The sequence below is a fragment of the Amphibalanus amphitrite genome, unplaced genomic scaffold, assembly GCF_019059575.1.
Source record: "Amphibalanus amphitrite isolate SeventyFive unplaced genomic scaffold, NRLGWU_Aamphi_draft 000370F_arrow, whole genome shotgun sequence".
NCBI lineage: Eukaryota > Metazoa > Arthropoda > Thecostraca > Balanomorpha > Balanidae > Amphibalanus > Amphibalanus amphitrite.
In genome coordinates this window covers 490,413-598,217 of record NW_024881864.1, presented here as the reverse complement: position 1 = coordinate 598,217, position 107,805 = coordinate 490,413, and the positions used below count along the sequence as shown (strand labels likewise).

The window sequence follows — 107,805 nt, the reverse complement described above, 5'->3', positions numbered from 1 at the left end:
CTTTCCGCGAGGCTCTAAGCTGAAAGCGACCTCCCTCCCCCTCGGCCGGCGCGTATGTAGAAAACCAATAGGTCCGGCGAGGGTTAAAGCAATCCACGTACCACCTTTTCCCTTCCCACGCTCCCACTTCCCACGCTCGGGCTCCATGCCTGAATTCTGAAGCCAAGGCTCCGTCCAAGTATCGGCGACTTGTGACGCAGTGCGTAGATGTCGCCCTGGTTCAGGCACCTTGTAGGTGGCGCGGCGATCGCTCCACCTGCAGTGCCCGGTGGCTTCTGCGCTACCTAGTGCTCCGGCCTCTGCGGATTACGGGTTGGAGCTTCTACCCATTGGATTTTTTCTTTTAATTTTTCGTCTCATCCATCTTCAGAAATTCTCACTCACTGTCTCACTCATTCTCACTCAACCCTTGTATATACCTACCTACGGGCTGACGCCTGACGGGTCACCCCCACCCAGGGAACTGATGGAGGCGCTCACATAGGGACATATGTAGGGGCATGTTCGTTTTTCCGCAAACTCCTAGCTTGACCAGTATAACACCTTTTGGGGCGACTAACGGAGCGAGCGAGAGGGTGGCCTTGCACGTGCGAAATTGCGAGGGGTACCTCCACTGACTTGTGCACGGCACCCTATCTAACCGGTCTCTAGCGATGTGCCAAATTTGGGCACAATCGGCCCAGCCGTTCTCGAGATCTGGAAGCGGCACCCTGCACGTGCGCACGTGCAAAATGGGTCCCAACTGACTTGTGCACGGCACCCTACTAACCGATCCCTAACTGTGTACCAAATTTGAGCGCAATCGTCAAGCCGTTCTCGAGATCTGGAAACGACCCCTGCACGTGCGCACGTGCAACAGCACCCCAACTCTGGCACATGGATATGCAGTGCCTAGTGGGTGCCTACCTACATGCCAACTTTCAGCGCAATCGGCCAAGTAGTTACCGAGATATTGCAACAATTACAAAACTGACACCTCTTCGTTTTGCACGTGGCACGTGCATAAGGGGTCACCCACATGCATCGGGAATAGTCCAATACTTGGTAGAAGGAATGAAGCTACCCTACAAAATTTACCGCATGTAATCGATGGTCAAGTGGTTGCTGAGATATAAGCCTCGCAAAAGCGTGACCACGGCCGGCCGGCCGGCCGCTCATACTCAGAAATTTCCGTTAATCTAAGGAAAGACTACGCTCGCTTCGCTCGCTCCGTAATAAAGACACGAACGGTTGGGGTCAGACCGACGATCTACCTATCCTTCGCCAGGGGTGTGTGTGGGGGGGAGGAGGTGTTTCTTGTGACACTTACTTGTTTGCGTGTGTAAAGGACAGCGAAAGGTGACAACGCTTATCAATTATCATGCATTAGTTTCGCATTGTGTGTGTAATTTTTGATTCTGGCCACCTACGGTAAAAAAATGATTTTTTTTAAGAAAAAACGCAAAAAAAAATCCGAATTTCGAAAAACGGATATATGTGATAGTTCCTACGCTCTTCTATATACATATCAAATTTCAGATCGATACCTCCTTTTTTAGCCAAGTTAAAGCGAAAAAACTGTTCAAAATTGATGAGGTCAAATTTTTTAACTCAATTTTTAGCAATTCTAGACCACGTAGCGCAAAACAAAGACCACCATTGAACTCCCCGTGACGAGCTGCATCGAATCGATACCCATTTTATGCAAAAATATCAACTTTAAAATTTGACCTAATTTGACCCGACCTTGACCTGACCTTGACCTGACCTTGACCTGACCTTGACCTGACCTTGACCTGACCTTGACCTGACCTTGACCTGACCTTCACCAGAACATAATCTTAACTGACCCCAAAGGCTGCTTGACCCACATAATCGTATTTGACATAAAATGGACCATAAAACATGCATCACATGATATTTTCATAATGTGACCCTCAGTGACCTGACCTCTGTGACCTGACCTGGTACCAGTGACCTCAAATAGCAAAATATGTGTTTGACGAACATTTCCTAATAAATGATTTTCAATGAAATGCACTTTACTCGATTTTACAACGCATTTCTTTAAATGCCTGTAAACGGTGAAAATTTGACCTTTGACCTGACCTGTGCCGTCATCGGTTTGACCTAGGTCAATGAAATTGGGTCACAAGATAGTTCTCTGTTGGGGCTATCCAACACCGTGTGCCGCTTGTCGCTATATTGCGTGGTTCTTGAGATCTTAGGGGGGCCAAATTGCCCCCCCCCCCCCAGCAGGGCGCGTTGCTCGGCAGACCCCAACGGGGCGCGGGTTAACCTTCCAGGCGGTCGGGGGGGCCTTTTTTTGCCCCCCCCCCTTTAGTTTTTTCAATATATCTCGAGAACCGCTGCGCCGATCGTCACCAAACTTTCAGTACCCTCCCGGGAGCAGCTAGCGCACATGGTGGCCAAAATTTTTTCCAAAGGCTATGATAGGTTGGCCGCTAATGACGTCAGAGTGACGTCATTTTTGCCAGTTTCGACCCAAAAACAAGGTTTCGCGGGAAGAGCTGTCAGGCCTACAGCTTTAGAGATACAGAAAAATGTTTCAGACATAAAAGGTGTGAAATCAAAAGGGCTACAAAACTGCTATTTCGGTTTTTCGAATTTTTTGGATTTGACCCCCAAAAATCAAAAAATATATTTTTTGAATATAATAGCCAAAAAATCCAAAAAGTTTTTTGAATTTCGAAAAAAACCGGAATATTTGTGATAGTCCCTACCGCCTTCTATCTACATACCAAATTTGAGATCGATACCTCTTTTTTGGCCAAGTTATAGCGAAAAAACTGTTCAAAATTGATGACGTCAAATTTTTAAACTCAATTTTTAGCAATTCTAGACCTCGTAGCACAAAACAAAGACCACCATTAGACTCCCCGTGACGAGCTGCATGGAATCGATACCCATTTTATGCAAAAATATCAACTTTGAAATTTGACCTTTTTTACCTGGCCTTGACCTGACCTCCACCAGAAAGTGACCTAAACCGTACCTGATGGTCTTATAACCAACACCATTGAGTTGGAAATGAAAAACTGGCCATAAAACATGCATCGCATAACCTTAGTAAAGTTGGGCTCATGTGGTGACCCTTGGTGACCTTTGGTGACCTGACCTGTGACCTGACCTGGTATGACCAGTGACCTCTAATAGCAACATATGTACTAGACAACTGACGCCTTATCGCTGATTTTCGACAAAATGCGTTTTACTCGGTGTTATAGCGCTTTCCCTAGAAGCCCGTGAACGGTGAAACATTTTATCTTTGACCTGACCTGTGACGTCATCGGTGACCCCGAGGTCAATGAAATTTGGTTCCCTTCGACAAATTTGACAGGGCTATCGAACGCCGTTTGAATTTTCCGGATCCGTCCAGTAGTTTCGGAGATACGGGGGGGGGGGCAAAAAATGCCCCCCCCCCCCCACCGCGGTGGCTGGTAGGCCCACCGCCTGCCGGGTTAATGACTGAAAAAGTGACTAAGAGCCAGTGACGTACCCAAGGGGGGGGGCCACGGGGGCTAAGGCCCCCCCCTGAGCGCCGAAGGCGCTCAGGGGGCCCCTCAGGCCCCAGGATATTTTTTAAACACTGGATAAAACGTCTTTTACTCGGAAGAAAAATTGATATTAAAGTTTCATTTATGTGCCCTGGGTACCCGAGGGGCCCCTGCAGTCATCCAAGGGCCCCAGTTTCCTGGGCCCCTGGTCGCCTAGGGGGCCTCTGGTAGCCGGGGGCCTGGTCTCATGGGGGCCCCTGATAGCCTGTGGCCCCTAGTCGCCTAGGGAGCCCTGGTCGCATGGGGGCCTCTGGTCGCATGAGGCCCCTGATCGACTGGGGGCCCCTAGTTGCCTAGGGGGCCCTGATAGCCGGGGGCCTCGTCGTATGGGCCCCTGATAGTCTGTGGCCCCTAGTCGGCCTAGGAGGCCCTAGTCGCATGGGGGGCCTCTGGTTGCATGATATTGAGGCCCCTGATCGCCTGGGGGTACCTAGTCGCCCAGGGGGCCCCTGGTAGCCGGGGGGGCCTGGTCGCATGGGGCCCTGGTTTCCTGGGGCCCCCGGTCGCCCCTAGTCGCCTGGGGGACCCTGGTCGCCTTGGGCCCCTGGTAGCCTGGGATCCCCTGGTCGCCTGGGGGGCCCCTGATCGCCTGAGGGCCGCTGGTCAACTAGAGGGCCCCTGGTCGCCTGGGGGCCCCTGGTAGCCGGGGGCCTGGTCGCATGGGGCCCCTGGTCGCATGGGGGCCCCCTGGTCGCCTGGGGGCCCCTGATCGCTTTGGGGACCTGATCGCATTGGCCCTTGGTCGCCTGGAGGGCCCTGGTCGCCTGGGGCAGTGGGGCCCCTAGTCATCTGGAGGACCTGGTCGCCTGGGGGCCCCTGGTCGTCTGAAAGTACGCTTATCACCTGATTGATACCAAATCATCTGAGTGGCTACTGGCTACTGGATATAAGTAGTGACTGGAGTAGGCACTCATCTGAAGGAGCCAATATCTGATAATAAATCGTTTAGCGGACTGACTCTGGGTGTAAAGAAGCTATTTTTCCCTGTACTTCGACCTTTATTGACAGGTCTTCAAAGGGGCAATGCGATTCAAAAACAAACAATAATCATGCTATACCTACTGCCATCCACGAAATTCTCAAAATGATCGATGCTAAAACACGTGACACAACTTACAGACAGTTCGTACTCCAGTAGGTCTACTTTTTCAAAACACTATCCCATATAGGGCTAAGCGAGAACTTTCCGACACCCTGATTCAGTGATGGGTTGCATAATCGAATCTCGATGGCCTCCCTTACGACACGGCGGGACCATGTTGGCTCGACCGCCAGCGTGCTAGCCTGACCTGGGTCAAATGGTTGGCGACACTGGAGCCAGTGTTCAGCTAAAGGGGATGTGTCTGACCTCCCATGCTTTATGGCTGCTACGTGTTCTTTAAGTCGCATGCTTTTAGGACGCCCGGTCTCGCCAACATACGTGGCACCACAATCACAAGTAGTCTTGTAAATGACACCTTTTTGCAAATCCTTTGGTGGTACGTCCTTGGCTTTAACTAGTTTGTCCCTGAGTGTTGGCTTCGAGCTATATCCTAACCGAATCTGGTGGGGCGCTAAAATCCTAGCAATTCTTTCGCTGGTTCCTTTGACGTAGGGGATGCTAATGTACGTACTACGGGGTCGTTCGGTTGTCTGGTCGTCCGGTACGGCCGGATCTGTCCGGTCGGGTCGCCCAGCGGTCGGTTGGGCTCGGTTATCGCCATCGGTCAGCTCCTGTCTCTGCTGCTCCGTCGCAGCCCGTCGGGCGTCCTAAAAGCATGCGACTTAAAGAACACGTAGCAGCCATAAAGCATGGGAGGTCAGACACATCCCCTTTAGCTGAACACTGGCTCCAGTGTCGCCAACCATTTGACCCAGGTCAGGCTAGCACGCTGGCGGTCGAGCCAGCATGGTCCCGCCGTGTCGTAAGGGAGGCCATCGAGACTCGATTATGCAACCCATCACTGAATCAGGGTGTCGGAAAGTTCTCGCTTAGCCCTATATGGGATAGTGTTTTGAAAAAGTAGACCTACTGGAGTACGAACTGTCTGTAAGTTGTGTCACGTGTTTTAGCATCGATCATTTTGAGAATTTCGTGGATGGCAGTATAGCATGATTATTGTTTGTTTTTTTGAATCGCATTGCCCCTTTGAAGACCTGTCAATAAAGGTCGAAGTACAGGGAAAAATAGCTTCTTTACACCCAGAGTCAGTCCGCTAAACGATTTATTATCATTAATATACCTGGGTTTAAATATGACTTTACAGTCTCATAGAGCCAATATCTTTCACGGTGCCGGAGATATCACAGAAAAAACAAAAAGGCTAAACTGAATACCCCCCAACCTTGGCCCCAAAGGCGTCATTGGCTAACACAGGGATGTGGGTCGATTTGCAATCGCATTTCCTCGTAAGTCCTATTCCTCCAATTAATACAGAGTCTCCCAGAATTACCCAAGCATTTATTTTCTGGCTAAAAGTACAATTGCGCTCGTTTCCTAGTGAAACATATAATAGCCGCGTTTACATAGGGCTAGTTGCCAGATAGTGGAATTCCGATAACGAGACATTTACTCCCCACTATTATATTATATACCTACATATCCGGAATTGGAGGATGTTCAGTAATTGAGGCGCTCGCTCATAAAATGCCGTGCGTTTCATGCACACTCCTCAAGCAAAAATATTTTTACTTTCCAATTTTCCACATTTTCTCAAGGCTTAGACCGTTACAGAGACCGTTTTAATTGACTTTGATGAAGTTGAACGCGAGAAATCACAGCCAAATGCTACATTAGGTTGTAAAGAACTGAATTGCGTTTTCCCACACACGTGGCGTTTTCTCACCTACGTCTGCAGGAGAGACCGGACCCACTATGCCCCCCCCCCCCCCACCATCAAAAGGTTCTTCATGACTCCCGGGGGCCCCGGGGAACCTGGGGGGCCCTATACACTGTGGGGGGCCCCTTCGAAAGCAGGTGGCCCCCTCCTGGCCGAAATCCTGGGTACGTGCCTGCTAAGAGCAGTTAATTTCAATTACCTTCACCTGAAATAACCGTGACCTTAACATCCACCACAATGCATGGGACAAACAGCAGTCACATGTTGGAACGTTTAAAATCACAAACAGAATGAGCACGAACGGATGAGGTTTGTTGACCTACGCTGAATCGCGATTCCGGCCTGACATAGCCTCGAGACAAGTCATTGGTCAAAGGTCACTTGGTTGAGGGTCATTGAATTTTAAGGCTAGGTAAAACATTGATTAACTCTGGGATACTGACATTTTCGTCGTGATCGACTGCTTTTTGCGCGAGTTTTAAAGGCAAGGAGGGGGATCCGCTCGACCCCCTCGACTCCCTCCCCGGGAACAAAGTGCAAGGTTAAACAACAGTTTGAGTACGTCGGACCTAGTACAGATTCATTGTCCCGGTTCCGTCATTTCACATCGATTGCTTGTTCCCGCAATGACACATTGAATTATGCTTATGCAAGTTATGGCTTTACTTCTACTTCTCTCTCCCCAAAGCGCGCGTCACGTTCCCTGGACTCTGCGTCGTGACAATGCAGACTCCAGACGACCTTCCCGAGAATGGTGCTATGAGCGGCCGCCAGTGCCACCTCCCTGCTCCCGGGAGCCGCGGACGGCCGGGATCGCCCTCCTCCTGAGCCGGTGACCGCAGACGGCAATCCCAGCCACTTCCAAACTGCTCAGAACTGCCGTGCTGGTTCCGTCTGGAAACCGTCGGCCGCCGGCGCCGACCGGCTACGCCGCCTCTGTAATTTCGGTCTGTGACCGGTGTCACGCACCGGTCGGCGGGTCACGCGGGGGTCTTACCGACGCCGGGGACAAAGACGGCGGCGGCGGCGGCGGCCGGTGCGTTCGGAGAATGCGTAACTGGCGGCTGCGACCGCCGGCAGGCAGCGATCCTGCAGCGAACCCCATTACTGACGGGGCCACGCCGCGGTACTGGAGCATTTCCTGAGTGCGCGGCGGCGGGCCGGGTCTGACTCGGATACCGCAGGGCGGCGCCGTGTCGGCGCTCTGCAACCCCAGCACCCGACAGACCGCCGACAGTTATAGTCTGATAGTAGTGGCAGTAATGCGCTGGTCAGCCCATTCAGTACTACCTCAATGTAATCGTGAGTGTGGAGTCTCTGTGCGCTATAAAAGTCTGCGCTTGAAATACGAGCAGAGGTCGAACCGAGTTTAACGGAAGGAATGAGATGTCAGACGATCGATAAGCGTTTGTAGCTGGTCCACAAAGTTCGAGCTTGGGATTCTCTGGGTCATAGTCTTCTCTATGTCAGTAATAGGTACACCTACAGTAGTTTATTTCTGGGTGCATGATTTTTTTTGCGGAATGGGGCACGCCAGTTTTTCGTTGCATATCCAACAGAGTATATGCATTTTCGCTGTTCTACGCAAGAACTCCTTCTACGATTGTATACACCTTACCTGATTGTGTGCTGGTGCTGCTCAGAATTTGGTATCAAACATTTACTTACAGTTGTGAATTGTGATTCCTATTTAATGTCTGCATATTTAGAAAGGTTTTGGGCTTACATATTTGGGCCACAAATAAGCGAACACACATTAGTGCGCCCTGGACGTGTGCTCGTAGAAAGTGTAGGCATAGGGGAATGTCCATGGCTCAAACCAAATTTTGGCACTCGGGGAAACATTTAAGACTAAAATTCGTTTTACCGCCACATGGCCGGGATGTGTAAACCGCAAAGTTTTACGACCGATTGCCATTTTGCTTTTCAGTTCTCCTCTGCCCTCAAGTATTTTTATTGGCAGAACATTTGAGTTTTAACATGCACCTTGGGTGATAAGTGAATTATGAATAAGAAACGTCATAGGTTAGTTAGAATTGCAATATTCAACAGGAAAATAACAACCTGATTAGGGAATGTATGATTTCAAGCTTTTGTGACTACATAGACATTGTAATTCATTGTACGTTTTTCGGCAACTAGTTGTTTATTATTTTCGTTTCGAATTTTCGACTTTCGCATCGAGGCCGTTGGCAAGAAACAGTTTCCTTCGAAAAAATCGAAATTCGAACGAAAATTCGAAACGAAAACAATAAACGACTAGTAGTCGAAAAGACGTACCTTGAATTATTGGTAAGGGAACTTTGGAAACTGCTTGGCACTGGCGGGTCCAGAGAGTTTTGGCGGGCTTGGATGCTGCGGGGGAATATGCCCAAAACAGTTTTTTTTTAAATTCCAAAAGCTCGTCCTATTTTGCTTGTTTACGCACTGCTGTGCAGTTTGAAACAATTGTTTCCTAATTAAAGTTATCAAGTTTTCTTTTTGTTCTCGAAAACTGTTAATTTTCGTCGATTTTGGGCACCGAAGGGACTTTTGCCCCAAATGCCCCCACCCCCTGGATGCACCACTGCTTCTTGGAAATTTAGCATAGTAATCCTGATAGAAACCACAAACGTTGGACGATGAACTGGCCGAGGCTTACAGCATGTATGTAGGGTAGAGAATGACATGCGTATTGCGTAATGAGTTTTGAATAGCGAGATTTCGAAATCCCAGGGGCGGATCTAGGAAAACTCCAAGGGGAGGGTCATGAATCGAAGTGGTACCCCTACCTATACCCAAAATTAAAAACTCAACGGATTTCGTCCACTTCATTTTGGTGGGGCCCCCATTTTCAGTTTTTTTCTTTTTATTTTTTATTTTCAGTCAGTAGGGGAGAGTGGGGTAAGATGCCCAGGGTGGGAAAGACGCCCCACCCCCTCTAGCGGCGAAACAAAAAATCGAACCTGGAAATTAATGTTCTTAGCGTAAAGCGGAAGCCAGCCTTGTTAACTGCACAACAATTTGCGAAGCTCAGTTGGGCAACGGCTGGCTGGTGATTGTATGTTTTTTATTTGCTGCTTTCAAAAAATATTTTAGTGTCAAAACATTGTAAATATCAAAGAGGGTAGATAATTTTGGCGTCCCTTGCTATAGTCGTGATACATTAATATGCGTGTACTGTGTCCCAAACAGTTTGTTTCAGGGTGTAGTTTTATGACTAACAAATTGCACTAATTTAATGTTACTTCGGTACCTTGGGGTAAGATGCCCCCTGTCCTGATGGGGAAAGACGCCCCCTAAATCCGTAGGCTGTCCTTCAAGCAGCCCGTCAAATCATTTATTACATACTTGTGATGAGAGACAAAAGCCGACCTGGGACTATTGAGAGTCCAGTACGGTCGGGTGCTTCCCATGCCGGTCTCCCGGCCCACACAGCGACTTTTTGGGCGGCATCTGACTCTGAGAGCCCTTACGACGGCCTCTGTGGGCCCCATTATTGGCTCCAGGGCCCCTCACGACATCCTTTGAGGGCTCCCACGCTGGCTCCACGGGCCGCGCTGGCATCTGAGGTCCCCACGATGGGTTCGAGGGCCCTCAAGCATCATGAAGACCTATAAGGGCCCCACAGTGGTCTCCGAACGCCACCACGGAGGCTTGTTTGGCCGCGCTGGACTATGATGGCCCTAACGATGACCTCTGAAGCCCCTTACGACTACTTTTGAGGGCCCTTACGATGACGTTTGGTGTCTACTGCAGGCTCGAAGGGACTACTGATTCGTTCAGGGGATTCACGTGCCCATTTATGTCACTTATAGTGCAGGGGGCATCTTCCCCAACCCCAGGGGGCGTCTTTCCCACCCTGTGGGGTAAGATGCCCCCTTTCACTTCTTCAGGAAAATGCTTAATAGCAAAAAAGCTATCATATTTTAGGCACGAAAGTGTGATATTTTTGGAGAAAAATGATGTCGGCTTCCGTTGAAACTCCAAGTTTTTGCTTTCCGATCGTCATTTTCGAATAATATATGACATAGCAAAACCCTGGGCATCTTTCCCCACTCTCCCCTATCTTAACTCTTAGCCACAACCACATTTACCAATTGTAAGCAAGTATATATGAATGTGCTATGTGTATATATGTTGTGGACGCTGAGTAGTGAGTACTTACCAGGAACGTTATCAGGTAAGCAAATCGTTGTCAGTCCGACGAACTTGACCCTGGCGTCTAAAGGGTCTGTCCTTGACACTTCAGGCTTGTCAGGAGCACCAAAGTCCTTCCAGGGACACCACAAACCTGTCACGGGCAACTACGGCCTTGTAGGGGCGCCACAGGCCCGCCAGGGGCACCACAGGCCTGCCAGGAAGCAGGGGCACCACAGGTCTAGCAAGTATACACGACAGGCCTGTCAGGGGCACAACGGGCCTGTTGGGCCCATGAGCACCCCTAGGGGCAGGGGCACCACAGTCCTTCCAGGGGCACCGCAGGCCTGTAAGGGGCACCAGCGGCCTAGCAGGGGCACCAGTCAACACAGGCCTGCCAGGGGCACCACAGACCTGCCAGGGGCACCAGAGGCCTGCCAGGAGCACCACCGATCTCGCAGGGGTAACTTGGGCCTGTCAGGGCCCAGGGGCACCACGGGCCTGTCGAGAGGCACTTCAGGCTTTTCAGGGGCACCATAGTCCTCTCCGGGCGCAGGGGTAGCAGGGGCACCAGAGGCCTGCCAGGGGCACTACAGGCCTAGCAAGGGCACCACTGGTCTATCAGAGGCACCACGAGCCTGTCATAGCCAGGCATCTCAGGCTTGTCAAGGCCCAGGGGCACCACAGGTCTGTGAGGGGCACCAGCGACCTAGCAGGGGCACCACAGACCTGCCAGGGGCACCAGAGGTCTGCCAGGGGCACCACCGGCTTCGCAGGGGCACCTTGGGCCTGTCAGGGGCACCACGGGCCTGCCGAGGGGCACTTCAGACTTTTCAGGGGCACCAGTCCTCTCCGGGCGCAGGGGTACCAGCGGCCTAGCAAGAGCACCAGAGGCCTGCCAGGGGCACCACAGGCCTAACAAGGGCACCACGGGCCTGTCAGGGGCACCTAAGGCTTGTCAGGGCCCAGGGACACCACAGTCCTTCCAAGGGCACCGCAAGCCTGTCAGGGGCACCAGAGGCCTGCCAGGGGCACCACAGGCCGAGCAAGGGCACCACTGGCCTGTCAGGGGCACCTCAGGCTTGTCAGGGCCCAGGGGCACCACAGTCCTTCCAGGGGCATTACAAGCCTGTCAGGGGCACCAGAGGCCTAGGAAGGGCACCACAGGCCTGCCATGGACACCACAGACCTGCCAGGGGCACCACCGGCCTTGCAGGGGCGCCTCAGGCTTGTCAGGGGCACCAGGCCCGTGGTGTCCCTGCTAGGCCTGTGATGCCCCTGGCGGTCCTGTGGTGCCCCTGTCAGGACTGTGATACCCCTGATAGGCCGGTGGTGCCCCTGGCAAGTCTTTGGGCCCCCGGGCCTCAAGGGGGGGGGGCCATGACCCATGTGACCCCCCCCCCCCTTGGATCCGCCACTGCGAAATCCTAGCGAATATTAATATTTTTCAACACGGCTTTACATTTGTGGTGTGGACAGTTGACAAAAGAAGGAGCGAATGTCAATTTCCGGTGAAAAGCACTCGCTCATGGCCTTCCCAAAACACAACGACGATAAAGCCTGCGCCTCTGTGTTAAGCAGAGGCTGTCATGTTGATCATGTTCTGTGATTTCCTCGTTCATCATTTCTGGCGATGCTGTCGGATGTCTGTGGTAGCAGGGGTGCCGAACACGACCCGTGCCGTGTCAGAGCTGCGCTGGACACGGCTGCTGATCCCTGATCTGGACCGGCTACCGTGCTATCCCGGCTCAGAGGGTGAGTGCAGGACCGGGTCGGCGCCGTCACTACCTCCGCACCAGGGCCCATCTGTCACGGGCACGGCTCCTCTCCTCCGTCACCGCCGCGGCACCTCTGCTCCACCGTGGTCCCCTTCCGTTACCACCGCTGTGGTGACGGAGGGGAACGCCCTCCACCACCGCCCGTGTTACCCCCTCCACCACCGCCCGTGTTACCCCCTCCACCACCGCCCGTGTTACCCCTCTCGTGTTACCCCTTCCGCCACCGCCGTCCTCACCATTCAGTCGCCGCCACCCCTACCAAATTCCGTCACCATCGCCCCTACCAAACTCCGTCATCACAGCCCTTTCCCCTCTGTATCGGCCGCACACCTCCAAAACCACTATCCTTTCCTCTAAAATCATCGTCCCTTCCCTTATTTCTTCACCTATAAAACCAACCCTTCGTCTGAAACCACCGCCGATTTTATCTTAAACAAACTTTTTTCCGATAAAAATACAGTCCCTCTCCTAAAAAAACAACAACTGAACTTCGTAGGTAAACGGCGCAAAAGGGCGAGGCCTCTTAAAACAGTGAAAACTTGATGACTGGATCGATTACCGTCAGTTTTAGGGAAGGCGTAGGGGAGACCGGGGCAAAGCGGCCGCCCGGGGCAAAGTGGTCACCCTTCGCTTAAGCCCAGCACAACTGGCGTCAGCTCCAGTTTATGGTTGCCAATTATGCTCCTCTTTGCGGTCGTTCGAATGAGCCAGACTGGAGCTTCCGACGCGTTGCCATTTTCCGTGACAGACGAAAGGTGTATTTTCCCAGGTTGCTCTTTTTATCTTAATATGCTTACGCCTCTTAAACGTTATTTGATGCCATAACCGTTTGGAAGTTTATTTAAGTGTTCTCATTCCTGCAATGAGTGGTTATCGCACATTTCCTCTGCCACTTTTAATGTGTTTTCCCTCATAGCTGGAAGATGTTTTGTCTCGGATGGTAGGAGCGGGGCAAAGTGGTCTGGGCGGAGTGAACATGTGAACAGCCCCTAATTCCATAAATTGCTTCCATTTGGACAAAAAACGTTTTTGATATTGAAATGTATCGTCATGCGCTCATCTCGGCCACTTTTCGGTCACATATGTTACCCAAATAATGCAATTCAATGTTTTCCATGAATGTCCTTGCATTGTTTACCTACAAGTGAATGATGGCAAAATAAACGTCCGTCCTTTTTTAAACCTTTTTACCATCAATAACTTCATTCCTACATGAGGTAACTAGTTATGGGGGAGAAGAAAATCGCCGGTGGCCGCTTTGCCCCGGGGTCTAGGGCAAAGTAACCAATATGCATAGGTTTAAAGGTGTGCCAATATTTCCTATATGTGAAGGCCTTTAGAAATAAAACGAAGTTAACCCGCGCCCCACTGGGGTCTGTGTATAACACGCCCTACTGGGGGGGGGGGGGCTATTCATAGCCCCCCCTCCTAACTCCGAAACTACTGGGCCGATCGTCAAAATTCAAACGGCGTCTGATAGCCCCGGAAAAACTGTCGAGCGAAACTTAATTTCATTGACCTCGAGGTCACCGATGACGTCACAGGTCAGGCCAAAGTAAAAATTATTAGCACTTTGGCTTGTTCACATTTTGGGCTCTGGCCGCCGTCGTACAAGTCAGATCAGGCTCATTTTTGGTTTGCACACTCGTGAGCAGATGCTCTAGATACCTTGAGGGTACCAAACTTGTACTTTGATTTTCAGGTCAGGGTCAGGTCATCACAGGTCACGAAAATATTATATCATACGTCGGTCACGTGACACATGTTTTATGGTCCATTTAGGCCATAGATTTCGAATTTGATGTCGTCTGTGTCATTCGAGGTCATTTTGAGTCGAATTTAGCTGAGGTCAGGTCACTTTCAGGTCAAAAAAGGTCAAATTTTGAAGTTAAAATTTTTTAACAAAAAAGGTGTCTATTGGATGCAGTTTGAGCTCAGGAACACGATGGTGCCATTTATATTGGTGTACGATGTCAAATACGTACTGAAAAATTGATTTGAAAATTAATAATTGTGAATTTTTTGCAAAAATGCGTATAACTTGGCCATTTTTGAAGATATTTAGCTAAAACTTGCTAGAGTTAGTCATAATCATGCGTTCTGTCACATATATTCCGGTTTTTTCGTAAAGTCAAAAACTTTTTGAAAAAAAATAAAAATATAAATTTTGAATATTATTATATAACATTTTCGAAATTTTCAAAATTTTGCAAATCCGAGATAGCAGTTTGATAGCGCGGTCAATTCTGAGTCCTTTCATGCAAAGAAATTGGATCTAGCTTAAAAACTGAGCTCTTGGGAGCGATTGCTGTGGTTCAATGTTTTGCGCCGAAATCGGACGAACATGACGTCACTCTGACGTCATTTCCGGCCGACCTATGGTAGCTACGAAGTTCAAATTTTGACACAAGGTGTCAAATTGATGCAGCCGAAGGTACTGAAAGTTTGGTGTCGATCCGTCAAGGTGTTTGGAAGTTATTGCAGAAAAACGGGAGGGGGGGCTATAAATAGCCCCCCCCCCCAGTGGGGCGCGGGTTAAAATACGTTAACCCGCGCCCCACTGGGGGGGCTATTTATAGCCCCTCCCGTTTTTCTGCAATAACTTCCAAACCGCTTGACGTATCGACGCCAAACTTTCAGTACCTTCGGCCGCATCAATTTGACACCTTGTGTCAAAATTTGAACTTCGAAGCTATCATAGGTCGGCCGGAAATGACGTCAGAGTGACGTCATGTTCGGCCGATTTCGACGCAAAACATTGAACCACGGCAATCGCTCCCAAGGGCTCAGTTTTTAAGCTAGATCCAATTTATTTGCATGATAGGACTTAAAATAGACTGCGCTATCAAACTGCTATCTCGGATTTTCGAAATTTTGAAAATTTCGAAAATGTTATATAATGAAATTCAAAATTTACATTTTTACATTTTTTTTCAAAAAGTTTTTGACTTTTCGAAAAAACCGGAATATATGTGATAGAACGCGTTATTATGACTAACTCTAGCAAGTTTTAGCTAAATATCTTCAAAAATGGCCAAGTTATACGCATTATTGCAAAAAATTCACAACTATTAATTTTTCAAATCAATTTTTCAGCACGTATTTGACATCGTACGCCAATATAAATAGCACCACCGTGTTCCTGAGCTCAAACTGCATCTAATAGACACCTTTTCTGTTGAAAAATTCTAACTTCAAAATTTGACCTTTTTTTACCTGAAAGTGACCTGATCTAAGCTAAATTCGACTCAAAATGACCTCGAATGACACAGACGACATCAAATTCGAAATCTTTGGCCTAAACGGACCATAAAACATGTGTCACGTGACCGACGCATGATATAATATTTTCGTCACAGGCATATAAACCTGTGATGACCTGACCTTGACCTGAAAATCAAAATACAAGTTTGGTACCCTCAGGGTATCTAGAGCATCTGTTCACGAGTGTGTGAACCAAAAATGAGCCTGATCTGACTTGTAAGACGGCGGCCAGAGCCCAAAATGTGAACAAGCCAAAATGCAAATAATTTTTACTTTGACCTGACCTGTGAGTCATCGGTGATCTCGAGGTCAATGAAATTAGGTTTCGCTCGACAGTTTTCCCGGGGCTATCAGACGCCGTTTGAATTTTGACGATCGGCCCAGTAGTTTCGGAGTTAGGAGGGGGGGCTATGAATAGCCCCCCCCCCCCAGTGCCACTGTGTTATGCCATTGTGTTATACGCAGACCCCAGTGGGGCGCAGGTTAAAAGCCAATTTAATAGGGATCACAGTGGCATATAAAGAATCTTTCTAATTTTATCAAAAAAAGCGTCGGCATCATAAAAAGCGTTAGGGTGGCCGCTTTGCCCCGGTCTCCCCTATACTGTAAAAAATGTCTACTAATTTCCTAGTTATCCGGCCACTTTTCACTAATAAACTGCGAGTAGACTTGAAGTCTACTCGCATTTTGTTAGTGAACAATGAAGTGTACGTACTCGCAATTTGTTAGTGAAAAGTGGCCGGTTAACTAAGAAATTTGTAACATTTTTTTACAGTGTCGGCCGTTCACATAGTGTCAGAGCTGTCATTGCCGGTCGGGTGCTGTGCCACGGGCGCCGTCTCGTGACGCTCAGCCACAAAATGGCCGCCGCACCTTCAGCGGAGAACCGCGAGAGGAGAGACGGCATCTCAGGGTCGGGAATACCGGCCACGGACGGAGGCGTATGGACGTGCGTTGTATGCACGTGACGGCAAAAGAAGCATGCAAACTCACACTCACCATCAACTTCGTGTTGATAATCCACACAGAAAGATAAACACATTCTTGGACATTGGGCCCAATTTCACTAGGCCATGAACTTGAAATCACTTCCCACACTCGACTCTGGGCTCTTTGAATTTCGAGGCGCGGAGACATGCGACTCATATAAACTCTTTTCAGTTTTCACAAATATGCATAAAAATATATGCACATGTAGACCTAAGTTAGTTTCAAAACTATACGCAACTAAGCAATAGTTCCTCCAAATGTAGGTGCTCGTCTCGGCTGGTGGCCAATCCGCCTACATGGCTACTTGTTTAGGCGGTGACCGGGCATCTGGGGTTAAAGTTTGGGCCGCTGCCAGCCATGGCATGCATGGGTCATGTCCTGGCCTTCGCTTCAATGCGCAACGTTAAGTATTGCCCTGTGAGGCAGGATTAGGTGAAACGAACGGCTCTCCGTGTCGGTTCTGGCGTCCAGAGAAGAAAGAAATATTGACAGACTCGAATTTCCAAACCAATTAACGGATCCAGAAAGGCGGATACTGGACGGTGTGTTGGTGGATATATGTACTTCTCAAATGTTTCCCCAAACTACAATAATTCTATCGGCTTCGTTAACCCGCGCGGGGCTGGGGTCTCCAGCCGAACGCGCGGGGCTGGGGGGGGGGGGTAAATTTTACCCCCCCCCCCTGTTATCTCCCGAACTAATGGTCCGATTTGGAAAATTCAAACGCCAATCGAAAGATCTCATCACGAACAACTAAAAACATGTACTTAATTTTAAGTTTGAGGTCAATGTCAGGGTCAGGTCAAGGGTACAAATTGCAAGTTCCTACAGTATCGGCCTTGCACCGTAGTTGCCGAAGAATGGAGTCATGGACTGAGACTGATTGCCCAAAACGTATTCTTAGGCTACCAAGACAATATTCGTTGCATACAATATCATTCAGAGGTCAAGGTCAAGGTCAGGTCAGGTCAGGTCAGGTCACCAAAAACAAAATATAGAAAAGGGCATGTGGGACACATGTTTTATGGGCCATTTTACTCATAGAATTCAATAGGCACACTCAATAAGTGATATGGACCACCTCTGAATGAATTTCAGGTCGAGGTCAGGTCAAGGTCAGGTCAAGTGAGGTCAAATTTTGAAAATGGTTGTTAAGGTCTAAAAAGGTGTCTATCTGATGCAGTTTTGAACGGCGAATCGAATGGTGCTATTTTTGTTTCCGTACGGGGTCTAGAACTTCCAAGAAAAATCATTTTTCAATTTTTTGTGTGTCGTGACGTCATAAAATGTTTAATAACTCCCACATTTTAGAACCGATTCTTCTAAAAATTGGTATGTAGGTGCACATAGACCACTTCCCTGACATATATTCCGATTTTTTTGATACACCCAAAATTTTGGATTTTATAATTGTTTTTCCAAAAAAGTCAGTTTTTTGGAAAAATTTGGGCCAAAATCCAAAATTTTCAAAAACCCGAGATAGCCATTTGATAGACAAAGTAGAATTACGTATAACCTTTTTTGTTACGTCTTGATTACTTTAAAAATGAAGATGTTAGCGGCGTTTGAAATTTTGCTGTTTTTGAGGCGAAAATGGCGAACATGACGTCACTTAAACGTCAATTTCTCAAAAATTTTCCGACGGATTTCGCTCAAATTTTCGGGGAACGTGTCAAATTGATGTAAGAAAAGGGACTGAAAGTTTGGCGGAGCTGCGCGTCGCGGTTTTTGAGATATTGCAAAAATTCGCGAGGGGGGTAAAATTTACCCCCCCCAGCCCCGCGCGGGTTAATTATGTGTCAATTTAAAGCAAAACTTTTCTTATCAAACGTGATGTTTCTTTTCCTGGACGAGAAAAAGGAACGCCTTTCAAGAATTCTGAACCATCTGCCAATGCAAAAGGCATTCAGTCTGCTGACTTTCTGCTCGAGTGATCCGATAGTGATTCGAAAATGTTCGTTGTACAATGCGTTCGGGAAACAAACGTATCCCATCAGCTTGAAACCGAGAACGGTTTGTCTACATCCTTGATTTGCTTAAAATCCAATGAATCACCATTAATTGGCCGCGCCCGCTTCATATATTTGCACTAGAGCTTATACCTAATGCTGAACAAGCTAACGCTAGACAATTGTGAGCGAAATGTGAAATATGTAGGCACTCGGCGATTTATTATGATTAGATGCATTTAGTTGCGCCATGATCGAAACACGATTGAGGTTTATTGTTGCAGTAAGTTTTGTCTGTCGAAGGAAATGCATAATCCTCAAGCGTGAATTGCTAATTAACCCACGTGTCGGGGAATCAGAATCAGCAAGGCCCGAGCACGTAAAAGATTTGGAGGAATCAGCCGGTCTATTCATCAGCCAAACATATTCTGCTTCAAACATCAAGCACACTCAGGACCAAAACATCACAAACATCATCGGTCCGCCATCTTTTTTCCTGGACCCTCGTCACCAATCCCCTTCCAGCTAATGCGTCGCTACTGCCCCACCGCGCCGCCATCGTACTGAGACAGCACCACTAAATACATGTAAAATACGCAACACCACGTATGACTGGGGTATTTTTCGTAAGGCGAGTGACTGGGGCCAGTCTGCAGAAACTACTGGTCCGATTATCAGCATTCAAAGAGCATTCGATAGCCCTGTACAAAACTGTCCACGAAACCTAGTTTTATTTATGTCTGTCAACGATGACGTCGCAAGTCAGGTCAAGGTAAAAACTAGCAGCATTTATGCATGTAAACTCTTAGGGGTCTGGCCGCCGCCAAATGTCGCAATATTTGGTTTACACGCCCATAAACGGCTTCTGAAGGTGTCCTCTGGGTATAAGGGGAGGGTGGGGCAAAGCAGCCACCCGGGGCAAAGCGGCCACCCATTGTTTTAGCCCTCTGCAGCTGGCGTCAGCTCCGATTTATGGTTGCCAATTATACTTCTCTTCGCGGTCGTTCGAATGAGCCATACCGAGGTTTCCGACCCATTTCTATTATTCTGTGATACGCGGAAAACGTTTCTTGCAAGATTACTAACTATTTTTTTATGATTTATGAATTTTGTTTGATTCCTAAACCGTCTGAAATTTTTAAGCGGTCTTGCTCATGCATTGCGCGGTTATCGTAGATGTCTTTTACCAATTGTAATGCTTTTTGCTCCACTAATAGCTGAGTTGAAATATTTTTGCTTAGCTTAGGACGGCATGCTTGGGGCAAAGTGGCCAGCTCTGAATTGGCCATAAGTTGTTTCCATTTGGACAACATACGTTATTGATATTGTCGCCCTGCATTCATCTCGGCCACTTTTCGGTTACATGAGTTACCAAATAATGCAATTAAATGTTTTTCCATGAATGTCCTCTCTTTGTCTAACTACAGATGGGAAGATGACAAATTAACCCTCGCCCTGGCAGGGGGGGTCGATGCGACCCCCCCCCTAAGGTTTTTCGAAGATAGCGTAAAAACGGCGGCGCGCAGCGCCGCCAAATTTGGCACAGCTTATGGGGCAATCTTTTTACATATGACCTGAAACTTTCAGGTCCGGGTGACCTTGGGTCAGGTCACCAGGTCAGAAAAACCGGTACAAGGTCATGGTCAAATTTCCATTTTCTTTTTGCACCTGTCCAACTCACAGTTTTGCACTGATTTCCTTCAAACTTTCAGGGTGTGCTAAGTTCACCGAGTTGTATAACACATAGTTCGGGTTTTTTGAGGTCACTGACCTGAGGTCAGTTAGAGGTCATTACGTCGTAATGTTAAGCCTATGTGAAAATACTAAATTCGGAAAATACTGGAGATATCCGCTTCGTTCTATCACTTTTGTGCTTTGAAACCACAGTACTTAACAGCAGGTCACTTGGTGCTTCTTTGTTTGTTGTACTTATCCATGGGTCAGGTCAAATGAGGTCAACTGAGGTCAAATGACGTTTTTGCCAATAACTTGGCACATAATGACGCTAGAGCTTAAAAAATGGCATCATTGTGTTCCTGGTGATCAGCCAAATCGAATGATATGCGATATGATGCAATTTGGTTATCTTTTACTTAATTTATTAATTTAAGTTTGCTTAAAATTTAAGAAAAACTCTAAGTACACTTAAGCAAGCTTAAAAGTATATTATTCGACGCGCCTTGACGTGCTGAGTTCACTGGTGCTTTTCTTTTTGCTCTATCTTAATTAGATCAAAAGTTATAAGCGAAAAACTTTTGACCTGTTTTTAGCGAAATTTTTACATTTATACCCCCCAAAACCCCTCTAAATATTGACCTAGAGCACCCAAATTTGCTCAGGGGCGAGAACTCCAGGGGGCCCACCTACCAACCAAATTTGGTGTTTCTAGGTGCCATAGGAGCCAATCGCGGGGGGGTCGCATCGACCCCCCCCCTCTGCCAGGCCGTGTTATGAAAAATGCCCTGCCAGGGCGAGGGTTAAACATCCATCCTCGTCTAAGCCTTGCCACCATCAAATACCTTTGTCGTACATGAGGTAACTATTCTATTTCTTATATCGGGACTCGAGAAGTCATCGGTGGCCGCTTTGCCTTAGGGTATGGGGCAAAGTGGCTGAAATGGTTTTGCCAATTTCTCCCAGATGTGAACGCCTTTGGAAATGAAACGCCGTTGAAATAAAAGGCAATTTAATAGGGATCACATTGGTATAGAAATCATCTTTCCATGTTTATCCTCGCCGGCCGAGGGGGGGGGGGGCGGGTGCCGCGCCCCATAGGGTTTTTTCACGATAGCTCCGAACACGCTGGCGATAGAGAGCTGAAACTTGGCATACCTGACCTTTGATTCAAGCCGGATCTTTTGACATCAACTGCATTTTTGGGTCAGGTCAGGTCACTGACCTATGACGTCATAAGTGAACCTTTGCACGGTCTTCAGATGTCGCAACTTCGCAACGCCCTCGCTGCCAGAGGAGATGTTACAGGGAAATGAAACTTGCAGGATCTAGTATCCATTATGAGTCTCACAACTTGTATATCTCGGATTTTTCCTAAAGGTCATATGAGGTCAGGTCATTTTCGTGACCTCACCAATCACCATTATAAGTCAATGGGGAAAAATGAAAACTGCTATTCTGGCGCCGGAAACAATCTCCAACTATCTCAAGCACACAGAATCGTGATTTGATGCACTCCTTGCAAGGTTAGATGCGTCACTTTTGCAATGTTGACCTTGCGTGACGTCATTTATGACGTCATTAAGGTCATATTAGTTTTTCGTCAATAACTCCCGATCAAATTGAGCTAGCGAGTCGGGAAAGCCACCAATGGACTCAAGAAGACCTGCCGAATCGAATGATATGCGACATGACCTCTTTCGACCAACTTCGTGACCTGGGGGTGCTGACCTGACCTTCACCTGAGGTCAACACCCTAAGTTGACCTGACCCGAATAAAAAGTATATCATTCGACGCGCCTGAGCGGGGCAATCACGATGCTGCCAAAATCGCGGCTCTGCGGCCATTTTTTGCGAAGTTATTCACCAAAGACTGAACCGTACCTTGGGGCACTTGACCTGACCTCAGAGGTCACCGGTTTACCTGGGACCTTAAAATCGGGTACCAATCTCTGCGTCTCGTAACGGCGCACACGCTCGTTTTTTCCGCGACGCGCTAGCTTCACCAGGGGCGAAACGGCGAGGGGGTCGTACCCCCCTCGGCCGGCGCGTATGTAGAAAACCAATAGGTCCGGCGAGGGTTAAAAACCAAGCGTCGGAATCGTAAGAAGCGTTAGGGTGGCCGCTTTGACCCACTCTCCCTTACAAACTTTGTAGGTACTTTATAGTGTGCTTCAGGTCAAAGCTAACTAGGTCAGAGATTACAAATGGTTACGGAACTGGTAATGTTTGTGTACTGTGTATGTAGGTCACGTGACACGTATTTTATAACTCATATTGGCCATAGAACTCGAATTGGCCATAGAATAAAAAGCCAATTAGCATTTTAAGAGCGTAGGTTGGCTTAATTTGTTAGATGATATGTTAAATGATGCCCAGTAACATTATCAGTGACATTGCAAAATGTGACAGAAAATACATTTTGTTTCTATGGAGCTTATGCGTCCCAAACGCTAATTAACCCATGTTTATAAGCATGGTTTCATTTATTGATAACGACTCAGATGTTGGTATGAACTGAAGGGTTTCTTATCTTTTGTTATGCATTGAACTGTCGTGTTATTGCTGCGTTATAAGGTGCTAACTCGCCACGATTTGTCGACAGGGCTGAATTGAAGCACGTACGTTTAAAGCCATAAACCCGGCACAGATACATCGCACGCATAACTCATATCACTGACGCTGCAGTGCTTGAATGTTAAACGTCACTGAGCTACGTGTGTTTTATAAATTTACCACGGCAATAACTGCGGTCTCAGAGCAGACCCGTTTTTACAGCGGGTGGGCATGATTTACAGCCCCATCCTCACCAAATAACGTTAAGTCACCGATATAAAGACAACTACGATGTAAATAAAACGTTGCCAGTAGCCACTGCACTAGACAATAGAAATGACCTATACGCATCAAATATCAGCTTAATGAACGGTGGAATCCATATGCCGTAGTGCTCTCCTCATTCTTAAACCTTTTTAACTCTCTCGAGCAGAGGAGGGGGGGGGGGGACTGGTGCCACATCCACTTCTGACATTTTTCTCGCGATTGCTCGGAAAGCGTTAGCGATAGAAAGCTGAGACTTGACATACTTAACCCGCGCCCTGGTGGGGTCTGTTTATAACGCGACCTGGTGGGGGGGGGGCTATTTTTTGCCCCCCCCCCCTCGTATCTCCGAAATTATTGGACGGATCCGCAAAATTCAAACGGCGTTCGAAAGGCCTGTCAAATTTGTTGAAGGAAACCAAATTTCATTGACCTCGGGGTCACCGATGACGTCACAGGTCAGGTCAAAGATGAAATGTTTCACCGTTCACGGGTCTTCTAGGGAATGCGCTATAACACCGAGGAAAACGCATTTTGTCGAGAATCATCGGTAGGGCGTCAGTTGCCTAGTAGATATGTTGCTATTAGAGGTCACTGGCAATACCAGGTCAGGTCACAGGTCAGGTCACCAAGGGTCACAGGTCAGGTCACATGAGCCCAACTTTACTAAGGTTGTGTGATACATGTTTTATGACCAATTTTTCATTTCCAACTCAATGGTGTTGGTTATAAGACTATCAGGTACGGCTTAGGTCACTTTCTGGTGAAGTTCAGGTCAAGGTCAGGTCAAGATCAGGCCAAAAAAAGGTCAAATTTTAAAGTTGATATTTTTGCATAAAATGGGTATTGATTCGATGCAGCTCGTCACGGGGAGTCTAATGGTGGTCTTTGTTTTGCGCTACGGGATCTAGAATTGCTAAAAATTGAGTTTGAAAATTTGACGTCATCAATTTTGAACAGTTTTTTTCGATATAACTTCGCCAAAGAAAGAGGTATCAATCTCAAATTTGGTATGTGGATGGAAGGCGGTAAGGACTATCACATATATTCCGGTTTTTGCGAAATTCAAAAAACTTTTTGGATTTTTCGATTATTATATCCAAAAAATCTATTTTTTATTTTTGGGGGTCAAAATCCAAAAATTTCAAAAATCCGAGATAGCAGTTTTGTAGCCCTGCCCAATCTACAGGTTTTATGTCTTTATCATTTTTCTGTATTTGCAAAGCTATAGGCCTGAAAGCTCTTCCCGCGAAACCCTTTTTTGGGTCGAAAACGGCAGAACATGACGTCACTCTGACGTCATTTCCGGCCAACCTATCATAGCCTTTGGAAATTTTTTTGATCACAATGTGTAAAATTGATGTCCGGGAGGGTACTGAAAGTTTGGTGACGATCAGCGCAGCGGTTCTGGAGATATATTGAAAAGTCTGGAGGGGGGGGGGGCAAAAAATAGCCCCCCCCCCACCAGGTCGCGGGTTAATTTCTTATTCAAGCCAGATCTTGTGGCATTTTGGTGTCAATCTTGTGGCATTCTGCTGTCAATTTTGTTAAAATTGCAATATCTTGGTAACTAGGTACTGGGCCGATTACGCTGAAAGTTGGCATGTAGGTAGGCACCCATTAGGCAATGCATATCCATGTTCTACAGTTGGGGTGCTGCTGCACGTGCGCACGTGCAGGAGTCGATTTTAGATCCCGAGAACGGCTGAACCGATTGCGCTGAAATTTGGTACGGGGACCCGCAGTTGCTACTGTACACGAACCCCAACTCTAGCCGTCTGTCCTGTCCAGTAACAACTGATAACATTGATATCGACTGCCGGTCCCTGTACAAGAGCAGCTGAGGTTTTCTGTGCGTGCCCTCTGACAGCTTATCGTTGTTCCCTGTGAGGGTGCTGGAACAATTTACTCAGGGTCGCTGTACAGTAGCAACTGCGGGTCCCCGTACATGGTTAGGGACCGGTTAGTAGGGTGCCGTGCAAAAGTCATTTGGGACCCATTTTGCACGTGCGCACGTGCAGGGTGCCGCTTCCAGATCTCGAGAACGGCTGGGCCGATTGTGCTCAAATTTGGCACATCGCTAGAGACCGGTTAGTAGAGTGCCGTGCACAACTCAGTTGGAGGTACTTACCTCCTCGCAATTTCGCACGTGGAAGGCTCACCCTCTCGCCCGCTCCATTGATCGCCCCAAAAGGCGTTTTACTGGTAACTCACATATTACTCGGATTTATTCATAAGGGTCACCTGAGGCCAGGTCGGTCGCGTTTAAATATTGAAACAATTATAGGGTGTTCCAGAAGTCTTGAAGCCGATATTTCGGCCACGTGTTACTCGCATGCGTACGCATGAAACTAAATAGAATTTAGTCATTAAGAAACTATATGAATCACATTTAATGTGTGTGCTTTGCACCAGGTTGATTCTTAACCCTCGCACCGACGGGGGGGGGGGGGGGCGGATATCGAAATTTGGTATGACTATAACCTCATCAATTTTACACATGGTGTGCACGTTTGAACCTCCTACCTTTTAAGGTCAGGTCACCAGGTCACTTTGAATGACCCAACCTCAAGTCACTTTTTTGCAACTCTGTCACCGTGCCAGAGCTACAGTAGATGTCGGAGGCCTTTGAAAGTCGCAGGATATTATTAGGTCATTAGTAGCTACAATTTGTATATCTCGGAATTTCGATATCGGTGACCTAAGGTCAGGTCAATTTCGCGACCTCCCCATTATAAGTCAATGGGGGAAAAATCAACTCCCTGTTTTTACCACTAAAACGGGTCGGAATGGCCCCATATACCATACATGACTTCATATACGATCAACCTTCACTACCTTGAGGTCTGTTTTGCTGTTGGGCAGCTGTGAGGTCATGTGACGTCATCAAAGGTCACCAAAGGTTTTTGGCCAATAACTCCGTACAGGAACAAGATACAGACGGATGGTCTCATTGTGTTCAGCTCGTCAAGACGCATCGAATTATATGCATGATGACCTCGAGGTCACGTGACCTGAGGTCAACCTTTGACCTTGACCTTTCGAGGTCAACATATACACCTTTTTGCACTCAAAATAGGCATCTTTTCATTCAATTTCGGCGAATTGCATTCAATTTTAGCGATCTCTCTATTCAAAGCAAATGAGAGATCGCTGAAATTGAATGCAATTTGCCGAAATTAAATGAAAAGATGCCTATTTTGAGTGCAAAAAGGTGTATATCATTCGATGCGGATTGACGAGAGGATCACGATGATGCCCTTAGTTTGTTCCTACCTTGACTAATTCGAAAGTTATTCGAGAAAAACTCTCCATATCTAGCGCCGCCATTTTGACTTTTTCGACCCCTGTGACGTCATCTTTGACCTGACCTGAAAATGACCTTAGTAAAAATTGTAGATCTTGGCCGTGCGTATCCGATGCCGTTTACCGCTTGTTGCTATCTTGCTTCGTTCTCGAGATCTCAGGGGGGGCGGTCATCCGCCCCCCCCCCCCGTCGGTGCGAAGTTGGCGCAGACCCCCGTCGGTGCGCGAGTTAAACCTTTTTAACTCTCTCGAGCAGAGGAGGGGGAGGACTGGTGCCACATCCACTTCTGACATTTTTCTCGCGATTGCTCGGAAAGCGTTAGCGATAGAAAGCTGAGACTTGACATACTTAATTTCTTATTCAAGCCAGATCTTGTGGCATTCTGGTGTCAATCTTGTGGCATTCTGCTGTCAATTTTGTTAAAATTGCAATATCTTGGTAACTAGGTACTGGGCCGATTACGCTGAAAGTTGGCATGTAGGTAGGCACCCATTAGGCAATGCATATCCATGTTCTACAGTTGGGGTGCTGCTGCACGTGCGCACGTGCAGGAGTCGATTTTAGATCTCGAGAACGGCTGAACCGATTGCGCTGAAATTTGGTACATGGTTAGGGACCGGTTAGTAGGGTGCCGTGCAAAAGTCAGTTGGGACCCATTTTGCACGTGCGCACGTGCAGGGTGCCGCTTCCAGATCTCGAGAACGGCTGGGCCGATTGTGCTCAAATTTGGCAAATCGCTAGAGATCGGTTAGTAGAGTGCCGTGCACAACTCAGTTGGAGGTACTTACCTCCTCGCAATTTCGCACGTGGAAGGCCCACCCTCTCGCCCGCTCCATTGATCGCCCCAAAAGGCGTTTTACTGGTTTAACTGTAACTCACATATTACTCGGATTTATTCATAAGGGTCACCTGAGGCCAGGTCGGTCGCGTTTAAATATTGAAACAATTATAGGGTGTTCCAGAAGTCTTGAAGCCGATATTTCGGCCACGTGTTACTCGCATGCGTACGCATGAAACTAAATAGAATTTAGTCATTAAGAAACTATATGAATCACATTTAATGTGTGTGCTTTGCACCAGGTTGATTCTGGTTGTGACCTGGAGTCGTGCCAGGTATACCGCGTCGAGCCAAAGGTTTCTAGCGCGTTCGAGTAGCTCGAGCCATATTTTCGAAATGGATGTGCCATGTGTGAAAGCAACCCTAAAGGTTATCCAACAAGTAAACTATTCTTTTGCTAGCTCGCACTCTCCGGGAATGCAATACGCTGTTTTGTGGTCCGCTTCATGGAGAAAGGCTATAGTCTATAGCCGCCAAGAACAGAACACTGCGACACCGGAATGTCACAGATCAGGAGAGCTTGACGGTGGCGGAGAGCGTGCGCCTTCACGCTTGTTCTTGTAAACGACTCACAACGGAGGCCACCTGGCTGATATGGTGTTCTACGCATGAGAATACACAATTTTCGGCCATTCTCTTTCGTTTGAGGTTTGTCTTATCGTTTGTTTTAATCGTTAGCGTAACACGGTCAGTGGTCACACGACAAAAAAGCTTCAAGACTTTTGGAACACCCTGTATTTTGGCGCTATAAATGATATAAGACATTCTCAAAAGCATTCGGTCGTGAGTTCAATCTACATCGCTAGGTACATGACTTTTTTGCATTTTTGAAGCTGTAGACGTCATATGCGACGTTAATGAGGTCATCAGAGTTTTTTTGTCAATAAATGTTGATCAAATTGAGGAAGCGGATCCAAAACTTCCCAAAGAATTCAAAAAGACCTGCCAAATCGAATGATATGCGATATGGCCTCTTTCGACCAGCTTTGTGACCTGAGCGGTTTTGACCTGATCTTGACTTGAGGTCAACAGCTCAAATTGACCTATCCCCAAAAAAACATCATTCGATGCGCTAGAAATGGCAAATGTATTGGTGGCAAGTTTGCGGCTTTGTGACTATTTTTGCGGTTAAAAATATTGCTCGTACTTTGGGGTATTTGGACTGACTTGGGGGCAGCGGTTGACCTGGGGCGCTTAATTAAATGAGGTACCAGTCGTTGCGTCCCCCAACGGCGCAGACGTTCGTTCTTGCAAAGCTCTAGCTCACTCAGTGGGAAAATAGTGAGGGAGTTTCCACCCTCACTCGGCAGAGTGTATGAATGTATGCCGGCATGCACAAAACCAAAGACCGGCGAGGATTAATATGGCGATACGGAGCCATACATTTTAATCTTGGATAGATGTATGAATTACACAAATTAACTACTCATACTTCTTTAGATTTGAATCAATATCAAAGCTTGACCTTTTAATTTTCCAATTATCAAGCGTAAGCCCTATTTGTATTAGTGACAGACTACTGCATTTACCTCCGCCCATCGGTGATACCTCGATGTATTAAACTGATTTTCGGAATCCAAACGCAAATAGCTTACGCGAACAAAAAATAAATTTCCAAATTGCTGCTTAGCAAAGTCGGATGCTGCTATCCGTACTTGAGTGACAAGACTGGCATGGTTTTCGTGCGGAAAAGAGGTCTCGGGTCTGGCCAGTTTTCGTTAGGGAGTATTGTCACAAATGTCTGCTGAGCAGCCATCGCCTCATAAAATTTTCAGTTTTCACCAGCTTCAACGCTTAATTTCAAATAAGATATATCGCTATGCTTCCGTCCTCTGGGTTAATTGCAATGGATGTCGTTAACGTGACTAAGTAATGCCACCCTGCGCCAAAAACGGTCAGCTGTCCGGACTGCATTCGCATATCTGCGCAAGCATAACTTAATCAGCATCCGCTGCATAATTCAGTCCATAAAATTGACGAGCCTGGCCCGCACGTGTGACCGGCGGTGCGGACCGGCGCTTCTGTCGGCGCCGCGCCGCGGCCAGCCGGCGTTGGATATTCATTGGCGCGTCGTCAAAAACATGTCGGCAGTCACCATTTCTCGGCGGCGATATTTCCATGCCACATTTTATGCATGCAGGCTGCAGAGTTTCCAAGTATGCGGGATGATGCATGTTTGTCAGCGTGCGCCATCCACAACTGCGCTTGTCAGCTAATGCATCTTGACGGCTGGCGGCGGCGGACCGGCCGGCGGCCGCCGCTGGTGACGGCCGTCAGAGCAGTGGGGCTGCTGCAGTTACACCGCCGCTCACCAGAGGGGCACTGCCACGGACGTCAGATCAGTGGACCTGCTGGAAGAGGTATACTACCGATCAAGAGAGAGGCACGGGGTACACAACAGGCTACAACCTCTCACAGCAGCACACGTCGGTGCACAGTGAATGTCAACATGTCTAAAAGCGACATGTAATTTGAATTTCAAATGACCTTTTCCCTCGATGGTTAATTAAAATTGCAATAAAATGCAAAATATTTCTATTTCTATTTCAGCAACTCAACTATTTCAGCAACTAAAATTTAGATGAATTATTACGAAATCAAATCAAATTAAATTAAACAACATAGGTACCACTTCATGTATAAAGGTTATTTATTTGTATATGTCACTGTCTTACAGGCATGAGAACCTTGTTTAGAAATGATAATTTGAATACCATTCCAATTATCACTACGGAGTAGGAGTTGAGGCACCTAGATCGACTGCGACGACTCCGATTCCGTCTCTGGTAATTGCCATGACGCCGGATCACGTTGACTTCGACTGCGGCTTCAACTTCGAAGGCCTAGTTGCCTATAAATTTTTAAAATGTTTTGTAAACTAGCGGAGTGACTTTTGACAGTGAGTTTAACATAAACATATTGATATGATATATACCCATAGGAGGCGGAACGGGGAGGGCACCGGGGCACAGTACCACCCTTTGATTTTGGCATTTTAACATTAGCCCTATGGGCGTTGCATGAAAAGAATGGGACCAAAAGTCGGCAGTACCCCCCCCCCCTTAATTGAGGGTGTTCCGTTGCTACTGTATATACCTATAATAATTGGACCCATCTCTGTTAGGTATCTGTGATGAATTTTTTAAACTTTCAAAACGTTATTAAATGCTCGCACTCCGGGTTTCAGGTTTTTGCGCTGAACTCGCAAAGAACTAAGAAGTCGCACCTCTCTCATGAGTCGATGGGTCGATTGCTCAGCGCAGCTATAGGCAGCAGAGCAAAATAAATACCATTCACACTAAAAATGAAGGGTGATCATGCAGTGTTTATAGTGCAGGTACACACTACACAACACAATTATTAAGTGTAGGATCAGGCATTCTATAGTTTTCGGCCCTTACAAGTTACCTCACCGGTTGCGTGCATGGTAAAAAGATCCATTTTCATGGCTTAGGTGTCCAGTGTTCATGGCTTAGGTAACTCTATCTACCTACCTGCTTTGGACGGTTTTCTTACAGTTTTACACTTTTGGTCTGGATCACTAAGACGGCATGTTTGAAGCGCCCGGCGCGGTTGCACAGCAGCGATTGCATATTCTGGAGTGCACGATATATCGCAAACGCCTGTCCGTGTGGTGTCGCCATATAGCTACCGTCGGCCGATATTCAGATATGTGCTGACGGCCCTTTCCCGTTGCCATGTGAAAGTGGTCGTTCTCACCCGGAGTGCGACACCTTCCGCGATCGGTCGGATCTGCGCTGATGATTGATTTACTATCCACGCCGGCGTGCTCAGAGGCCGTGTTCGGCGGCTGCGGATGCATAATACATCCTGCGCGCCGGAATGGCCGCGGACGCCGCGCCGGCACCGGCGCCGTATCAGACAGAGCCATCGGAGGACGTTCTCACCCAGAGCCCCAGAGCACTGCGGCGAGACTGACGCACCCGGCGCACTGCCGCGAGTCTGACGCACCCGGCGCACTGCCACGAGTCTGACGCACCCGGCGCACTGCGGCGAGACTGACGCACATGGCGCGCTGCGGCGATTCTGACGCACCCGGCGCATTGCGGCGAGTCTGACGCACCCGGTGCACTGCGGCGAGACTGGCGCACATGGTGCACTGCGGCGAGACTGACGCATATGGCGCACTGCGCCGACACTCACCACCGGCTGATCGGTGGTCACCTGGAAGGAACGAATGACCGTCGAACAACCGGCGGGTCATCTCCGTCACTGGACGGGTCGTCCTCTGTCGAACGGCTGCTGAGAGAGCTCAGGGAATCGGCGAGCTACGGTGCGTGGCAGACCGGCCAAATTTTCAGGTTTATGTTGCGGCAGGCGCTGCAGGAATAGATTACACTGGTCTGCGTGATTTATAAGGTCAATGGTTTCTCAACTGTTTATAGGTCAGTTTTTCACGCTGATTCCGGAAATGGAATCCGTTTTGCTCGATTAGCTCGATTTTAAGATACGTCGTTTTGCTCATATGTTCAAAGCTATGCTGATTGGCTTAGTATAGTTAATCACACAGAAGCATACATATGTTTAAACTGCGAACCACGGTGACTATAAATAACTGACCCACTATAAGTGAATTCCGATTACAGTACACAAGCACTGCTATGACACAAATGGCCTTTTCACGGATTTTCGACTGTGTTGAGCACATGGGACGTCCCTCTTCAAGCACCAGCAATAGTCCGCCAGGAAGTTGACGTCCCACCGACCCTTATACCGTTTTTCCATCACACTTTGTGGCCACACAGTCTTTGTGGAAACATTCTACCTGCTCTTCACTACAATCACCAGTTTTCTGGGAAATAATCGAGATGGGACCTAAAAAAGTGCAAAATGTATCAGCATGCCCACTCCAATGTGCATATTAATGCATCGGTGTGTATCCTTGACATAGTGTGGGAGCTCGAGCTAATCGAGAAAAATGGATACCTTTTCCGAATTCGGCACACAAAACTTGCATCAGAACAGTTGAGAAATCTTCCATCTTTGGGGAAAATGCATCAGTATGCCCACTCCAAGATTCATATTAATATATCAGTGTGTGAGCTGTTATCCGTGACATAGTGTGAAAACTGGAGCTAATCGAGAAAAATGGATAGCTTTTTTGAATTCAGCACACGAAACTTGTATTAGAACAGCTGAGAAATATCCAACCTTGGGAAAAATATATCAGCATGCCCACTCCAGTGTGCCTATAAATGCATCAGTGTGTGAACTTTTATCCTTGACATAGTTCGAAAACTCGAGCTAATCGAGAAAAATGGACAGCTTTTTCGGATTCAGCACACAAAACTTGTATAAAAATAGCTGAGAAACCTCCGACCTTTTGAAAAAAGTTTTGAAACGCAGGCCAGTGTTATTTGATTGCTTTCTGAGAGATGTGGATAGACGAATAGAATGCAAAAGAAAGAGCTGGAGCAATTGTTCAATTAAATATGCTTTCAGGTACTGGAGCTATCAGGTATCAAACATCGATAGTTGTATCATACAGGCTTCATTCCAATGCTGTGGTACATTTATGTCAAAAAGGTCTCACTTTTCTATCGCCATATCATCGTCTTCCGTCCTCGCCTTCCTCAGGACAAATCCGTCCGCATATCCCTCACGTCTGCCTTTCCGGGCTGGCGTTCACCCCCACCAGACAACTGATGGTGAGGACAAGTCCTCATTGGACCGCACCCTCTCCGGGGTGACCGTTTGGGCGGCAGGGCGCGCTGTCCCAGGGGACTTTCCTGTCCCACTGGGACGGTCTCTGCCGCTACGTCTCACCGTCGGTGGTCCGCACAGCCCAATGCCAATGTCTCCAGTCTCCACCTTATTCTATCATCTCATAGTTCTGAAATTGTCTTTTCAGGCGGAAAGAGCTCCCATCGTCACAAAACAAAACGAAAAATCATCACTACGTAAGCACGTTTTAGGTTGTTTCATTTTAGTTGTCATCCAACGTAGCAGGGTAGCGTTGCATTCATCAACTTCTTCGACAAGCACACTGCAATCCCCTCGAGTTTGTATCGCCAATTTTTAACACGTCCATGTTATTTTGTCATATATTCGGCACATGACCAAGTGTAATAATCGTGGCGCTTTCTAGTGGTCACAGGATATCATTAAAAAGTCCTACATGTCATCTTGCGACTTACATAACTGCACGAATGCGTTGATAAGTACCTACCCACAATCGGTGGCTGTATTTCACGCCATGACCGCTCTGAGTGAAACGCTTTGTCTGATGTATGACGTTCATATTCATAACACCACTGTGGGCACCCCTCTGATAGGAATATAAGGCTGCCCAACATCTGTTTTAATGAGAGGCTGACAATTTACTGATGGCTGCTAAGCAGGGTAAGCCAATTATGCCGATGAATTATGATGTCTGATCTCGCCATTTCGTCAATGTCAACAACTGAATGTCGGAGGAGGAACAGGGTACATCAGACAAACACAGAGCGGTCACGAAGCTGTCTGGTCTGTGTGCGCGGCCTTCCCCGGCAGAGCTGGGCCCACTCCGAACTGCCGGAGGGCCCCGGGATTCCGGGACCTCCGCCGCCGTCCGGGCGCGCGGCTAATCGCGTCTTTCTGCCTCCAGACGCCGGCCAAAATCGGGCGGCCATTTCTCGGCGCGCCGCTCATTGGCTCCCGTGCACTTCCAATCCTACCGGCCAGCTTTCTGTCGCGTCGTAAAGCGTCGGTTCTGGCAGCTGCGGCTGCAGGGGTGGCGGGCCGGCGGCCGTGCCGTGTTGCAGGCCCCGCCTCCCGGCCGCCGCCGCCCGCCGCGCCGTCACGCCGCTCAAATTTGCCAATGATTTTCCGGCACGGCGGAACAATGCGAGCAGTCGGCAGTGTCGGCGGCGGCGGGCAGTGTCTCCGGCCGCGGCGCCGCGGCGGCTCCCGGCTGTTCGACGCGCCGAGCGTGCATGGCGCGGTGCCGGCCGGCATGGCGCCCAGTGCCACCTGGCGGAGGCGGCGCCAACTAGCCGGCCGGCCGACGGCCGCCAGTGCAGTGCGCCCGCCGCTGGCGGGAGGATGGCCGCCTATGGCGCCCCTGGCCGCTGCTAGTGCCGTGCTTGCTTTCCTGCTATTCTACAACACGCTAGACGCAGACTTCGCCTACGATGACAGGTGAGTCAACTGAGCGGTGCGGCCGCTCTGTGCCACCCCACCGTCCCCCTTAGCCCCTCCCCGACCCGGCTCCTGCAGACCCCCTACCTTGCAATCTGCACAATCTATTTACATAATTCGTGATCCTCGCCAACACGTCTGGACAGTGTTCTACTGCACCGCCCAGCGCCGTGCCTGGGACCCCGCTGAGAGCCACGTGCCGGCAGGCGGTCCCCCGCTGGGAGCCGTCACCGGCACTGTCGGCCTCCGACCGCGTGAGGGCCGCCCGCCCAGCGGGGGTCGCCGCGCCGACCGCCGCCGACCGCCGCCCCCCGCCGAGCCGGGCTACCGACAGTGGTGATAGAACTGTAACGACGCGGAACGGGACTCAGCGACCCTCAGGGTAACCGTCATTGTGGGCATGATGAGCATTATAAACCGCTGCGTTGATCCGCCTCATACACATCCAGCTCGACTCAGTTATCTCGGAGCTGGCGGTCACAGATCTGACCACTCAGTCAGCCCTAGACAAATCAGTCTCGGACTGACCCAGTGCCCCATGGGAGCGGGCCGTCCTGGGTGGTGCTCTGTCGGTCAGTGGGGAGGGGTCGCGCGTGCTCTGTCGGTCAGTGGGGAGGGCAGGGTCGCGGTCGGGGCCGGCGGCGACCGTCAGCTCTCATTCAGGCCTGGGAGCCACTCATTAGAGCCTGTGCAGGCCGGATTCCGGAGACTGGGCCGCTGCAGAGCGTGCACCGCAGTACCGCCAGGAGCCGTGTCCTGCCGGCCCGGCACGGACGGGAGGGCAGAGAGGGCCGCCACTGGCCCGTGGGACCCACAGGTCGGGCCACAGTGACCCGGCCGGGTCAGACCAGGTCAGCCCGGGGAGAACGCGGCGCCGGGTAACTCGGGTCCCAAGGCACACGCGGTATGAGCTCAGGCCAGTGCGTGAATCAGTGCCGCTGGTTCTCAATAGCATACTGCGCTTAAATTATCCGGCTCTAACGATTTGATGGCGAGTAGTCAATGGACGAAACAAGCGGGTTTCTGTGTCAAGAGGGAATCCTCATGACATGCGAAGTGGTGTGTACAAACGGATTTTGGGATAATTACGCCGGCGTTACAGCGCATCTGTGCGTGATTGGATCCTTGAAACCATCCCAGCTCCGTTACAACGTTTTAACGCCGCCCTAGCTCCATGTCATAGGGGACCTATCACCAATATCCCCTGTCTACATGTCGTTTGAGATCTGCCACACAGTCCCGGTATACCCTGTCTGTGTGTGACCTGCCACCCCACTATCCTCTCTGTGTATGTGACCTGCCACCCCACTATACCCTGTCTGTGTGTGACCTGCCACACAGTCCCACCATCCCCTGTCTGTGTGTGACCGCCACCCCACAATCCCCTGTCTGTGTGTGATCTGCCACCCCACTATACCCTGTCTGTGTGTGACCTGCCACCTGCATGGCCGCATGCCGCTACCTGCATAGCCTTTCGGAGATGAGCTTTGATGTCTAGACTACGACAGTGCGACCAGTAACATGTTCGAGCAACTCGAATAAGGTGCAATGATTCAAGGCTATATGATCTTTTATGCCGAGTAAATGCGTTGGTTAATGGTTCAACATTATATTGAAGGCATATATTAAAGGCACACTTATATGTTGCTTATATGTACCTACAGGCTCACTAATTTTCATCATTAAGCACCTCATATTTTTTTTTAACAAGGAACTTCGGTGCTGCTTCTGTGTATTTTGACCCAACGGCCGCTGGGCCTCCGCGACACCTGCCAGCCGCTAGGGCAACCTGGTGCCCGCCTTACTTCTCTGATGATATCGTCGCAACACGAAGAGATAGAGAAGCGAAACTTTGCACACATATATTTATAAAACCGTAGTTGTGTTAGCCCTCGCCCGTAAACGGCGACCTGCCACCTTCGCCCATGCAGGGGGGGGGGGGGTTGGTGCGACCCCCCCTTGGCGTTTGAAAACGGAGCGTCGTAGAGCTTAGCGGAAAAAAACAACGGCTCTCGCCGAGATCTCGCGATTGGTGGTATATTTTTTGGTCCTAGGTCAACATTTGACCTACTTTTGACCGGTCAAAGGTCAAATTTTCGGAAAAATCGACTTTTTCAAATTTTCCGCGGCGATTGCGGCAAAACGGTGGGAGATATCGACTTGAAACCTTCACTATCGTGTTCCTTGATCAATTTTCTATCGTTTGGTATGTATTTCGTTTCCCTAGCTCTAAAAATGGCGCGTTGGGAGCGCCGGAAGTCGGCAAGGTCACAGTCGGCGGCAGAAATTCGAGAAATCAAAATTTAAATTTTTGAAATCTGATTGTATTTTTGGATTTGGGATGTCCATTTGCTCCCTATAGAAGCTAATATTGCTGCATATTCCCATTGAGGTGACAAGAATTAGCAAAATAGTGGTTCGGGCGCTTTTCAAAAATAGTACCGGACGCTGTTCCTCTTGTGACGTCATAGCTCCGTGACCTGACCTGACCCGGTCAAGTTTCTTATACCATATGATAGCCAATACTTGCCCCAACATGCATGGGAAGTTTCATCACGATCCATCAACCGATGTCTGTACCACCGGCAGGAAACCTCGGGCGTTGGCACTCAGTTTGTGAAAATCCGGCCGGAGGCTGTTCCCTTTGTGACGTCATAACTCCGTGACCTGACATGACCCGGTCAATTTTTTTTTATCAAAAGATGCGCAAGGTTTGCCCCATAAGGTACCCAAAATTTGGCGGCGCTGCGTGCCGCCGTTTTTGCACTATTTCCGAAAAACCTCAGGGGGGGGGGGTTGCACCAACCCCCCCCCCCTACATGGGCGAGGGTTAGAATTTGGCGTCATTCCTATTTGAAATGACGGCACAGTGACATCAAAAGTACAATTATGGGGTGGCGTTTCTTAGTTTCTCCACAATATATACGCTATAAAGGACCGAATATAATAGGACCGATCACTGATCAAGAACTAAATTGAAAATGTATGTACTTATATGTGTCAGGATGACAGCAGGTGCTGTAAAGTTTATTTACCGTCGCTTTTCATGCTCAGTGACATCAAAAATGCTTCATAACGTAAAACGACAACACTTAATGGCGTCACTGGACGTAATCTTATAGAGCTGTAACCACCAAACTTTCCTCAAATATGGCCTATGTATTCATTTGAAGCTACGCAAAGTACCAACTTCATATCTCATCATCATGTTTCGGAGACATCGCACAGAACATAAAATGGGCAACTTTATGCCCCTCAGCGGCTCGTGGGTTAAGCTATCTATGAAAAGGGAAAATAAGCAGGTCGGCCGAGCCATAACACTCACATGACTAACGGCGTGGCACGTGATGAGTTCCACGTTGAATAGTACAATGTCGATCTTCTCGACCATTAATTATACATATGTCGCTCTTTGCCCGCCCTTTTGTGTTACTTGTATGCCAGACATGATACTCTAATGCCTATTTATTTTATAGACAAGTCGTTTTATTTAGGCCTGATGGGACCAAACAGTAGCGTAGCGGCTACGAAAAGTAAATCCTTGTCCAGGGTTTTGGTTGTTATTGACAGTCACTTTCACCATAAATTTGTCTGATGAAATATCGATGGTTACCAATGGCGACTTCAGGCTTGCTACCAACTCATTTTATGTTAGGTATAGATAGGTATACAATATTGACTGTTACAATTTTCTCTAGGTATATAAAAGTTGCTACTTTATGTCTACTCTTACGATACTTTTTGTATTTTGACCTTGCTGAACAAAATTGGCGACTATTTAAAGGGACCCTCCCACCTTCAAAAAAGTTAATGAATTGGCATGAAAGTGATGTCGCTCGGTTTACAAAGAGCAAAAACGAATATCTACCAAATTTCATCGAAAAATATTCACCGGTTTTCAAGATATTAGACTTTTACTTTTGTTTACTTTTTGGGATCTCCGCTGTTCCTAGCTCCGCGACTTTATTTGAAAGTGCGGCATTTGTTGCGCGCAAAGCAGCATATACCACCGCGTGCTACAAAACGTTTTAGTCAAACATTTAAAAATCGTTAGATATCTGCGATGACGTCACACATTCAGAGGGGTATTCCTATGCATTAGCCCCTCTGAATCAAAATGCTGCAATTTTGAAATTCAATATTTCCGATTTAAGGCATTTCTCGATGTTGTGAGTGCCGAAACCGGTAATTGTGAGCCAGGGACCCCATTTTGGCTATCTCAACTCAAATCTAATGTTAAGGTGGGAGGGTCCCTTTAACAAAATTGTCAGCGCAATCATACCTAATTTAACCAAGTGTCTGAAGAAGATACTCGTAAAGCCTTCACTGGGATGACTACAGCGCAAATGGGACGAAGAGAAAAAATAACTCCTTGTGGCTTGTTGTGGAGTCGGATCTGTGAGCTCTCTGAAGAATCCACAACACGGTCGCAACGGTAGCGGCATTTTTCACTGTCTAGGGATTTGAGCAGGACACGGCTAATTTATTTACCGTCATCACAGTACAAGTGCCGGTACAGCCCCGGGTAGAAAAGAGCCGTGTTCTGGTCAGATGATGACGGAATAACGTACCGCTGTCCGTGTGTTTCGGAAAATTCTGGCGATGACGGATCTGGTGTCGTGTCCAAATTCAGAGCTTGTGAGTTGGCAGTGGACTGGACGCGCGTCGTCGCCATATCAGCTGGGCTGTTGAAGATGGTGTAAAATCATGCGCTAGGTGTTACGACCTGACAAGTCACCGGTGACCAGGGATGTGCTGGCTCCGACTGGCTACTGTCAGCGGATGCGGCTGCTTTGATCGGTAGGAGCGGGTCCTACGCGGCCCGCCAGTCGGCCGCGCTCGCCGCGCTCACCAGTACCCAGACGTTTGTCAGAGCCGGATGCTGCCTGTGCATCTCCGAGTCCGGCTCTGTAACTGCTCCGTGGCTGTGATCAGCGCGGTAGAAATTACAGTCATATGCAGATTCTGCGACTGGCCATTTTGTCCTTGGCTGGCCGGCGCTCAGCGGCCGGCCGGCTCTGATTTATTGGTGCTCCTCACGCTCGGCAGGCCCCCGCTCACGTGTTGACATCGCCGGGAAACCCAGACAGAATCACCGGCACCTTAAGATATTTATTTCTCTGTCTGGCTTCTTCTCCAAACAGTCGCCACTGGCTAGCACTAACGAGAAATACTATCGTGTTGAACACACATCAAATCAAGACGCAAGTTCACACTTATTCATAAAACCAGAATACTGAGCACACGTATGAATGTTTTTTCTTGTTGTGTTGGGCTCAGAGCCCCAACATCTGGTGTCAAATCTGAGAACACTATGCGGTAAGCTGTCAATTAGGGGATAATAAATTATCGACACCAAACAGGCGACAAAAACGTATCGTCCGAGGGAAGTGCCCTTGTGGATCCGCTCTCCGTGGTCTCGTTTTTGATCGATCCCAGACGAGAGCGCGCCGGTGTTCGCCTCAGATCAGACCAGCGATTCCACGACTCCCGGGCGAGATACTCTATTCTAATGAACACGCCTTAAATAACTATACTGGTTCGACTGGGATAATTAACTCTTTTTGTCCTGTCGATTACACGATAGACACGCAGGCGACATTTTCTGAGAGGCCCCGCTCTTCTGACGGTGATAACGGCATGGTTTGACGCTCGAACCCGTGGGACTTCACCTATTCTAACCGAACGGGCTACACGTCTGATCAAAGGTACACACTAGCATGCCTTGGTGTAAAGGACGACACATTTCTTGACACGATAAAGCTCAGCGCGCCCGCAGCCAATGTTGACCACCCGTGTTCTGCGGCCCGCTGGCTACGGACGGCAGACGCTGGCGTGTCGGGTCGGCTTCTATCAGCTCATCCCGCCGTGTTACCGACCGGGCGCTGAGCCGGCCGAGCATCAGATAGTGGCGGCTTATGACACCGCGAGCTGGCCGTAATTTCCAGCACGGGGGTGCACCGCTGGCGGCGCCGTGCCCAGACCCAGATGGACGGCCTCGATCGGGCACTCGATTGGCGAAAATTGGAACTGCCACGGCGCTGAGGATATTCGCGATCTCAGTTCGGTTTTCCTACTGAGTGGCAGCGTTCGATAGATTTCATGACTTTTAGAGCGGTAAGCAGCCGTCATTGGATAATTATTCTACCCGAGCGTGCACGAACATCAGCTCATCGATTTGAGCGGCCTTCGTTTTGGTAAGTTCGATGATCCCACCGGATGAACCACAGCGGTCAGCTGAGGGTTAAAGATCATGCTTGTTTGCAACATAGAAACGTATAGGGAGAGCACGCAGCGGTCGACTGATTGTCTCCCTCCTCTCTGTTTCCGCTATTTTGACACCGGCGTCGCCCGACTGCTCCCTGATCGTTCCAGTGTGTGTTTTTTTGCTCCATTTGTGTCGTGCTAAGGTGGCCGGCTGGAATCCGGCCTCGTATATCGGTGGCCAATCGGCCCTCACGCCACCGCCGCGCTGACCGCGGCCGCGTCCCGGCGCGGTTTTGTGGCCAGTTTTTCTGCCAGGAGCGGCGCGAGAGCAAACTGCACGCTCCTGCTCTCCGTGAGCTCGCCGCCGATCACGGATGAAACCAGCGCTGATCACGGGGGTGGACCATTATCACAGAGTGAGTAGATTTGGTCACGGATTTAGGTGGTAGCATTGATCCCGGAAGAGGAAAGGAGGAAGACTCAGATGACAGAAATAACTCCCGCCTGTGACCACTACCGGCCGTAGAGAGGAAGAGAAAACTGTGATGGCAGGAATGACTCCGACATGTAACCACCCCTGGCCGCGGAGGCCTGCCATCAGGAGCAGTCCGAGGGAGGCGGACAATCGGATCCCGCTCTGGTGTAAAGTGGATCTAGCTCAGCGGCCGGCCCGGGAGCGGCGCTGAGCTGCAGATCAGCCGACAGCGGCCAGCCTGTGCAGCCGCACGGCACCGTGTTCTGGCCCGGCGCGCCGTCAGCCGCCACCGCGGCGGCGCCGTTCCGTGTCGGAGCGGCAGTCGATAGCGCCCTGTCGTGAGCGGGCCGTGATTCCGGCCTTACCGGGGCGGCGTTTGACCGGTTTCCCAATCCCATCAGATCGGCCGTGGGTGCTGGCCACCTGCTCTCTGGCGCGGCGGCACGGACCGCTAATAACAGCCGTCCCGGCGCGGCGGCGGCCACGTGCGTGTCGGCTGGCCGATCGGCCGATCGGCCAGCCCCGACCCGGGAGGTGTGACCCGAGGTGTGGGTGGTCGCGGGAAGGTCGTTCATCATCTGCGCAGGAACTGGTTTGACCACAGCTCACGGATAACAGGCTGTCCTCACTCGGCTCGGTCTGCCTGCTCCAGTAATCGGCTCATTCAGCCCCGGATTAAATGGGTTTATATTGTCACACCATGAAATTGAAAAGGGCAAGTGCGTGATAACAAGTGAATGCAGCCAGTGAGAGTATTTCAACTACACCTTATGACACGATATAGGCAATACGTTTTTTATGAGCAATGAAGTGAACATTATGGAGAAGCTGAACGAGTCACCAATTTCGGCACTCAAAATGTGCGTGTCCAGCAGCCCGGACTATCTCCTTCGCCGCAGATGATGTCCCCACCCCAGCCTTTGAGCTGTGCTCCGCTATGAGGCAGTGGGGCAGTCGCGGCCGGTAGCCGGCGGTGTGCGCAGGCCGCCGCCGCGCCGGCCGCGGACGGAGCGCTGGCCGCCGCGCCGGTAACCGGCGCACAAATTGATACCTGGCCGATGGCCGGCGGCGACCAGCGGCGTCCCACACCGCTCGGATTAGCGCCGGATCGAGCGGTAAGCGGTGGATCCCGGTCAGGAACCTCGGCCGCCACCGGCAGACTACAGAGACGGATGGCGCCGTCATCACCGTCATTGTTCGAGTAGCGGGTGGCAGGTGACGAGTGCTGCCGTGTGATGCTTCATTGATTAACATATTTGTCCAAATTTCACCGAGATCCTTGGAATATTAATCCCCTTAGTGATACAAAACTTTGAGCTTCTTTGTATGTACGCCACCCTCCCTCCAACTTCCTTCCTTGCTTCATGCCCTGAGGTGCCGCGCTCTGTGGGACACGGACCCGACTCCCCCTCCCCATAATCGTCTCTGAGCCGGGCGATGCACGCCCCGGGGCACCTCTGGTCGCCCCGCCGCCGCGCGGACAATGGCATTGTCTGAGCCATTACTGGGTGTCCGCTGTTGGTATTGGGACGGGTGGGTCCGCCGCCGGGTCCAGCCCGGCTCTCACGATCTCGCTGCTCCGTTTGTTTTTGCCAACAATGTTCCGTGGCGATGTAACGTCCCTTTGTTGGTGCACGGACATGTTCAGTTGAGACCAGACTCGGTCGCTATCCATTGTGCAGACCAGCGCTCTCTGTTGTAGCAAGAGCAAAGGCGCAGTTCAAAGTACTTTATAGGTATTGTAAGCTGGACTCACAGCGAAAAAGCTAACTTCCGTTATGGCCATTGTGGAAGTTTTGTGCTCAGGGCCTTGCAGGTATATCTCTAATCGCCATGGATCAAATATGTGTGCTTCTTTGCTGTGCCACGTATGCTGTTCTCGCTAACACTCGAAGGTTTTGCGCCGCTCTTGCTACATGCTTGCTACATGCTACAGGCTTGGCTCATCATTGGGCTTTGCGATTTCGGTTATGAGCATAAGCATCATGTTCTTTTTCTGATAACCGTTCTGTAGGCCTGGCTCAGCGAAGAAGCCTGTTACATCTCAGGAGCTACTGTTTCTGCACCGCCGTCACTCCCGCCTCTGTATATTCTGGAATATCTGGTGTCTGGTGCCGTCTCATCGGTCCTCCCTGTCGGCTGCCGGTGTTTGCTGCCGAGGCCGGTCGGGTCTGCGCTGTCTGCTGGCGACGGCTCACGGGTCCGCCCTGTCGGCTGACGTGCTCGCCGTTCACCGCCGCTGTAACTATTCTGCGATCTCTGACGACCGGTGCCGCCTCAGCTCAGGGCTCGGTTCTGTCGGTTGCCGGTGCTCACCGCTCGCCGCCGCGGCCGGTCAGCAGCACCTGACGCACCATGTGCACGGCTAATGGCGGTGTTGCGGAGCCGACCTCGGCTACCGCGCTACGCAGCCGGCGCGGCGCGGCCGACGGGTCGTGAGCCGGCCGCCGGTCGGTAAGTGGCCGCGCTGGCTCGGAGCGCCGGCCGCGGTCCGAGCGCTGACCGCCGCCGCAATTACGGCCCGATTAGCGGCTGGTCCGCTCGGCCGCCGCGCTGCCATTCATTATGACAGCCAGCACGCTATCTGTGTCCGACTCAGAGCCGTTGCCGCGGTCCGTGAGCCGCCAGCCTAGTCCGGGTGGCGGTGGCGTCTTCTCGTCATCACCACCTTCGTCTTCAGTGCCTGAGCCCGTCGCTACCACCGCCTCCGCCTCTTGACGTGGCGTGTTTTTGCTCGCGCCGGCCGGACCGGCGACCGCCGCCGGCGTCTGTCTAACTGATAGTTTCTGGCCGACATATGCCCTAATCTCCGAGCATATATCATTCCGTGTGCCGTCGTTACAGATCAACATCGCTCTCCGCGGCAGGCGAGGTGTTTATTCTGGGCGCCGCGGCGCCGACTGCGGTCGCCGCCGTCCCGACAGCAATGGCAGACAATGAGCCGGACTGAGCACGCGGCGCGCGCTGATTGCAACAGACGAGGGAGTTGTGTCAGTGGAGCCTAGCGGATGAATCCCTGGGTGATGGCAGGAGGACTTAGATAATGCGAAGATGCCTACCTTAGTAATTATTTTCAAACATAATTTATCATGAGACACATCGTTTGAATGAGTAACAAAACTGTCTGAATTGCACGAAATCGACCCATAGGTTAAGACCCCAATGATCCGTCCTCTTCTATCCACGGCATGCCGGTCCGTCCGCGGCCCTCTCTGCCCTTCCCGTTCCAAGGGCTGTCTCGGCCCGCCCCGCCTGTTCTGTCCAGGGGTTGCTCGTCCCGCCCCGTCCCGCTGCGGCGCGGCGTCTTCCTTTGTGCTTCGTGTCGGCCGTGACGGCCGGGGTGTCGCGCGGGACACCCCGTGTGCCAATGGACGGCCGGCCGGCGCGCACCCGTGTCATTGAGGGCGCCGGACAAAATGGAGGCGGCACAGTGACACGACGGGGAGCCCGGCGACGGGGCGTGTCCGGCCCGGTGTGGAATGGCTTCCTTCCGCCGCCGATTTGTCATCGTCTAAGTGCAGCCGGCCAGAATAAACCTGCATCGTGCTGTGTCATTCTGCTGATTAATATGTGTTATGAATATCCTGCCATGTTCTTGTATGAAATACTGTCATTATCGTTGTTTTACTAGCTTCCTCTTGCATTCCATGAGGTCCGTTTTGCTAATTGCTCTCGGCAGCTGTGCCCATCTGGGAGGCGTTAGAACACTGATGGCTGATCAGGGTTACAAATGATTCTCAGCCTGTCGGTGGTCGCCCGTTCCCACCGTCCGTCTCGGCTGCTCCCCACAGGCTCAGCGGCCGTCTGCGCCGGCCCGGCCGCCCGCTTTACTGTCGGCCCCCTATAAAGTGCGCATTATTAGGTCATCGACATTGAATGAGCGTCCGGAATGTGTGTTTACGGCGGCGTCCGCGGCGTTCCGCCGCCCGGCGTGGACATTGTCGGCGGTCAGAGGTGGCGACGGGAGCCTTGGTCGTCAGAGCCGCTCTGGCGCCGTCTTTGGATCATCAGGATGCTCATCGGGACGTTATGAGAGCTTATTTTTGCTTTCTTCTCAGACAAATGCAAAGACTGTGCTCCTACTTGCAACAACGTGTCCATTGTCCACTGTCGGCTGTCCGTCGCCCGCTGTCTGGTCTGTTTCCCGCTGTCCGTTGCCCGCTCGCCGTGTCTTTCTCCCCGTTGCCCGCTGCCTGTTGTCCGTTGTCCGCTACCCACTGTCTGTTGCCCGTTGCCCGTTGCCGCTGTCTGTTGTCCGCTCCCCGTTGCCTGTTGCCCGCTGTCCGTTGTCTGTTGCACGATGCCGCGCGCGTCCGGCGTCTCGGCCCATTTAATCAATATTAGCTGGGAGCGCAGGCCAGTGGCCGGCGAGAGCTATTAGCGGCTGCTGCTGCGGCCGCCGAGCGTTGCTGAAATTACACGGCGCCCCGGCAATAATAGTCGGCAGTGGCCGCTGCCGACCGACGCGGCCCGCGGACCGGCGGACGGACAGACGGACAGACGGACAGACGGACAGACGGACAGACGGACAGAGTGGTAATGTTCACCGAATGAGTGGACGGTTGTGCGCCATTCGTTTTACAGTACCTACCGAGGAAGCGATGGAATTGTCAAAGGCCAGTTACATAAGATCACATGGGCTGTCACTGCCGCTCAGTCGCCGCTACACTGGGGTATCATCTCTGCAGGGTGTGGTGTCTGGTCGAACGGGAGCCGCGGAGGCGGCGCTGGGCGGCTCCCGGCGGAGCAGGGCGCGGCAGGCGGGGTGGGGCGGAGCAGCAAGGTACCGTTCTGGGAACCCGTATCGGCTCTGCCGGCCGGCACTGCGCGCTGCCGCCGAGCCGACCAGTCATCGACCACGCCGCTGACGCCCCGCCAGCAGCCGTTTTTGTCCGAGTTAGCCGTCCGCGTGGCCAGCTCGTAAACGTCAGCGGCGCGCGAGCCGACAGCGCCCCGGCCTCGCTCCTGTTCCGGTGGCCGCGCCGTCTCGGAGGGGGGGGGGGGGCAGATCGTCCCCGGCGGCGGGTCCTTACCACCGCGGCCAGCTCTCAGGACGGGGTCGGTCGGCTACGGCCTGACGCACCAGCAGCGCGGTACACCGCCCCGACCGCTCAGGCGCGCTACCGAGATCGAATGTGACGCTTTTATTGCATCTCAACACCTCCCGGAAACCGGTTGGTCGCTTATCGGGCCGAGCCGCGGCGAGCCAGATTGTGTCACGTGACTCGGTAGCCGGTGCGGTGGATGGGATCACGTGACGAGTCGTCGCTGCGTGGCCGGTTCACTGGGCTGGCGTGCCACAATGTCGTGATGTTTTTACCGGGTGAGGAAGGTTTATTGAGTGTGCCAGCGTCGCACCACTGTTGATATATTTTCTCATTTAGTCTGCAGGGAATGTGTGGGCAGCCAAAGATTGGAAAGTATATGATGCCTGACAAAATATTTGCATGAATCAGATCTGGAACCGTTGAAAAAAGTTTAAATGGTCATTTATCATTTTTTCCTTCATTGATGTTTAGAGTTTGCACGGGACATTATCAAACAAATCGTCCACAGGTTTGATAAAAATCGTTCATGGTTCGTTTTACTCATAAACTAAATAGGGATAAAGCGACATTGTAAGACACAACAAATAACATTATCCCATGAATGTCTTATATGATGCCTTAGTTATGCAAGTATTATGCAATTTTTACAGCTACCGCGGGCCAAAGAATGTTGCATGCGCCTGATCGTTTCAAGTTAATCGCCTGCTGACCGTAATCCCATTTATCATAGCCGGACTCCTGACGCCGGGTGCCGCATTCCGGGCGCTCTCCGCGCGACACCGGGCCAGTTTGGGAGCTGTGGGCCGGCGCACGGCGTGCCAGGGGCATACCGACGGCGGCGGCGAGCCACCCGCGCCCTGAGAGTCCGGGGAGGAGGACGGGGCCGGAGGAGTGTCTGTTATTGAGCTGGTGTCACCTGACGGCTCCGGTTGACGGTAGTTGTTGCCAATCTGCAGTATCCGGTGCTACCTGATTGCTATTATTTCATTTCAGTTCCTTTTGGTTCTAGTCTCTTATGCATAGCTGCAGTATTCACACTGGCGCCGCGTTACCATCCTACGTCTGCCCGCAGTCCACGACAAATCGACAAGTGCCCTGCACCCTCATATTTTATTTTTTGCTTAGAATTGGTCCAATGGGTTGTGATGGGCGGGGAAGCCAGCTGTGGCAAGGATTTTTTTCTTCGAACAACGGTTTCCGAGATATAGCCTCGGGCAATTCTTGGAGTTCGCGCTGCAGCCCTATGTTTGGCGGCCTATAACTCAGAAACTATTGGCTTTTTACGATAAAAACTTAATATGGTTCAACTCACAATTAACCAACAAACATTTTGGCCATCTCGGATTTTCAATTTTTGAAATTTTTGATCACGTGACCTTTTGTCCTATTTTTCGAAGAGTGACCTTGATATTTTCCCCACTGAAAGTTGCAATTTTGTCTGATGACGATTAAGGCCTTATCAATTGTCATTCATATGCGATAATAAAAAAGTGGTTATCGCCCTGCGTTGACCTCAGGTCAGGTCATTTTTATGACCTGTCCATTATTACGAGCGGGAGCGACAGCGAGATCTCGAGAATAAAGCAAGATAGCGACAAGCGGTAAACGGTAAAGGGTACACACGGATAAGGTCTATAATTTTTACTGAGGTCATTTTCAGGTCAGGTCAAAGATGACGTCACAGGAGCTAAAAGGAAGTAAAAATAGCGGCACTATACATATATATGAAGTTTTTCTCGAATAACTTTCAAGGTATCCCAGCTAGGAACAAACTAATAGCACCATCGTGATCCTCTCGTCGATCCGCATCGAAACATATGTTTGTTGACCTTTCGACCTTTCGAGGTCAACATACATATGTTTCGATGCGGATCGACGAGAGGATCACGATGGTGCTATTAGTTTGTTCCTAGCTGGGATACCTTGAAAGTTATTTGAGAAAAACTTCATATACCGGGTGGCCCCGAAAAAACGTTCCGAACTTTGGAGGCCTATATATCAAATTCGAGTGCAAATAACGAGAAACGTTATTTCGTTGAGAACGTTGAGAAAAAACAGCGCGCTTGGGATGATGCCTTCTCCAAGATGGCGCAGAAGCGTCTGCTGGACGGGGCAAACCAGGTGGTCCGGGCACGTCTCCTTGCTGCCGCAGAGCCCCACACCGCTGCCTGGGCGCAGGCCCTCCCCGTCACCAGTCTAGGGCTCCACCTGGATAACGAAACTGTCCGGGTAGCGGTGGCGCTGCGTCTTGGGGGATCAGTATGTGAGCCACATAACTGTCAGCTCTGCCATCGCCCTGTTGACCAACTGGGACACCACGGTCTCTCCTGTGCCAAGAGTGCTGGCCGCCACGCACGTCACGCTAACCTTAATGACGTGCTACGGCGAGCACTCAGCAGCGCAGGACTTGAGAGTGTGCTGGAGCCCACCGGCCTTGACAGAGGAGATGGCCGACGTCCCGATGGGATTACACTCTTCCCTTTCAGCCGGGGAATGAGCCTCGTATGGGACGCTACCTGCTGCGACACTTACTCATCAACGGCCATCATCAGCTCCGCCTTGAATCCTGGGAGCGCCGCCCGCTGTGCGGAAGAGCGCAAGCGCACCCGATATGCAGCTCTCTGTGAGCGATACGTCTTCGTCCCTTTTGCGGTCGAAACGTCTGGTGTGCTGGGTCCGGCTGCAGCCGGTCTCCTGAAGGAGCTTGGCCGTCGACTGACAGCCCGCACCGGCGACAAGCGCGAAACAGTCTGGCTCTCACAAAGAGTCTCCATCGCCGTGGCCAGAGGTAACGCTGCCTCTGTGCTGGCCACAGCCAGGCCAGCAGTGGGCACCAGACCGGGACCGTCGCCGTCGCCATCGTCCGGACTGACCCCGACCAGGATCCCTCAGTCACTCCAGGCACCGGAAGAAGAGCCAGTTGCGGGGCCGCCACTCGATTCAGAGGCTGATCCGCCGACACACCCACCACCACCGACCCCTGCGGACGGCTTTCGTGAGGAGCGACGCGTGACACGCTCTCGGTCCTCCTCTCTGTGCTGCCCCGGAGCATGCGCATGTCCCACTTTCACAAGTGGGTCCAGGGCTTGAACGCTCCGAGACATGCCTATTTTTTATAGTTGCTGCGATGTTTAAAAATACCGCTACTGTTGTCCGTTTCCGTTTGCGCTAAAATCCTGTGCCAATGCTGTGTGCTTGGTTCTGTTCCCGGTGAAATATACTTGTTCTACAATAACGAGACAAAATTTTCAGCAAGTTTGCGTCATTTCTTTGCGCATTGGTATGCTAAATTATAACACTATACCATCATTTTCAAGCTGGCAATCTTGAGTTGAATTAAGCAAAACGTTTTTGCTTTTTTTGCCGATGTCAAACGATAGTGATGATTGGGTTAGACGCCCCATGTTATAAAAAAGAATAGAAAAATAGAGCATGTGAATGAAACCAACACGTATGTTCTTATTTTAAATATTTGTGTCACACTTATGTGCCAAATATTCCAATACTGAGCCAAAATGGTGCTCATGGATGCCATTCGTTTTAACACCAAATCATGATTCGTGGCACGGTGCATGGATTACTGCTGATTACCCTCCTTTCAGTAGATCAAACAGTAAATCGACCGGATAAGGAAAACAAACTAAAACAGACTAGTTCCTGTGCCAGAAGACCACATAATATTTTATGAAAAACAACAATGCCAGCAGATGACAAAAAAGAAAACTGGTTGAAAAGCTACCTTTTCCCAGGAATGTCAGCCAGGAAAGCATTTGAGCCACAAGATGGTTAGAAAACTGGAAACTTCTTCCGATGCCACTGGCACAGAGCCATCGTGGTTGCCTGATGGAATGTGTCATCCTGAGACCCGAACCATCAATGAGACTAGCTGCCAGTAGCAGCCATGGCTCTAGGCCGTGGTGCCGAGGGGTGAAAGTGACCTGTTCACTCACATTTTTGAGTAAACATCGGAGCAAAAAAGTAATTTTTACATGGCGTGCTTGAAACATGAACCGTTTAAAAAGTAATTTACCGAACACCATGAAAATCACACCATTTACTGAAAATGTGTGCCGCATTGACTATTCGAAGTTTCAATGTTGTATCTTTATCACTTTCTGAGAAATATTGTTTTAAAGTTGGGAACGTTTTTTCTGGGCCACCCGGTATATGAATAGTGCCGCTATTTTGACTTCCTTTTAGCTCCTGTGACGTCATCTTTGACCTGACCTGAAAATGACCTCAGTAAAAATTATAGACCTTATCCGTGTGTACCCTTTACCGTTTACTGCTTGTCGCTATCTTGCTTTATTCTCGAGATCTCGCTGTCGCTCCCGCTCGTAATAATGGACAGGTCATAAAAATGACCTGACCTGAGGTCAACGCAGGGCGATAACCACTTTTTTTATTATCGCATATGAATGACAATCGATAAGGCTTTAATCGTCATCAGACAAAATTGCAACTTTCAGTGGGGAAAATATCAAGATCACTCTTCAAAAAATAGGACAAAAGGTCACGTGATCAAAATTTTCAAAAATTGAAAATCCGAGATAGCCAAAATGTTTGTTGGTTGATTGTGAGTTGAACCATATAAAGTTTTTATCGTAAAAAACCAATAGTTTCTGAGTTATAGGCCGCCAAACATAGGGCTGCAGCGCGAAATCCAGGAATTGCCCGAGGCTATATCTCGGAAACCGTTGTTCGAAGAAAAAAATCCTTGCCACAGCTGGCTTTCCCGCCCATCACAACCCCTTACACCAGTTTTCAACGAAGAATAAAATATGAGGGTGCAAATTTAATTTTTTATTTGTCGATTTGTCGTGGAACGCCCCAGTCTCCGATAGGAAAGCGCTGGTGTTAGTCTCCTATGCGAATCTGCAGTCTCCGCGCTACGAGTATACGGGTGCTAGTCTCTTTTGCATAACTGCAGTCTCCGCATTCGGTGGGTGCTGTTTTCTTCTGTGCTTCTGCAGTCTCCGTTGATAATTACATTGGTGTTAGTTTCCTGTGCATAACTGCAGTACCTATCCTGTGTTGTCTGTTGCCGCTATTTTCCTGTATGTAACTGCAGTCTCCATTAGTGCTTTGGTGCTAGCCTCCTACGCGCAACTGCAGCCTCAAAAAACAGTATTGGTGTTAGTCTCCTACCTTTAGCTGCAGTCTCCGAGTCCGTGTGCTTTGGGTGTCTCCTGCTGTGTATTGGTGCTATGCGTGTCTGCAGTCTCCGGTACTGTGTAATGTGGCTTAGAACATTACTCGGTGGCAGGGCGAAGTGTTCGGCTGGAGGGACTGTGGCAAAAGGGCTAGCAGCAGCGGTGTCACGTAATAGCCCTCGTCGACGGCAGATCATTAGTGGGGTGGGAGCTGGCGAGCGTCGGTCAGGGGTCGCTCGGCCGGGCCGCCGGGGTGGCTGTCCGGCTGGTCGTTGGTTCTCTGTCCGGTGGGTCGGTGGTTCCCTGTAGCTGCTCGGCTGGCCGGCGGGCCGGCGGGCCGCCAGGGTCTGTCTGGAGGGTGTCTGGCGGGTCGCGGCGGCCCCGTAACCGCTCGGCTGGCCGGGGGCCGGCGGGCCGCCGTGTCCGGCCCCTCCCACTCGGCACCTGCACGCCGCTGAATAGTAATGACGCCCTGAGCAGAGCGGCCGGCCCGATTGACCGGCTGACTGCTGTCAATCACGAACAGCTATATGGGGCCGGCCATAAAGCCGATATAAAGACGGCGCGCCTGATGCGGGCTTCGCGGAAGTGGGCACATTACCGTGCCGGCCGGGCGGCCGGCGCTGCAGCTCAACTGCCGGCTGACACGCGCGCCGCGGCGCCCCGTGACGGCCCCGCTGACCGCACTGCCGGCCCTGTGCCACGGTGGGACGCCGGCGTCTGCGGCCCATCGTCACCGCTCAGCGGCGCCCGTCCCGCGCCGGCGCTGTGACAGCGGCGCAGTCACGGCCCACACCAGGTGTGACGTCCGCGGCGCGGCGGCGCCGATCGCGGCCGATTTGGCGCGGATCGTCGGCGCGGATAATGGCCCGCGCGCGGCCGATCGCCGGCGCGCCGATTACCAATGTAGATTTGTGCGGCCGCCGGCTCGCTGCCGGCGTCTGCATGTGATGCATTGCCGGAGCGTGCAGCGTGGCCGTCGGCCGTCAGTCGGGGCGGACCGGCCGGCCGGCGGACGGCGGACCTCCCAGACGGGCGCGGCGCCGCCACCCCCGCCCCGACACCGGGCCGTCACCCCATGACACCGGCAGTCAGCGCTGACAGACCGGTCAGACACACCGCCGGACTGGTCAGACATACTCGGCAGGGCGGCCGTCAGTCACCGTCAACACGCTGCACCGGGCGGCCGGTCAGCCGCAGGTGGCGGTCAACATTGGGTCCTGTTGACTCTGAATGATAAGGTGTGGACGCGTCAGCAGTGCACTCAGCACCCTGGCTAACCCCATCAGGGCTCGTTTGCACAGGTCGTAGATAACCGGTCGGCAGCGCTGCTCTCCGCTCGGTTTCCCAGTACCGCCGATACTCTCCCACGCACGGTGTGTCGGGCGCCGGGCCACCTGCTCGCTGCCGGGCCGCTGACCGGTCCTGTCGGGGCTCTGTTTGGCCGCTGCGTCCTCAGAGCTCGCGCGCGGCACCTTATCGGCCCTGATAGCGCTATCGATCGGTGTCGGCCGGCCGGCGCGCGACGGACGGCCGGCCGAGCGCTGACGCCTGTTTGCACTCAGCGCGGGGGATCTGTCGCGCGCCACTGGCGCCGCAAAAAGCTGCGCAAGAAGCGCCGCTCTCTCGGCCGCATCCCTGCGCCGCGCACCTCTGCTGTGACCGAGCCGGGGAGGAGGGGGGGGGGGAGACAATGGCAGGGCGCTGCGTGCTGGTGGCCGTTCTGTGCGGCCGTTCAGAGACAGGACACTGCGGAGCAGAGGGCGGCCGATGCCCCCGGTCAGACAGCCATCAGATCCACTGCTCAACTCAGCAGAGTGTGGAAACTCGGCAACAGTTTGTGGCAAATGAGACGACCGGCCATTGTGCCTGAAATGAATGCAGTCCCTGGAACAGAGCTCCGAGCCGCAAGGTGCGAGGTGGTGGGAGCCGCCGGCACGGCAGCCGAAATGTCTGCGCTTCCTAGAACTGTTCAAAGTTAAGTGGGCTGTTCAGAGACGCCAGTGATATTTACTATCTGATTTAGTCGGCTTGCGGTCGGTCCATTCGTGAAAGCAGGCCACTATGGCAGGTGGTTATGACGGCGCAATGGAGCAATAACCACTCGGGCCGCTGCACGGTAGCCGCCGCCGTGTTTAACTGTATATATTCATTATTTCAGCGAACACCGCGCCACTGTGTTTCTGTCATGTCAAGGTCCCTTCTTCCTTCCATTGTTCTCGAATTATTGCACGCCGGCAAACAATCAGCGGCGCGGCGGCAGCGGGCGGCTGCAGGCCGGCCGCTGCACATGGCGGCCGGCAGCCGCTGCCGGCGGTCACACGCTGTCGATTCCCGACAGTCACCGGCGGCTGCAGAGCGGGCCGGTCACTGGCCGCCGGCCGCCGACACCCGCGCGCCTTTGATGCGCCGGCGCAGCCATTACTGATTTTTCACGGCGATCGGTCAGACGGGGCGGCGGCGGCGGCGGCCCGCCACCCCGGCCGCCTCCGTCCGCCGCCAGCAACACTTCCTGGCCGGACGTCACGAGCCGCGCCGCAGGGGGTCACTCGGAGGGGGTACTCGGGGGGGGGGGGGGGGCACTCGGCTCTGCAGTCCTGCAGGTCAGGTCTGCCGGTCCGCTCGCCTCGCTCGGCGTGATTCAGTGGTTTGGTGCAGTCAAATGAGACCTACCGGGCTTTGTGTGCCAGGAACTACTACTGGGCTTTCCATTGTTTGGCTCATTTTCGGCCCGCGCTGCCCGGTATGCTCACTACACATGTCGGCATTCATTGTATTATGCAATATATGTCGATGGTCGCCAGTTTGCGTGACACATGCTCACTGCTAATTATGGCAATCAAATAGGGAACATTGAACAGCGGCATTGCCACGATTTACCGCCGACTTTTACGGTGGTCTTTCCTTGGTGGCTGAAGTCGCCGGAGCCGCTGACTGTCGCCGTCCGGACTGCACCTGTTGGACTGCACTCGGTCAGCCTGCCGGTCTGACGCGGCCCACGCTCCGCACTTGAGTCCAATATCCCCGCGTCCGCCGCCCACACCCGGCCACACTCGACTCTGAATCACCGATCACCGTGCCTGCCCCTCCCACGCCGTCCTGCCCCTCCCAGCCCCGCCCCCCCCCCCCCAGTCCCCCCGCACTTCCGCCTGCCGACCGCCCCGCGCCGCCCCGCTGCACGCTGATGACGACGACGCCGCCGCTGATGACGGCCCGCCGGCGGCGGCGGCGGCGACACGGCTCCGTTCCCGGGAGCGGCGGCTCCGTGTGTGCGCCGATGCCGTATTTATGGCCGCCGGTTGTGTCATTAGCCTTTACGACTGCTGGCAGCGCGGTGCGGCCGCGCCGCCGTATTAGAAAACAGAAATGAGAGAGGAAATAAAGACGGGCATAATCACTTCATGGAGACACGGCGCGGCCGGCGGTGCCCGGGGCGGCGTTTTTCTGTGAAGCCGCGCCCGGCGCCGGCCGCTCGGTTGTGTGAACGCCGGCCGTTACGGCGCCGTCGCGTGAACGCTGCCAGTTTGGTGATGGATTCGCGGCGAGCCGGCCGGCCGCGCCCGGCCGCCGACGGCGTCTGGCCGCTGCAGAGCCGGCTTTACGGCGGCGGCCGCACTAAACCGGCGCAAATTGGCAGCAACCGCGAACAGCGCGCACTCGGCGCCGCCGTTAATTCTCCAAAACTCGGAACAGATCTATTAGGCCGCAAATCATCCGCGCATTAGGCCGGCGTAACCCGACTCGCTGGCGGCCGGCCGGTGCCTTTCTCGGCACTGCCGGGTTTAATTGTTCGGCACGTCTGTCTGCAGTGGCGGGGCTCGTTTCTGGGCCGTCCCGGCCGGCCCACCAGGTCTGCAGGGCTCCGGCAGCCCGGCAGCCCGGCAGCCCCGCCCGCCCGACCGCGCGGCGGCCACTGCGCAGGCGCTCTGGCTGATGTCCATCCGTGTTGATGTCGTTTCGGGCTGCGGCCTGCCACCCTAGCATTACAGGTCGTTACACTGCGATGATTCGCGTCCCAGAGCGCTCCTCGGTCCAGTCCTCTGACTCTGCCCCAGCCTTCGACGCTTGTCTATATTTATCCGCAATTACGGCATCGTAAAATGATAATTATGTATCATTTGTTCGGCAGAAGAGTCTCACTGTTCCGTGTGCTGGGATACAAACTCGAGTTCATTGATCATTTTAACAATGCCATTTGAGACTGACTGTTGGCGAGCTTGTAAAATATGACCGGGACCGCGTCGTCGCTGCACGGTGCAGTGACACAATGACGGTGCAATTGCAGAAACGGCGCCATGAGCGGACTCCCAGCAGCGCGGCTGGCGGCGGCCCCCAGCGCGAGCTCAGGGGGCCACCACTGCCTGCCCTCCCTGTCCGATACACCTACCGCCAAACAGATTTGTGGGTTATCTCATGGAATTATGTCAATTATCCGCTGTTATTTACACGGAATTTACGGCTCGGTAATTAAATCTGCACGGGCTGTTATCACCAGAGAAGATATGTGACAGTTGACCGATAACTCAGTTGATTTTCACTTGTGCTTTCGGTGGCGATAATTACTTTAACCGAGTCTATCAACACCTGTTCAGTGCCACTAAATCAAATTGGTCACCGTCTCCCAGTTTATTGAGATGGATAATCTGGCCGCTCCCATTCATTTCTTCCGTCCCCCATTCCATCAATGTCTCCTTTTCGGCGGCGCAAATTACACTGGCGTGTCGCGTCCTAAGCAGCGACAATAAATCTCCGGTTCGGCGCTATCGGCCCGATCTAAAACACCGACTGACGAGTCAATTGAACACGCCGCGCATTGCAAGACAATCAAGCCACAAATTAGCCCACAGCCGTGCCACTTCAGGACGCAGTGCACGGTTGGAGCGGGCGGCCCACTCTGCAGGCCCACCCGGCCGTCACTAATGGATGGCGCTCTTTGGACAGCCCTGCAGCTCACGGCCGAGCCACTCCGCCATGACACCTGTCGTCAAACAGTGCCTAATTGAAGTATACGAGTTTACATTGCAAAATGGGCTTATGAATATTGAGAGCGGGTGGTGCGTTTCCATGCAGCGCTGGCTGTTTCCTGGATCGAAGGGCGGCCGGGCCGGGTCGCAGCTGGCGGGCTGGCCGCCGGCTGTACCGGTCGCCCCGGAGGGGGCGTTTTTTCGCCGGCCGTCTCCGAGCGGCAATTATGGCGCGGACGGTGCGCCGACTGCGGCCGCGCCGCCGCCACGAAAAACGGTAATCACGCCGCGCGCCGCTCTGGTCGCTCGCGCGCACGGCCCACGGTGCGGCGTTCTCACCGGTCGCGGCGGCCGCGGCGCAGCCGGCCGGCGCGAGAGCCATCATTAGACGGCGCGCAGCTCCGCCGGAAAGCGGAGACCACCACCAGACGGCCGTCTGTGATCGCCGCAAAAACCACCGCGCCACCGGCCGCAACGACACGCCGCACCTGGAAACGTGCTCGGTCGCCGAGACCGTGCGGCGCCGCGCGGCACAGGATGGGCTCCTCCTCCGCGGCGGGACTGGACCCCTCTTCAGTCCCCAAGTAGCGCGCCCGCGCCGACTCGGCTGGTGTCGGTGAGATCGGCTGTCGAGGCGAGGCGCTGGTTTTTAGCGAGCTCCATAAGTGGCAGGATACAGTGCGAATATGACAAATGGATACTGATACGCGAGTGATGAGCTTGTCATCGACTATCAAGATAAACATCAGCAGTGAATCAGCAATGAGTTCCTGACATTCCTATTTGCTGTTGGCCATTCGTGTAGAGTAATGAGGTGGCTTTTTACGTTTCCCCACTCAGTGGCTATAAAGATCAGCTATCTTGCATGATGTTATCTTGATATGCAGGCCTTTATAGCTCTGCGGGCGCGGTTTGCAGCGGCGGCGGGCGGTAAAGTGGGCGGCGCGGCGGCGCACAGTAGCCGCCTCGGACACCTGATGGCCCCCATCAGTGTCACCGGTTCACCACTGGGCCCGTTCACACCGGCGGCCGGCCGCGCGCGATAAACGGCTTACCGCGCCGCGCTCATTCAACATGCCGTTTAAAGCAGATCACACGGACCCTGACTGCTATCGCGCGAACATCTACAGCGGCGGGTTTTCACATGGCGTCAGCGCACTATTCTGAGCTCACAGAGCACCTGTGAGAACCACGTCTCTGGTCGACCGGTCCGCGGTCACAATATCCCAACATTACCAACCAGCCAGATTAGTCCCAGAGTTTGTCAGGAGGCGCTGTAGTAGGGGCACCAGGACGCAGCACGCATCGTTCAGAAGTCTCTTTTCTGTGGGATGGGACCGACTTGAGCCGTCGTCGTGAAGCTGGTGACCTTTCTTGCTGGTGGAAAGGACCGAGACTTTCCTTTGACGTTAGCGATGACGTGGCTTCGATCTGAGCCGAGTCTCCATTGCCCTTGCGACAGCCGCCACCATTATTTCCCAAACTGTCCTCCGCACGGCCCCCGGTCGTATTTATCTCCAGTCTTCCCAGCGATCGGCCAAATGGAGTCAGCCGCGCCGCGAGATAAGGGCCGCGTCACCGCCGCCGCCGCGCCATTAACGTCACCGGTGCGCCGGCGATTGTCGCGCTCGGCTGGCGGCGACTCAATCTGACCGCTGAGGTGCGCGGAGGAGGGGGGGGGGGGGGGCTGGGCAGACTCAGATGAGAACCCGCGCCCAGCTGGGCCGGGCGGGCACCGGGGAGATTATATCTGCCGGTCTGCACTGCGGTGGAGCTGTCACGACCTGCCGGTGACGCACGGAATGCCGGTCACATGGGGATGGTCCGGGAAGGGTAGGTACCCACACAGTTGGGCGGGACAGCGGCCGGGGAGGGCACCCACTCAGTTGGGCGGGACGGCGCACAGGTGGGCGAGCCGCCACTGTGCTGATACGACCAGCGTCCGCCGCCGCGGTGTGGGAGCGCGCAGATTACTCAATGACTGATGGCTTGTTTTCACTGAGATCGCATGCACTCGGTGGCGGTTTTCCTGCACGAGACGCGGCGCTGGTGTATGCCGGCCGTTTGGTGACAGGGGTAGCGTCGGTGTGGCGTGCCGGGACGGACCGGCGGCTCCATTCATCGGCCGTGTGTCACCGACGCCCCGTGCCGCCGCCTTATGGGCCGGCCGGGGCGGCACGGAGCACCGGCTCCCTCCACCGGCCCCAGTGATGAAGCCGCCGCAGCACGCTCACTGTTTGTGCACAGAAACGCCGTGCTCAGCTGCGCTTGAGCATAGAAACGCGGAGCGCAGTGGCGCCTGTGCGTGCTTTGACGATGGTTCGGTGGGCTAAGTAAACATCTATTCAGGAGCATTACTGCTATGATGGACAAACTCGAATGCTGAAACCGGATCCGCTTTTTACATTTGACTATGGGCCATTAAGTCCTCTAGGTCTATGTGTAACCTGTTTGAAGCATGAACCAATGAAAAAACGGGTTCAAGGCCATTGGTAATTACCTGGACGTTAATAGCTTTTAAATCAATATTTTAAATCAGTTAGTATCTTGTCAAATTATGTGGTTACTTGTGCGTGTAAAGAAAAGAAAACTTAAAGGTTCTTGCCTCGGCATCAACTGTTTTTATTCAAAGCAGCCTTTCGTCTACCTCCGATACCGAGTGCAAAGTCTACAAACCCGATGCCTAATCACCGTGACCCACACATTGCTCGGGTTCCATCCCATTGACATCACACCGGATGTGACCTCGACCCGGCGCCGGACCGTTTGGTCTGCTGACTGCTCTCCTCCGCTGGCTGGCCGGCGTGCCGAGCGGAGCCAGTCTGTCTCCTGACTAGCGTGACGGTGTCTCCTGCTCCACCTGAAAGCGTCTCTTACCCCCTCCTGCCCCGTCTAACCGCTGACTCCTGCTCCATCTGACCTCGTCTCCCACCCCATCTGACCTCATCTCTTGCTCCACCTGAACGCATCTCCTGCCCGTCTAACCGCTGTCTCCTGCTCCAGCTGACGGCGGCTCCTGCCCGTCTCCCGTCCATCTCTTGCCCGTCTGTCGGCGGCGGCTCGCCCCATTTCCGTCCGTCAGGTCGGCACGCTGCCGTCGGTCACTCACTCCTCAAACCGGAGTGAGTTGCAGGAACGGCAGCGGCCGGCCGGCCGGCGGGCCATTTGATGTGGTGGATGACCGGGCCCGGTTCGCGCCGTGCAACGGGCCAGGCCGCCGCCGCCGCTGCCGCCCTGTGGTAGGGAGACGGACATGGCAGCAGCGGGAGGAGGGATGGACGGAAACTACGGCCGACGCACAATGACAGGGTGGTGCTCAGAGAGCATCACTCCAACGCCGCGGACACTGATGATATTCAATTAATGAATTTCCAGTCGTCAGACCGTCACTTTTCCTGACATTTCGGCAAAGGAATATTTAAGACGTTTCTGCACTTCAACCATGCAATTGCCCTTTGTCTATTTCCGGGAAGGCGTCCCTCCCACCGTGCAGTCGCTGCTGCTGGTCATTGCGCTCTGGACCCCGGCGCGGCCCGTTTCATGTCGCCGGCCGTCGGGGGCGGCGTGCACGCCGGTGCCGCTGCGTGCGTCGGCCCGAACCGTGCCAAATGCGTCACGAATGCCGCCACCGCCGACAAATGAGAAAGCCTCGTTTATGGCGGCGGTGTCGGTGCGGCCCGGCCCCTGCCGCGACATTCTGGCCGGTTTACGACTCGTTTGCATCCAGGAATCGCTGGCACCGGTCACGGGGCCCGCCCTCCACACCCACGGCAGAATGTGCCGCCTGGAACCGGCCGCAGGCTCGTTCTCATCCCGCTTCTGCGCCACCGCCGCCACTGCCGCGTCACCAATGTCTATGCAGCGCGGACGGCGCCGGCCGGTGCGCTCTGCTATTAGGCTAGCGAGCGGTGCAATTAGGGAGGCCGGAGACGCCCGGCGGCCCGGCGGTCAATTATTCTCCGATCTGGCGGCGGCGGCGCGTCTCGGCGCGTCTGCCGGCCGCGCGGCGGTGACAGGCAGGCCGGCCGGCTGCGCTGGCTGGCGACCTTCGTGCGCCAACCGCCCGGCCGGCCGGCCCGGCTCGGCGGCCGTGTTTGGATGTGGTGTCGCGATAAGTCGGCTGCCAGGCCTCACCTGCGCGCCGGCCGGCCTGGCCCGATTGTGTCGCTAGTTGTGGAGGGCTGTTTGACGATCTGGGCCGTTCCAATCCGGAGGCGGTACAGCGGCTAGTTACAGCTGGGGTGGGGATTGATTGACTGTGAACCGACGGTAGCTAATTTATGATCTGGTTTCTTGCAACCTTGCAGAAATGGTAAATCAGAAAGGGTGTTTTACTTTCTCTTGTGAAATTCCTGCGGTCGCCGGTTTTGCTAACACTATTGATTGTCGTGATACGCGAGTCATGTTGGGCTCCGAAGCTACACGTTGCCTTCAATGGTAGCGTGCACGGTGTCTAAGCTTTGTAAAAGTAGATAACATGCTGCGATATTGGCTAACTGGATTTAACCTCTTTAGGAAAACGTCGAACAACACAATCGAAATTCTTTTCTTCTGAATCCTTTCTCAAACTCTGCAGCAGGTTTCAAAACCAATGTCATACGGTGGCGCTCATCAATTCTCCAACATCCGACTAAGATGACAAATACGGCGGTGATGATCTAACCTTTGCCTCCCTAAACTGACGTCCCGATTCGATGAATTTTAATAGGCGTCCTGTTTAGAATTTCAGCGGCGCGCGGGCTATCGGCGCGGCTGTGCAGGCGGCGGCGGCCGGCCGGGGCGGCGGGCCCGTGTTTTGACACGTGTCGCGGCTACCAGCGAGCGGTGCGTCCCGTGGGCCGGCGCCTCTGACCGCCCTGTCCGTCTGTGTTCCCAGCCGAGCGATCAAGACCAACCCGGACATCCTGCCGAGCACGCCGCTCTCCAGCCTGCTGCGGGACGACTTCTGGGGCACGCCACTCAGCCACAGCGGCTCGCACAAGTCCTACCGGCCCATCACCGTGCTCAGCTTCCGGCTCAACTACCTGGCCGGCGGCCTCCACCCCTGGGGCTACCACCTGGTCAACGTGCTGCTGCACTGCCTGGCCTGCGGCCTGTTCGGCCAGCTGTGCGCGCAGCTGCTGGGCGCCGCCTCGCCGGCCGCCTGGCTCGGCTCGCTGCTGTTCGCCGTGCACCCCGTGCACACGGAGGCGGTGGCCGGCGTGGTCGGACGCGCCGACGTCGGCGCCGCCGTCTTCTTCCTGCTCAGCTTCTTCTCGTACAGCGCTTACCTGCGTCAGCGCGAGACGACGGACGCGCCGCGGCCGCTGCACAGAAACGGAAGTGCCGCCGGTCACCGCAGCGTGGCGCCACCGGCGCGGCGCGGCTGGCGCGCCCTGTTCGCGTGCTTTGTGTGCGCCGCGTGTGCAATGCTCACGAAAGAGCACGGGATCACAGTGCTGGGCACCTGCGTCGTCTATGACCTACTCGTGTTTCACAAGCTCACAGCCAAAGAACTGTCACACATTTTTAACGAGGTAAGTTGCATGAAAGGGCTGGTCTGTTTGTTGATTAAAAAATATCAAAGTGGAGATGTCCTCTTGAATTGTTTTCTTAGCAGATCACTCGTTCCATCGTTTCCATCCTCAATATACCCAATTTCTTCTCCTCCACGCCACAGTTCCTTCTTAGGGCTGGACAGGCAACTTTATCTGATGCGGGCGGCTCCCATTGGAGCACACCGCAGCTCCTAAAAGCCCGCGCCCCGTAGGGGGGGGGGCCGAAACAGCCCCCTGTCCTTTTCCGTCGATATCTCCTAAACGGCCGGAGATATCGCCACGAAATTTGCAGGACCCCTCCGGGCATCAATTTTACACATTGTGACCAAAATGTTTTTTTCAGAGGCTATGATAGGTTGGCCACAAATGACGTCAGAATGACATCATGTTCTGTCATTTTCGACCGGAAAAAGACCTTCGCGAGAAGACCTATCAGGCCTACAGCTTTGAAGATACAGAAAAATGATCAAGACATAAAATGTGTAGAATTAACAGGGCTACAAAACTGTTATCTCAGATTTTTGAAATTTTTGAGTTTTGACCCCCAAAAATAAAAAAAGCATTATTTGGATATATTAGCCAAAAAATCCAAAAAGTTTTTTGAGTTTCGAAAAAACGGAATATATGTGATAGTACCTACCGTCGTCTATCTACATACCAAATTTCAGATCGATACCTCGTTTTTTGGCCAAGTTATAGCGAAAAATCTGTTCAAAAATGATGACGTCAAATTTTCAAACTCAATTTGTGGCAATTCTAGACCTCGTAGAGCAAAACAAAGACCACCATTAGACTCCCCGTGACGAGCTGCATCGAATCATTACCCATTTTATGCAAAAATATTAACTTTGAAATTTGACCTAATTTGACCTGACCTTGACCTGACCTTGACCAAAACGTGACCTAGGCTGGCCCCAAAGGCTGCCTGACCCACATAATCGCATTTGTCATGTAAAATGGACCATAAAACAAGTATCACACGATACTTTTATATTGTGACCCCCGGTGACCTGACCTCGCTGTGACCTGACCTGGTATCAGTGACCTCAGATAGCAAACTATGTGTTTGACGAACAATGTACCATCGATGGTTTTCAATAAATTACCAATTTACTCGATCTCACAACACATTTCTTGAAATACCTGTTCACGGTGAAAATCCGACTTTTGACCTGACCTGTGACGTAATCGGCTTGACCTAGGTCACAAGGTAGTTCCCGGATGGGGCTATCAAACGCCGTTTGAATTTTGAAAATCGGCCGGTAAATTTCCGAGATCTTAGGGGGGGCCCCCCCTACGGGTGGTAGGGTCCGCCGATAGCCCTACGGGGCGCGGGCTAAGGGAGCCCACCCGTAGCCGGGTGCAGTGAGTGCTTGTGAGGGCTGGTCGGCCTGTCCTAACGGACGGGCTTAGCCGCGGCGACTTACTAGGGTGCCTGTCCAGACCAATATCTCCCCCTTATTCCTATCATTCTTTTAGCTCTACAATGGTGTCAATGGACCGAAAGGGCCTACTCAACAAAACAAACAAAAAATGGTATCAGATAAATTATGCATGACGCCAAAACACCAATCATGTTTGTGTGTTTACACGATCATAAACAGGAAGGTCGAATTAGCTGGCTGCTGGCAAATACCTATTCATTAGCCCTCTCACTTATGGGGGGGGGGGGGGGTCAACGGATCCGATCCCCCGGCCCCCTCGGTTTTTGCGAACAACTCGCGCAAAAAGCAGCCGATTGCGACGAACCTTTTGTTAGCCTGGAGTTAATCAATTGTACACCTACCTTGAAAATGTCATGACCTTCACCCAAATGATCTTTGATCTGTGACCTATTTCTCGAGACTATGTTTGGCCGGAATTGCGATTCGGCATATGTCGGCTCACATTATCCGTGCGTTTGCAGTCTTTTTGTGGTTTTAAATGTCTCGCCGGCCGAGGGGGGGGGGGCTGGTGCCCCCTCCCCATCGGGTTTTTTCGCGATAGCTCTGAACACGCTAGCGATAGAGAGCTGAAACTTGGCATACCTGGCCTTTGATTCAAGGCGAATTGTTTGATTCGAACTGCATTTTCGGGTCAGGTCAGGTCACTGACCTATGGGCTATGACGTCATAAGTGAACCTCTGCACGGTCTTCAGATGTCGCTTAACTTCGCAACGCCCTCACTGCCAGAGGAGCTTTCACAGGGAAATGAAACTAGCAGGATCTAGTATCCATTACGAGTCTCACAACTTTTATAACTTTTATATCTCGGATTTTTCCTAAAGGTCATATGAGGTCAGGTCATTTTCGTGACCTCACCATTACCTATAAGTCAATGGGGAAAAATGAAAATTGCTATTCTGGCACCGGGAACGTTCTCCAATTATTTGAAGCACACAAAATCGTGATTTGTTGTACTCCTTGCAAGGGCAGATGCGTCACTCGCAATACTGACCTTGCGTTTTTTCCATTCCATTCCAGAATGTTTATTGCGCATCGACAACCTATAAGTAAACGTCATTTAAACGTCAAACGTTACGTCATTTATGACGTCATTAGGGTCATATTAGTTTTTCGTCAATAACTCCGGATCAAATTGAGCTAGCGAGTCAGGAATGCCACCAATGGACTCAGGAAAACCTGCCGAATCGAATGATATGCGACATGACCTCATTCGACCAGCTTCGTGACCTGGGGGCTCTGACCTGACCTAGTGACCCGAGTTCAACACCTGAAGGTGACCTCACCCGATCAAAAAGTATACCATTTGACGTGCCTGAGCAAGGCAAACACGGTGATGCCAAAATTGTGTCGCTGCGACCATTTTTTGCGAAGTTATTTATCGAAAACTGAACCCGTGCCTTGGGCCATTTGACCTGACCTCAGAGGTCACCGGCTGCCCTGAGACCTTAAAATTGGGTACCAGTCGCTGCGTCTCGTAACGGCGCACACGCTTGTTTTCCTGAGACGTTCTAGCTCCATCAGGGGCTAAATGGCGAGGGGGCCGGGTACCAACCGCCCCCCCCCCTCGGCCGGCTCGTATGTAAAAAAGAAAACCAATAGGTCCGGCGAGGGTTTGGGTTTGTTCGTTTGTCGTGTTTTCATGATAAGGGCATGGTCAATGGACACTGGACAGGGTATAGCACGTTCTTCGCGCTACTCTCAACGAGAGCTTTTAGCACTAAAGAATGAGGTGATAGCTATTGAACACAAAGTTTCGGTTAATATTAATATGAACGTGTACATAGATCGGTAAGGATTTTACATACATATAGTATAACTCAGACGTAACATGATTCATGACTGCACACTACGCACTACGCAGTGCACATACTCAGGCTTGTTTTTCAATAGAAAAAACACAATTCTAACGAATAGTGTTTGAACTATTGAACGCAAACATTCGATTACATGGCTATATTTGCCTTTGACGCTGTTATGTACCATATGATAGGTTTTTGGAGCCTGACTCGGTTTTTATTGTAGTGGTTATGTCGGCGTGAGATTCTTTAATAACAGATCGAAAACTGAATCAGTAGTTGAGGCTGTTCCGTGACCGTCTACCATGCAGCCCAGGCTGGTTTTCCTCGTTTTCGGACGACGTGCTCTTGTAGGACCAACTTCAGATATTTAGACATCGTGTTTCCCGGAGGCAGGCACTCATATTTCAATGAAAATGATCTGCCCCTGAAGCATTATGATATATCATTATTTCTTCAAAGTATTGCTGTTCCTTAGCTGTGTCAAACCTGGTTTCCGCTTGCCAACCCATGCGATGGGGGATTGGCTCATGAAAATAACATCTTTGTTTTGGTTTGCGGGCTGATTCCAGAAACTCATATCCAGTTTCCATATTTTGCTTTCGGTATGTTTTGTGAGTCGCGCTATCATAGAGACATCAAAATAACAGTGTCATTTTTCTGCACAAAAATGTCATTTAAATGTCGCTGTTATAGTGCCGGGAGACTGGAAATCTTATAGCTGCAATGCTGGCTGTACGCATATGACGCCCGTATTTGGAAAACTCTGCTGCACCAATCCGTCTCGGGTGATGGCATTGCCACGTTTGATAGTGCCAAGTTTGACACCATTTCGCAGTTAACGTCAATCACCAGGAACAGTAACTGCCATCGAAGTCGCGCAAATCTGAGCTGGCTTGCCTGCATCAGTCATGTAGCGGCTTTGATTGCCAGCATCACACGCATAGAAAAGCGATGTTATTAGAAGTGCAGTGCTTCGGCACATGTGCGTTTTTATGGGCTAATATATCTTACCAGCGCTTTAGTAAGTGTCCAAAGGTTTACTTGTCCTAAGTGCTGAAGAAAAATGGCTTTCAAAATTCTGACAGCGCTTGACACCTTCATGACCACAAATGCCGCAAGATGATACGGTCAAAGCCTAGCGGTATGTGTTGTGAACAGCTTGGACTGCCGATTATACTTTGTCGTCCTACGTTTATCGGGTGATTAGGAAGTGTCTTGAAATTCAAAGCAGACTTTAGCGGCCTGTTGCCTGCATTGTGCTTGGGTACCGCTAAAAGCATGAATCAATGCAACTGTTTTACATCAAACAAGGCTCATTTTGCACACATGACATTTCAATCATTCGTCTCGTTATCGTCGATGCAAGGGTAGTTGTCAGCCGATCTGTTTTTTTTTGTGTGTTTTTTGTTTACACCTGCTATTAAAAAGCGATGACTTCGTGAGATGTAACGTTTTCAGAAGTGGGTCAGTGGCGTACAATGATAAGACAAAAACAGATCAGCAGTGAGATAGGAATGGATTCAGGTCACATGAGGTGGCATGGGTATATAGTTGATTGGACGGCTTCATTGCGTGTGTTGCTGCTCAGTTCACTCATTCAAGTGCATGAGAGGAGCTCTCATTGATAGCTCCGATAACTCTGATTGTTGGTGCTGTGCATATTGCAACGCACAGCATTGGAAAAATGATTTTTTTTTTGCGAACCATTACCTATCGTCATTTTTATGACATCTTCTAAGGGTAAATCGTCACGTTTGATATGCTTCACTTTCTCAATTTTCGGCTCCATGAGCTTTGGTAGCAAGTATTATAAGGAAAATCTTCCTCAGGATCATGGGCTGCTTGGTCAATGAGTACAAGTCAGATTCATTTTCGTAGAAACTAGTAGTCGCTGGTTACATGCTTGTTTGACGAATTAGTCACAGACTCACACTAGTGAGAGAGAGAGAGACGTTTTGCTTTTTTGTATGTATTCGAAAAACGGCCAATATAGCAAGTAACTAGAAATGAAAAGAAGGTGAGAAGCCAAAAGCTAAACGCTACAAACATGCTCTTTTTGGCAATGAAATGGATCCTGTCGGTTTGCTGCAATAATCTCTCTCTCTCGGACACTGGAGTCGGCCCCTGTATAGGTGTGTGGTGGCGCGCTGCTGTCGGCAGGCGGGACGGGATTCCCTGATCCCGGCTCGGCGGCGGCAGTGATGCCGAGCTCAGCCGGTCCGGCGTGCGACCGTTTCACACCTGGTCGACACGCCGCACCGGCCGGTCGGTCGGGGCGGCCGCGCCGACCCGGCCCGTTCCCAGGGCCCGGCCGGCGGGTCACACGTGCGGGGCATGGGTCGCCGCGCCGGGCGGGAACGGGGCCTTCTCAGAACGTGACACTGCACCGAGCCGGGTGCTGTTGAGACGGCCTGCAGTGGTTGCCGCCGCCGCCGTGAACTCACCCTAGCCACCGCCGCCGCTGCCGCCAGTGCGGTGTGCTGGTTTCAGCGCCGTGCCAGTTGATACCATCTAGGCGCGCACGAGGCGCCCCTGTCCGGCGGGGACATGCACGCTCGGCGCTGTCACCGCTGCACACGTCAGCGCTCCGGCTCGTCAGGGGCGGACGCGTTATCTGCCGATCGGTCCGGCCACAGAAGGCGGCGGTTCGACGAACACGCCTCGCCGCAGCCGGGACGGCGCCCACGGCCAGACGGACGGTCGCCGAGACAATGAGACGAGATGGATCTGTGGGAGATCGCTCTGGTTTGAGAGATCTGATGCTCTGTGATTCTGCACTTGACACTTGATACACGAGGTGTGTTTCATTATTTAAAATGACCAGCTTTGTGACCAGGGGCGGTCGCAGACTTGGAGTTTGGGGGGGGGGCAACTTGGCAAAGGGGCCCCTGCGCTGACCGGGGGGCCCGGTGCTAGCTTAAAGGTTAAAGGGGCCCACGGGCGTAGTGCACGGGTGCAGAAATCCAGGCCATGGCCGGTGAAGCGGGGGGGGGGGGGGGGTAGGGAGCGGCACCCGAGCGGAGGCTCATTGAGAGCTTTGAGGGTGCACCATGGCGAAAAGGTACCGAAAAGTGCATTTTGAAGCATTGATTATGTCAATAATTCACGCAACTCTGATTGGACTACCGCAAAAGTAAAGGCGGCTAACTTTGCCATTTTCTTTGCAAAAAAAAACTTTGCCATTTTTAAAGATCATCGTGCTAAAACTTTTAACAGTGGGTCATGGGTGTCTGTTCACTGTTCAATCACATGTGTTCCGACTTCCGTTTAATCTTTTTTTTTACTTGAGCACAAATGCAAATTTTGAAGACCATTACAGTAGCAAATGCTTCGAAAGACGGATAGTGGGCAAAATATCCTGAATTTGTCGTGCTGCATGGAAAGTAGTGTTGCTGAGGAAAGGGGGTTTGTTCCAGATTTTTGTGGATGCAGAATACATTGTCTGCACTCACTGCAGAATTATTGTTGGTGCAACTGCGCCCACTGCACCCATGGTTCCTACACTTATGGGCCCATCGATAGCGCTTCGGCGATACCTATCGCCTAGAGGCTGCAATGGGGCCCTTAGAGTACGGTGTCAGACCCCCAGAGGCCGGCGTTGGACCCAAGGGTCAGCGAAGGGCCTCAAAGGCCCCAGGTAGGGCCCCAGAGGCTGATGTGGGCCTTCATAAGCAAGTGCGTGACGCCCAAAGGTAAGGCTTGAGCCCCCAGAGAACATAATAGGGCCATCAGTGGCCGGTGTAGAGACCTCATAGGCCAGTTTGCGAGCCCCTCAGAGGCTAGTATGGGGCCTCAGGTGTCGCTATGAGGCACTTAAAGACCGGTATGGGTCCTCAGAAGCCGGCATCGATCCTTCAGAAGCCAGTACGGGGCCCTCAGAGGTACATAAGGGCAGTTTCGGTCCCAGAGACAGAAATGGGACCATCAGAGGCCGGTGTGGGTCGTGGGACCTTTAGAGGCTGGTTTGGGCTCTTAGGGGCCAGTTTAGAGCCCTCAGAGACCAGTACAGGGCCTGCAAAGGGCAGTTTGAGACCATCAGAGACCGAATTGGGCACTCAGAGGCTAATATGGGTCCTTACAGCCTACAGGCCAGCATGGAGCCCTCAGAGGTTAGGGTGGGGCCCTAAAAGACCGACATGGGCCGGCGTTGGACCCCAGAGGCCAGAAGAGGGCCCTCAAAGGCCAAGATGGGCCCTCAGACTAGGCCGATGCGGGCCCTTAGAGGCCGGCATCAGGTCTTCAGAAGCCCGTGCGGGGCCCTCAGAGGCTAAGGTGGGTCCTTACAGGCCAGCACGGGCCCTCAGAGGTCAGTGTGGGGCCCTAAAAGACCGGCATGGGCCGGCGTTGGACCCCAGAGGCCAACAGAAGGCCCTCAAAGGCCAAGATGGGCCCGCAGAAGCCGATGCTGACCCTTAGAGGCCGGCATCGGGTCTTCAGAATCCAGTGTGGGGCCCATAGAGGCTAATGTGTATCCTTACAGGCCAGCATGGGCCCTCAGAGGTCAGTACGGGGCCCTAAAAGACCGGCATGGGCCGGCGTTGGACCCCAGAGGCCAGCGAAGGGCCCTCAAGGGCCCTCGGCCCAAGGCCGCGCGGCGGTTCATTTCGGTAGACGCGAAGTCGTTCCAGGACTTCGCGTCTACCGAAATGAACCGCCGCGCGGCCTTGGGCCGCGTCACAAAGATCCTGCGCAAGATGGAGGGTGCGGTGACGGACACCTGCCCCGGCCAGGCCATCAACGGGGACCGCGGCCAACTCGTCGCGGAGGACCGGGCCAAGGCCGAGGCGTTTGTCCGCACCTACGCAAACGTCAGCAGCCACACCCGTCACAGGAGGCGTGATCGATCAGTGAAGGCTGATCTGAGGGTGGTGAAGACGCGCCCCTGCTCATGTGCTGGACAGCGCGATGGTGCCTGCCAGCCCTTCTCCAGACAAGAGATGAGGACCCAGCTGAGCAAGCTGAAAATGAAGAAGGCTCCCGGCGCTGACGATGTATGTGCGGAACACCTCAAGCACCTCGGGCCGGTGGCCCAGGCCGCGCTACTGCACGTCATCAACAAGTCGTGGAGCTCCGCTGAAGTCCCCTCGGTATGGAGGAGAGCAATCATCATACCGATCCCTAAGGCCGGGAAGGACCCTCAAGAGGTCACTAGCTACCGTCCGATATCGCTCACCAGCCACGTCGCCAAGCTGATGGAGCGGATGGTGGCAGCTAGGCTCACGCACCTACTGGAGCGAGACAACATTATCCCCGCAGAGCAGGTCGGTTTTCGCCGCGGCCGCTCTGCAGAGGAGAACCTGGGACGACTCATACAAGAAGTCCAGGACGGGTGGAACCGGCCGCCACCGAAGGGACGCCCGTCTGACGGCAAGACCGCCGCCAGGTTCGTGTTGACGGCCTATGACTTCTCCCGCGCCTACGATGTAATTGACCATCAAATGCTGCGACTGAAGATGTCCCATCACCTTCCACGGTGCCTTGTCACGTGGATTCACCACTTCCTCCGAGACCGACGCGCCTGCGCGGAGGTCAATGGGTCACGGAGCCGGAACCGCCCATTCCGAGCTGGCCTGCCGCAGGGGTCCGTCCTCGCACCGACCCTGTTCACGCTGTGGTCGGCGGACCTCGTGGCGGCGCTGAAGCGGATCCCGGGCACCTCTGTCTTCCTGTACGCCGATGACACCGCAACACTGTGTTCCGGCGGTACGATAGCGGAAGCCAGGGACCGGGCTCAACAAGCGGCGGATGCCATAGCGAAATGGGCCCGCGACTGGAAGATGCGGCTGGCAGGAAGCAAGACGCAAGTTTTAGCCCTGTCGCAGCACTACGTCGACGCCCGGGACCTGTACATCCACGTAGACGGGGCACGAGTGGACGCTGGGAGACACCTTCACCTTCTCGGTGTAACCCTGGACCGGCAACTTCACATGGGCGAGCACTGCGCGCGCGTCCGGAAGAAGACCAAGCCGAGGATCGCACAGCTCCGTAAGATGACCGGGCGTTCCTGGGGTCTGCGGGAGCCACAGCTGCGAGTAGTAGCCAACGGCTACATCCGCGGTGCCCTGGAATACGCGGCGGCTGCATGGCTCCCTGCAGCGTCCGAGTCCCACGTAGAGCTACTGGAGATTGAGATGCGCGCCGCAGCCCGCGTTATCACCGGGTGCCCCGTGAGCACGCCGAGGGACCCGCTCCTCGCGGAAGCCGGTCTGGTTCCCGTGAGAGCACGCCGGGACCTGCTCGCTGCCAGACTGAGCTGTCTGGCAGCCTCACAAAGAAGCGGTGACCCACTGCGCGCGGTGGCCGAAGCAACGGCCCCACGGCGGCTCCGCACCACCACCGGCTGGCGCGACACGGGAGCGCGCGCCCTGGTGAGCGCGGGCGTGCGAGATGTACCTGTGGAGGAGCGCCTACACGTCACCATCCCGCCGTGGATCGATGACACCAGGGTCCAGTTTAGACTTGACATCGGCAACCACATCAGCCGCACAGCACCACCCGACGTCCGGCGGGAGAGAGCGGAGGAGCATCTGGCCACCCTCCCAGACGACGCCGTATGGGTGTGGAGCGACGGCTCGGCGGAGGGAGGTGTCTCAGCCGGAGGGAGTGGAGCGCTGATAATCCTCCCCTCAGGCGAGGAACACGAGCTCCGAGCCCCTGCGGGCAGGATATGCAGCAGCACCCGCGCCGAATTGGTGGCGATCCGCGGGGCACTGGAGATGCTGCTGCGGCTGGAGGGTGGCCTGGCGGAGAGCCCGGTCATCGTCTGCGCCGACTCGCAGGCGGCGCTCGCCACACTGGCGAGTGGGGCTGGGAGCCAGGCGACAGCACTCGGCGCCGCCGTATGGCGACTGCTCCTGGCGCTCACGGACGGAGGACGCCGAGTCTTCATGCAGTGGATCCCAGCGCACTGCGGAATACCCGGCAATGAGAGAGCGGACGTGCTGGCTAAAGAGGCATCCAGCCTGTCGCAAGACGCCGTCCCAACGGACGTCCGCTCGATGGTGAAGGCAGTCGGCCGCTCCGCCACCAAGGCATGGCGTCGCAGCTGGCCAGACAGCTTCTTCAAAACCATCATGGGAGACCGGATGCCGATGCCGGTGCTCCTGGAGTCTCGCGACGAGGCGGTCAACGTCCACCAGCTGCGGGCGGGACACTGGAGCCGCTCGCAGAGCTACCTTCACAGAATCGGACGCCGCCCCGAGCGCGACTGCCCACAGTGCAGTGATCTGGCCTGCCCGGCGGCGCGCTGCCTGGTGTGTCGCGAGGGCCCAGACACGCCGGAGCACGTGCTGCTGAGGTGCCCGTGCTTGGCTGGCGCGAGGCTCCGCCTACTCGGCAATATCAGACCGGACCCTACGCAGCTTCGGGACGGCGGGGCCGTGGCGGCCTTGAGCCGCGGCTACCTCAGTCACCAAGAGCCGTTTGGCTACGGTCGGCCGTGAGCCGACCCGGGGAGACCAACAACAACAACAACAACAAGGGCCCTCAAAGGCCAAGATGGGCCCTCAGACGCCGATGCGGGCCCTGAGCGGCCGGCACTGGCTCATCAGAATCCAGTGCGGGGGGCCCTCAGAGGCTAATGTGGGTCCTTACAGGCCAACATGGGCCCTTAGAGGTCAGTGTGGGGCCCTAAATGGCCGGCATGGGCCGGCGTTGGACCCCAGAGACCAGCGGAGGGCCCTCAAAGGCCAAGATGGGCCCCCAGAGGCCGATGCTGGCTCAACATCGGGTCTTCAGAATCCAGTGCGGGGCCCTCAGAGACACTTAAAGGCTAGTGTCGGGACTCGAGAGACAGAAATGATGCCACCAGAGGCCGGTGTGAGGCTCTCAGACGCCGGTTGGGCCCCTGAGGCCGGTTTAGGGGCCCTCAAAGGCCAGTGGAGGGCCCTCAGAGGTCAATACGGGTCCTCAGCGGTCAATGTGGACGCTTGACCGCCACTGAAGGGCCCTCAGAGGTCAATGTAGGACCCTCAAAGACTGGTATGGGAGCTGTTAATAGCTGGCGTGGGTTTCTCGAGCCTCGTGACAATCGAATACGGGCCAGGGCCCCATACGGCCATGGGGGCCCATTGGTTGTTTGGGGGGGCCAAATGATATGATGGCCCCCCCTGATTTGCCTTTGGGGGGGGGGCATGGCCCTGATGCCCCCCCCCCCTGCGACCGCCACTGTTTGTGACTGTCTGGTTTTATGACAGGATTTAATAGCACTGTTTCTGGTAGTCTATTTATGGGTCTACATTTGTTACATAAATGGGCGAGCACACAGCTGTCCATTCATACTTTTCTCGTTGACGCCGTTTAGTGTGGCCGTCCCACGGGCGCTAAGCGGACCTGTCGGACCAGTCGCCAGTGTAAGTCGTCCAGCGCGTGATAAGCAGCTCAGAGTTTCCGGAGAGCGGTGTCACGCGGGCGCCCGACACGTGATCCCGGTGGTCACCACCTGTCACTCAGTGGGCCAACACTTTACCCCACGCATTCCGCGCGACCCCCGGAGCCACTAATGACACCTGCTCCTTCCGTCGGCGCCCGCTACTTTGTCCAGCACTATGTGGCGTCTTTGTCCACCTCTGGCGATCCGTCAGCGGCTGATGACCCGCTGACGGCGGCTGATGACCCGCTGACAGCGGCCGGATCTCCCCCCGCCCGGTGCTGACAGATCGGTCGGCCGACGCCCCGGCGGCGCTAAGATGCCTCTCGTGTCGCGCCGATCAGCGGCGGCCCGCGCCGTGTTTTGCCGCGCTGCGTCACAGTTCGTCCGCCGGCGGCTCGGTGCACTGCACTGGTGACGGACGGCGCCGCGCCGCGGATCGGGTGCAGACAATGGGCCGGTCGGGCGGGCTGGTGACCCGACGGCAGGAGTCAGGTGGGGGCGACTGGACTGTTCGGTGTCCTGGCCTCAGGCCCGCCCCCGCCTTCCAACTTCCATGTCTGTTAAACCTACCAGGTACGATGCATGGAGCATCCATCATGCCATCATGGCGGGAAGCCACGACGGTGTTCCTTTTAGATCACGGTGCTTCTTCCACATTAGGGTGCTCCTTTCAGGCAAGGCGCCAATCCAGCAGTAGGAACACGCATAGGCATGTGCTTAATGGAGTCCGCACTAAAAGAATATTCGCCTGTTGATATGTTTAGGAAGGCGGAGGAAATATACGTGTGTGTGGACTAAGTTATGGTCGTATGTAGGTAGTACCTATGTACCCGTACCGGCTATATCGCAATATCAAATGTCGCTGGAGTTACATGGGCTACTGTTTGCTATGGTTGGATTGGATGCCCTTAAAATGCAGAGTTTAAACATTTCCTTTACAAGGTTTCTGTTTTAGCGACCCCTGTAACATTGCGGACTCTTCTGTTTTCGAACATTGACACAACATTGACACAACATTGTGAAAAACAGCGTAGGAAGAAGAGGCACGCTACATTGTTTAATGGCTTATTTACTCCAATCCCTTATATTCAGTGATAAGAACAACCTTACTTTCTTACGAAAAAGATAGATTTATTTGGGCCTATAGCGTTCGGAAATTCTGGCGTTATTTCGGTCACGCCGTCCGGCTGCCGACACGGGAGGTGTTTCAGGCGGTGTCGGCTGTCGCCCGGCGCGGCGGCGCCCCGTTAGAGTGCCCGCTGCTGGCACGGCTCACACCTCGGACAAGCTCCGCGCGACACGGCAGTGGCCAGAGATGACGTCAGACGGTGACCACACCGCCGCCGAGCTGCATCCACTAAGTGTTTATATGGGCGTGATGGCTTATCGTGGCTTGATTAGGCTAAATGACCTTTATTTTGCATCCATGATCGGGCATCTGATGCATACCAAACAGCGCGAAATATACTCGGTATTGCCGGGTTTGAACGGCACTCGTGCAAACTCCCCAGGGCACTTCGTTTTTGTCTCACTGCATTGGAAATTGACACATGCAATGGCTACAACATGGACGCAACAGCAAGTACATGGAAATACAGTAGGAAGTCATGCATATACGATGACTGCGTGATATTTATATGCTGGTCTCCAACGAGGCGTCGTCGCCAACCGTTTCCATCTTATTGATCTTAAGTGCACCTACATGGAAATAAGCTGCACATAAACTATCGCTACCGGACAGATGAAGTTAATTTTATGCACAAGATTGTTCGACTTTTGTTGTCACAAAGCTAATCGACGATTTACCATTAGCTCACATGCTGAAGTAAGGCAACTGTCCGGTGAATTGGAAATGAGCAGTAGGCAATTTGCATTTGGCTGAGAACCAAAACGTCCGCGAGAAACTTTGAAAATGGCGCAGAAGCTGCCTTCCTCCCCCCCCCTGCCGATCAGAGCGAACGCCTTCCCCGATATACGAGGGGGTATCGAAAAGTTCTGATCATCACATAGAAGATATAAAACGATTTTGATGATTTTTGCTTGGTATTATATTTGGTTCTTTAGAACAATGTTCCCGCAAAGAGAATCCTGAGAAGTGGTTTTATCTTATGTAGGAGAGACTTGGAAGTAAAAAAGATGAGTATTGGGCCCATTGAGGACCGAACCGTCATCCAACTAATGCATTTGAAACGGTATCACACTGAGAAATTACATCAAGAACGTGAAATTAGTTTATGGCGAGGAAAGCCCATCTCATGCACTTACCGAAAATGAAGAAATAATTTTCAACTTGGTTGCATGACCCTTGCAGGGGAGTCAAGACGTGAGTGACTACCAGTGACTGACAAGGTGGTGACTGTGATGGAAGTGGAGGACCTCATCCTTACAGATCGTTGTGTGACCTTTCAGATGATTGTGCAACAGAAAGGTCTCAATGCTGGCAGTGCCTGAAAATATTATCAGCGAAGAACTACAGACGATAAAAGAGGCAGCCCGCTTAGAAGTTCGTGTGTCTACTTTGTTCAAGAGAAAAATGCGTCTTGGCCTTTCGAAATGAAAACTAGGCCTTTTTTAAGAAATTGAAGACATCTTCGATCATTTGATGACTTGTGACGAATGCTGGGTCTATGTGCATGATCCAGAGACAAAAAGATGATCAAGAAGTTTAAGCACGGCACATCTGTCCTTCTTAAAAGGTGAAGATGCAGAAGCCGATATGGAAGGTCAATGCTATCAGTGTTCTGGATCTGGCGTAGGATAGTCATTACCGACTGTCTTGATGATGGTCGGCTAATGATAAGCAAGCACTACTGCACACTTTTGAAGAAGTTGCGAGATGGCCTCAAGCAGAATCGCCGCAAAAAAGCCCAAGAAAGATGCTTTATCCGCACCGACAGCGCCCCGCCCATTCGTCCTGAGCTGCGATTGAAGAAACAACATGATGTGGACATTAAATCCTACCGCATCTAAGAAATTCACATGACCGGGTATTAGCTGACTCTTGATTGTTACGGGAGATGAAGAATCCACAGTATGGCTGGTGATTTAAGGACAGAAATGACGTCATTGATGACGTGGAGCAGTGATTTACGGGACAATGCGAAGGTCCTACAATGGCCGCCTGAGGCAGCTCAAGAAACGATGCAATAAGTTTGCGGTCGTGTGTGGTGACTTGTAAAGGAGTAATGAACATCATGTAAAAAATTCAAAATTCTATCACATCTAATTCATGGTGATGATCAGAACTTTTCGATACCCCCTCGTACGCTGGAGCTTCCATCCGATCTGACCAGCCGCCTCCCCTCCACCCGATCTGACTGGGCTCCTCCCCTCCACCATCTTACCAGCCGCCTTCCCCGGTCTGACTGTCCACCCCCTCCCCTTCCTGACCAGCCGCCTCCCCTCCCGCGAGGTGCCTGTGTCCTCCGATCTGACCGGCTGCCGCCCCGTGTCGTTACAGCGGTACCGTCGCGTGCTGGAGGGTCCCGCGCTGCTGGTGGCCATGTCGGCCGTCCTGCTCTCGGTCCGGCTCCTGGTGATGGGCTCTCGGCCGCCCGAGTTCTCTCCGTCCGATAACCCGGCGGCCGACAGCGACTCGCTGCTGGTGCGCACGCTCACCTTCCTTCACCTGCCGGCCGTCAGCCTGGGCCTGCTGCTCTGTCCCAGCACGCTGAGCTTCGACTGGTCGATGGACGCCATCCCGCTGCTGACGTCCCTCTCCGACCCGCGGAACCTGCTCACCCTGGCGCTGTACGCCGGAGCCGCCGCGCTGGCGGCCGCCGTGCTGCGACAGATGCACACCGACCGGCGCGCCTACTACGTGGAGCGGGTGCGCTCCTACCTGCGCGCGCAGGACGCGGCCGGCTGCTCGGACGCCGAGTCCGAGTCCTCGGCGGCCTCGGCCGAGTCCGGCTTCAGCCAGCTGGACGCCGTGATCCTGGGCGCCGCGCTGCTAGTCATCCCCTTCCTGCCCGCCTCCAACCTGTTCTTCTACGTCGGCTTCGTGGTGGCGGAGCGGGTGCTGTACATCCCGTCGATGGGCTACTGCCTACTGGTGGCGGCCGGGTTCGGCGCGCTGCGGACGCGGTTGCGGCGGCGCGGTCGGGCGGCCGCTGGCGTGGCGGCTGTGGCCCTCCTGCTGGCCATGGCCGGCCGCACTTACCTGAGGAACCTCGACTGGAGGACTGAGGAGCGCCTCTACCGGTCCGGCATCGCCGTCAACCCGCCCAAAGGTCGGTTAGCGTGACAGCTTAGCAACGCTTGGCTACACAGAGATGTGTGTGCATAATAGTGTCAATCTAAACGGTAACGTTGAAGCTCAGAATAGGATCACCACTGAGGGCCCAAATAACTTCCCGTGTATTCAGAGTAGCATGCCTTTATTTTTATTTTGTAATAGTGCTAAGCTCATTGCCGATGCACGGGGCCGCATTATTTACTTCTACATCCAGTATAGCATTAGCTGGGGAGGTTGGAGGACAATGTACATACGTACATACCCGCTGACAATGCTGAGGCTGGCGACGGGATATCCTTTTCTGAACGTCACCTGGCCCAGCAACAGGCCGTTGACCCGAGTAGTTGTACCCGGTCAGGTAAAGGGCCTCTCCACCCTACATGAGGGGGCGGTTCCCAGTGGGGGGACCCCAACATGGCCAAATGATGCGCAGACACGCGACACCGGCAGCGGTTTCGTGTTTCCTCGGCGACGTGTCGAGGCGGTTCTTAGAGACCGCACTTCATCTTTTTTCAAACATGCTGATAACTTCACTGTGATGCTCCTTCCTTTTTCACTGATAAATCGTCTGGACTCTGGTCCTTGGACAGGAAAAAGTCGTTCAGTTTATGGTTCTGTCATTGTATTACAATTGTTATACCATTAGCCAGTTTTTATATTTAGATATCAGGTTTGGTTGACATTTAGTGCCGTAATGTATTGCATTGTAAAAAGTGCCGATTCGTGATCAGTCACGCGAATCAAACCGAGCCATTGACATTGGCATGCTCCGAATTAAGAAACTTTGGATTCTTTTGTCTCCGGCCGCTTGACTGTTTGGTCGGTGACGTTTTCAGCGTACGGCAACCTGGCCAACATCCTGAGCTCCAACGGGATGAAGGAGGAGGCCGAGAGGGCCTACAAGATGGCGCTCTCGTACCGCTCCAACATGGCCGACGTCCACTACAACCTGTGAGTGTGTAAAGACTGCAGGGAACGTTTAAACGTCACCGTCCACTGCTCATTCTCGGTGAATTTCTGGGGAATGGGAGCACTTAAATGTAGTTTCACAGAAATGGCTCCCTTACCCATTTATCAACTGTATCTTTCTATCTAGACATCAGATGCATCCTGATGAAAACGGTTTTGCCGATACCACTGCCATACCTGTGCTGAATTCGTTGGAACGCAGTCACCGAACTCCATTATTGAAACGGAGCTCCGCTTCTGTGCTCCATCCATACTGGGGACATCAATTAGTTTTTATCGTGTCTAGCTGCAGTTGCGGGCACAAATCGAGCAAAAACAGCATACTTATTACACGTACAAGGAAAGGGTGCAATTCGGTGAAGCGTTGTCGCGTGTCGCCGGCCGTCCTGTCAGCACGGCAGCGGTGGACGGTCGGTCTCTGTTGGGCCCTGTCGAACTGGGCGCAGGCAGGCCGTGCAGGCAGTGCCTCTGTGTCAGAGTGCGGACGATCGGTCCCTGTTGGTCCCTGTCGAACTGGGCGCAGCCAGGCCGTGCAGGCCCTCTGTGTCATAGTGCAACAGCCTGATACGGCACCGAGGGACTGGTCAGTAGTCAGCCTCTGTAAGGATACAGGACAGTCAATGACACCACCGAGGGTAGATGTGGGATGTTTCTCATCCTTCCATCGCTTATGAGAAGGATCACCGTTTACTGCTTCATGACGATAACTCAAGAACAAGATTGCCACCGCATACATAGAGATGTCGTCTACCTCACGGATCATTATCGTGTTTGCTACATATAAATTTCACCTTTCTCTCTCTCCAAATCCTCGTTTCATTTTAATTTAGGTATGTTCAGAATGTATCGCAAAGACATCTCCACTCATCGTCTCTCCGCTGTGCCTTAACGATAAACCCTTAACACCTTCTTTATGGTGTCAAAACGTCTGTCAATCATCGGAATCCCTCACATCTCCGGTTGCCGTGTTGCAGAGGAATTCTGTACCAGGAGCAGAAGCTGTACGACAAGGCGCTCCAGTCGTACGACAAGGCGATCCAGTACCGGCCACGGATGGCGATGGCGCACCTGAACAAGGGCCTGGCGCTGGGTCTGTCCGGTCAGAAGGAGGCCGCCGCCGCCGTCTACCGGCACTGCTCCACGCTGGACGGCGCCGGCCTCAAGGACCCGCGCACACACGAGGCCACTAAAATATCGGCTCTGTTCAACCTGGGTCGGCTGTACGCGGACGACGGCAGCTTCCAGGAGGCGATCGCCGTCTACCAGGAGGCCATCGAGCGGATGCCGCCGCACTATCAGCCGCAGGTGGGTCCACAGCGGAGGATGTCGGTTTTTTATAAATTTAGTCCGAACCTTTTGATAGGAAGGATTCACAAGGACAGAGCCACCGCTAAGCGAAGCTTGTTGCGGTGACCCTGCCCTCTACCCTCCGATCGCGCAATTCCAGTTCTATGGCAGAATTTAATGTCCAAAGTTTAACGTGCGCACATAGCCGCGCACGGCCGGTCCCCTCACTGACTTCGCCTGGCTACGGCCTGCCACCAACCGCAACCATACCTGTCAGGAGGCCCATAAATGTCGAGCGCCCGTCGCGCTTCGAATCCGGACTGTTATAACCGGGAACGCGTGCTCTCACCACGCGGAGTCCAACGCTCTACCAACTGAGCTACGGGACCGGCAACGGTTCGCAGGGGGAACTCGGTCCACAGGGGCTGCCGATCCATGGGGGGCTATCGGTCTGCAGCAGGATGTCAGTCCATTGGAGGATGTCGGTCCACAGGGGACTTTCAGTCGACAAGGGCGGTCTACAAGGGAGGGGTTACAGCAGATCTCAGCCCACGGGGAATGACGGTCCATAGGGGAGGGTACAGCGGACCTCCGTTAGCGTCGTACTAGGGGCAACAAATATACTGGAGAGGAACAATGGGGTTGGGGGCTGGTGAGGTGCCATTCCCGTGTATTCGAAGGTGGGTGGCAGAATCTCCGCCGCAGCCGTAACGGTTCTCCCGATTATATTGCATCGTTTACGTAATAAGGCAGCAACTGACCGTCTCATGTTGTGGTTCTTCTGTCACGTTGGCAGTCTTACCTCATCAATATGAATGTTTCGTCATCCTCTTGCCTTTGTTGTTTTCTTGCATTGTCTTAGTGTCGTTATTGGTTTCTCATAAAACCGCTGACATGGCGGTGATCTCAGTTTGGAAATCTTCTGGCCGACCTGTGAGACTATAAAACACACCACATCGAACCGATTTATTTCGTGTCTAATGAACGTCGTTAGGGTCTCCTCCAAATGCAAAATTTGCACGGTCGTTACAGAGAACCGTTCCCGGTACTGAGCCTTCTGAGAGGTACTATCGCCAGCTTTTCTCGGAGAACTACCACTCGGCTGTGACCACATAACCCCAGGGGATCCGTCCGACCCATGTCACCGATTGGCCGTCCGTCTGACCCGCGCGCTCCGTCCCCAGAGCCTGTACAACATGCTCGGCGAGGCGTTCTTCAAGCTAGGAAACCTGTCCGAGGCCGAGAGCTGGTACCAGGCGGCGCTGAGGGCCAAGCCGGACCACGTGCCCGCCCATCTCACCTACGGAAAGCTGCTGGCAAAGGTGGTGAGTGTCCCTGAGCGCTTCTGAGATATAATCCTGGTGTTTTGAATATCCCAAAGTGTCCCGAGTGCGTATCGTCGGGTGTCCCGAATCTCCCGAGCATCTCTGAGTGACCTGAGTGATCCCAAGTGTCCACTAGTGTCCCCCAGTGTTCTGAATGTCCCAATATCTATCTGGTGAGTGATGAACATCTTGCCGAACGGCGTCCCACATGGTGAATATCGCGTCCAACACCGCGCCGTCCCGTTGTGCCTTAACTACCCTACCCTGCCGTTCCGTGGCCCCCCGCCGTCCGCCGTTGTGCCTTAGCTACCCTGCCGTGCCGCGCGGCCGCCCGCCGTCCGTCTTCTGCCGTCGTGCCGCCGCGCTCAGCTCTCTCAGGTGTCCGCCCGGCGCGCGGTCCGTCGGCCGCTTCAATATGCGGCCGGTGTCTCCATCGCTGTGCCGGTGACACCTCTGAGTTACGGTGCTGTACCCGCGCCGCGGAAACATGCTTTTCATGAGCTGCCCGGCGCCGGCGGATGCAGCGATTTCGCAGAACTCTGCCGGGATTTTCAAACACCGTCGTCTCGAAAAGCTGGTGTGAATGACATGGCAAAAAAATAAAGTAGCTGTTCGTTCCGAATTCGGTAGTCATCATAATCATGAGCTCTGCAAGGTCACGAAGCGAACAACCTGCCAATGCAACCTTTGATCCTGGATAGGTCATGAGCGGCTTAGTTGCATAAATTGCTGTGTGATACTGTTATTACATGCATTATTGAGCAGTATTACCAACAAAGCATTAGCAGCTATCCGGTTTGAACTCATCACTGCTTTTAAATTGTGCGAAATAAAGCAGCAGTTTAAGCGATGAATAGTATTGCTAAATGCAGTTTAATTATCCTGAATAATTTCTAGCGTTGGTATTGCTAACTGCGATTTGATTATGCTAAATAACTGCTTGCATTACAATGCAAACAAATCACAGCCATAAGAGTACTGCCGTCTAGCCAGGTCTTTTTCCGATCTCACATTCCACTGTTTGCGTCACTCCGTTTTTTCATCACTGTCGGCGCCGCTCCGTCTCCCCTGCCGTTTGAGCATCTCCCTCCCCCCCCCGCCGTTTGAGTATCTCTTCCTCTCTCCCCACCGTTTGCGCCGTTTCTTCTCCCCACTACCCGTTGGCGCCGCTCCGTCTCTCACGCCACCGTTTGAGTATCTCCCTCTCTCCCCCCGCCGTTTGAGTATCTCTCCCTCCCCCCCGCCGTTTGCGCCGTTCCTTCTCCCCACCACCCGTTTGCGCCACTCGGTCTGCCCCACCGCCGGCCAGTCTCAGTGCGCAGCGTTACCGCGGCGGCGGCAGAAATAAATCACTGTCAGATTATGTTGTCGCCGGCCCGCTGACACGGCAGACGCCATTTGGTGGTGGCGACTGCGGCGCTGGTCGATGGCGGATTCTCGTGTCGTCGGTGACGCCGCCGACACGGGCGCGACGCTGCACCCGTCCGGTCAGCGCTGGTCGGTAGTGTGTGGACCAGCGCTGGTCGCTGAGTTGTGGGCACCCACAAACGGTGGTGGCCCGGGCAGTCACAAACAGTAGCAGTCTGTCAATGGTTGACACATGACAGTCAAAGAGTCGACTAGTTGATCGTTCCGTGCAAAACCCTCCAAAAGTACCGCCGTCGGTCGTCGTCGGCCAACACTCGTGTCACCGCTCGCTCGCACTGACATTTGATGGTGAGGTGATAGCCGTCCGACTCTGCCTTTGGAATGAAATACCAACACGGTGACTGGGGCGACATCGGGGTTCATCTCACCGTCCCGGATGGTACCGTGGTCCGTCCGTACGCCCTATGTTTCCCGTTGCGCTGTGATATAAGCCCTGCGGTCTGTTGACCGTCTTTCTCCTTGCCCGTCGCCGTCTGTTGTCTGCTGTCTCCGTCTCACTGTGTCTTATATGTCTGACTCCATTAGCTACTGTCAGTTGTCTCCGACTTCTGTTCACTGTTCCCCTCTCCTCACAGACTGATGTCTTATGGGCTATGGCTCCGTCAAAATTACATGTATTGCTTATTTTTGTGTGGACGGGGCTGCCAAACACCCAAACAGCTACGAAGAGCAATATGTGCTGCTTGCATGTTATAATAACGGATCTGCCACCCCCTCAATTACTCTCGCTCCCCCGCCATAGCTGCTGACATCTCAACCTCCCCTTCCCTCCCCGCCCTCCCCCCCCCCTCGGCCGCTGACGACCGGCGGCGCCGCGATGACTGATGACGTCCGTTCCGTGTGGCCGCCAGGGCCGCGTGCACGAGGCGCAGAGCTGGTTCGTCAAGGCGCTGGCGCTGTCTCCTACCGACCCGGCCGTCTATCAGCACTACGGTACGTCCGCCGGGGCCTGTCGGCTGGGCGTGGGGACAGGCGGGGCCGCTCTGGGCACACTGAACGGGTCATGGAGGGATGAGACGGGTGTCTGAGAGGTCGGATCAGATATAGGGATTGACTGCAGATAATGGTGCGGTTTGAACGGGGCATATGATATAAAATGGCCGGGAAATGGCTAACAACCAGATACAAGGTCTCGCCTTGTGCGGAGTGTAGCGATTGAGACTCTATGCAGCGACGCGATTGATTCTGAAGGGGACATGTATATTTTATGAGTTTTCGGTCAGCTGGAACGGAGGCGTATTGATTGAACAGTCACGGCGCTCGACAGCGCTCATATGCATGTGACACCAGCTATGTCTTTCTCAAACAAACGGTCTAGACTGCCTTTCACGCTGGTGCCCCGATCTGCTGGTTTAATCCGGTACGAGAGTTTAGCTCTAAGCTGTTTCCTATGCGAAACATATTTCCTATTGCGGATAACTCGTCACTGAAGTTTTTTGAAAGCGGTCGGGTGTGAGATGTGAACACAATCTGGAGCTTCCAACAGGAGTGGTTATACTCTATATTCAAACATCCATTGCACAAACATGGGTATTGCAAATGAGATGAAAAAGGAATTGTGATTTTGCGTCCAAAAGTCTATTGGAGGCAGCATGTATCATAACAGTAGCAAGTAGCAACTCAAGTGGCAGCTAACAACACAATATAACGCACTGGATTGCTGGTGTATGTAGGCATTGAAGAGCTATTTTATCTTTCAAAACATTGCAAAAAACACGTGGCTGTTTCTTTTTTGGGAGTATGGATTATCGAATCATTTGAAAAATTCACGCGGTTGGAAACCGTTAAGAACAAATGGCGATAGAACGCGAAAATGGATCTCTACGGGAAACTGCATTGTTGCATGTAAAAGTAGCCCTGCTGGAGACTGCACCAATGAACACAAAGGTATCCTGAGTAAGGACTGCATCTATGCATACAAAGGTATCCCCTCAAGAGACTGCACCAATGCATACATGCACAAGTATCCTCACAGGAGACTGCGTCATTGCATGTAGAGGCATCCGTACAAAAGACTGCACTAATGCATACTACTGACTCCGGCTTCGGATAAGGTTCTTGTCCAATGTTCGTCCGTTGTCCAAAATTCTGGCTCCTTTCAGTCCGAAATCTGTCCAAAGCATGGTTTTCTTCGAAAGCTGTCCGAAAGCTGGATATGGAAATAGTAGTGCTTGTATCAGAAACGAATATTTCAGAAGTCTTTTTGATGGTCTAAAACTGCTTGTGCCTTGTTATTACCGTAGTTAAGTTGTCTATTAACAAATTACTGTGGAACACTTGATCAAATGGTTATAGTGTGATAAGTGATTTTCCGATTATGTACAAGGCCACCTGACTCTATCCAACCGAATTCCGGATTGGACATTGGACAGAATCGGAATTCCTAAGATCCGAGCCCCGATCGACACCTGAAATACGTACAAGCATCCTCTATGGAGAATGCATTATTGCATACAAAAGTATCCTCACTGGAGACTGCATTATTGCACATAAAAGTATCCTCTCACGGAACTGCATCATTGCAATGCATATAAGGGCATATTTACAGAAACTATATACATCTGCACTCTGCAGGGTCTGGCATAAGTACTGTCCTATCAAAAATGTGCTCTCTTAGCAGCTATATAATTAGAGGCAGTGATTCTTTATAATCCACGAAAACGGATTTAGGTAAGTAGGTAAGACCTTATGAACCGAAAATCAAAACTGTTATTTGCAGCATATGACACATGTTTGATTGGTACTTTTAGGCGTAGAACACGATGGTGACATTCATCTTATGATACAAGTACGTGCTGTGTCGAAAAAAGATCGATTTTAGAAAATGTAGAGCGATGGTTAATCAAAAATCGAATAGGTATAGCCATCTACATAATTGTTCATGGTATTGGCTATCTAATGGCGTGTTATGGCATGCCTCTACGTCTGTTCTGTGCTTATATACCAGACTCAGAAACTCAGAAAAACTCAGAAACTCAGAAATCAGGACGTCACTAAAACCGCGATAGCTAAAAAATTGCGACTGATTTTTTTTAACTTCGTCACAATAAGCTTCAATCAATTCCCTACTGGCAAAATTTGGCGCATTTTTAGCTATAGCGCGGCGAAAAAAGTGGGACGTTTAACGCCTCCCCCCCCCCCCCCAACAACACGAGGGTTAACTGGGACAGATGCCTCTCAGATACCAACTTCACTCTGCACGCCGACCGTTCAGCACAGAAGCCCCTCGGAGGGGCTGTTCGGCCGGCGCCACACGCCGATCGCGCGCCACCATACGCCACCCAACAGCGCGCTACATGGGCGTTACATGGATACATGCATAAGTGGCCCTTTTACAAGCCCACTACAGCGAGTATGGATCTCGAACCAGTCTGCAACCGTTACGAACAATTTTGCTCGGCTAAGCAGCATACCGGACACGATTCCGTGCGAGGGTTGGAATTGAATAAACAATTTATGATGAAGTAGTGTACCGAATTCATTTCAAATGATAACACGACATAAATTAATGATCGTCCTTATCATAGTTTATTAGGTGTCATGTTATGTGATGCGGGGCAAAATGCATTGCATTTCCTTTTATGGGCCTCATCCTAGTGCCTTTGGACGACCAATGGATCATGTCATCCAATAATCTGAGTCGGAATGGGCTGAATGCCCTGTCCGCTGACGGAGTGCCCTGTCCACTGACGGAGTGTCCTGTCCACTGACGGAGTGCCCTTCATTCCCGGGGAGTGCTTGTCGATCGACAGAGTGCTTGTCCCAGAGGCCGTGTGCCGTGCCACTCCTGCCCTTTGATACACAGGACCTGCGCTATTAAAACCCAGCGCCCTAGGAGCGCCGTGGGAGCGACACTGCGACCGGCTGTCATTTTCGGCCGCTGATCGGCTCGGCCTCAGTCGAGCCTCCCATTATCGGTCAGACCCTGCCGGGTTCTCACGGAGGACCGCGGTCAGACGGTGACCTCGTGGTGACCCGGACCCGCTGCCGGCTCTTACCGCTGTCTTGTGATTGTCCACTCGCTGTCCGTTCGTTGTCTGTTCACTCTCAGTCTGCAGTCTGTCCACTATTAGTCCACTTTAGGTCCACTTTGGTCCACTCTCGGTCCACTGTCAGTCGGCTCTCAGTCCACGCTCGGTCCGCTGCCGGTGTCCATTCTCGGTCCACTGTCGGTCCACTGTCGGTTCTTGGTCCGCTGTTGATCCGCTTCCGGTGTCCACTCTCGTTTCACTCTCGGCAGCTACTGTTACCAGTAGCTGACCCTCCCCCCCCCCCTCCCACCGGACGGCGTGTGGTCAGAGGTGCGGTCCGTCCGTCTGTCCGCTGATGTATGCGGGGCAGTGTGTTCTGTCACCGCCGTGCTTCCTGCCGCGGCCTTCCGTGCACTCTGTCGCCGTCCGTCCGTCTGTCCGCCTGTCCGCCCGTCCGTCCGTCTGTCGTCTGTCCGTCTGTCCGTCCTGATGCTGATGTATGCGGGGCCGTGCGTCCTGTCGCCGCCGTCCATCATCGAACACCTGTTGGTCAGGGCAGGCTGTGTTCTCGGGAATCGGCTCAGTTCCGGCACGGGCCGCTGAACGACTGATAAATACGGCGCTTATGGGGCTGTTCATGATGCTATTTTAGCATACGCTGTTTTTGTTTTATGCAGGCTGGTACATGCCTACATTTGTACTTCTGCATAAATAATGATCATCAACAGATGCTGGTTGTTTTTATTGCCTTCAAACATGATTGCAAGCTGTGCATATGTTTATATATTGAGCTTCGGTTTCAAAGCATGACAACTGAATTATAATAAGCTCAAAGCAAAGTACATGCTAGTTGCATGACAACTCAGCGCGTGCAGAGCCATGTCACACGCGCGCCAGTGATGAGGCCATCAGCGGCAAATTTGGCGCTGGTGTGACAACTACAGAGGTAGCTGCGCGTATAGTCATGGTGTAAACTGATCACTTATGCATGTTAGACGTTAACTTGGACGCATCCATCAATGCACCGTTGCGTGCCTCTATCATTGATGAACAAGCCAGTTCAAGTAGAAACTTTCGGTTTTATACCTAATAAAATTTGCTCTTCTTTGCTATCGGAGGAATTACACAACTATAGCTTACAAAAAAATCTACAATTTCTTTTGTCTTTGGGAGTCTATTTGGCACCATTTTTTCAATTGCTGTCAATATATTACTGCTACAATGCCTTTTTACTCATATGTATTTAAACGACCACAGCCGTGATTTTCCAATACATTTTCATGCGACGTTCCATCGTTGTTATTTATCTTGGTCCGGCTTTAAAGGGACCCTCCCACCTTAACATTAGTTTTGAGTTAAAGGGACCCTCCCACCTTAACATTAGATTTGAGTTGAGATAGCCAAAATGGGGTCCCTGGCTCACAATTACCGGTTTCGGCACTCACAACATCGAGAAATGCCTTAAATCGGAAATATTGAATTTCAAAATTGCAGCATTTTGATTCAGAGGGGCTAATGCTTAGGAATACCCCTCTGAATGTGTGACGTCAGCGCAAATATCTAACGATTTTTAAATGTTTGACTAAAACGTTTTGTAGCACGCGGTGGTATATGCTATTTGCGCGCAACATCTGCCGCAAACGCCGCACTTCTAAAATAAAGTCGCTAGAAACAGCGGAGATCCCAAAAAAGTAAACAAAAGTAAAAGTCTAATATCTTGAAAACTGGTGAATATTTTTCGGTGAAATTTGGTAGACATTCGTTTTCGCTCTTTCTGAACCGAGCGACATCACTTTCATGCCAATTCATAAACTTTTTTCAAGGTGGGAGGGTCCCTTTAAGATAGCCAAATTGGTGGCCATGGCCTGAAAATACCGGTTTGGGCATTCACAACATCGAAAAATGCTTTAATTCGGAGATATGGAATTTCAAACTTGCAGTTTTCGGATTCTAAGGGGCTAATGCATTGGTATGCCCCCTTAGAATTTGTGACGTCAGCGGAGATCTAACGATTTTTAAATCTTTTACTAAAACGTTTGGCAGCACGCGGTGGTATATGCTGCTTTGCGCGCAACAAATGCCGCACTTTCAAATAAAGTCGCTAGGAATAGCGGAGATCCCAAAAAGTAAACAAAAGTAAAAGTCTAATATCTTGAAAACCGGTGAATATTTTTCGATGAAATTTGGTAAGTATTCATTTTTGCTCTTTCTGAACCGAGCGACATCACTTTCATGCCAATTCATTAACTTTTTTGAAGGTGGGAGGGTCCCTTTAATATCAAGAGTTTTGTGGTATTCGTTTGCTTCAAATTCTTCTTAAATTAACAGTAGGCATACCTACCTACTTACCGCTTCCACTTTACCAAATTATTGTCAATACAAGCTGCTACTGTCCAGTACCCAGGTCTCACTGATCTGGCAATACGGTCCGAAAGCATTCCGATCCTGACGCCTGGTTACCTTGAACTATGACTTAACTGGTCGGACTGCGGTTTATAAGTACAGCATCTCGTCATGATCGTTTATGTTGCATTTGCCATAAAAATGCAATAGGTGATGTAACTTTGGATAAAACTTGTTGAGCATGGTCTGTAGGCACTGCAAAGCAGCGTTGCATGGTACGAAGATTATGTTGGATCTCCCATTTCCCATATTAATCGCATTGGGTTCTTGGAAAACTCGGATTGTAAAGTGTCTGAATTCCGGGAACCGGCTGAATTCAGCAGCAGCCGTCTGGTCGGGTGACATGCCTGCTCACTTTCCGCTGAACCGTCACCTTTCGCCCAGCGCCGAGCCGTCTGGGCTCCCGACAATATGCCTCTGCGGAGGAATCACTCGCCCAATCCGCCCCGATGCCGAGCCCTCCCCTCCCCCGGCTCGCAGTAGCAGTGGGGAGGGGGGGGGGGCTCTGTGCGGTCGGCGGCGGGCCGGCCGACAGGCACCTGTCAGCACCCATGTCCGGCCGGCGACACGGGCCCACACGCGGCGGGGCGGCGTGCGCGACCTTCACCCTGCACCGGCGGCGCTGTGACGAGCCGTCTGTACCCGGCGCCGCCGCCGCGACCCGCGTCCCCATCCGTCGGACCCGCCGCGGCCGACCGGCGCGGCGGCCGCTAACTCAATGCGGCGGCCGGCGCGCCGGCGGCCGACGTCGCGGCGCCGGTCCATGGCCGTAAAATGGCGGCGGCCGGCCGGTGCTGCCATGTTGCAGGGGCGCCGCTGCAGCCCACGCCTCTGGCCGCGGCCAATGGGCGCCGGCGCCGCGGCCGGCCCGACACCGCCGCCGGCCGCCGGTGATATATGGGCCGGGGAGGGAGGCCGAGTGTCGGTGCGCCGCCCCCTCCTCTCGGGAGCTCCGCCGTCCGCCGTCCGCAGCCGCCGGGATCAGCCCGGCTCCGCGCGCCGCCCCCTGCTCCCGGGAGCTCCGCCATCCGCCGGGATCAGCCCTGCTCAGCGCGCCACTGCAGCCGGATGCGATCAGTCATGCCGACTGCTCCCCGGTGTTGTTTATTCCCGTTCGGTGACAGCCTTTTACACCTGATGTCTCCCGCACGCCACAAAGGCGTGAAACATGCATATGCACTTTGATTTCGCTACCGGAGGAGCATTGCATGTCAGCATTGTGTACTGATACATGTGCAGTGTCGCCTTCCAATACCGGTGGCCGGTGAAGTATTACCACCAGCGTGAGAAGTTGGCTCGTACGGAAACCCTTCTTAGGCTATCGGCCACTCAGGATTTAGCACGCATGCAGTTCCGTCGCAATTTTTATCGTCAAGTGATGCCATGGCACGCCTCAGAGCGTGCAGGTGATGTCACCGACTGGACGCTTCCATCGCTAAAAATGGTGCTTACAACACGGCACGTGCCATTGGGACGGTAGCGAAAAGTCCGAAAAAGTCCTTGCATCTGGGACTCTTTCGGACTCAGTTATGCCCCTAGAATTGACGGAATATTTAGCTCTTTTCGTTAAAAACACCTGCTATTATGTCCAACTCCTTATTACGGCCATCAATCATTTATAAAACTTCTCCTAGCTATTGATCTTGAAGACCGTGTGGTATCGATGACTGGTCACGACCCGAGTCAATCGTCAACCTGCTTTAAAGGGACCCTCCCACCTTAACATTAGTTTTGAGTTGAGATAGCCAAGTTTGCGGCCAGGCTCAGAAACCACCATTTATCCTGGTCGCAACCCCCGCAGCTTTATGGTGTTCAAGAAATTTCTTCCCTTTACTTGCAGGGTGGGACCAGCGTGGTCCCTATCTCTTAACCATTACGGGAATCTGATGACGTCATCAGGCTTTCGAACGTCCGTTAAATGTTTGACTAAAACGTTTTGTAGCACGCGGTGGTATATGCTGCTTTGCGCGCAACAAATGCCGCACTTTCAAATAAAGTCGCTAGGAACAGCGGAGATCCCAAAAAGTAAACAAAAGTAAAAGTCTAATATCTTGAAAACCGGCGATTATTTTTCGATGAAATTTGGTAGATATTCGTTTTTGCTCTTTCTGAACCGAGCGACATCACTTTCATGCCAATTCATTAACTTTTTTGAAGGTGGGAGGGTCCCTTTAACCTATAGGTCAGCGAACATAGGCGGCGGAACGGGGAGGGTAACGTACCGGGGCACCGTGCCCCACTTTGATTTTGGCATTTTAACATTAGCCCTATGGGCTTTGCATGGAAAGAATGGGACCAAAAGTTTGTCTTAGCCGGTCCCGTAGCTCAGTTGGTAGAGCGTTGGACTCCGCGTGGTGAGAGCACGCGTTCCCGGTTACAACAGTCCGGGTTCGAAGCGCGACGTGCGCTTGGCATTTATGGGCCTCCTGACAGGTATGGTTGCGGTTGGTGGCAGGCCGTAGCCAGGCGAAGTCAGTGAGGGGACCGGCCGTGCGCGGCTATGTGCGCACGTTAAACTTTGGACTCTAAATTCTGCCATAGAACTGGAATTGCGCGATCAGAGGGTGGAGGGCAGAGTCATCGCAACAAGCTTCGCTTAGCGGTGGTTCTGTCCTTGTGAATCCTTCCCATCAAAAGGTTCGGACTAAATTTATAAAAAAAAAGTTGGCGTGCCCCCCCCCCCCCTTAATTGAAGGTGTTCCGCCGCTACTGTCAGCGAATAGTCATTCCTTTTCCGTTTTTATCTCAAGCCACTAATAAGAAGGCAAGGGTAAATCGAGCCCAGTTCCGAACTTCGTGACCGGGTATGGTTCTTTAATCTTTATGGTGAGCTCCCGCAGCTCATCCGCAAGCAGCTAAGAGTGAACTCAATTTTATCAGCGAGTGAAGCCACCAAGAGCAACAGATAACCTTACTGCCGAGCACCTGCACACTATGTATAACTTAACGACAAATTATGGTTAGCTGCAAAAGAGCAGTTCACTCTTTACCACTATCTTCGAAAAAAAATGTACCTAATTTGGGCATACGGTCTGTAGAACAGTTGGAGTCGGAGGCGGAGTCGGAGTTGGAGTCGGAGTCGCCAAAATCTTACCAACTCCGACTCCGGGTCGGCATGGCTCAAAGTCATGGCATACACCTGTGCTTGAAAATGTTACGCTCGTTGATCTTTCTAAACCAGATTTTGTCGAAGCTATGGGAATATTTCTGTTTAAGACGAGCGTTTTCAGCGAGAAATCAAAAGACAACAGCTGCGCTAGAATCTGCTTATAGTTCTGCATATTATTTGCTAAGTATATGTATTTGCAATCTAAGGTACAATACAAGTAGCGGAGACGGTCAGGCACCCGTCGAAAATAAAAGTGTGGGGCATTATGAGCCACGGTACATACCACAGTTCGATTTCACGAGATGCCCCGAACACGACCGTTTACACATAATACCACTGCAATAACATTCTAGCATAGTAAGGATTGGATGCCTGAACTGAATGGCCATTAGCATGTCTATTTTGGAAACCAAAGCTACTGTAAGCCCAAAAGTACCTAACCTAAGTTCTGGCATGGAGTTGCTCCACTTTAGAGATCGAAATCGTCCATCTTTAGACACAATAGTGATACAGGCAACATTTTTTTTTCTTGGTTTTGTAGGATGCGAACGGCATGGGAATAGTTTAATTTTGAGTCCAATCGAAAATATTTGTGAGATGCTCCGAAAGAGGTCAGTAACTGGCGGCCTACGGCCAGTTTCGGGAGGTGCATGAAACAACTGAATTGTGATACCTAAGTTATCCGCTGATGTTGGCTGATCTTGTGGACAGGGCGCCGATTGTATGCGCCATTACATACATACATAGGTATGTGTTCTTATAGTTAACTACGTCAGGGAAGAAAGTGCAACCAATTGGACCCATTGTCTCTTTATTTCTTTTCGGCTAGGTGTTTATCCGAGCATTCGTTAAGGAGAAGGACATTGGGATCAATTTTCTCCGGTAAATATCTGACTTTAACGAAAATATGAACTTGCCTTTATTTGCATATGGTATACCTAAATGGAAAAAATGACAATAAAGTGTTTACTTTTACACTAGGTGCAGGGAATAAAGCAAATAGTTTTTCATATTTCTTAGTTTCTAGCATATTTTGTCAGCATTTATCCTGGCACTTAGCACTAACTGCAGAATGCAGCGTTCAGCGAGTATGACGCGCAGCTCGATCTACCAACGAAAGGATAAAACGAGGGACAGAGCCTCTGTAATTATACATATTTGTTCCGCTAAATGATCATTCCTGTGTAAATCGATATTAATGGGGAAGTCGGTGTTTTTAAACTTATCAGAATAAATCACAGTTTGATACGATGGCGTTTGTTTGCTTCAGTCTTCAAGACATGGTATAACCGCATGACATTCTGAAATCGGTAAAGGAACAATAAAGTGCATTGCAGACCTCATAAATATCCTAAGCGAAAGCCTAACCGCAAAAATGCATTCTACCTCCACGTATCTAATTTCATGGCGCCGTCCGATTCGTGACAGGCAGAGCACTGGGCGTCTGTCCAGCTGTATGTGTTTACCATCGCTGAGCGGCGGCCACATCCGTGAGGAAAGTCGTGCCGCCGGCGGCCTGGGACAGACAGCTCGGACTGTAATGACGGGCGCAGCGGCGGGCGGGTCGTCTGGCCCGGCCGTCCCGCCCACCGGGTGTCCCGTGTCCGCCGCTGTCACCACGGACACCGCACGAGAACTCAGTCGAGAGTTGAGACAGGCTCCACTCCGCACGGATCGGATCTGCGTTTACGTGATGCCGTGACTCCTAAAAGACTCAATAAACGTTTGCCAAATGTGGTCCGGGCACTATAAAAACATCTTTTTTCTGGGACAGTCGAAAAGTCGGCAATTCAAAATTTGTTTATTCGCACGGTATTATCATGAAAGTTATTATCATGCAAAATCATTTCTCATTGTTTTTGTTATCTATCCATTCTTATCGTATGGACATTATTTTTCGCAGTCCCTAAAATAGTATGTAACTTTGAAATATCCATCTTAGCCGGTGCATTTATCTGATGGGCCATAAACTATCTACAATTTATCAGATGTATACCGCTCGTGACAACGGTTGGAAAAATGTCGCTCAAAAATGTGAAGACGTCTAATGAAGAGCAATTTTTATAACATTCCCTTCCTCACACATATGCATACTTCAAGCGTGTATAGGATGAAAAATGAGAAGAAAAAGAACACCAATGCCGCGCCAGGCACCAAGACCGGCATTTGACCGGTTTCGGTAAATGAAGACAGACCTCAAACGCAGCAGCTTGCAGAAACTGGGAGCAACCTGTCTAGTCGCCGCCGTAAACGTGGTACTTAGCTCTCAGCAGGGCAGCCAGGGAAGCGGTGTCACCAGAACAGCAGCTCAGGCATGTCCCGAATCACTTACGAACACGGCACCTGTCATTCGTCCGTCCCGTCTCCCGAAATTGCGCCTCGTTTGGATGGGCGACATATGCGTTACGCCGGGAAGCCGTAAATAATGAAGCAGATAAAGTCGCGGTGAGACGGGAGGGGGTGCGTGGGCGCTTCATTTGCGGCTGGTCGACCGACTCCGGTCTGCAGCGGACCTGTCGCCGCTCGGGAAAACACGCCGACGTCGGTGGGACGTGTCGCCAACTGGTTTATCCGTCCGTGTTGTTAATTGGTGGCAAATGGCTGATGCTGCCGACCGCCGCGCCGGCCGGTGGACAGGCTGTCACCGACCGCCGCGCCGGGGAGAGAGGGGTGGCTGGAGTTCAGATGGTGTGGTCAGGGTAACATAAGATGATACTGAATTCGCATAAGTATCGCCTCAGTACCGGTATGCGAAACTCGCGATGGCAGTTTACTCCATTGCGGCAAACTGTTTGGCGATTCGCACCAATTCGGCAAACTGGTGAAAGCTAAAGTAATGTGTGGACGTTTTCGCTCAATTGCACATGTCGTATACGAGCATGCAGCAATGTTTGAACATCAGGAAAACAGCCAAATAAAATATAAACGTACCAATTAATAGGGAGAGCTGTGGCATTCTAACATCCGTTTAAAACACAGATGCACACCAGTAAACGGTCGTGGCAGCAATTTAAACCATGGGTATCTGGTAGATAACTGCAGTACCGGGATAAATGTATAACACAACGCTGCGCTTCATAAGGTCACAGGGCCGTCTATTTATATAGTAGGTTGAGCCCTCCGTCGTGTCCTGCCCGTCTCCCGTCTGTGCTGCTGTCTTGGGACGAGCGACAACAATGGTGCCACGTGACTGCTCGGCGCGCTCGGCGCTGAACGCTGCTCGCGGGCTGTGAGGGCGACACGGCGCTCCTGGGTGGGCCCCGTCGCGCCGGCCGCTCCGAAACTGTCCCCACCGGAGGGAGAGGAATGGCCCGCCGCCACCGTGCAGAGTGCTGATGTATTTAAGCGGTGACGCCGAGACTGACGTCATCGACAGTGACGTGACATCACCGACGGGTGACGTGTGACGCACCAGATACCGTCAATGTGACGTGACGCCGCTGTCTGCCGTGACGCAGCGTCCCGGCTGTGGTGAGCGCAAGCAGCCAACGGCTGATGAGGCGCCGAGGTTTCTGACAATCAGCCGGTCCATTGACATTATGTATTCTTAACACAGCGGCAAGTGTCAAAAAGTGAGCAATGTCGGCCATACAAGTGGTAGGCATCTGTAACCCTTGGAGCCAAGAAACGGTGGACGACAAGGGGACGGTGGACGACGAGTGGACGGTGGACGACGAGTGGACGTTGTATGACGAGTGGACAGTGGAACTGAGAGATCGGCGGACCGGCAGGGTCAGTTGATTAGGGTCAGAGCGGTCTGACACTGACTGCTGACCATCACACCATGCTTCTCTCTGGACGCCGATCGACAGCGAGAAACCGTTCCAGAGCGGAGGAGTGCGGCGAGGGGACGTCTCTGGTGAAGATGAGGGTCACAGTGGGGGACGCTGCCAGACTTGAGGGTAGCAAGATGGTAACTATTCTAGGGCATAGGAAGGCGACATTGAATTGGAGCTTGAGGTGGTTGACATTTCCAGTAAAAACGAGATTGAAAGATATCGAGATACGAAATAGCTGAGCCTTTCTAGGTAGCAGTGGGTAAAACGCGTGTAGGTATGTGGCCGTGAAGTTTTGACGATTTTAATCGATCCTCCGTCAGCAGCGACATCCTCAGTTCTTACAATCGTTCTCTCGTCAGTCCTCAGCGATTAATGACATCCTATCCAGGGGTCATGCCCGGTAGCCGACCCTGCCAGACCCTGCTGCTGCCGCCGTATACCTACTGCATTTAACCACATCATAAACGTGTCATGTTGATTGTAGATGTGATGCAAAACAGCCGTATCATCTGAATACAATGGCGGGCGGGCGGGCCGGCTGTGGCCCTCCTCTATAATTAGTACGGTGAGCCGTGCAGGGGGCGGGGGGGGGGGTATCTCCGGGTCAGCTTCCACCGGGAGTGGCGTGACGTCACTAGCCGCTCAGCGTCTCCAGAAATTGCCCGTTTGCCTAGTAAGATATCCGTTTCAGATTCCAGGTGTTAAGGGTTCGGCGAAAAGGGCTTCTGTCGTCTGTTGCTGTCCCGTGCTTAGGTAGGTACCTACTGTATAGGTACACCCGCACGGACGGAGCCCCATAAGGGACAAGGCATTAAGTGACCGTTGCAGCTGACTTCCAAGTGACATATGTTTTTTTTTTTTTGGGGGGGGGGGTTAGGCCCTTTCGGTCGACAAGACCATTGCAGAGCCGGAAGGATGATAGGAATTAGGGGGAGACATTGGTCTGGGCAGGCACCCTAGAGAGTCGCCGGGGCTGAGCCCGTCCAAATGGACAGGCCGACCAGCCCCCTGAGCACTCTCTGCACCCGGCTACGGGGTGCAGCTCCCTCGGGAGCAGCGGTGCCGCTCCAAGGGAGCAGCCCGCATGAGATAAAGTTGCCTGTCCAGCCCGGAGGGGGCTGGGGTGTTGGGGAGCAGGATTTCAGTATCCTGAGGATAGGAGCACGGAACGGTGTGACATATGTTATCCGGATCATTGAACAACAATCATAAGTTTGAGGCTCTCGCCTATCCGGGCTGACTGTTTCTCCTCCGTTCGCCGACAGGTCAGTTCCTGGCCGATGCCGACCGGCCGCAGGAGGCTGCTGACATCTACCGGCGGGCGGCCGAACTAGCGCCGCACGAGTACGAGATGGTGTTCAACGCTGCCAACATTCTCCGCCAGGCGGCGCGCAACGAGGAGGCCGAACACTACTACCGGATCGCCGTCCGGCTCCGGCCCAATGTGAGAGTCGCCCCGCGGTCCGCCGCCCGCGGTCCTCTCCCCGACCTCCGTACCAACTGTCCAATAGTGATGTCCGCCCGGCTCCGCCCCAATACGAGGATCGCATCGTGGTCAATAACTACAGGGTGCGTCATAAGTTCTGGTACACTTTTTCTTTTAGTAATAAAAAGAGTTACAACAGGTTTACAGAGTTGAGTATTTCAGTAGAGGATCTTTATGAAGTTAAGTCAAAGCATGTGTGATATCATGAAAAAATATTAACTTGATGAGCCTTAATTAAACAAATGGTAACTGACCGCCCGACAGCTAAGTGCACACCATGCCGCCTTTCTCCCTAACAAAGAAAGTTCGCGGGGCCATCGTCTGCATGAAGATGGCGGATATCTCGGTAGCAAAGATATGTCGCACGCTTCGCTGCACGCGGAATCGTGTGTATCGGATGTGGACCCGGTACCAGGAGAGTCTCCTGGTAGTGGAGACCCAGAGTACCGGAGACCGATTCTGTTCCGGCTGCCCCCGGTCCGCCCACACGCCTCAGCTGAAAGCCGCGGTTCGCAGCCGGATTGTCCGCAACCCCGAGTGTCCCATGCGCCAAATGGCCCGGGACCTTAATGTGTCCGAGCGTTCCATGCGCAGACTCATTTCTAAGGATATCCGCGTGAAAAGCCTCCGCAAGAAGCACGTTCACTCCCTCAACGCTGCACAGCGCCACATACGGAAGGAAAGCGCTCTCAAGCTCCTCCGGACCGGGGGCGGCCGGAACGGAATCGGTCTCCGGTACTCTGGGTCTCCTGGTACCGGGTCCACGTCCGATATACAAGATTCCGCGTGCAGCGAAGCGCGCGACATATCTTTGCTACCGAGATATCCGCCATCTTCATGCAGACGATGGCCCCGCGAACTTCCTTTGTTGGGGAGAAAGGCGCCATGGTGTGCACTTAGCTGTCGGACGTTCAGTTACCATTTGTTTCATTAAGGCTCAGCTAGTAAATATTTTTTTTTTCATGATATTACACGTGTTTTGACTTAACTTCATAGAGATCCTCTACTGAAATACTCAACTCTGTAAACCTGTTGTAACTCTTTTTATTAATAAAAGAAAAAGTGTACCAGAACTTATGACGCACCCTGTAAATCCTTGATCTCCGGTAACCTGACGAGTGCTGAGATCCGTCCGGCTCCAGATCAATGTTAGGCTCGTCCCGCGGTCCGCCGCCTGCTCCCAGACTTCCAACAAACTGTCCTGGCGCGGGCCGACGTCCGGCCGGGCTGCCGCGTACCCAGCCCCATCTAGAACTATCAGCCCGGATTATAGTCCGCGTGTGCCGAGCTCGTGTTTTGTCACGCGAGTCCTGTCAGAGTGTCTAAATGCCCCTCATGTTTACGGGCTTCGTACGTCCGATGTCCCGTTCGTGACCAGCTCAATGTGTTTAACATTACCCTGACCGTCTAAATTTGGCTGCCGATTTGTTCAGTCAGCTCGTTCTGGTCGGTAACGGAAGGTCGCCGTCCCCCATAAGTCAGTGGTGAGGCCTCGATGGTTCATATAATGACCGAGGGTGTCGCCGTGTCTCTCCACAGGAGGCCACCAGTCATATGAACCTGGGCGCGATGCTGCACGTGAACGGGAAGCTGGAGGAGGCCGAACAGTCGTACCTGGCCGCGCTGCGCATCCGACCCGACGAACAGGTAACTATGGTTCAACGGCCGCCCACCCCTCCCCAGGGCGGGAAACGGTGGATACATGTTCATTGCTCAGCCATTCTTCCTGCAGTGGGCACAATACGAGCTCAATGCCCCCTCCCCTCAACTCGGTAGTCCTCGCCCCCTCTCGGGGCATTGCGACTCACCCCATCCCCCGACCGTAACCGGGAAGAAGAAATGGCTCAGTCTCCAGAGGGTGACTGCACCGAGTATCTGGCTTAGGATGACTCAGGGCCTGAATTAGATCTAGTAATTGATGAGCGTCGTGCAGTATTGATGTTTGGCTGCTGCTCGAAGGCAGGCTGCGTCAGGTGAAACGTCTTCCTTGCTAACATCGCCCCTCAGGTCCGCCGACTCAGTGACTGTCCTCAGTCCTGCCTTCCGTCCCTGGCACCGAACCCAGCCGACCCCCCGTTCCGTCCGCGGCACTGGGCCCGGCTGACCGCGCCCAGTACCGTCCGCTGCACACGTAGCGACTGTCCTGTCACCCGTCCCGATACTGCGCCCAGCTGACCCCCCGTTCTGTCCGCGGCAGATCACCAAGACGAACCTGCAGAAGCTGCGCCACCTGTTCTCAAAGAGCCGGAAGGGCGGCAGCCGCCGGCGATGAGGGCGGCCAACGCGTCCTTCGTCTGTGATACCGACCGGGGCGCGGGCCGCCGCCGCCCGGCCTCACCCACACCAAAGAAAGACGAGCGCCGCGCCGCGCCGCCGCCGGCCAGCCCCGGGGCTCCGCCCTGACCGGCCGGCAGGGGGCGGCGCGGCCGCTCCTCTGACGTACTTTCCCCGAGTGGTCAACTCATGCTGTGGTGCGCGGCGGTAGGGAGGTTGTTTTTTAATTTAATCATCAGAAGGTATTACTCTAGGACTGTGGAGGCAATATGTCGTCGGACAGCGCCAGCCGTGATACGCGGCGCTTCTCTCGGGTCCGCGCGTTGTTTGTTGTGCTGAGCCGTGGGCCGCGGACGCGGGGGAAGGACTCCAGCCGGCCGCGGCGGGTCGGGCGGCGGAGCTGCGAGCGACCGCCAACCATCTGTGATTATGTATGTGCTACTAGCTGTCATAGACAATATATGTTATACTCGTTGATCGTGCTGTGTTGTTAGCTGCCACACATCGTACACTGTCGGTCGACTTCCCGAACGATTATATAACCCTGTGATTCACATTTGCCCAAGGATTTTCACTGACTCCGCTGAGATCACGAACAATCTGTCACGGCCTCTCGGTCACGGTTCCAAACACCTCAGACATTGAAACAGGTCGGCTGCACCACTTCCACAATGTTATTACCACGGGCGCTCGCCACACGACACTGCGTACAAAACACGCACCACCCGACCTCCCACACCACGCCGAGTACCTACACCAACCGATCTGAAGCACGATGACATGGGTCAACCAATAAACAGCTCTGTCGCGCCGGCGCACGACAATAACAATGAATCACGACGGGCGCGGCGGCCGACCGCCGATGAGTGGGTCGGACGCCAGTAGCGCGCCACCGTGACTGACACCAAAAATGAAGCGTACGTTTCAGACATGGCGCAAGCACCTAAAATATACAAGCGGAGTAAAATGCAGCCTTTGTACAGGGGCCGCGCTGGGGCGGCCCGGCGAGTGGTAGCGCGCGCCTACGCAACTCAGCGAGGCGAGTTCCAAAGCGGGCTCCTGACGTCAGCTCGGTTAGTGGCAGAGTGACGTCATCGGCCCGTCGTCCCGGGTCTCTCGGCGGTACAGGCAGATCTAAAAGGGTGCACAGGACAATACCAAACAGCTCTGATCCCCTCCCTCCCCTCCCGCGGGCGCCGAGAGGCACCCCGATTGCATCCCGTCCGTGGCGGGCTATCACAGCTGCCGGCCGGCGCTCAGAAGAACGGGCTGCGGGTCACGCCCGGCGGCTGGAACGGCTGGCGCAGCGACGAGAGCGGGTAGCCGGGCGGATAGCCGCCGGCCGCCGCGCCCATCAGGCCCATCATAGCGGCGCCGGCCTGGTGCTGGCGCAGCAGCTCCTGCTGCCGGTAGTACTGCTGGTACGAGGCCAGCGGGCTGTCCGAGCTCAGCGGGTGGCCGCGCCCGCCGAACGGCGGCGTCAGCAGCGGCGCCGGCTGGCCGGCCGGCGAGCCGCCGCCGCGCGCCGGCCCGCCGCCCGCCGGGTTCTGGTGCGCCGGCTGCGGCGAGCGCGCCTGGCCCAGCAGGTACGGGTAGCCGGCGCCGCCGCCCAGCGCGTGCGACTGGAAGCCGGCGGCGCCGAGCCCCAGCGCGCCGTAGCCGCCGCCCGACATGAGGCCGCTCAGGTTCAGACCGCCGCTGGCCGACGAGACGGCCGCAGAGGAGACGGGCGCCAGCGAGGGCCGCGCCGCGCCGTCCTGCCGACCGGCCGCCGCCTGCTGCTGCGGCGGCGCCGACTGCTGCTGCTGCTGCTGCTGAGCCTGCTGAGCTTGCTGCTGCTGGAATGCTTTCATCGACTGCTGTTGCTGGTGGTACAGCTGCATGTGCGGACTGGCCATCTGTTTGTAGTAGGACACGGAGCTGTCTCCCCAGGGGATCTGGGCGGACGGCATGGACGAAGGAACAGAGTCCTGCACGTCAGACTGCTCACCAGACAGCCGCTGCTGCTGCTGCTGCTGCTGCTGTTGTTGTTGTTGTTGTTGCTGCTGCTGCTGCTGTTGTTGCTGCTGTTGCTGTTGTTGTTGTTGCTGCATCTGTTGCATTTGCTGGATCTGCTGTTGCCTCTGCTGCTGTTGACGTTGTTGCATTTGTTGTTGCATTTGCTGCTGTTGCATTTGTTGCATTTGCTGTTGCATTTGCTGCTGTTGCTGTTGTCGTTGTTGCTGCTGTTGCTGCTGTAGTTGTTGCTGTTGCTGCTGTTGTTGTTGCTGTTGCTCCTGTTGCATTCTTTCTTTTTCGCTCTGCTGCTCAGCCATTTTCATTTTTTGTTTCTGTTCGAGCAGTTTCACCTGCTGCTCCAGCTGCAGCTTCTGTTGCATTACCTTCTGCTGCTGCAGCGCCGCTTGCTGCTGCTGCTCGGCGGCCTGCTGCTGCTGCTGTTCAGCCGCCTGCTGCTGCTGCTGCTGCTGCGGCAGGCGGGTGACCAGCTGGGACAGGTGCGCCAGGTTGCCGGGCAGCTGGCCGGCCGCCGGCGCGGGGTACTGCGGCGGCGGAGGGCCCGGCGGCGGCGACTGACGCTGCGCCTGCTGCTGCGGCGGCGGCGGCGGAGCAGGCGGCGGCTCCTGCGGCACGCGCTTCTTCAGCGGATAGCCGGGCCGCTCGTCCTGCGCCGGAGTCTGGCCGGCCGGGGTGGCAGCCGGGGCCGGGGGAGCGGCGGGTACCTCAGCAGCGGGCCGGCCGGCCGGCGGCGGCGGCCCGCTCGGACTGCCCACGGCGGGTGCCGGCCGCTCCACAGACCCGCTGGGACTGGACAGGTCGGTGGCGGAGGCCGGGCTGGCCGTGGTCGCTCCCGGCCGGGACACCGCCGGCGCCGGACTGGACACGGAGGCCTGCGGGGCCGCCTGTCCGGCCCGCGGTCCGGACGGCGGAGTCTGACTCACTGAGGTGCCAGGCGGTGACCGCAGAGAGCCGCCGCCGGGGCTGGCGCCGGGCCGGGCCGCCGGGGAGGACAGCGGCTCCGTCTGCCGGGCCGCCGGGCCCGCCACCTGGGGGCTGGCCGGACCGCGCGGCGGGCTGCCGCGCGCCTCCGCCGGCGAGGACACGCTGGCCACCGAGCCGGGCCGCGCGCGCGGAGACTTGTCCGGACTGGCCGTCTTGGCGGCCACGTCCTGATAGAAGCCGGGCTTGGCGGCGCCCACCAGCCGAGCTGTGTCCACGGCAGGCGCGTGCTGCGGCGAGAAGGCCGGCGAGCGCTGCGCCGCCTCCGCCGGCGACACGATGCCGCCGGCCGGCGTCAGCGGCGACTTCTCGCTCTCCGAGCTGGTGACGTAGAAGGGCGAGCGGCCGCCGGCGGCCGGCTCCAGCCGCTGGCTCTCGCGCGCCTTCACCTGCAGCCGCACCTTCTCCAGTTCGTCGTCGTCGTACTCGTACGGATCAGCGTCCGGCTGTGGCGGCGCCGGCGGCGGCGAGGCGGCGCGTCGCCAGCGCGGCCGCGCCGGGGAGGCAGGCTTGGCTGCCGGCGCGGCCGGAGGTTTGGCGGGGGATTGAGCGGCGTTCGGCGCTGCTGCTGGCGGCGGCTGGGACGCCTGGGAGCTCGGCTGAGGGACCGCCGGCGCCGGAGGGGGCTGCGGGGCGTCCGCCGGGGCCCGCGTCACGGCCGGAGCGGGGGCAGGGGCAGACGCCGCAGGAGGAGCGGGGGCGGGGGAGGAGGTGGGGACCGGAGCCGCAGCGGAGGCGGGAGTGGCCGGCGGTGTGGGCGCCACCTTCCGTGGCTCCGACTCGGCGCGTTTCTTCTGCTCCGGCGGCGGCGGCCGCTTCACGCGCGCCACCGAGGGTGCCGCCGGCGGTTCCGGAGCCGCCTGAGAGCGGAACGCGTGGAACCAGGCGCTCAGGTTGGGCGTGGCCGACTTTTTGAGCACGGGCAGCTCGCTGCCCACCTCTGGCTCGACGATCAGCTTCGGCGGCTCGTCGTCGCGCCGCTCGGGCAGCACGGGTTCGGCCTTGAGCCGTTTGCCGACCATCTCCTCCCAGAGCTCCTCGCCGGTTCGCTCCGGCTCCTGGTACTCGCCGCGGCTGCCGAGCACCTTGCCCATGGTGAGGCCGGGCCGGCCGGCCAGCAGCGTGGTGCCGCTGCCGCGACTGTCCCGCACCCGCGAGATCAGCTGGCCCAGCTTGGCACTCTCCTCCTTGGAGATGCAGCGGCTGCTGAAGAGCGGCTTGGCGCGCGGGCCGCGCGAGTCGACGGTCGGTCGGGGCGCCGGCGCCGGCGACGGTCGGCTGAGCGCCGGATCGACGGCCGGCGGCTGCCGCCAGATGGCACTGTCGTCACTGTCCGACCCGGAGCCCGGCAGGGGGGACGGCGAGCGAGAGCGGGCCTCCGCCGGACCCTCGGCCGCGCCCGACGCCGGAGAGTCCTGCCGGCACAGGGAGCAGCCGTCAGACCAGTCCGGGCCAACAGCTGGACGACATTGAGCCGGTGAATGTATAACTAGACCGAAGCTACGGGGCTAGTGCTGCTTGAAGAGATAAAGCTCCGCACTGATGATGCTGAACAAACGACATACATAATACTAGCTAAGACACAGAAACGGAAAGGGCAATATGCATAGGCGTTTGCGTGCAACACTGCTACAGGATAAGTTGTTTTTCTGTTGCTCAGTAGATAGAGCGACAAATAAGATTTAGACATGTTAGTACAATAACAGAAAACTATTTTAGAAAGTAATTATGACGCCTGAGTTTAGCAGCATCGCTTGGAAGACAATTAATCGGCATGCCAAAAAAAAAAGATAGTCCCTACTGTAACTTTCAATCCTAGGATGATAACTTAACTCAAAATAGATCAAAACCATAAATCGTAATTCAAATAACATTCAATCTAGAGCGGTCAGAATTGCTTCATTCTGACAGATTCAGCCCCATCCGCAGCAGCCGCGGCTCACCTTGGCCGAGTCGGCCGCGCGCCGCTCACTCTCCCGCCTCTCCCGCTCTCGCCGTTTCCGTTTCTTCTTCTTGCTGCTCTTCTTCTCCCTGCTGTCCGTCCGCGACCTCTTTTCGCTCTTCCTCCTGAGCTCGCGGTCGGGCCGCTCGGCGCCGGAGCCGGACTCCTCGGCGGTTTTCTCCGACTCCCTGTCGGCGGCCTCGCGGGACGAGTTCCGCTCCTCCCTCTCGGCCGCCGCCAGCCGCCGGCGCCGCATCTTGGCCGCGAATATCCGGCCCTGGGCGATGGCCTTTTTCGGGGAGCCGCCGTCGCTCTCGTCAGAGGACGCTGACACGGCCGGGGCGGGGGCGGGGGCGGGGGCGGGGGCGGTGGGCGGCGGTGTGCGCGGCGGCGGCGAGGCCCTCAGCGGGCGTCGCGGCGGCCGGCGTACCGTCGGCTCCTCCTCCGACTCCTCTCTGAACGTGTACGCGTCGCCCTCGGAGGCCTGACTGGCGGGCCGCGGCGGCGGCGGCGGCGGCAGCTGCCGGGGCGGCTTCCTGGCCAGCTGCCGCCGCCGGCCGCGACCGCTCGGGATCGCCTTCACGGGGCCGATCACGGTCTCGGGGGCCCGCGCGGCGGACCGCGCCCCCGCCGGCGGAGGGGACTTGACCGGCGACGGCGGCGTCTTCAGCAGGTTATCGAACATCTTCTCCGTGTCCTCCTTGGAGGGCGGCTTCGACCTGGGCGAGGCCAGCAGCTCGTCGTCACTGTAGTCGATCTCGGCGGCCGCGGCGGACTTTTTGCGACCCCTGCCGGTCGCGGCGGCCTTGGCGCCCCGGCCGCGCCGCCGCCCGGTGGACCCTGCCGAGCCGGCGGCGGGGCGGGCGGCCGACCGGCGCGCCGAGCCGGGCGTCACCTGCGACACGTCGATCAGAATCTCCTCCTCGTCGTCGTCGCCCGTGTCAAGGAACTTGTGGCACGCCTTGTGGAACGCCGCCTCGATGTTCATCACCATCTCCGTGTACTCTGAAATGATGCATGCAAACCAGCGGCGTCAATGGTAGGCAGACAATTGGACAATTAGCGAGCAGAAAACGGTACAAAGTAATAAATCTTGACATGAATATTGCTGAATTGAAATAAAGAGATGAGCTTAATTTCGATTTCGACATTCATAATTTCGACGTTGAACATATCCCCAAGGTGGAGAGTGTCAGAACCTTTTCATTGACCTCCGACGGAAGCCCGTCCCGCCCTCCGCCGACATCCTCGGTCTCACCGTTCTCCAGGCCGTTGTAGAGTTTGCAGTTGTCGACAATCAGTTTGAAGTCGGCCTCGAACTGCTGCCTGGTCTGGTACACACCGGCATCCAGCCTGCTCTCCAGCTTGTTTAGGTCCATCGGCCGGCGGATGACGGCGTAGTAATTAGGCGCGTACTCCTCCTCGACCGGGTCCTGGAACGGCCAGGCCTCCTCGTGCGCTTTGACCGCCTCCAGCACCTTGTACATGCCCACGCGCAGCTCCTCGTCTGTCTGTAACACTCTGCGGACGAAATGGAGGGCGGAGGGTGAGCAGGCAGCGCAGGGTACTAGAGCGTGGGGTTTGAGCGCAGACATAAACATCGTGCTGACGAACTTAACAGGACAGCACTAGAACTTCACTGCATGCCATATGTATATTTAATCATAGGTAGTCCTGCCAACATTCCTTGTTAGTTAACTAGCCCAATCAAAGCACTGCAGTAACAATGCCCGCAGATCCTTGCTTACCAAACCGCACCCAAATGGAAGGAAGAAATCTACCCCATTCTTTACTCACATTGCCGAGCTGCGTATCTTGTTGGCCGATCCGTTGAGCGGCGGTGCCTTCCGATCGGGCTCGTCGTCAGCGGCGCTGGCGCGCCGGCCGGCCGGTCGCGGGGTCCCGGCCGCCGCCTTCTTCCGGCCTCCCGACGGCGTGTACTCGTCCTCGTCAGAGAGGTGAGCCGACTTCCTGGGCCGGCCGGGCCGCCGCGGCGCGCTGCCGCCGCCGGCAGCCGGCGAGGCCGAGCGCCGCGGAGACGAGACGCTGCCCACCGGGGACGAGCGGCCGCCGGCAGACGCCGGGGACGCCTTCCGGGACGCCTTGGTGGCGGGAGTCTTTTGTGATGATTTTGATGATGATGGCGTCTTTTCAGATGATTTTGTGGAAGATGAGGGTTTGTCTAATGATCTAGCAGATGAAGGAGACTTTTGTGACGACTTTGAGGATGAAGAGTCTGAGTTCTTGAGCGCTGCCTTGGATGGGACGGGCGTCTTTTTGGACGCCTTTGTAGCCTTAGCAGTGGCGACTGGGGCAGGTGTCGCCGGCGAGGCCTTCCTCGCAGCCTTTTTAGCGGAGCTGGGCGGCGGCTCGGCAGCGGCGGGCGAGGGCGAGTGGTCGGGAGTCGGGGAGTCGGCCGCGCCGCCCCGCGACCCGCGCGGCCGCCCCCGTCGACCGGTGCCACCCTGCTCCTTCTTCTCCTGGGCCGCTATCAGTGCTATCGCCTGACGAATGAACCTGTGGGCAGTGAAAGACGATCAGGTCACTGGAGACGTTCACAACCATCCAACACCAAAAACGAATGATGGCAAACTTACCGACACCATAACTAAAGTAACGTATCTGAAAGTAATCATGCTTCACTCGAAACAAAAACTGAGAGCCCAAAATCAACATAATACAACACGAACAAAGTAAAATTAAAAACTACAAGTAAACTACTATCGATCATTCATTTTAGGAGTCGCCCCACTCACTCATCCTCGTCAGCGTCTGCGGCGGTGCGGCCCTTGGCGCGCCGCGGCCGTTTGGGCGCCGGCTCCTCCCTCTGCTCCGGCTCCTCCCGTCCTCGCTTCCCGGCCTTATGGGAGCCGGTGGCCGCCGGGTCCGAGCGCCGCGGACTCCTCGACTTCTTGGCGCCGGACGCCGCGGGCTCGACGGCGGCGGGAGATTCCTCCATCGCGGCACCATCAGCGTCAGCGGTCTCCGCGGCGGCTGACGAGGACGCCGGGCTCTGATGCGCCGCCTTCTTGGGCGGCCGACCCCGCGATTTGGCGGCTGGCGCGGCAGGGGAGACGGAGGGCGACTGCGAGGGCTTCCTGGCCGGCCGGCCGCGCGGTTTGCCCGTGGACGCTGCGGGGGAGACTGATGGCGACTGAGACGGCTTCCTGCCTGGCCGGCCGCGCGGTTTGCCGGCGGCAGGAGGCGAGGTGGAAGGCGAAGGCGACGCCTTCCTGGGCGGCCGTCCCCGGGCCCTGCCGGCCGCCGCGGGCGGAGAGCGGGTGGCGGCGCCGCCGGCCGGCTCCTCCCTCCTGGCCGAGCCCGGGGACGGCGACGTCTGGCC

At 53.4% G+C, this 107,805-nt stretch overlaps 2 protein-coding genes across 2 annotated transcripts; one reads left to right on the top strand and one right to left on the bottom strand.

Moving 5' to 3' along the window:
• The first annotated feature begins 34,006 nt into the window (after positions 1 to 34,006).
• On the top strand, positions 34,007 to 100,000 carry LOC122389760 (protein O-mannosyl-transferase TMTC2-like). Its single transcript, XM_043382102.1, has 10 exons — positions 34,007 to 34,255; positions 60,979 to 61,618; positions 76,716 to 77,487; positions 78,329 to 78,443; positions 79,436 to 79,766; positions 80,933 to 81,073; positions 83,353 to 83,434; positions 97,029 to 97,207; positions 98,789 to 98,896; positions 99,447 to 100,000. The coding sequence occupies exons 1-10, from the start codon at positions 34,071 to 34,073 to the stop codon at positions 99,519 to 99,521; spliced, it is 2,628 nt and encodes an 875-aa protein (XP_043238037.1). The 5' UTR covers positions 34,007 to 34,070; the 3' UTR covers positions 99,522 to 100,000.
• Positions 100,001 to 100,779: 779 nt separating this feature from the next.
• Positions 100,780 to 107,421, bottom strand: LOC122389751 (bromodomain-containing protein 4-like). The gene is made up of 7 exons (XM_043382075.1): positions 107,219 to 107,421; positions 106,260 to 106,979; positions 105,721 to 105,983; positions 104,464 to 105,467; positions 101,717 to 103,935; positions 101,098 to 101,221; positions 100,780 to 100,938 (listed from the first exon to the last, which is right to left on the bottom strand). Exons 1-7 carry the CDS (start codon positions 107,419 to 107,421, stop codon positions 100,780 to 100,782), a joined length of 4,692 nt encoding a protein of 1,563 aa, XP_043238010.1.
• Positions 107,422 to 107,805: the final 384 nt, after the last annotated feature.

Excerpts from the sequence above, each read along its gene's own strand:
- LOC122389760 (XM_043382102.1), top strand. The coding sequence starts at position 34,071 with ATGGCGCCCAGTGCCACCTGGCGGAGGCGGCGCCAACTAGCCGGCCGG. Across the intron at positions 61,619-76,715 it reads TGTCACACATTTTTAACGAG|CGGTACCGTCGCGTGCTGGA; the intron begins GTAAGTTGCATG and ends GTGTCGTTACAG. Across the intron at positions 83,435-97,028 it reads GGCCGTCTATCAGCACTACG|GTCAGTTCCTGGCCGATGCC; the intron begins GTACGTCCGCCG and ends GTTCGCCGACAG.
- LOC122389751 (XM_043382075.1), bottom strand. The coding sequence starts at position 107,421 with ATGGAGGAATCTCCCGCCGCCGTCGAGCCCGCGGCGTCCGGCGCCAAG. Across the intron at positions 103,936-104,463 it reads GCGCGGCCGACTCGGCCAAG|GACTCTCCGGCGTCGGGCGC; the intron begins GTGAGCCGCGGC and ends CTGTGCCGGCAG. Across the intron at positions 101,222-101,716 it reads CAACAGCAACAGCAGCAAAT|CGGCGGTCTGAACCTGAGCG; the intron begins GCAACAGCAAAT and ends CTCGTCGGCCAG.